This window comes from Salvia splendens, chromosome 20 (genome assembly GCF_004379255.2).
Source record: "Salvia splendens isolate huo1 chromosome 20, SspV2, whole genome shotgun sequence".
Classification (NCBI taxonomy): domain Eukaryota; kingdom Viridiplantae; phylum Streptophyta; class Magnoliopsida; order Lamiales; family Lamiaceae; genus Salvia; species Salvia splendens.
In genome coordinates, this window is record NC_056051.1 from 15,559,058 (window position 1) to 15,703,236 (window position 144,179).

At 38.9% G+C, this 144,179-nt stretch overlaps 3 protein-coding genes, 1 long non-coding RNA gene and 2 pseudogenes across 5 annotated transcripts; 2 read left to right on the plus strand and 4 right to left on the minus strand.

Moving 5' to 3' along the window:
• Positions 1-14,914: 14,914 nt before the first annotated feature.
• Positions 14,915-15,559, minus strand: LOC121781985 (auxin-responsive protein SAUR76-like). Its single transcript, XM_042179681.1, has one exon. It carries the CDS (start codon positions 15,548-15,550, stop codon positions 15,122-15,124), a length of 429 nt encoding a protein of 142 aa, XP_042035615.1. The 5' UTR covers positions 15,551-15,559; the 3' UTR covers positions 14,915-15,121.
• A 26,968-nt stretch (positions 15,560-42,527) lies between these two features.
• Positions 42,528-45,163, plus strand: LOC121781544 (tryptophan N-monooxygenase CYP79A68-like). The gene is made up of 3 exons (XM_042179269.1): positions 42,528-42,594; positions 43,492-44,441; positions 44,534-45,163. The coding sequence occupies exons 1-3, from the start codon at positions 42,528-42,530 to the stop codon at positions 45,161-45,163; spliced, it is 1,647 nt and encodes a 548-aa protein (XP_042035203.1).
• Positions 45,164-81,431: 36,268 nt separating this feature from the next.
• On the minus strand, positions 81,432-90,290 carry LOC121782607 (annotated as a pseudogene).
• Positions 90,291-93,908: 3,618 nt separating this feature from the next.
• Positions 93,909-100,837, minus strand: LOC121780895. Of its 2 annotated transcripts, XM_042178550.1 has the most exons (11): positions 100,527-100,837; positions 100,274-100,320; positions 99,429-99,579; positions 99,203-99,292; positions 99,028-99,136; positions 98,800-98,904; positions 98,536-98,664; positions 97,408-97,457; positions 97,074-97,171; positions 96,644-96,928; positions 93,909-94,840 (listed from the first exon to the last, which is right to left on the minus strand). In XM_042178550.1, exons 3-11 carry the CDS (start codon positions 99,544-99,546, stop codon positions 94,349-94,351), a joined length of 1,476 nt encoding a protein of 491 aa, XP_042034484.1. In that variant the 5' UTR covers positions 99,547-99,579; positions 100,274-100,320; positions 100,527-100,837; the 3' UTR covers positions 93,909-94,348. The 2 variants fall into 2 exon arrangements, with proteins under 2 accessions (XP_042034484.1, XP_042034483.1); XM_042178549.1 differs by having other exon boundaries at positions 99,028-99,292.
• Positions 100,838-105,276: 4,439 nt separating this feature from the next.
• On the plus strand, positions 105,277-106,633 carry LOC121781070. The gene is made up of 3 exons (XR_006046129.1): positions 105,277-105,546; positions 105,700-105,817; positions 106,373-106,633. It is a non-coding gene; the product is annotated as an uncharacterized LOC121781070 (long non-coding RNA).
• A 30,431-nt stretch (positions 106,634-137,064) lies between these two features.
• LOC121781545 overlaps positions 137,065-144,179 on the minus strand; it is an 8,632-nt pseudogene continuing 1,517 nt past the window's right edge.

Below are 144,179 nucleotides of genomic sequence, written 5' to 3' on the forward strand. Positions count from 1 at the left end.
TATATGCAAACTATTTTCAAAGGGAAACTGGCCGCGCGGAACTCCAAATTCCTATCTTACTGATCAGTATGAAATCGATGGAAGTGGCTGTAGTGGAATTTCATCCACCACATCCACCTCGCTATTATCCCTGAATATTTTCAACCTATGCCCATTTACTATGAAAGGTTCAGAGTTAGAGAAACTCCCTGAAATTTCTACTACGCCCCATTAGATCGGAGTGCAGTTATGATATAAGGTCCTGTCCACTTGGACTTGAGTTTCCCTGGCATAAGCTTCAATCTTGACTGGAAGAGTAGTACTTTCTGGCCAACATGGAGCTCCTTAGTTCTCAGATTTCGATCATGCCATAATTTAGTTCGTTCTTTGTACCACATGGCGGAGTCGAATGACTCCAATCTAAGTTCCTCAAGCTCCTGCAGTTGCAGCTTCCTTTCCTCTTCACAGGCTGTAGCATCCATATTCACTTTCTGTACTGCCCAATATGCTTGATGCTCGATTCCAACTGGTAAATGGCACATCTTTCCAAAAACAATCCGGTAAGGGGACATGCCTATGGGGGTCTTGTAGGCTGTTCGATACGCCCAGAGAGCATCCTCTAACCTTACACTCCAATCCTTCCTAGAAGTGTTCACCGTCTTCTCCAAAATTTTCTTTATCTCGCGGTTAGAGATTTCTGCTTGACCATTTGCTTGCGGATGGTAAGGGCTGGATAGTCTATGGTGCACACCGTATTTCTTCATCAAGGCTTCAATTGTGCGATTACAGAAGTGTGTACCTTGATCAAATATGATCGCCCTGGGTACACCGAATCGGCTGAAGATATGACTCTTTAAGAACTTGGCCACTTCCTTGGCTTCACACGTGACTGTGGCCTTGGCTTCTACCCATTTGGAGACGTAGTCTACAGCAACTAGGATATACAGATTCCCATAGGATGAAGGAAAAGGCCCCATGAAATCCTTTCCCCATATGTCGAATAGCTCGCAAACTATTACGGGTACCTGCGGCATTTCATCCCGGGCAGATATTCCACCGGTCCGTTGGCAACGCTCACAACTCCTGCAAAACTCGTACGCATCTTTGTTGAGGGTTGGCCAATAAAAGCCGCTATCCAAAATCTTCCTTGCCGTCTTCTTGGACCCGAAATGTCCACCGCATGCTATTGAATGGCAGTGGGTTAAAACATCCCGCTGCTCCCAGTCAGGAATGCACCTCCTTATCACTTGATCGGACCCTACCCTCCACAAATAGGGGTCGTTCCAAAAGTAGTATTTCGCTTCACTCTTGATCTTCATTCTTTGGGCCTTGGTAATACTCGGCACTTCTGGAAGCTCTCCAGTCACTAGGTAGTTGGCCAGGTCCGCATACCATGGTTCGTGCCCTACCTTCTCTTTTCCTTTTGTTGTATCATTCTGACCAGTAAGCTTGAACACTTCTTCCCAATCAATTCTTCTGGGCGCAAAAATCACCTTACACAAATGTTCCTCTGGAAATTTATCGTGCACTTCGTCACCGTTTCCATCTTGCACTATTCTGCTCAAATGGTCTGCCACCTTGTTCTCGACTCCTCGCTTATCTTTTACCTCCCAGTCGAATTCTTGTAACAAGAGTACCCATCGGATCAAGCGTGGTTTGGATTACTTCTTGGCAATCAGATACTTAATCGCCGCATGGTCAGTATACACTATGACTTTGGATCCCAACAAATATGGCCTGTACTTCTCGAACGAATACACCACTGCCAGCATCTCCTTTTCAGTGGTATCGTAATTCCGCTGGGCTTGATTTAAAGTCTTGGACGCATAAAAAATTACGTACCTCTTCCCGTAGATCTTCTGACCCAGCACGGCTCCTACCGCAAAATCGATGGCGTCGCACATTACTTCGAAAGGATGGTTCCAGTCAGGAGCCCTTATGATAGGTGCGGATGTCAACTTTTCCTTGAGAAGGTTGAAAGCAGCCCTGCATTGCTCATCAAAGATGAATTCCACGTCATTCTGAAGTAATCTAGTAAGGGGCTGGGCGATCTTGGAGAAATCCTTGATAAATCTTTGATAAAATCCGGCGTGCCCCAGAAAACCCCTTATTCCCTTCTGATCAGTAGGGTATGGTAATTTGGATATAACATCTACCTTGGCTCGATCCACTTGGATACCTCTTTCTGAGACCACGTGTCCTAAAACTATCCCTTCGGTGACCATAAAATGGCACTTTTCAAAGTTCAAAACCAAACTCTTTGCTTGACATCTTTCCAAAACTATATCCAAATGGTGAAGGCAAGAGTCGAACGAGTCTCCGTAAACCGTGAAATCGTCCATGAATATCTCTATGCAATCCTCAATCAAATCGGAAAATATGCTCGTCATACATCGTTGAAACGTACCTGAAGCATTGCACAGGCCGAAAGGCATGCGACGGTATGCATAGGTTCCAAACGGGCAAGTGAAAGTGGTCTTGTCCTGGTCCTCAGGATCTACGTAAATTTGGAAATACCCGCTGTACCCATCTAGAAAGTAGAAAAACTTCTTCCCAACTAATCTCTCCAACATTTGGTCGATGAACGGCAGGGGAAAATGGTCCTTCCTGGTCGCATTGTTCAGCTTACGGTAATCGATGCACATTCGCCAACCCGTGACTAGCCTCGTTGGGATCAGTTCATTCCTCTCATTTTGAACTACTTGGATGCCCGACTTCTTTGGGACCATGTGGATCGGGCTGACCCACTCACTATCCGGTACTGAATAGATAATCCCTAGCGACAACAACTTCAAGATCTCCTTCAATATCTCTTCTCGCATGTTAGGGTTTACCTTCCTTTGAGCATCTCGATGTGCCTTCGCTCCTTCCTCCAACCTAATGTGGTGCATGCAAACATCGGGGCTAATTCCTACTAAATCTGTAAGACTCCAACCAATCGCCTTCTTGTTCTTGCTCAGCACGGTCAGTAGCCTAGCTTCTTGTTCCTTCGTAAGGCTGCTACTGATGATCACTGGATATGAGTTCTCCTCTCCGAGGAAGGCATACTTCAAATTTGGTGGTAACTTCTTCAGCTCAACTTGAGGTGAAAGTGTGTCTTCGGGTAGAGGGTTTTTCTTAATCTCTCCTTCTTTTTCTAAATCTCCCTCCGATGGTTCTTCTATACTGGCTGGTAGCTGAAACCCTGCGGCTCCAATGAACTCCGATTTCTGACAGAATTCCTTGATTGCTGCTTCTATTTCCTCATCAGTTAACCCTTGGCTACTGATCAGATCGCACCATGCAGCAGCTTCGATGTCAGCCTGCTCATAAACATCTAATGCTAGGAGTTTCTCCTGCAATAGTTCGGTCTCAAGAAAATCTTGGACAAGGGGGTCAATCACATCAACATAACACAAATTTTCAGAATCAATCGGTTTCTTCATGGCTTCATTGATATCAAAAGTGAATTTCTCTCCATGAAAATCAATGCAAATTGTCCCCTCGGCCATGTCCACTATTGTCTTAGCCGTTCTCAAAAATGGCCTTCCTAACAACACTCCACTAGATTCCCTAGCTTCATGCTCACTCATTTTGATCACATAAAAATCAGCAGGATAGGTAAAATCATGCACTCTTACTAACACGTTTTCTAAAACTCCTTCAGGACTTATGCACGACCTATCAGCCAGTTGGATCAACACCCTAGTATTCGACAATCTAACTCCCTTCAATTGGTTATAGATAAACAACGGCATGACATTTATGGATGCCCCCAAATCACACATTGCATGTTTGACCTTCACATCTCCTATAGCTATAGGCAGAGTGAACATACCTGGATCGGCTCTCTTGGGTGGCAACTTCTCTTGCACTATTACTGACGCTATCCCTTCCACCATAATCTTGCCATCCTTCTGGGCTCTCCCGGCTATGAAGTCCTTTATGAATTTCCCAAGAGGGGGTAGCTTCACGGCTTGGAGGAATGGTATGGTGACATCCAACTTCCCAAAAATCGACAAGTAGTCAACCGGGTTCTCTTTCTTCCTCTTTGTAACAAATCGGAATGGGAATGGTTTCTCCCTTTTTTCTCCTCTACTGGTTCCTCGGCAACCGTCTTGGAGTTTTCCTTGGGTAGTTCCTGGGTCTGAGCCTCCATTCTGGGCTCTACCTCTTGAGGAGGTTCCTTCCTGGTCAGTAGGGTGTCGGGTTCACCTCGTACACTTGGTGTATCATCCAAGAAGAATGGATCTTTCATCCGAGGCATAGTTCTCCCTAATTCTTCCGCGGAGATGGTATCACCTCCTATCTTCGTTCCATTAGATCCTCCACCAGGTTGTTTCGGTTGAGGCGCGTCATAAGTGGTTCCTGACCTCAACGTAACCTTACTCACATTTGCCTTTTCGGGCATTTGGACTGTAGATGGGAGTTTCCCTGCATTTCCCTTCAAATCACCCACAGAACTGGCCAGTTGAGCTAACTGCCTATTCATCATATCCATGTTCGCCTTATGTTCCTTCTGGGCGTTTTGCATCCCCTGCACGACCTCATTATGGGATTGCAATTCTCCTTTGATGCTCTGTTGTGACGCTAGCATTTCACCCCTCATGTCCTCAACGGATCTCCTTGACCTGTTCGAGTTTTGGAAATGACTTGGCCCTTGGTGTTGATAGTTCTGGGAGTTTTGCTGGCCTTGATTAGGCGGGTATTGGTTATACTGGGCAGGAGGGGTGTACTGATCTTGAGGATATTGATTCTGGTGCTGGCCTTGGAATTGATTTTGGTTCTGATGGTTTTGGGGTCCTGGGTTTGGCTGATTTTGGAAGTTTTGGAAGTTTCTCTGGTGGGGTGGCACATAGACAGGGTTCGGGTTTTGGTTTTGGGAATGTTGGTTTCTTCCTGACCAGTTGGGCTGGTAGTCTGGGTTTGCTGATCCACGGTTAGGGTTTTGGTTCGGATGAGGGTTATACTGATTCTGACCTTGGTTCTGATTTTGGCTCCCGACACCCCATCGGAAGTTTGGATGATCCCTCCATGGTGCATCCCGTTGTCTACCTTGAATCCAATGCCCACTAGAATTGAAGTACCCTGCAGCATTAACTTGCTCCATATTCCCGAAATCATTAGGCTGATCATAGTTCGGTCCTTGATTTCCCTGCTCTGCACCCTTGTAATTCCCAGCTGGGGGAGGTGGTGCAGTGCTCTTCTCGATCGCCCTCAGAAGTGACTTCTTCAGCTCATCCATTTTCAAATCCATTTTCTTTTCCAGTGTATTTTCCTGATCAGTAATCGAGGCAACAGCAGCCCGTTCTCGGTTGTATCCTTCCCTTGAATGGGCATACTCTTTCTTTGCATTCAGCAGCTTTCTTAAGACTCTCTTTGCTTCGCTAACCTGCAATTGCGTGAAGCTTCCTCCTGACGATGAATTTGCCAGGTCCTTGGTTACCGCGTTCATGCCTTCGTAGAAAGTATGATGTACTTCAATGTCCGCCATGCGATGGTTGGGACATGATTCCAAAAGACCCATGTATCTTGCCCAATAATCACTCAAGGGCTCATCATACCCTTGCTTCACATTAGTTATTTCCCTCTTCAGCGCGCTTGTCTTGGATGACGGAAAAAAACTCGCCCAGAAATGCTGACTTGAAATCGGCCCAAGTCTCAATAGAGTTGGGGGCAGGCGCATGAACCAAGTGTTAGCTTCCCCCTTGAGCACAAATGGCAAAGCCTTCAGCCTATAATCATCCTCAGTTGCTCCTGCTGGTCTCCTCTGCGCCCTACAAATTTTGCAAAACTCATGAAGAAACTCATACGGCCCTTCGTAGCTCTTCCCACAGTACGTAGGCAGGATCGCGATCACATGAGGCTTCACATCGCAGGCGGTTTGCCCTGGAGTAACGACTATGGCCTGCGGGGGTTCTCCTTCAGTGTGCGCGTTCAGCGTCCCGATCTCCGGGTCCTCATCTCCCTGGTTGGCCATTTCCCTTGGGTTGCCTTCCAACCGTGGTATCTCTTCTGGTATCGGTCCCTCTATGGTGCCCTTCTCTTCGTCACTACTCGTGCCTAGGTCAGACAAGGTGGTCGACAGGCCAGAACGAGTGGTTACGAGTATAGATCCTCGCTGAAGTATCTTCGGTCTCCCCTGGTCAGGAGCCGAACTGCTTCTCATAAACTGAAATGAAAAGAAAAGAAAAAGAAGATTATGCACAATATATACGCCAAAGTATTACACACAAAAGTAACTAGTAACGCCATCCATCCCCGGCAACGGCGCCATTTGAAACGGTGTTGGTGTTCAGGGCGCTTAGGTGTCGTTCAAGCAAGGATATATCCTACTGGTCAGGATAGAGATCCTAACTAAGCCTAGACCCTGGTTTCAAAAATTCCTCAACCCACTCCTACTGATCAGTATAGTGGTGGTAAGGGTCGAATCCCACAGAGATGGTGCGTTAAAACTATTGTGGTGATATTCTGGATGGTTTGGTTAGCTACCACGCTCGGGTTGAGTCTCTACCTAGGCAAGAACTTAAAGGTAATTTCCTACTGACTAGAATGGGGAAAGTAGGGTAGAGGTGCAGCTGTGTACGTGGAAATGGGGAGACATTTTTGTAACAGAAAATATTTGGAAGGTACGGGATTCTATTTTGGGCTAGACAGAATATTCAGAGGGTAGTGGTAGTCATGGTGACTAGGCTGACGGATCTGCATGTTATAACTAAAAAGTAAAAGACAAAAAGCAAAAAAGCATCTAAAAAGCAAAGTGGTCCCCAACATTAGACTTGGACATCATCTTCTTCAACAACACAAACTAAAATCAGAAAATAATTCCAGATTCAACACAGAAACACAGTTTATCAATTCGCGAACACAGATCCACAAATAAGAACACCCAATCTGAAATCAAAACACAGAAACTGCAACTCCGCGTACTGGTCAACAGGAAATGAAACGCACTCAAACTAAACTTCACATGCAGCGATTCACTCCCGATCGAACAGTTCCACGTTTAACTAAGGAAATTGCGACGGAAACAAGGAAAGAAAAGATTCAGCACTTAAAACACCAAGGAACCTTAGATCTAAGCTAACTAGGCGGAATAGGAAGGAAAATAAATCAACACAATAACCGAAACGGAAATCAACTTCATAGCATAAACACGTTCAGATCTTCAACAAGTACTTCAAAAGCAAAAAATATCTAAAAGCAACAAAGATCCAACGTAAAGAAAGCAAGTAAATTAAACTACGAAAGCGAATAAAAGTGTTTTGCCACTCCGGGCGATGAAATCTCTAAGCTACGGTCTTGCTAGCTGGAACGGACGATGTGGAACTCCGGGAACATCTAGATCTTCAAGTGACCATGGCAGTGGCGAGGAACGAGATTCTGGACTGGGCTGAAAGACTAAACTCCGAGAGAACTCTCCTAAAAGTGATGATGATGAATCCTCCCTTCTCTCTCCAAGTGGCTTCCTTTTATAGGGAGGCTTACCCTTGATTTTTAGGGTAAGACCTTGCGGTGAAATGACTTCTTTGTCCTTAATTGTGATTGAGCAGTCCAAGCTATCCTCCTTATCCATCTCGAGCCATTTTTGCATGTATACTGGTCAGTACGTAATCGTCCTGACGCCCTTTTCAATTGAAGTGTCTGAAACTCTGCCTACTGGTTAGAACGCTTACCCTGCACGCTTAAGCAACTAATTTTGCAGATATTATTCAATTATGCACATCATACTGACCCGTAACCTAGACCTAGAATACGACTTATCAGCTTACCACGATTTTGGTTCTTGTTTATATTTTGTACTCCCTCATGGGATTTATGAGGAATTGTTAGATAAAGTGAGTAGAAAGAAATATTATTGAATATTTTAATAAAAAAAGAGTAGAGGTGGATTTATTACTGAATATAGAAAATTGACATCTTAATTGGGACATATTAAATAAAAATGATGGACTTGTGTGGGATGAAGGAAGTACTAGACTGAGAGAATATAATTTTTTTATCTTATGGATTTCATTTTCAATTTCGTCTTGGCGACCATTGTGGCAAATTCTAGTGGAAAAAACCATAAGAAAATAAAGCAAGGCACCTAATGGAGTATCAATGACTCATACCAATAGTGAAAATAACAGTCGAAACAATTTTCGCGGTCAAGAGAATTAAGCCAGTCTTTAGAATCAGTTAAACTTAATATTAAGCATTGGGTACGTTGATATACTAGAATTTACTATCTCTTAAAAGAAATACTATAATTTATCTATTCTTCATTATTTATTTGATAATTTTCCCTAATAATAATGGACCAATTGACATCCAATTAGAATTAATATCACCATGGGAAATTTTAGGTATAAGAAATAGCAGTATAGTTTTTTATCTTCACCATTAGTATTAATTTGTAGCAGCATTACGAAAGTAATTAAATTACTTCATCTATTATACAAGAATACGCATTCTCTCCTTTTTAGTCCATCCTATAAAATATACACTTTCTAATTTTGAAAATTCTTTTTTTTTTCTCTATCGGGGTGAGACAAATTCTCCACTAAGAATACTTTAATTACTTTTTTTCTACCTCTTTTTGTTTTACCAACTATACACTAAAACATGCGTATAACCAAAAGTGCATATTCTTGTGGGACAAAGTGAGTATAATTTATACTACTCTCTCCGTCCCAAGGAAGATAACCCCTTCTTGGGCGGCACGAAAATTTATGCAACTTTATTTTATGTGTGAAGTGGAGAGAGTAAATTAAGAGAAAGTGAATAAACTATAGATAAAAGTGTTTTCATTTTTAGTAAATAGTCATTTTGATTGAGACAAACCAAAATGAAAAATGTTCATATTATGCGGCAAGGAGAAAATACATAATTTGCTAAACATAATATGCTATAGTTACTTAAACATAGTATTGTCCAATGATGAATCCGCGAATTTTTGACGGTGAAGAATGCAGGAAAATGCAGATCACGACACAGAGATTTACGTGGTTCGATTTACTGAGGTAAATCTACGTCCACGGGAAGAAAAGAGGGCAGAGTTGTATTGCTTGATCTGTTTTCTACAGCTTACAATACAGACTTGCTATATGATGGTTTTATCTCTAGAGAATTTCTTTAGAACTTAACAGAACTTTACCCTATCTATCTGATCTAGGTTCTATTTATACATTGAACCAAGATCGTGGCATGCAGCACTATTTACTAGGCAGTGGATGTCGTGGAGATCGTGGCAATCTTGCATGGGTCCACTATCCTGCATGAGTTAAAGACTGCTTGACACCACTAAATAGATCGTGGGTGTAGTGGAGGTGGAAATCCTGCATGAGTCCACTATCTCCTAGTTCGGTCGAATACTGAGACCGAACTGCTGAATTATTGCCGAGCAGCTTTTGCCGATCTGAGAGTAGAGCTTGATGCCGACCTGAGAGCAGAGTTTGATTGGTTGGCTTTTACCGAGCTGTAGGCTGGGGCCGAACTCTTTGGTCGTGCCGAACTGAACTCTGATACTCTTTAGTCATGCCGAACTGATACTCTTTCTTGGGCTTTAGGCTGATGGGCTTTACTGCTGTTGGGCTTGTTTAGTACGTACTCCATCACTACCCCCCCCGAAAAGCGAAGTGAATCACTTCGGCATTCTGGATAAAGGTACGGGGTAAGTTGATGTTTGTCTTCGGTCTTATGAAGTGAACTCTTCTTTGACCGGACTTGGTTTGTGTCCTAATTTGGCGAGTTTTATCGCTCGGATCAGACTTTCCGTTGTCCTAATTTGGGGATCGGACTTTCCCTTGTCCTAATTCGGCGAGTTTTATCGCGTGGATCGGACTTTCCCTTGTCCTAATTCAGGCAAGTTTTATCGCGTGAATCGGACTTTTGTTGCAGTTCGTTTCAGACGAAGTGCTTGATTCTTAAGCTGAATTGTGGTCTTGTATCCTCTTTAGAAGCTTGGACTTCACAATCGTTGGCTTATTGCAGTTCGTTTCAGACGAAGTGCTTGTTTCTTAAGCGGAATTGTGGTCTTGTATCCTCTTTAGAAGCTTTGACTCACAATCGTTGGCTTATTGCAGCTCGTTTTAGACGAACTGCTTGTTTAAGCTGAATTGTGGTCTTGTATCCTCTTTAGAAGCTTTGACTCACAATCGTTGGCTTGTATATGTTCTAAGAAGGGGATCAGCCTTCGAAGAACAAGATACCTCAGTAACATTTGTAAGAGACGACACGCACATAGACAGACAAAACACACCTAGACAAATAAAAAGCACTTAGAGACAAAAACGCACAGAGACAAACAAAGACCAAGCAAACCAAAGAAAGCACATTGACCGAACAGGACTCAAGACTGACTGACCGGACTGTCTCTTACAAATGGAACTTCTTGAGGTTGGAAATGTGCCATGTTCGGGGTACCTGTTTTCCTGACATGTGAGCCAATTTGTAAGACCCTTTGCCGAGGACTTCTGACACCCGATACGGACCTTCCCATGTGGGTTCGAGCTTGCCCAGCTTTTCTGCTCGGCTTACTTCGTTGTTTCTCAAGACGAGATCTCCCACTTGAAATTGCAGCTTCTTCACCCTTTGGTTGTAATACCGGGCTACTTGCTCCTTGTACTTGGCTGCTTTTATGCATGCCAATTCTCTTCTTTCTTCGGCAAGATCTAGCTCGGCTCTCAGTCCGTCGTCATTCATTTCTGCTGAGAAGTTTAGGGTTCGGGGACTGGGCATGCCGATCTCCACCGGAATCACGGCTTCAGTGCCGTACACAAGACTGTACGGAGTTTCATCACCGCTGGAGGTTGTGGGTGTAGTTCGGTAGGACCATAGGACTTGAGAGAGATTTTCTACCCATTGTCCTTTGGCTTGTTCTAACCGAGCTTTTAACCCTTTCACCAGGATACGATTTGTTACCTCCGTTTGTCCGTTTGCTTGTGGATGAGAGACCGAAGTGAACCGCTGTTGAATATTCAGCTCTTGGCACCAATTCTTGAACGTCTTGTCGGTGAACTGAGTCCCGTTATCCGAGATGAGGATGTGGGGTATGCCAAATCGGCACACTATGTTCTTCCAGACGAAGTCCAATGCCTTTGAGCTCGTTATCGCAGCTAATGGTTCAGCCTCCACCCACTTCGTGAAGTAGTCCACGGCAACGATAAGGAATTTCATTTGCCGAGGAGCTTGAGGAAGTGGTCCCACTATGTCTATGCCCCATTGCATGAAAGGCCAAGGGCTTTGTATAGTGTATAGATCGGTCTGCGGCATCCTTGGGACATTTGCATGAATTTGGCACTTCGTACACTTCTTGACGAGCTGCACTGGCTCTTGTACCATGGTTGGCCAATAATATCCCCATCTCAGAACTTTTTTTAGCTAAAGCTCTGGCTCCGATGTGGCTACCGCACGATCCTTCATGAACTTCTCTGAGGATGTAGTCCGTCTCTTCTGGTCCTACGCACCGCAATAACGGCTGGAGGTAAGACTTTCTAAAGAGGACTCCTTCATGAAGTTCGTACCGAAGTGCTCGGCACGTGATCTTCCGAGCTTCTCTCTTATCCTCGGGCAATTGTCCTTGATCCAGATACTGCAAGATCGGCGTCATCCAGTTCGGCGAGCTGGATACTGAATGTACCTCGGCTTCATCAATGCTTCGATGCATTAATTCTTCCGCCTTTGAGCTCGGATCTGAGGCCAACTTACTTAAGGTATCTGCTCGGCTATTTTCCGCTCTGGGAATGCGGATTATCCGAAAATAGGAGAAACTTCGGCTGATGCTTTGCGCTTTGTCCAAATACTTCTTCATCCTCTCATCACGGGCTTCACTTGTACCCAACATGTGATTCACTATGACTTGTGAATCACAATGGATTTTGAGAGACTTGATACATAGACTTTGCGCTAGCTGGAGTCCGGCAAGGAGGGCTTCGTATTCGGCTTCGTTATTAGTGGTTGGGAATGAGAACCGAAGTGAATAGGTTACCTCGTGTCCATCGGGAGCGATAAGCAGAATACCAGCTCCACTTCCCGTTTTATTCGAAGCTCCATCTACGAATCCGCTCCAGCAGTCCGGCGGCTCTACTTCGGATTCCAAGGGCTGTGCTAGTTCGGCATTGGCAGAATTTTTCTGTTCGGCAATGACAGGGATTGCTTGATCGAACTTGGCCTCTGCAAGAAAATCTGCCAAGGCTTGTCCCTTGATGGCTTTCCGAGGTAGGTACTCGATTGAGTGTTCTCCCAGCTCTATGGCCCATTTGGCGATTCTGCCTGATGCTTCTGGCTTGGTCAACACTTGCCGAAGAGGCAGATCAGTTAAGACGCATACCTTGTGAGCATAGAAGTATGGCCGCAGTCTCCTTGCTGCATTTACTAACGCCAGAGCAATTTTTCCAGAGGTTGATACCTTGTTTCTGGACCTCTTAATGCTCGGCTTGTAAAGTAGATGGGAAACTGCTTTAGGCCTTCTTCTCGTACAAGCACCGCGCTAATGGTTTGATCGGATGCCGCTAAGTATAAGAAAATCACTTCGGCATCTGTTGGAGCAGAGAGAATTGGAAGCTCGGCTAAATAACTTTTGAGCTCGTCAAAAGCCTTTTTCTGCTCTATTGACTTCAGAGACGATTTAGTCTTCCCGGCAGGGAGAGCGTCAATAGTTAGGATTACTCCATCATATTGCGGCTCGTTATCGTCTTCGGGATCCCGTTGCCTTTTCGGATCCTGAGGAGCGCAGTTCGCACCTCCCTGCTTTTTGTTCCTTTTCGGCTGCTTGCTTTGGTATTTTTTTAACGTCCCTGCTTTCACAAGGGCATCAATACCTGCAGCCAAATGTTGGCACTCCTCGGTATCGTGACCGTAGTCTTGATGGAAGGAGCAATATTGATCCTGAGGTCGGCGCGCGGCCGATTTCGTCATCCGCCTTGGTTTTTCGAACATATCGGAATGTAGTTCGAAAATTTCCGCTCTTGACTTGTTTAAGGGTACGAACTGAGCGGGCGGCTTCTCAGGATTGAGACGTGGCCCCAATCTGCCTTGTACCGGTGCCCTTTGAATTCTTTCAAAAGGAGTTCGGCGAGGAAGCCTCTGATCGCTATGATCGGGCTTCTTTTCGTCTCCTCTAGATGAGCTGTCTAAAGACCGTTTTCGACGGTCTGCCTCATCGGCACGGGAGAACTGGTCCGCAATGTCCCACATCTCTTGAGCTGTTTGCGGACTGCATTCCACGAGCTTTCTGTAGAGAGCTCCGGGCAGGATTCCATTTTGGAATGCCGAAATGACAAGTAGATCATTGAGATCATCTACTTGTAGGCATTCCTTGTGGAATCTCGTCATGAAGTCGCTGATCTTTTCGTCGCGACCTTGACGTATAGAAAGCAGCTGAGCCGAAGTGATCCGGGCTTCCGCTTTCTGAAAGAACCTCCTGTGGAAAGCATCCATTAGATCTCGGTAGGATCTAATGCTGCCTTGAGGAAGGCTGTCGAAACACCTTCTGGCGTTCCCGATGAGCAGCTCGGGGAACAGCTTGCACATATGGACCTCATTGAGACCCTGGTTCGCCATATTATACTGATAGCGTCCCAAGAAGTCATGAGGATCCACTAGCCCGTCATAAGTCATTGACGGTGTCCGGTAGTTCCGCGGCAAAGGAGTTCGGGTGATATCGTCCGAGAACGGAGTCTTTAATGCTCCGTACATGGCGAACCCGATATTTCTTCGGTACGGAGGAGATGGAGTTCTCCTGTGGTTCCGGTACCGAGGAGGAACAGGAACATGTCGGGGTTGAGGATTCTTTTTCCTGGAAGACACGTCACTACTGCGGTAGTGACTTTCATGTCTAGATGAGGAGGGAGAATCCGCCGTTGTCTTCTCCGGCTGTTGGCTCTTCTGCAGGAAGGTTAAGAACTCCTCCTGCTTTTCGGCCAAGAACAGCTTGACAGCTTCATTTAAATCGGGCTGCTGGGAAGACTCGGTGCGATGACTCCTGGAGTGGCTTGTTCCTTCTTCGTGAGAACCGGAGGTAGATGTCTCCCGAGGCCGTTTTTCAGACCTGCGAGCTGGACTAGCTTCCTCACGGTTATCACGAACGGTATTACGGGTGTTATGTGATCTGGTATGCATTTTTTTTTTGGGGGTGGAAAAAGGGTCAAAAATTCGCTTTATCACAAATTTGGTTCTCTGTTTTCCCACAGACGGCGCCAGTGATGAATCCGCGAATTTTTGATGGTGATGAATGCAGGAAAATGCAGATCACGACACAGAGATTTTACGTGGTTCGATTTACTGAGGTAAATCTACGTCCACGGGAAGAAAAGAGGGCAGAGTTGTATTGCTTGATCTGTTTTCTTACAGCTTACAATACAGACTTGCTATTTGATCTTTTATCTCTAGAGAGCTTCTTAGAACTTAACCTTATCTATCTGATCTAGGTTCTATTTATACATTGAACCAAGATCGTGGCATGCAGCACTATTTACTAGGCAGTGGATGTCGTGGAGATCGTGGCGATCTTGCATGGGTCCACTATCCTGCATGAGTTAAAGACTGCTTGACACCACTAAATAGATCGTGGGTGTAGTGGAGGTGGAAATCCTGCATGAGTCCACTATCTCCTAGTTCGGTCGAATACTGAGACCGAACTGCTGAATTATTGCCGAGCAGCTTTTGCCGATCTGAGAGTAGAGCTTGATGCCGACCTGAGAGCAGAGTTTGATTGGTTGGCTTTTACCGAGCTGTAGGCTGGGGCCGAACTCTTTGGTCGTGCCGAACTGAACTCTGATACTCTTTAGTCATGCCGAACTGATACTCTTTCTTGGGCTTTAGGCTGATGGGCTTTACTGCTGTTGGGCTTGTTTAGTACGTACTCCATCATCCAACAACAATTTTTTTGAGTTTCGGCCTTTTTACCTTTTCCGCTTTCAATCTCATAATCTAGATTTAATGAATCTACTCTTTATTAAAATGACAAATGAGATTATGAAGAATTAGCAAAATCAATTGCAAAACAGAAAATTACATGATTAGGCGCGTAAAATCGGATTAATCGATTCAAAACCGCCATTCATCATCTCATTATTATCATTGCAAAGGGGGAAAAAAATCAAATTAGGGATTTGTGCATCTATACACAAGGCCATGAAATTGACCGCACACAATCACTACTCCGGGATCGAATTGATCTTCAGCAGGCGTAAAATTCGACGAGTTCGTTGAGCGATTCCGGCTGAGGATCGGCATTTTCCATCATCCAGAGAAGGTGCTCGAACAGAACTACCTCGCAGGCGATGACGACGGAGTCGGAGTAGTCGTCGTCGTCGGTGCCGAGGCGGCGCTGGACGAGCTGGCGGAAGATCGGATTGTCGAGGACCTCGGCCGGGAGGAGGTAGCGGCGGCGCGATTTTCCGACGTAGACCGGGTGGAGGTCCCTGGCGTCGGCGGAGGAGTCGAAGGAGCGGTAGGTGTCGGCGGCGGCAATGGAGGAGGGGGCGGCGCGACCGAGCTTGAAGGATTGCATTTTTTTGAGGACGGATTTGATTTTGGTGAGCTTCGCCATTGTTTGATTGTGAAAAAAGGTGTGTGGAGATTTGATTATGAAATGTTGGGGGCACATATATTATATAGGCTTGAATGCGACTGCACTTTCATTTTCATACTCCTAAATGAGAGAGCCAAGTAGTCGTGGCTAGGACTTTTGCTACCATAAACAATTATTTGAATCTCACTTTTTTTTTTCTTTTTGACAAATTAGATCAATTCATAATGAATACTTACTTCGTCATAAAAAAAATAAGGATATTTAAGATAGCACAGAAATTAATACATAATTGGTAAAGTAAGAAAGATAAAAAGAAATATAGTTAAAATAGTGTTAATGAATGGGAAGATCCACATTATTATCTGTGTTTAATAGTGGATTCTTGTGGTATTAGTTCTAAATAAATTGATGTATATAGATAATGAGTTTAGAAGAATTTTCCATAAATAAAAATGAGATATTTTTTAGGATGGAAAAAAAGGAAAATATTTTTATTTTTATGGGACGGGGAAAGTAATACTATTTCACTATTAATTTACATTTGTAATATTTATAGCTTAAAATTTTATTAATGTGATATTTATTAGTAGACCCAATGTACTGATAAATTTTAAATTTCTCAATTGAATCTGGGTGTTAGAATATATAAATATAAATAAATATTTATAATTCATTTTGTATTTCAATGAATGTTCGAGACATCATATCTTGATTGGACTCATTTCCCTTTACAAGGCATTTCAATGATGATTTATTTGTTAGTAATTAATAAGTTATACTGTCCTAGAGGTATGATAAAATACAAACTCTCTAAAATACAAACTATACAAACTTTAATCATACTCACTTAATACAATTAATCAACGGTTAATATAAGAGATTTTTCTAATGTCAACATTTTGACATCGAAAAATCAGAATTTGGACACCCCCGTCGACAGAATTTGTACACTCCGTACATCCCCCGGTAACATAATTTGTACATTCCGTTGACATCGACCCCCGGTGACAGAATTTGTACAGTCCGTTGACATAATTTGTACACTCCGGTGACAGAATTTGTACACTCCGGTGACATAGTTTGTATAGTTTGTATTTTAGAGAGTTTGTATTTGATCACACCTCTACTGTCCTATATATCTTCTCACATTAACTTAGTAAAAAGTTTGGACTACTCTTTCCTTATAAAGTGTTACTTATAAACAAAAAAACCAATATTTTCTCAATCTAATACTAATAGGTTACTTAGTTGTATTAAGCTTCTAATAATTCAAATACTATGTAATTAGCGTTACCATCTTTGAAAGTAATGGAAGCATAAAAAGTTTTTCGCCCAAACAAGTAAATAAAATGAGAAAGTTTATCAAATTTAGAAAACCCCCAACAACAAATTTAGTAGCCTCTGACCATAATTAGATCATCACTTCGAAAAGTGTAGTTTTATCAACTAAAATATATTAAAAGGCACTACTTCAAAGTTCAAACACTAAATTAACGAGTAAAATATGGTATGCCATTGTTCCTATATTAATTTACTAATCTCAAATAATATGATTGGGATGTTAAATATGGTTAGTGAAAGCGACAGACATGTGCACCAATTTCTGGATCTCATAAATAAATATGTTTATCCTCTATTTCGTCATTATATTTTAATATTATGAGCTACTTTTCATACATGTACACCCATTCCTTTCTAGACTAAGCCCCAACAGACGGTAACTACCATTGTTTTCTCTTTGTTTTTCTTTAATTAGAGGAATATAATATATATAGGAATATCAACTACTACTCGTTTGTATCAATTAAATAGTCGTTTGTCAAGAATAAAAACTTCAATAGTCGTCTTCGATACAAAGGAGTGGGGGGCGGTTATTTTATAATGGGTTTGAAATTAAAATATTAGATTAAGAAGTTTCAATTTCTCTCAATTGTTATACTTGTACATAAAACGACAGCTTTGAGTGAGGTAAAAACGACGTTTCTTTTTTAAAATAAGAATGAAAAATTAAAAATACTTATTGTATTAAAACACGTAATTTCGAACATTGCCAAAAGACGACATTTTTGAAATATTAAGAGTTTGAGCATAATATGACTAAATTTCGTGAATTAAATGAGTTAACCCTTTTATAATTTGATCAAGGTTAGTATTAGATGTATTAATCCTTAATACTTTTGTGCTTGACCTAGAGTGTGATAAAACATTTGACAATCCGCTAATTTTTATTATCAATTAAGATAATAAATATAATTGAGGGGAAGGAATGCTGTGATGATAAGCTGAGCCCTTCACTCTATTTTTAAAGTTATTTCGAAAGTAATTATTTGATTAAATTTCATTTATTAGTATGTAAAACAATGGAAATTTGAAAAAAATGCAATAATTGAGTATGGGCATTGATAACTGGCCTGAGATACAGCCAATTGATTGGAATATTATTAATTACTACTTCCGTCTCGGCTTAAGCAAGACGTTCCATTTTTACAGTCATTTAAAAAAAATACGATAAATAATTGAAGACTTTCTTCTATATTATTCTTCTCTTACTTATTTTTTTTATTCGTCTCAGTTAGGTTGGACTTTGGAGTTGGAATGGAGGTAGTAGTAATTAGCTTCAAATTTTATTTGTTTAAAATATTAGAGAAATAAACGCATGGGATGCAGTTAAAATAGAGCTGTTAGATCCATAATAAATTCTAAACTCTATTTGACAGATATCACAAATTCGTTGGTGGGAAGGTGTGTGTGAAGTATAAGACAAAAAGTTGGGCTGAAGGCCGCAAACAGACAACATGCAGCAGAACTGAAACTTTGTTTCTGTCATCTTTGAGAAGCAAATTAATTAGGGGACCATGTTCTTCAATGCATCCTAGTATGTAACCCACCATCTCAATTCGATTGTAAACACGTACTACCTCTATTCCACTCTAAGTTAAGGGCATTAGCAATGGCGCGCCACGTCAGCAGTTTTATCCTCCTACCTCCCCACCTGCAGTGGGGCGCCCTAAGGCGCGCTCTATAGCGCGCCACGTCATCATTTTTTTAATATTTACAAAATCCATACTAATTTAAAAAAAATAATACATTAAAATACGAATTTCATAAACTTCATTTCATTTAATAAAAATTAATACATTACAATGCGAATTAAAAAAAACGCAAACTCAGCGACGGCGGTTACAAGCCCACACTTCTTCAATCATGTCACTCATGAGCTGCCCATGCTCATGTTGGTTGCGCATTGAGGTCTGTCTAAATAGAACCTCTTCGAAGCCTAACGGTAACCCTCTATCGGGTGTGTCGGTCGATGCGCCGGAAGAGCTAGATGCACGGTCGTCTTCATTCCAGTCGGTGATGCTTCCGCCTTCACTCTCGACTATCATGTTGTGCATTATTATGCACGCATATATGACATCAGCGATGACTTCCTTGTACCAGAAACGAGTCGGCCCTTTCACAATTGCCCACAGTGATTGGAGCGCCCCAAATGCCCGCTCGACATCCTTACGCGCCGCCTCCTGCTTTTGCGCAAATAAAACCCTCTTCTCACCAATTGGGCAGCTGACCGTCTTTAGGAAAACTGGCCACCGTGGGTAGATGCCATCGGCCAAGTAGTACCCCATATGGTATTGGCGTATGTTGGTAGTGAACTCGATGGCCGGGCCGTTGCCGTTACATTGGTCGGTGAAGAGGGTGGACGAGTTGAGGACGTTGATGTCGTTGTTCGACCCGGCTACGCCGAAGTAAGCATGCCAGATCCAGAGCCGATGGTCAGCGACGGCTTCGAGGATCATCGTCGGGTGGCTGCCCTTGTATCCACTTGTGAATTGGCCTCTCCACGCCGTCGGACAATTCTTCCACTCCCAGTGCATACAGTCGATGCTCCCGAGCATCCCGGGAAACCCGTGCGCCCTCTCGTGCATCTGCATCAGACCCTGGCAATCAGTGGTTGTCGGCTTGCGCAAATATGTGTCGCCATAGGCCTCTACTATCCCCCGACAAAAGCTCTTCAGACACTCGCGGCCTGTAGTCTCCCCACAGTGTAGGTACTCATCAAAAAGGTCCGTCGTGGTGCCGTATGCCAACTGACGAATAGCAGTCGTGCACTTTTGCAATGGTGTAAGGCCGGGTTTCCCGATGCCGTCCTCCCGAAACGTGAAGTATTCATCACGTGAAGACAATGTACGAACAATGCTGAGAAAAAGGTACCTCGACATTCTAAACCGGCGGCGGAAAACAGTCGGGCCCCATCGCGGTTGATCGGAAAAATAGTCTTCAACCAGACGTCTGTGAGCTTCCTGGTGGTCGCGTCGGACATACGACCTATGTCGAATAGGCCAATGGACTTGCTCAGCCGCCGCTGCCGCTGCCGCCGCCGCGGCCGCCGCCTCCTTCTCGCGCTGCATTTGCGCATAGCATGCCGCCATGGCCTCTTCAACGGCTGCATCTAATGCTTCGTCAAGCGAACCACCGGATTCAGATGAACTAGAACTATTAGTGTCGTCGCCGAGATTCATTTTGGTTGGATGTAGAGAGAGAATATGTAAAGAGATAGTCGATATGTTTGTATGCACAACTGAATGAGAAACGAGATTTAAATAGAAAATCAAAACCGCGTGCCATCGTCCGAGTCGATCGTCCGCGACCTCCATAATGGGGCGGACGATGGCGCGGACGATGACCATCGTCTGCGGCCATCGTCCACGACAGCCGCAATGCGGCGGACGATGGCGCGGACGATGGCCATCATCCGTGCTATCCTCCGCGACCGAAGTATAGGGCGCGACTATCGTCCGCACCCTATGGCACGCACCCGCAATGGGTGCGGATGGTGGATGGCGCGGACGATGCGCGCCATCGGGCGTGCAATCGTCCGCCCATTGCGGATGCTCTAAGCCTTTTTAGTTCAGTACGAAATGTTAAATAATGTTATTTTATGAGTAATTGATGAGAATAATGTAAAAGAGATGGAAAAAACTGAAAAAGTGATGTTTATATGTTTAAAAATGTGTGATATAAAGTGAAATATTCTAAAAAAGAAAATGAGGTATTTATTAAATCAGGTATACAATTCGATGACATTTGCCCTTTCACATATCTGATATGAGTAAAAACAATACTAATATCAATGAATATTAATGGATAAATTCAAAGAATTTTCATCATATGTGAAATGTGTAAGTACTAAACTATCCATAAAATCTTAAATAGGATTAATGAATTATGTAAATACACACTTTAATAATCAGGGGTTGAGCTGGAGAATGTTGTTGTAAATAATACTCCCTCCGTTCGCGAATAGGAGTCTCATTTCTATCTGACACACGAGTTTTAATAAATGTGATGAAAAGTGGTTGGAAGAAAGTTAGTGGAATATGAGTCTCATTTGTATATATTAGTTTTAAATGATATGTGAGTGGAATGAGTTGGTGGAATGTTGGATCTCTTTACCATTTATGATAATTATGAATCGGGACTCCTTTTGACAGACATATCAAAATGGAAAAACAAGACTCCTATTCGCGGACGGATGAAGTATAAGTGATAAATTGTCTGGCTTTTTATAATCTAAAATACAATCCAAAGAAAAGTGATGAAGACAAGAAATGGAACTAAACAATTGAATTACAAATAAAACGATAGAAATCGTACTCCAACTCGTACCCATTAAATGTTCCATATTTTCTTATTTGTACCATCCTCAATAACTATCTCATTTTATTTTTACCATTTTTAGTAGTGAACCTTACATTCCATTAATTCATTCTCACTCATATTTTATTACAAAATTAATATTTAAAAGTATGATCCACATTCTACTAACTTCATTTTCTACTCACTTTTACTAAGAAAGCCAAACAATTTTTTAAAACTTGCACCGGTCAAATATGAGACTTTAAATGGGGACCGGAGCGAGTACTGTTCAACTGAGTCGAGAAGCCTTCTTTCCGGAAGACAAGATATGCCCCAGTAGTGCTCTCTTGGCGTATCGTCTTTAAAGATCAAATGGCTTGGTCTCAATTGTAACAACACCACTGACAACTGAGCTCCGGCATACTTGGATGTTAGCGTGGATAGAGCTTTAACTAATGAAATGAAGGGAGAGAGATTATGCATGTAAAATAAGGTGCAGAGAATGTATAAGACGACTATCATACTTAAAGGTGCAGAGTTTATGCAGTGTAACAACGTTACAAACTTCTACCATAGAGCATGAACTTGGACAGATATAACTAGACTTTTCTAACGTCATTGTTCGCTCGAGGAGCGTATCTGAACTATCTGATCAATGTACACATATGGACAAACTACATGTCAAACCACATATGTTTGTTCATTTGTCACTTTTGGTATACATGTCCAATGTATAATTGAGCAATGCATATGTTGATTAATCTCACAACTCCATATTATTGTGACATATTTCAGTCCATTATTTCTCACTTATCAGGAATCAGTTCAGAAAAAATTGAATACCTCAAGATCATCTACTCGATCCTAGATTGATTCTACGTTATTTAAGTTTAAAAAATTAAAAATACTTTTATTTGTACGACCAGGTCAAACTGCTTTGATCGGGTCTAGTGCCAACAGTGTGGACAGCACTAATTGACTAATTTTATTAATTCATTGTTATTTTTTCTATAGCTACTAATTATAATAATGGAGCGGCAAAAACTCGCACCATATCGGAGAATAAAGAAAGTTGAAAACACAATATATCCATGTGAGTTTAACCCAAAGCAATCCACATCAAACTAATATGTGGACGACGATTTCAACACATGATATAGGAGTCAGGTTTGGGGCAGCCCCAAATGACCTAGGTTTGGGTCAGACCCAGAATGACTCGAGTTCGGGTTAAGCCCTTAATTACCTAGGTTTGGGTCGAGCCCAAAAATGACTTTGAGTTGATTTGCTTTTAGAAAAAGGCATTTGAATTCACAAATTAACTATTTTTCTAAGAAGTTCGCTTTTTATTGATTTATTATTTGTATAGGGTGTTCGTTCACTATGGTCTATTGGCATGAGGAGTCATGACCCTGATAACGTGAACTTTCTTCGTACTCCTATATTACCAATGTTTTAAAAACCAGACAGGCAAGCGAACCGGCATCGTTACTGGTTCACTGGTTCAACCGGTTCACAGGTCGAATCATTGGTTGAACCGGAATACTATATATATATATATAGGGTTTTCATCTACCAAAAGAAGTCACTAACTATAGAAATACAGACCATATATGGACCGTTAGATTTGGAGATTAATGGCCACGATCTGGAATGCCTCCTCGTTTTTGTTGGGTCATAATAAGACGGATTTGTGTCATGTGAGGGGTAAATTAGGAATCGAAAAGATTAGGAACCGTCGTTCCGTTTTTTAAGTGTGAATTAATTGGGAGTCATTACTCCACACGCTAAACTCTTCCACTTTCCCTCAAATCTTCTTCTTCTTCTTCCACAAAATCAAGAAAAAGCCTACATCCACACAAAGCGGCTACTCCACAAAATCGGATACTCCACAAAAAACCTCATCCTAATTTACGATTCTGAAATCGACGAGGAGGGTGAACCAAAAGCCTACTTCAACAATGGTCGACACTCGAGCTTCTGGATCGGCGAGGTATGACGGAAAAGGTTAGTAAGATTTCATACAACGATTGACTTAAAATTGACAAAATCTGGCAAAATTTTCACTTCAATTGGTTGGATGTCACGTAGTGTATCAGAGAACGACGGTGAAGAAGAAGATATCGTTGATCCCAAAAGCACTGAAAGAATGTTTAGATTACCACTATTTTAATGAAACGATGTTTATATGTCGGTTGGATGTCATTGTTACTATATATTATTTCATCTGTAAGATGAGATAAACTTCCATAACAATGACCTTGGAATGCTTTCCTCTTGTTTCTTGTAGACGATAGACCATGTGATGAGCATTACTCGATACATTGGGTCTTAGTAAATGAATATTTGTGTCATAGCATTGTTAGGTTAATTTGTGTCATAATATACCCACATTCGAGGCATGGAATATAACTACTGAATACCAAAATGTCTCATACAATTTGGTCGAAATATTCGCATCAAACAAACTGAATATTAGTACGACCGAAGAATATTCTCATGTTTTGAACATATTAAAAAAACCAAATACACGATTATTCTCATGTTTTGAACATATTAAAAAAACCAAATACACGATTATTCTCATGTTTTAAACATAGTAAAAAAACCAAATATTAGTACAACAGAAGAATACACAAACAATAACCAAAAACATCATCTATGCTTTTGGGTCATACTAAACGAATATTTGAGTCATGGAAACATATGGGTAAATTGGGTCATAATAATCGAATATTCAAGACATGACATAAAACTACTGAGTACAAGAATACCGTTTTAATGCCCAAAACCTCATCTATTATTTTGGGTCATACTAGATGAATATTTGGGTCATGAAAACTTATGGGTAAATTGAGTCATAATAATCCAATATTCGAGTTATGACAAAAAACTACTGAGTACCAGAATGCCTAATACAAATCTGAACGAACTGAGTAATTTCAAACAACGTGACATTGCAAATAAAATGGACTCTAAAAAACTAAAATTGCCATTACTTCAATTATATAAACTAGGTCATTATGTAGTAATGCATATTACAAAAATGAACATCCATTTAGATCGAGGGTCAAAACCGAATACAACGACATTGATGGTAGCAGTATGCACCAAATATTGCAAAATCGAAACATGAACAAGAATTAGAAAGAAAAAAAAATCAACTGTAAAAATTAAGATCAATAATTACAAATTTAAATATGAATCTGCTTTATGGTCGTTACATGTATCTAACCACGTCATTCTATGTGCTCTAGTATACATCATGCAGCTTAAGTAAGATAAAGACAGTTTCCTCTGTTGCAACATGAACTTGTGACATCTCTCAACTTTTTGCCTCATCTGTGAGAGTATCTTCTCCGTTTTAGTAATAATTTGTTGATGCCTGTATACTGGCATAAAAAACATGTCTTTCTATAATGTAAAACATGTCACTCTATATTCCAAACATGTCATTATATACTTACAAATGCACTGCACGATGGTCGTGCTAATGTCGCCGACGGGAGGAAAAACATCCATTTAGGTCGAGGGTCGGAACTACGTCGGATTAACAAACATCAGGTCATATAAGATAACATGTACGACATGCTTATTACAGAGCATGTAACATGCATAAACAAGTCATAATAGTTTAAAATGATGATTAAAGACATGTAGACTAATCATGTAGAGAACATATCATAACAAGAGCAAAAATGAGTCATACAAGTTCAACGAAATAATGCCTATAACTGACAATGATCATTGGTCATACTAAAGGCAAAATCGAAGCATAATAGCAGTTAACATATCATAATAAGAGCATAAATGAGTCATACTCAATAAATAAGGCCTACAACTGACAATGACAATTGGTCATACTAAAGGCGAAATCGAAGCATAACATACAAATGAAAGAGACAGTGTTGTTGTGTAGTATGAAAAACATAAAATTCATAGCAAGTGAATAAGACCATAAATGAGTCGTACCAGTGAAATGAGAAAATGAGGAGGAATGAACATGTATTATCTACACTGTCATCAGCAGATGATTGATTGTCCCCATGAGAAATAGGATGTGCCCTAATTTCCATTTGTGGAATGTAGATACAAAAAAATATGCCATAAAAAACCGACTGATGGAAGTTATCAAACCATGAAAAAAAAATGAAAAAATTATAGATTACAAGCATAACCAACTGATGGAGTGAAGAAGGAGATGAGAGAACATTGATATGGATTATGGAGTACTCAGTAAAAGTTAGATTGGATCTGGAGAAAAAATTACAGATGAAGGAGGCGTATGAGACGATAGAGTGTTAAAGGAATTCATAAACACACGAACAATCTGGAAGATAATTATTCACGAAGAATAAATCTTCACGGAAAGAAGTATAATGGAAGATTGTAGGGATTGCGATGAAGAAGATGAAGGAGTGGCGAAGGAGTTGAAGTTGAAGAATCTGTTAAATCATAAATCACGCACATGATTTGATTTGTTAGTGGAAAGAGAAATATGCACGATTGTAGGGATTGCCATAACAATCGACATCACGTAAGGACATTACTAACCTTATACAATTTTTAATGATTAAAAAAAGAATACTTATGAAATAAATGGAGCCATCAGATTGTCTAATCCTATGGTCCAAAATCAGCCTGTATTTCTTTGTTTAAGTGCATTTTTGTTTGGATCATTTCCCTATATATATATATATATATATATATGGAGATGATCAAAATAAAAATGCATTTAAATCCAGAAATGCAGCCCAAATCTTGGCCCTAGGATTAGATGATCTAATGGTCAATAATTAATCAAAAACACGAAAGGTCATAATTAAACAATTTTAGGTCATATTATAATATTTGGGTTTAATGTCATGATCTAAAAATTAACTAACTATAAGTGCCCTACGTATGATATTTTTCTGCGTTTCTGTATTTAAATCTAGTTTTGCATAGATCAAAACCACACACACACACACACACACATATATATATATATGTATATATATATATATATATATATGTATATATATATATATATATATATATATATATATATATATATATATATATATATGATTGTGATCAAGATAGAACCATTCTTAAACGTAGAACAAATGCCAAACGGAGGTCGTTAGATCTTTTAATCCAATGGTGTTGATTTGCATAGCAACTTCCCATTACAACCAAAACTATTATTAATGGGTGAATGCAGAGAAGTGAAAAAATAAAGCATGCATGGACTCTTCTTCGTTTCATTCATTCTTCCATCAACATGTGAGTTTTTTCACATGTTGAGTCCGGAATGTCGTGAAAACATAGTCTAATATATATGATTTTTAATCTTGACCGTCATTTTTTCCTCATCCAATGAATAAAATATGTAGAGTTCTAGGTTCTACACTTAAGAATGGTTCTATCTTTAACACAATATATATATATATATATATATATATATATATATATATAGGGATGTATTCATTTCCTTTTTGCATATTTTCTCCTTTTTCCTTCTTGTTCTCAGCCCCACGATTTTGTCATCCGACGATTAGATTAGTGCCACGTGTCATTTAATAATGCAGATTTTCCTTTGAATAATGCACATCAACTAATAATGCACCATTATAGTGTAATAATGCAGATTTTCAGTTGAATATAGTGTAATAATGCAGATCATCTGGACTGTTGATGAATGAGATCTAACGGCCCATATTAAGAAGAACAAAACCATATTTATATATATATATATATATATATATTTAGTAGTAAATAATAAAATTTAATAAATGTTTTATCAATAAATATTATAGTATTATACATTTAATAGTATTATTATAGAAAACAAGTCTTGTACTAGTATATCAGAATATTTAATGACGTTAAGTTTAAATACAATAATAAATTATAATACACAATATTAAAAACTAGTATTAAACTCTATGTATAATTATAAACTCCTATATTGTAAAATATTAGTGATTGTAAAAGTATAATTAAATATAAGAAATATACTATAATTAACAATTTCTTAAAAGAATATAAAATTAAAATGAATTATTAGTTTCGGTGGAAAAAGAATTTCAGATTTAATGTATAAGGATAAGTAATGTTCATAATATTTCAAAATGAACATGTGGTAGAGTGGTAAAGGAGTAGGTATTTAGAGATGAGGTCATGTGTTCAAGTCCTAGCAACAACAAATCTTAAAAAAATATTTTGAAAAAGTGAAAAACCGGTTTCCGGTTCACGGTCGGACCGGCCGATTCCACCTGTTCACGGCTATTCAATGTGCTAGTGGTTTTTAGGGGTGAACCGGACCGGACTGCCTGCAGGTTCACGGTTGAACCGGTCTAGTTTTTAAAACACTGTATATTACCATACTCTATGCATCCCCAAATCTTTTCTATTTTTCAAAACCTTTCCATTATATACTTATTATATTGCTAATAAGGTTGTATATTACCCTACTCTATCAATCCTCAAATATTTTCTATTTTTCAAAACCTTTCCATTATATACTTATTATATTGCTAATAAGGTGGTCTTAGTATCTATTAACTCTATTTCCAGGGACGGATCTATATGGCATTCACAAGGGGCAATTGCCCCACCTAAAAAAAATTCATGTATGCTATTTTTAGTAGTTAATTTTAAAATTTTTTAAATTTCCTTATTTTTGCCCCTTCTTAATGTATTAAAATATCTCTATGTATATTTTTGCCCCACCTATGTAGACTTCCTGGCTCCGTCCCTGTCTATTTCAATTATGCTTATCTTTCTCTTTAATATTTTATTTATGCATATTAAAACGTATATCATATCTAAAATCACATCTTTTGGAGAGATCGAAATATATATTCATATTAAAAATTGTGTGAACAAGGAATTGGTTAGGGCGTCGGCCTCATTGTGGGAGAGATGAGTGTTTAATTCTTTGTTTTCTATTTTATACTTTCAATTCTTCTCGATCCAATTATCTATGTTTCTATTTATATTTTCAATTCTCTTTTTGTTGAAAAATAATGTTACTATATAATTTATTGTCACTTCTCCTATTATCAATTGGTTTTATGATGGAATTCTATAAACTTCTATCATGATATCAGAAACAGGTTACCGATTATGTGTTAAATCTAATTGACCCGACAATATATTTGGACTGAAATTAAAAAAATGATTATTCCAGTAATATATTTGGACTTTAAATTTGAGTCAGTTCGATATTGGACAAGTCCAACCTTATCAAAAGAAGTCCAGCCCCTCCAAAATTCTTCTTGAAGGGTTTGAAGAAGGGTATTGACAACTACACCCGTATATATGGTCACTTCTCCTATCACCATTTAGTTTTAAGATGCAACCCTACAATTTATATTTTTATTTTACATTTTCAATTCTCTTTTACCATATATACAGTCTATGTTTTATAAATTTTTAATTCTATTTCACCCGTATATTTATATTTCTATTTTACATTTTTAATTTTCTTTCACACCATAATTCACATTTTAGAATGTTTTGATGGACATTTCAATATGTTAAAAGAAGCATCGCTACTCATTATACTTGTAGTAAAAATTGATTATTTTGAAAAAATGCAACAAGTAAAAATTGATTATTTTGAAAAATATATGTTGCATAACTGATCGAATAAATATGCAACATCGTAGTGTTTTTTTAAGATGGGTATAAAAACTATCAAATTAATATTACTCTGTCGTTCTCATTATATCCGTCTCATTAAATATAAAATATTTATTTTTTTTACAAGATTTTATGTAGTATTGTTTTGTAAATTAATAAAAGAGAATAAAGTAAGAGAAATGAAAATGTAGAAATTGCATTGTTTATATTTTAGAAAACGTTTCATTCTTAACCGATGGAGTATAAGGTTTATTATCATTAATAGTAGTTCTGGCAGTGCTACTACTATCACTATATCACACTGCGAGTCCTTCTGATGCATTGTTATTTCTGTCTACATTACAATATTTATCTCTAATTTTTATCACTTATTCTATAATTCTCATTACTCATCTAGCGAAGTTCTCATTGCCAATGCTTTAACTACTTTCGGTAATGCTGATACCAAAAAATATTCCATAATTATCAACAGTACCTTGAGGTTCCATTGTCAAAATTATAGCTCAACCCGGCAATATATACTCCATCTGTCTTCATGTTTTGTATATTTTTGTCATTTTGGTCCATCCCCTGTTTATTGTTTACTTTCTCATTTTTTTTATTATTAATAGTAAGTATTTTTCATATTTCACTAACTTATTTTACTCGTATATTATTATTAAACTAAGTTTATAACACTAGTTTTTAATTTTTTTTAAAACCCATGAAGAAGAGAAAGTGGAGAAGAAACTGAGAGGTGGAGAAGAGTATGTGTATGCTTGAGATATTAACTATAATATAATATTAAGAATATGAAAATAGTGTTGAAATAATGGCAAATATAATAGTGTGGAAATAATGGCAAGTAGAATAAACTTCCAATTTAGAAAGCAAATAAAAAACAACATTTGATAGTAACAAGATACATTGTGCTCATATCCAATGAACCAAACATGTAGCAGAGAAAATCTGCAGCTAAATACATAGGTCTGAGAAAAAAATCAAATTAGGTAGCATATGTATTCATTTCACCAACATGATGAAAGATTTAGAATATGGCCTCGTCCAATAATTTCTGATCCTCCTGATTTTTATCACCTATTCCCCAACACCAAATATAGTCAAGCATGGTCATGGAATCCATCAGATCAACAAGGTCAATTATATATTCACACATTAAATACAAATACTATATCGCAGTGTTCGCGGTGATTTTTTTTATATAGCATGAAAGATAAATAAAATCAAACATACAACTCATTTAGTTTATTAATTTATATCAAAGCCCTGTTAGCAGGGACGGAGATAGCGTTGCCACCGCTTCAGCGGGGGCTTGGCCGGCGCCGGACCCATTAATATCAATGAAAGTCTTAAATTTTTGTCGTGTTTTGATATTAGAGAAAGAACAAACTGCATTGCATTAAAAATGCACATGGGTGTAGCTTTTACCAGAGGGAGGAAGAAGAAGATACGGCTAGGTTTTTATCCATTGGACCTTTGCTTAAAATGGGATTTGACTTTTGATTAATAATAAACGAATTTGGTTATTGAGATTAATTACTGAATTTGGTTTAAACACTTAAATGACTTTATTTAATTAATGCCTTATTATATTCAATTGGATTCACCTAAATTATATATACAATGGAATTTAACAAAACAGTCGAATAACTTACTATTCGAAATACATAACATCAAACTAAAAACCAAATAACAAAATTACAACATCTAAACTAGTTTTTATTCTAATAAGTACATCTTTTTGTAAATGAATTTCGATCTAATACCTCACTAAACTTAATTTTTGATTTCTCAACATTCATGATGCTTGTTTTCTATATTTAAGACAAAATCTTTATTTCTACGAAAAATAGTCTAATTTTGTCATTTTAGGTGTCCACGAAAAGTAGTCTCATTCTATAAACGAAAACTTTGCTTATAGTACTTTATTCATATGTTTTCTTTTTCTTACTTTTTCTCTTTCTCTCTCCTACTTTATCTATTTTCTCTTTCATATATCTTACTTTACCAGACTTTTTATTAAAACTCGTGTCGTTCACAAATGAGGCTATTTTTCGTAGACGGAGGGAGTATTAATTTTTGGTGTGGTTTGATTTTAAAATCTATTGGAACAAAAAATCGAATTAAATAATTCTAATATATATTAAATTTCAGCACCGGCTAATTTGTATTTCTGGTTCCGTCCCTGCCTGTTAGGGAAGCACTTTATTTTTGAATTTAAATCAATGTTATATAAGAACATTTCTGAACCAAATATCATAGTGCATAAATGATATCCTTTATTCTTATAGAATATTTCTTCCCATTATACATGAATCTCGTTACTCTCATATCTTTTTTGTCCCTTCATTATTATTGTTATTATTATTATTATTATTATTATTATTATTATTATTAAATTAAACTTTATTTAGTTATAAATGCGTAATTCATTACCAATTAAATTTATTTAAACACGAAGAGAATGGGAAAGTTTAAATTCATATCATAGTTAACTTCATAGTTCTCTCTTCCATCAAATCTCTTCATTAGATTCTTTCTTCCATCAAATCTCTTCATTAGAATTTTTCTTACATTTTCTTTCTTTTCTTATTATTTACAATATATATTTTACACTTTATTCCTTATACCAAATAGGATATTCTTTAAAACTATTACTCCCCCTGTCCCTGAAAGTTTGTCTTATTTTTCCTTTTACGTCTGTCCCACAAAATTTATCTCATTTAACTTTTTATCATTTTTGGTAGTGGACCTCATATTCTACTAACTCATTCCTACTCGGATTTTATTATAAAACTAATATATAAAACTATGACTCACATTGTACTAACTTTTTCAACTCACTTTTCATTACATTTTTTAAAACATGTGCCGGGACAAAGTGGAACAATATTTGGGGGACGATGGGTATTATTTAAAAAATAAATATTTGTATAATTGATCCAAAAAGTATTCTGTGAACTATGATAGTATCGTTATATACTATATCATTATTAAATTTAATTATAAACTATATCTTTATTCAAAAAATTTCTTACTATTTTTATCGACAATTACTATATGTATTTATAATTTCTATCTCTCATCCTTTAATTTAATGGTCTATATAATTTGTAAAATATCATGATCCATTCGTTTATAATAGAAGTGGGGTTGTGATTATATATTTCATATTTGTGTTCGATTTCGTTAAAACATTTTTCATTTTCGGCGCATGATTTCAAAAAATTAATTGGGAAAAAATATAAAAATATAGTGATGTCACGGAGAGAGCAGAAACATGTGATTTAAACATGAAGAGCAGAATGTGGCCACGTCGACCCATACCACCCCTTTGGATTATTCACATTTCTTTCATCAAATTTTATAACTTTAGATTATAGAATTGTAATATTCGATGATTGTTACGTGTCCCATTTGGATATGTTCATTCTCAATGTTGAATAAATTTTGTAATTTCATTACTAAGTTCATGAATCGACACCATAATAGGATATTGCTTAATTTTTATTTGCAAGCACATAAAAGTTAAAACTTAAAACATTTGTTTGGTATGTATGAGACATATATATTCCATATCCAATTATCCATCATATATTCATCATCAGTAATAATAGATTCTGATAGATTAAAGATTCGTATTTATCCAATACTTGATTTAAATTAAATTTAAACTCTCTCTTCAATTAATAGTAGAGTTAACAAAAACAATTATACATATGTGCTATCACTCACCAACATCCTCCTGCACATACGATTTTTTTAAATTAATATTGGTCAATGATCTTGTTTTACATTAGTTTATGATTAATAAAGTCCTTAATTGAAAGGCCAAATTCAGTGAAAGGCTTCTCATAATATCAATCAATCATCTACTCTTATAACAGGAAAATGTATTATTATATTAAATTAAGCAAATAGTTTAGAAAATAATTAATAGAAATTTGTCTTGATCAATTAATCTCCCAACAAAATTAAATTAAGCTCAACGAAAACGTCAAAGGAATGATCGTGCGGTGTTTAAGTCAATCTTCACATTAGTCGGCGCTATGTTCCCCTTATTTTATCTATATGTGAGTCCGTGTTCAATTATAGTGAATAATAGATTAGATTTTACTTCCATATTCAATTCACAGATACCGGTATATTTGCCGAATTTCATTTCATTTCATTAAATACTATATGGATAATATTTGTTTGTTTACCTGGTTATTTTCAGCAAATGAATGTAATAATTTTTTAAACCAAAACAATACTAGTGTATTTTTCAAATATCATCAAGGTTGATATAATTAACTACTAACAGAATTTGCAGGGATCAGACCCATTCAGAATTCACTAATTATTGAGACATTTTTAATTACACTGCAAATCAGAGATGGTAAATCTCCCAAGACACAGACCAAGAATATATAATCAAAGATAAGAACAAGATACAATCTACTAGTCTAAGACAAGCTAAGAAACCCTAGCACTAGTCGGAACCATTGTCGGTTCTGACTCCAAGCCACGATCTCTTGTAACTACCTATTCATAAGTAGAATACTCAAAAACAACATGAACCAGATCCATTAGAATCTATACTAGTAAAACAAGAAAGAACATAGTCACGGGACCTCAGGTTGCACATGCAACTTCATAAGGCCAAAGAACTCTATCTTCACCAACTAGTTACAAGGGAGCATAATGAGACCAATCGAAACCCCAAACCCTAGGGATCCACCGATTGCTACTTCGCACCTGCTAACTGGAACAAGAAATCACACATCACCTCGGAGTCATAAGGGAGCATAGTGAGACAAATCGAACCCCAAAGCCTAGGGATCCACCAATTACTACTTTGCACCTGCTGACTGGAACACGAAATCACCACAACACCTCGGAATTACAGCATGAGACTCAAGAAGTCACATATCTCTCAGACCCGCCTGAAGATCTTCACCCAAATTGAACGGATCTAGAACTCAACTATTCGATGTCGAACAAACCTATCAATCAACAAAGAAGTTGAAGGATCAACACTCAACACTCACTGGAACATGAGGAAGAGTGACCGGAGAAGAAGATTGGTGAGGATCAGAGAAGAGAGAGAAGATTCTAGAGAGAATGCAGAGAGAAATATCCTAAGAGAGAGAACATTACATAGTGAGAGGCGGTGAGGAGTGGAGTGTACTTTTGATACGCTTGGATTTTGCACTGTTTTAAAGCTATTATTTGGTCTGTTTTGAGTGTCAAAGTTGCATTACATGTCCATTATTTGCATTTTTTTTATCTATTTTGGTATTTTAACGTGTTTTGTGAGAAATGTGCAAAATAGAGTAGAAAAAAGGCATCAAAAGGTCTATTATGAAAGTTTGGAGAAAAGCACAACCCAGTGGCCCACTGGACCCATGTCAGCTGTAACGCCCCACTTTTCGAACCCTAAGACGTTTGCATTAATTACTTTGATTGCCGCAATTAAATGACGAATTGTTATGTATTTGCGTTGGTGACCTAATTTTGATTTGACCGAGTCAAATTCATTGATTGATGACGTGGCCTTAATTAATTGATGCGGAATGAAATATATTGCCGTAAATTATATTTTATTTCGGGGAGTGAGATTTAAATAGAATCATCAATTTTCATCTTGCCTTTTTATTTAGAATTTTCGACCACTATGAATTGTTGGAGAGGAATTCTATTTTTCCTAGATTTAATTAATTGCTTGGGATAATTATTCAAATTAAATCCAAAGCCAATTATTCTTTATTTCCTCCATGGAAATTTCGACCCCTATGACTTGTCCATGGAGATTTTCGAAATCTCCTAATTTTTGGGAGATGAGGAATTAATTATTATATAATTGATTCCTTACTTATTTCTTTCCATGAATAAATAATAAATATTCTAGCCAATCTTGCCTACTTTATTCCATTACAGATTTGGAAAATTTTCCTTGTGGGAGGGGCTAAAATCAGACGCCTATTTCCATATTGTGGGAGGATTTGTTATTAATTTTTCTGCTCCGTATTATTTTATTCTACTCCGTGAAATACCAAATAAAATCATAGGCTAATTAATTAGCCATGATTTTCGAAAATCTCACCTTACTCCTGCCCAAATTCACGTTAATTCCCTCCCCCAAATCTCCCCTAATCTCTTTCAAATATTCATGCAATTAATTCTCCAAATCTTCCTAATTATTTGAGAGCCTATTCTAATCCTATAAATAGGAAGGGAAGACTAAACCCAAAACCTAAACCTAGCCCCCAAAACTCACGTCTCTCTCTCCCTCCACACGCCCATCTCCCCTCTCCAATCCTCTCCACTTGTTCTTCTACTCCACTCTTCCATTCTTGCCAAGAGTTGTTGAAGAATCGGGATTTATATTTGTTCTACCGATCGTTTTAATCAAAGAAGCTACAATCAAACCTCTATTCTTCATCCTCTCCATCCCAACTTTTCTTTTGTTTCCCTCATGCATCTAGTGAGTGTAGGGATTTCAAATCTAAGGGTTTAATCGATGGGGAAACTTGTGTTTGTATGTGTGTATGCATTTTGAATGCAATTTCCTGAAGTCTAAATAAATCATTGGTGAATGATGTGTGATTATATGCAACCATGAGTGTGAAGGCTCTTTTAAGCATGTGTGTGTTAGAAGCATGAAAAGGTTGTGTTTGAATGAATGGGGATAGAACCCTAATTAAAATTTTGAAACATGAAAAACTGTGAGTTCGGATAGTAGGTTCCGACGCGTTTTTAACCGACCAAATGAACTCCTTTTTGTCCGATTCTTTTTTCTGAGTAAACTCCATGGTGTCTTCTGTGTTGTGTATGAATTTCAACCTATTTGGACGAAAGATGAACTTTTGGTGAATTTTTGAAGTTAACTGCGCAGTTCTGCCCGAAAATGTTTTCCTGACCAGTAGGTTACGCTTTCAATTTGACGTGATTTTTAAACTGGAAGTTATTTGATGAGTCTACTGCAGTGTGGTAAAATTTTAGCCCCAACGGAAGTCGTGTGAATATTTAATGATTTTTACAAAATGATGTCGCAGTGCTGTCAGATTTCTATCTTTACAAAAGCAACTATGTTGTTATGTGAAATGATATACATGATTTATATAAATGCTTAAGAACCACTCTATGATGAAGTGATGTGTTATTCAAGGATGTATGCTATGGCGTGTTTCCTTTTGTCGATGGGGATAAAGAAAAATCGTGGGGACATGCATAATTATGAGTCAATATTTGTGACTGATTGGTGATACATGTTATTACCAAAGGTGATAACTCGTGCACGAAGCGTGATAACAAAGGGAAAGAAGTACTTAAGGTCTAAACGGTCGAGGTGGGCTATCTTTTAACTACGGACCATGTCCTAATTACTTTATCAATGGAAATCACTATGTTTATCATGCCGTGATTTGTTTTAACGTCCCTATCTGATGTGGCTTTTGCCACTATTATTTAAATTGAATTCGGATCCTCGTAGGGCCGCAAACCCTACTTGGATTAGTGTACACCTATGGTAGATCGTGTGCTAGCGTACGGGCTGGCCGGTCTAGTGACCTGGTTTGCGGCCGCATTCCTTGTCATGTACTGGCAGATATGGCTAACGTCTATGGGAAAATGACTGATCAGTCGACTTTTACAATGGAAAATGATTTTGAGTGCCTCGGGCCTTTCTAAAGCTAAACCCCGATGGTTACTTACGTATGGCATGATAAATAACAATTTTTTTATGAAAATGTTTTCGACATAAGTCCACTGAGTATTTTTATAAGTACTCAGCCCTGCATGTGTTCTCCTTATGTGCAGGTTGAGCGGCGACGAGCGGTTGGCGGTGTTGAGCAAACTAAACAAATTGATAGTATTGTCTTGAAACTCCGAGTGTCGTCGTGTCTTCACACATGACTTCACTCTTTCTCTTGGTCGTTTCCGCTGCGATATTTCTTTTACTTATTAGCTATTGGGCTTGAACTTGAATTTGTTCGGTTATTGGATTTTTAAAGTCTTGTTGGATAATGTCAAACTCTTAATCTTTTCCTTGAATATTAATTTCCGGCCCAACTCATTATTTAAACCCGAGTCTTCATCTTGTTTTATACTTAATTACTCATTTAATATGTTGGTCAAACCTTTTAGATGAAACCCTAGCCTATTTTCCTTGTTATATTTAAGTCTGTTTAAGTCGCGATCGCCACATTTATTATACCCTAGTAGGGCGGTCGTGACACCAGCGGTCGTTGAAACGAGTACAGAGAGCTCTGGAGCTGTCCAGCGGCCCGCTGGGCCCGGTCGCGCACAACAACCTCTGTTCAAACTCATTTTTCCATTGATTCTGAAAATCGATCAGGGCGTTCTACATGTTATTCTCTTTGTATTCGAAAGAGCTTCTCTTTGGTAACTTTATCATCTCAATCGGAGTTCTTTGGAGAAAGTTATGGCCATTCAATGAAGGTCGCATAAAGTTGTCAAGTGCAGAGTTTAGACGGAAATTTAAAGAAGGAAAGAAGACATTACCTTGTGAATCCAAATCTTTTCCTTAACCTATGAGGCACAAAAATTCCATATTTGTTATTACTTGGAGGTAACTTTTTACCAAGTTTAAATCATTATCGAGCCTATATATACCCCTTAATCTAATTCATAATATTCACCATTTCTTGGCACACATTCATAACCTCCAAAATTGGGGAGCCCCCAAGGCTCCTCCTCCAACCCTAATCCTTCATCTATCATTCCATCCACCATTCTTGAAGATTGGAGTAAGGCAAGAGAAGACTAAAGATCGCACAACAATTCATCATTGGGTTTTGTTTGTTTTTTCTTTATGTTTTGTATTTTAATTTGTAGATTTTGCCATTTGTCTATGAGTAGCTAAACTATAGGAATTCTTGGGATGTGTTAGTAACTTTTATTAGTCTATATAATTCCAGTTTTTGGCATCTGTTTTGTTCATTACTTCGCTTCTATTCTAAGTGTTATTGCTTCACGTTTGAGTGACACATTCTGTGATGATCTATTGGCTTGCAACATAATCGTGAGAGGAAGTTTGCGAGTTAGAAGAGCTTAGTTGACGTTACAATTAGCTTCCCTTAAAACGACACTATAGTTGAGAGCGAGAACATTAGGAGTCTTAAGAACTTTTAGGAGTTACAAATCTAGGATTGACGCCCCTAGTGTTTGTGATATACTTTGTGCAACATGACAATATTTACGTGACTTGTTCTAGTGAAGTATGAACTGTGCTAGGGTATCATAAATGTGTTTTGTGTAAACCACAATTGTGAAAGCTCTATCCTAAGAATTCCCCTCTTTTCCTGATTTACTTTGTTTATTTGTACGCTTTGTTTATTTATTTCTGCCTAGTTACTTAATCCAACCCAAAACTCTTGTTTCTATAGATAGTATATGACGCTTAGAACATGATAGCCACTTGCAATTATATTCCATGTGTTCGATATCCCGGTACTGACCATTAGCTATATTATTTATTCCTTGTATACTTGCAAGTAGTTGTAGTGCTAAAAAAGAGCGCATCAACTTTAACTTAGTAAACAAGCTTAACGCTAAATTCAACGGCCATCAAACGCAATCCTCGTGGAGTTGCCACACGGCAGCAATCAATCAATCCTAGGTAAGTAATGGGCCACGCACACTTTGGGCCTTCAAAAATGATACGACCCTCTCAATTAATTCAGCCCAGCCAATTAATTCCCTAAGTCCAATATCAAATGGTCCATTGATTTCATAGAATGTAAATAATAAAATGGTGTTAATTAGTGGGACCGTTGTTCGGGATGAACCAAACAGCCTAGTTTTATTCTCATCTTGCGTTCAGCCTTGGATTTCTATTCCATCTTATGGGTTGTGTAGATGAACTATCCACAATCTCGGCCCAAGAATTCCAATTCCAACCATCCTCATCTTCTTGTTGAGGCTGTTTCCCACCACTTGATGGATAAAGATCAACTTCTTATTAACAGCAATCTATTACACACTCACATAGTTAATAAAAATGACGATAATTGTTATATGAAGAGTCAATTGTATATACGAACAAAGATGTAATTAAATGCAAACTTTAAATATCATACAAACTCTAAATTATAATGGATTGTTAGAAAATGTCATCAGATGACAAAATAACAACAACAAAAATTGTCAACATAATGCCAACACATTTTTTAATGGTCTAGATCATAGTTTAGAGTTTGTACAATATTTATAGTTTGCATTTTATCACAGCCCTATACAAATATCTGTAGTATAAGTTACATCTATATCTAATGTTTTGTAGATGTTTATTGAATATGTTTTTATACTTGCTCAGTCTTATAATAGATGTCACACTTGGTGATGACATAAGATTTTTAAAGATGTCTCATAAGATTTTGTGGAATATTTTATATATAAAGAGGATAGAGAAAATATATTTTTATATATCGACGTACGAGTACCTTTCTAAAATAGAAAATGTGACATATACTTTAGAAAATATATGCCATTTGTTAGCTTATAATTCACTTATTCACCGCCACCTCCCGTTGCATAACTGAATTTTCTGCAAAAATAAAATTTTATTTTTAGTATGGGTGTTGTTCTCTGCGAATAGTAGTACACATTCATTCATCTAATTGACGCATTATTATGTTACTAATGTTTATTGTTCAGTGCGTTCATGTTTTTTAAATGACCAAAGCTTTTAGATAAATTAAAAGTCATCAGCTTGGAATTTATATACGTGACATATGGTATGTGTTTTGCTGTTTCTCGTCTTATTAAGTATTTTAGTTATTTATTTAAAATCATTAAGTTTTTCGTTCTTTTTACATATTGGATTTCTATTTTATTTTGTAAAAAACTGCTAGGTTAAAATAGATATAAAAGATTAAATGTTACTACTTAGTATTTAGCATCTTCTTGATTATTTGTATTTAATTGAATTACAACATATTTTGGAAATTTAATGTTTTGCAAAAATATATTTTTAGTCTAAATTAATAATTTATATGTTTATTAGTAATGTATAATTTTGTGATTCTAATTTTTATATTGTTCTGAACAATTTTGAGATATTAGTGATGCATAACTAATAGGAATTTTGTATATTGTTATGTTGAATTTTCGATATTGGTGGTGTTTATGTATATGTTCTTCAATATTATTGAATCAATAGTTAGATAATTCAAATTTTTTTAATGTTAATATATATATATTACTCCCACCATCCTATAAAAATGTTGCACTTCTCTTTTGCAATTGTTTTAACAAAATATACTCCATCCGTCCCGGATTAATTGTCACTCTTGGAGTTGACACGGATTTTAAGAAAGATAAAAAAAAGTTCGTTGGAAAAGTTAGTGGAATGTGGCACCCATTTTTTAATATTGGTTTTATAATCAAAATGTGAGTGAAGTGAGTTAGTGGAATGTGAGACCTACTTATCATTTATAGTAAAAAATGAAGTGTGACAATTATTGTGGGACGGACCGAAATGGAAAAGTGTGACAATTATTGTGGGCCGAAGGGAGTAATAAATAGTTAAAGTGGAGATATGCACACTTTTCTACACTATTCTATCTCTTACTTTCCCAAAAAAGTTGTTGCTTCTTGCCAAAAAAGGAAACGACCCCGCTACATTGAGACAATCCAAAAAGGAATACGACTCAGCTACAGAGAAACAGAGGGGAGTATGTGAGAAGAGTCCCATGTTACAAATAAGAATACGACTCATGCACCTTGAAATATAAACCAAAAATTGATATCAACAATATAGCCTAAATTAGCTATGTTGAGTTTTGAGTTCTTCTAGAATATCAAGATAACGTAGCTTTGTTGAGTTTTGCGTTCTCCTAGAATATCAAGATAATGTAGCAAGGTATTGTGATATTCAGCTTTAGAGAACTTTTTTAGCTAACTATATGTTAGAGTTTATATACTAGAAATCACCTTTCGAGTGATTGAATATTGTAAAAAAAATTATTTTATTTTCCAAGGATAAAACAAATTATTTTTGTCATAATGTTGTTATATTTTACATTTAATGGATGTTTATTGCATATTTAAATGTATAAGAAACTTAACAAAGTCCAAGTCTTTGTTTTAGTAGACCGGTTGTGGGCGTCGTCCACTTTAATGTAACACGGTCAGTTCTGAACGAAGAAAAAGAATGATTTCACAACCTAGATAGGCCTAGACTACCTATCGAGAAAGGTTGCAATGTCAATCCGCATATTTCTAAGCCTTACTGAAATAAGATGACATTGGTGTGTTACAACACGGATCTAACAGCGAGACATGTCTTTATGATATCTACTGAAAGATGAGGTCTTGATAAATGTTTATTTCTTAATTAATGTACGTTAGCATTGAGCATACAGTATTGATTATGCATTACCTTGACTTAATATAAATAAGAGAATAAAGGACACAAAAAAGAGACTTTACTTTTTCCTCAAATTTTCGTCCCTCTCCTATCCCACACAAGGGACGAAATTTTCTCCCTTCTCCTACTTAGTGAGAGATTTCTGTCTTCTTTATTTAAGTCCTAGTATCTTGGTGAGATCTGCCCACACTAATATCAGCATACAGTGCGGGAACCAGTCAGAAGATACGTGATCTAGTACTCGACATCTTCACGAGGAGAAGTAGTAAGCAATCTTCGATTCTTTGGAGAATCATCAAGGTATAATTCCTACTCCGCAGAAAAGCATGTTTTAGGTTTCAATTAATCTTAAAGCATGTTTTAACTCAAGTTATGAGCATGATACATGTGATAATTGCGGGAATACAATTTGTTTAAATAATTCGCCAAATAGATCGAAATTATTATGTGATTTATTTATATGCATTTTCGCCGCCAACCCTTTCACTATACAAGTAATAGGTCGATGTTTCTGCACTCTTGGTGATTAAATTGGTTTCTCTTTCTAGAGTGGGCATTGCCCAACTTAGTTATGAGGAATTATCAGATATCTAAAAGTGTGTGTTTAATATCCAATCACAATTTTTTGTGATCAGTTAATAATTTCCTGATTTATACAATTTAATGGCTCATCTGTGTGAGATTGACTATTAGAAGTACTAGAAATAGAAGGAGCGAAATGATACATAGGCCGCACAAATTTATTTCATACATAATTATGGTGGTCACCAGTACTAGTGGATTGCTAAGGACTTAATAGTCCAATTTATATTTATTTCTATAATTAGTATTTTCTATAATTTTAACACTTTCATATTTTTGTATTGATCAACTACATTAGTGCAATAGTGAATTGCTATGATTAGTAACTCATATGACCAAAATATGGGTATTGAATTTTTCCTCAATTCCAATCTATAAGTTTACAATGAGCCATTCGAAATCAAGATTTGTTGGACAGATTCTGTACAATCAATTCTCATATTAATTTATATGTTCGATTAATGATAATGATAAGAGGTCAAGCTAAGCACTAAATAACAAGTCAAAATAAAAAATGCATAAAGCTGGAGTCCTATAATTATTTAGTTGAAATAATGTATGAAAAATATCACATAAAATTGGAGCCCTATAATCCATTCCTAATATGAATAGCTTAATCTCTACTTTTATAATTTATTTTGTTAGATCCTTTTACTTTTTTTTGTTAATTTGTTTTATTAACTCGTTCACGTCATCTTTTATTTAATAGAGCTAACAAGATATTTAACTTTTCTTTTATTTAACCTAGCGGTTGAAAGATTAATACCTTAATTAAAATGTTAGTTAATATTCTATTAAAATAAAAATTAAATGATATAAAATCTATAGATGAGGATCATGAATGAGTGGCTACAACAAACTGAAGACAAATACGAGAACGAGCTTCATAATTGTGGTACGTGGAGAATGTTTAATATATGTGTGATAACTTAATGGAGATTATGTAAATTATTTTTTGGGGGGAAATATTGTGTTTTTGACTTTTGAAGTCTATAAAGATACGATTATATTCGTTGCTCGATAATCTCAAAAAGTTGAAGCTTAACCGTCACTCCCTTTGTGGGAATTAAAAAAATTTATGGAATGTTTAAAGTTCCCTAGAACAAAAAAAGAATTTTCTCAATTTGTTTTGAGAAAACCGTGTAAATTTTCAATCAATAATTTATATTTTTAAAAATACCTCATATAGCATATTTGCATTAATTTATATTTAAGTATAAATTTCGCTTAATGCATTTAATAAATTACAGAGTTTGCTAAGTTTCATTATGACAAAATTGTGCAAAGATCTAATGAAAATTATTCAAGTATAAAGACCTAGGAATGTATTTTAACTTATAATTTTGATTGAGTTCGATAGTATATAAACATGGATCCTAATATTACAAATACAATATAGTGATAAATGTAAATTTTATATATTGTACAAATTTTCAAATTATTTGACACACTGTTAACACAGTGTAAAATTCAAGATTTTGATGCTAACACGACGTCAACCATTGATACTATATTGGTATTTTTTATTAATATTGTTTTATCATTTGTTAATATTTTTTAACGATCCAGATTATAGTTTGCCGTTAATACAATATATAGAGTTTGAATCATTATATCACTATACAAATATCTAGAATCCAATTGTTCCACATTAAAAATTTGTTTAGTAATGCGCCGATCTATTTGCCTGAATTAAAAAATATCTGATTCAGTCCACTTGTGTTCTTCCAACATTAACCTAGCTATATGATATTTTGTGTTCATATCCCATTATTATAAATACAATAAGTAGCAAATAATAGTTTTATTATTGAAACACAAGGAATGAAGATGGAATTTGTAATATTATTGGTAGCATTGGTGCTTTCCCTATCGATAATCTTCCACAAAAGAATACTAAAAAGACCAAAACAGCCTCTTCCACCTGGTCCCTCCGGCTACCCTATCATCGGTTGCTTGCCGGAGATGTTGAGAAACAAGCCAACTTTCCGATGGATGCTCGACTACATGCAAGCCTTCAGCACCGAAATCGCATGCTTTCGCCTCGGAAGCGTCCACGTCATCACCATCAGCTCTCCCGAGCTTGCTCGAGAGTTTTTCAACGTGCAAGACTCCGTTTTCGCAGCAAGGCCGGGAAACATGACGGGGAGGCTCACGAGCGACGGCTATCTGTCGGCGGTTCTTGCCCCCGGAGGCAATCAATGGAAGAAAATGAGGAGAGTCATCGTGTCTGAAGTGCTCACTCCGTCTGTCCATGAATTTCTTCACGGAAAGAGATGTGAAGAAGCCGATCACCTCGTTCGATACGTCTACAACCAGTCCAAGACTGGTGTCGCCATCAATGTGAGAGAGGCGGCGCGGCTTTACTGCGGCGGCGTGATTAGGAAGTTGGTGTTCGGGAAGAGATTTTTTGGAGCCGGGACAGAGGCTGGTGGGCCCGGATTTGAAGAGAAGGAACACATGGATGCGGTTTGGATTATTCTATCATACACATATGGATTTGCAATTGCTGATTATGTTCCACTTCTTGAGGTGTTTGATTTTGATGGTCATAAAAAAACTCTTACAAATGCTATTAAGAATCTGAGAAAATACCAAGATCCAGAAATTGATAATAGGATTGAGATGTGGCAAAATGGTATTAGGAAAACTAATGATGATATTCTTGATATTTTGATTAACCTCAAGGACTCCAACAATAATCCATTGTTGTCAGCTGAAGAAATCAAAGCCCAAGTTATTGTAAGTCAGTTTCTATGTTTAAAAATTACTATGTTTTTTTGGAAAAAAGTATGGACCCTATTATTTCATTACATTTACTTGTTTGGTTGCAGGAAATGAGTATAGCAGTAATTGATAATCCATCAAATGTTGCTGAGTGGAGCATGAGCGAGATGATTCGTGATTCACGTATTCTTGAGAGAGCCATTAAAGAGGTAAATGAGATTGTAGGTAAAAAAAGAGTTGTACAAGAATCAGATTTACCTAAACTGAACTATATACAAGCTTGTATTAAGGAGGCTATTAGGTTACATCCTGTGGCACCATTCAACCTTCCCCATGTTTCAACCAAAGATACTGTCGTAAGTGGATACTTCATACCAAAAGGAAGTCACATCCTACTGAGTCGTCTTGGCCTAGGACGGAACCCTAGGGTTTGGGACGAGCCTCTTAAATTTAATCCCGATCGCCATATTACAAATGGATCCTCGCAGGTGGTTCTCACTGATTCTCAGTTGAAAATGTGGACGTTTGGTGTTGGTAGGCGTGGTTGCCCAGCCATCTTGCTTGGTTCTACCATAATGACACTTCTTTTAGCCAGACTTATTCACAGTTTTAGTTGGACACCACTTTCTTCTATGCCTCTCTTTCAAGAATCAGAGCTAAATCCTTTTATGGCTGAGCCATTGATTGCTCATGCGACTCCCAGATTGGAACCACAAGTTTATCAAAATTTAATATAGAATATATTGACAATATTCATTCATCATGTGTATATTGTCTCGTTTATGTCTAAAATCATATACCAATAATAAAACTAAGGTAAAATAGGAGAGCGCCTCGTTTCATATGCTATTTATAGCTTTAGTTATACTGTATTTATAGTGTCAATTATTGTATTAAATATTGGATGGAATTTTATGGAGTGGGTTTTAGAGTTGTACAATAAACATGTTTCAGGACCTTGATTTTCAATGTAAAACTATTAATATTTTTTACTTATTAATAAGTGAATATTTTGTTACATTGTGTTTTGCTTATTGATTTTATGCTGCGTTTTACAATATTTAATGTCTAAAATCAAACGAGTCTTAAGGCGTTTGTATTGTAGAGAGGACAATAAAAATGTCATCCATTTTTTTTTAATTATTGGTATGTTTGCTCGGATTTATGAAGTATCAAAATAAAAATATAAATTGTGTAATGGAACTGTGTACACCATATAATGCAAAGTAATGATATACAATGCAATTTTGTAGTCGAACTATGTAATCTATGTAATGTGAATATGATTCAATAGTAATGTAATGTATTGACATATGAAAAGCTCGAATTCTCGAGATTCGTCTCAGCTAAACGCACAGAGCAAAGCAGATAAGGTTCAAGTAGCTTGATCAAGAAACTCCGACTGACGGATCAAGTAAGTTGCTAAACTCGTCGTTGGGAGCGCAAACAGAGGAATTCAGGCTTTCAAGATCTTAATCCACAATACTATAAATTAGTAAAGGGAAGTAAGGGTTGAATCCCACAGAGATGAATGCATGTTGAGTTGTGTTTAGGACATTTGGAATTTGGCTGCTGTCACGCTTTGAAGGTGGGTCAAGGGTAAACTACTGATCTGAACTGATCAAGACACAAAACTCTAACGAATCAACTAAACTGAACATGCATAAAACAAAAGCATACTGAACTGATCAACTAAGTTGATGGACTAAAGGTACTCTGCAAAAAAGTAGGAGGGACCACAAAAACAACGGCGCACTACAATAAAGCTGAAACACATGAAAAGGTGATAGATTCTACTACACTAACTAACTACGATCTTATTCTTCCCCAAACAACCAAAATAAAGTAGCTAAGCAATTACGGCAGATCTGAATAGAGCATCTAACATAAAACAGGAAACAAAGTAAATCAGAGCTACATCCATGCAATTCGAACGAAAAGGAAACAGATCAATAGAAACTGCTCTAGTGCCATGCAAACTACTAACATATTAAAACTCAGATCCGACGTGAATCCAACGAGAAACAACTAGATCTAAAACATCAAACACCAAATCTGAACATTACGATCTGCGATCTAAGCAATCAACGACAATGAAACATGATCAAAATTGATACGAACAAACTCCAACTCAGAAAATCCCAAATCCAAGCTAACTTCCATCATAAACTTCATTTCATGAACAATCTCCAACAACCCCAGCTTAAGTCAATAATCCAAACTTCAAATTCAAAGATCCAATGACAAAATCAACTTGTAACAAGAGTTAACTAAGAGGAAAACTCAAAACAACTGCATATTTAGAAATTATCCAGAGACCTAAAACGGAAACAAGATAAACAACGTATCAACCCCTCAAGATTTAAGAAAACATGAACGAACAAAAGTTTCTTTCTAAACTCAGCTATCTCCTTCCTAGATGAGGAAGAAGAGAAGGATGATGTGGTAGAACTCCGATTCCAGTTGTTGTTAACCTCCTTACTCCATGCTAGCTTCGCGGTGTAAGTGTGAGAATGTAAGGTGAATGTTGATCTCCCTCTCTCTTCTCCATTTCCTCCTCTATTTATAAGACGGCTTGGACACCAATCCCTAGGACAAGATCCTCCTGATTTGGCATTAATGCCCTTGCTAAAAAGGGCATCCCTTCTTTCTCTCACATCTGACTCATCCTTTCGCAACTTCATTGTGTTTGGACTTCTCTTGATTAGTTTGTTCAACTACTCAGCATGGTCCGTGTAACGCCTCACTTTTTGAACCCTAATTTTCGAACCCTAAAATTTTTGCATTAAATGTTTTAATGCCGTGAAGTATGTGGATTAATTGACGAGTGAATTAATTGCTTGATTTCTATGTGACCTAATTGTGCTTTGGAGTTGAGTTTTGGTTTGAATAGTCAACATTGTTGGAGAAATGACATGGTCGTTGAATGGTCAATATCGTTGAAGACGTGACGAGAATGTGGAATAGCCAATCTTGTTGAATTATGACGTGACTGTTTGAATATTTGATGCGGGGTGAGATATATTGTGGTGAATTATTTTTCTAAGCGTGAGTGAGATTAAATAGGATCTTCAATAATTACCTTGCCCTTTTTATTTGAAACTTTCTACCCCTACATTATTCCTAGGGAGATTTCGAAAATTCTCTTATCTAAGGGAAGAAGGAATTTTTTATTATATATTTTGATCCCTTATTTATTCCCTTCCATGAATAAATATAAATATTCTAGCAAATCTTACCATACCTAAGGAGATCTTGCCATATCCTATTTTTATTAGGATTTGAGTTTAATTCCTTGTGGGAGAAGGAATAAAATCGCCTACTCCATATATTATTGGGAGTATTATTATTTTTATTCTGCTCCGTATTATTTTATTCTACTCTGTGAAATACCAAATTAAATCATAGGCTAATTAAATATCCTAGATTTCGAATTCCTCCTAATTTTCTCTCCTAATTCACGCCAACTACACTCTACCATATCTTTCAAATCTTTAATTTATTTAATTAAAGATATTATGTTATGCACTCTACAAATACATGAGAAACCCTAAACCTCGGAATAAAAAAAAATGCCTCCCTCCCTTCCCTCTCTCTCCCACACGATTATTCTCCTCCATCTCTCCTTCTCCACCAATTCTTCACCAATCCCTTGTTCTTGCATCATTTTGGAGTTGGAGATTCCAGATTTATTGAAGAATCGAGCCACTTTTCGCTTCTACCGATTGTTTTCGCAAGAGAAAGGTATACTTGAATCATCTTTCTCACCCTTACCTTTGAATCCATGTTTCTTGATTTCCTCATGCATATAATGAGTGTAGGAATCGTAGATCTAATAATTTAATCGGGTGGGAAGAATGATTTCATGAGAAAAGTGTGGATATGCGTTTAGGTATGTGTATGTGTAAGATGATGGATGACTTGTTGGTGAATGATATGTGAATGTATGAGAACATGGTTGTGAGATCCTTTTGAAGCATGAATATATGTGTTTGGGTGAATGATAGATAAACCCTAATTCGAAATTGTGAAGCATGAAAACTGTGGCGTTTGGACTGTAGATTCCGATGTGTGTTTGACCAACCAAACGATCTGTTTTGGCACGAATTTTTAACTGAGTAATATTTGAGATGTCCTCTGTGTCGTGTATAAATTTCAGCCTCTTTTGACAAAAGATGAATTTTTAATGAAATTTTGAAGTCAACTGTGCAGTTCTGTCAGAATTTATATTCTCGACCAGTGAGTTTCGTTTTTGATTTGACCGACCTAAACATGTGATTTTGATGTGAAATTTTAACTGGATAACCTTTGATGTGTATACTGGGATGTGGTAAAATTTCAGCCCCAACGGAGGTCGGATGGATTTTTAATGATTTTTACAAAACGACTGCGCAGTTCTGCCAGATTTCTGTTATGTTTAAATAATACTTGTTGTCAAGTTTGAATGAAATACTTGATGCATGTGTGTCTAAGGAACTTATCTTATGGCGAGGTTATGTGTCATACGTGGAGGTATACTATGGTGTGTTTTCTTATGTTGGTAAACATTTGGGATGGGTGATTTAAGAAAACGATGAAAGGAACGATAGGACATGCATGTTTTTGAGTCAATGATTGAGACTGAATTGTGTTACACATAATTTAAAGGTGATAACTCGCGCTCTCAGTGTGATAGCAAAAGGAAGGAAGTACTTGAGATCTAAGCAGACAAGGTGGGCTTTCTTTTAAATAAGGACGAGATCCTAAATATTTTTTATCGATGGGAATGAAATTGTGGTTATCATGCCTTATTTGATTTTTAACGTGCCTATCTGATATGGCTTTATGCCATTATTATCTAAATCGAATTTGGGTCCTCGCAGGGCCGCAAACCCTACTTGGACTAGTGTACACCTATGGTAGACCGTGTGCTAGCGTACGGGCTGGCCGGTCTAGTGACTTGGTTTGTGGCCACATTCCATATCATGTATTGGCAGATATGGCTAACGTCTATGGGAAAATGGCAGATCAGTCAACTTTTACAATGGGAAATGATTTTGGTACCTCGGGCCTTTCTAAAAATAAAACCCCGATGGATACTTGAAAAAGGCATGATAAATAAATATTCTTTTGATGAACTGTTTTCAGCGTTAAGTCCACTGAGTATTATTATAGTACTCAGCCCTGCATGTATTTTCCTTATGTGCAGGTTGAGCGGCGACGAGCGGTTGGCGGTGTTGAGCAAATTAATTAAATTGATATGATTGACTTGAAACTCCTAGTGTCGTTGTGTCTTCACACATGACTTCACTTTTCTCTTGGATGCTTCCGCTAAAACATGATTTTCTTATCTTTTGGTTGATACTGAAACTATTGGATTACTGTTTTGGATTATTTTGAACCTTACCCTTTTGACCTAAATTATGATAGTCACTCTTCATTGGTTTTTTTCTTCATTGCTAAAGCGTGACCTTGTTTTCTTATACTTAATTGTTCATTAAATACTTTGGTCAAACCTCTTGATGACCCTAGCCTATTGTCCTTGTTGCATTTAAGTCCGTTTAAGTCGTGATCGCCGCATTTATTTTACCCTATAAGGGAGGTCGTGACAGTCCGCTTTCTTGATAAGCTCGCACAGCTACTCAGCATGGTCATCTTGCTCCCTTGATCAGTTTGCTTCAATTCTTGACCCTTTTTTGCTTCCTATGCCACTCAATCACCACACACTAACACTTCGCTGCTTTTCAGCTCCTGCACACTTAAACATATTATATTTCTAACATTGATGCCCTTATTAGTATAATAACCAACATTAAACCATGCTTGAAACGAGCCCTATCAACATACACATTGCGTTATTCGTAAGGCAAATTCAAAGCTCAAAATTTGACGAATTTTTGCCTCCCATAAGCATATATTGTGTCTGACTCAACTTATTTTAAACACAAATATACCCGCAAGTGTACGGAGCTACTGTAGCAAATAGTAAGCAAGAGTATCGTATCCACAAAGACAATAAGTGTTAACCTAAATACCACAAACCAATCTTAACTACTATCTAATAAGAACAAAAGCATAAACAATAATTAAAGCAAATAAAGACAACTTGGGTAAATAAAAGCAAATAAAAGGTTCTGGTGTAGATCAATAATTGGGGAGGTAGAATCCTACCAGTTCTATGAAAACTATCCTATGCTCAACTAAATTCCAAACTATGCCGACAAAGGGTTTCAAGGGTTATTAAGCTATCACTAAGGTAAAACTATATATTCTCCCGAAGCATACAGTTTGTAGATTGCTACCTAGAACCGAAGTGTCCTTCCTAGAACTAAGGCAACAACTCCTAAAAGCTCCTAAGATACTTAGCTTCATTCAAAGGCTCAAATCACCCGATTATATTGGCAAAGACGTCAACTTCTCTTCTTTCAAATCAAACTACTCATCTCCCTATTATTGTAGTAGAATCCACATGCATTTATAAGGTGATCGGTCAAGTAAATATATAAGCATAAGAGAAGTCAAAATAGCCACATGAGTCAAAGCATAGAAAAATGGAATTTAATTAAACATAAGAATCATTGTATCTCCCTCGTAGAACTCTTCGGAGGATTTAGCTACTCATGTTCATCATAAAAGTCAAAGAAATATTCAAAGGAATATTCAAAACATTGTTTGAACAAAGCAAAACTAAAAATATAAACTCCTAGAATTGGATTGGCATGATTGGAAGCCTCGTCTTCAATCTTGCGATAAATACTCGTCCTTTGCTCGTTCCTCTCTTCCTGGATTGTGGGAATGATGAATGATGGTGTGAAAATATCATATATTCCGTGCCCTAAGTTTCCAAACATGATTAGACATCAAAATCCCGCAAAAAAAGGTAAAACAATCCGCATTTCCGCCCTTTCAGAGAGAGCCGCTCGGCTTTGGAGGCCATCCGGAGCGGGCCGCTCCATGTTTCTGAGTGGGAGACTGTTTTCGGCAAACTCTTTCTCAGTGTGAATGTCCACCTTATTCTTTCCTTTGGAAATCTCTCCTACTCTGACATCTTCCTCTGGAGTACTCTTCTTTTCCTCTGCAGGCATAGAAGGTCCTTCATGACTTTTACCACTCCTTAAGGTATGGACTTGCAATCTTTGGGATTGTTTATGGTCTGTGTTGGAAATTAGATGATGTTGGACACCCACAGCCTGAGAGATTTGACTTATCTGAATGTCAATGCTCTTCATGTGCATGTTCAAGCTTTGCACATCATTCTCAATTTTTCTCAGCCTTGGATTAGTCTCTCCATGTACTTATCAGTCTCTCTATGTATTTGTTGGTTTTCTCCATGAACTTGGAAGTCTGATTCATGAATGCCACCAAGATATCTTCTGTAGTAGGCTTCTTCTGCTCTTTGACCATTCCATTAACTACTGTGAACCCTGTTGGTGGTTGCAGAGCATTGTTAGGTTTCCCATAGGGGAGATTGTGATGCACCTTGTTACCATAGTGGTTATAATTACCACCCCCTTGGTTGGGGCGATAGTTGTTGAAGTACATGTTATTCCTTCCTTGGTGACCATAGTTGACATCTTCAACTCCCCCTTGAATTTCTGGTCTAGACTGTCTCATCTCCGTTATCCCCAATTGTGTGGTCAAAAGATCAAGCTGCTTTGACATTATGTGTCTTCTATCATCTTCTGGTGTAGAGGCCACCCTATATAACTTGTTTATTTCATTGTTCCATCCTTCATCATTAGAAGCTACTCGCTCAGTCACTTGCATAGCGTCATCATCTCCTAAAGAAAGGAGTGCTCCTCCTGCGCTCCAATTCAGTTCACGCATTGCATCTAGAATGCACCCTCTGTAAAAAAGCTATGACTTGATGTCCCAGACTTAAACTATGGTTGGGACATCTTTTCAGCAGTGTCTTGGATCTAGTCCATGCTTCCCGGATTGTCTCGTGAGGCTTCATTTGGAACTGAATTATCTCTGCTTGCCTCTTTAGAGCTTCACTGGGTGAAAAGTATTTCTACAAAAATAAGTCTACCATGGCATCCCTGGTTCTAACAGATCCTGGCCCCATGTTGTCGTACCAGTCTCTAGCATCATCTTTCAAGGAAAACGGGAATAACTTTAGCCGAACCTGTTCATCTGTCACCCCATTAAGCTTCACCGTATTACTGATTTGGATAACTTGGTGAGATGTTAGTTGGGATCTACATTGGTCTTTCCCCCTAAAGGATGTGCCTCTACTATATCAATAACTAGTATCAACACCCGTGCTATGCACGGGCCATACAATTTTCACATGCTGATTACAGATTTTCAATAAGTCAATGAAAATAAGAATTTATAAGTGAAAAAATAAATAATTATGCATAAATATCCATCAGGCATCCCCATCATCACATTTACGTCACCATCCGGCAACGTGCACCAATGTATATGATTTTGTGATTAAATTTTATTACCCCATGAAAGTTTTTTCATAGGCTAACCCATGCCGACAATAATTTGCATATAGTCTCTTTTAACCATAAACAAAAAAAAATCATCCAGTATGTGTGTGAGTCGACCAAGTAATAGAGTGACAATTTCTTAGCCAAAGATCTCGGCTTCAAGTATATTGTGGTGTGACCTTTAAATTTATATTCATTCGTCTATAAATAAATATTCCTCCCATTACTATTTAAATTGACAAATGAAATTTATTGTTCATCATAAACTTGAGAAGAAGTTTAAATAAATAATTAATGAGCGATAGTTACCTCGGTTGTCATTTCTTAAATCATTGGATCTCTCTCTATAACTGCAACAACATTAGTGGAAGTAAAACTTGGCACTACCGTTATCGTTCAAAACTATTTTAGCTGGGAATTATTAATTACTACTTATTAATCATTATGTTGTATGTGCCCAAATCGAGTACCTTTTAATTTTTATGTAATTAACCTTCCTTGTCATTTTATTGAAATTTTGCATATGATATGACATTACGACATATAAAGATATAAACAATTACACACACACATCCAAAAATTAATCTTATACTTTTATTATTTAAAATTATTTTTATGGGATCCAATAATTCATAAAATCAAAAAGGTCATTCTAAAACGTCATGAGTCAATATGGTTTTTAGAGAGCGAAATTGAATAAAATTAAGTTAAACAAAAAGTTAATATTTTTTAAAGAACAAATATCCAATATCATTAAGTATAGAACACATTCTAGCGTTTAACTTTAGCCTACCCATGAGCGCCGCCTGCTCTTTAGAATCCACCATCTTCTTCAATCAATTTTACCTCAAACAATCACCAAAATGGATCAAACATCCAAGCAATTTGGGGGCCATGGCTTGCTTCCTCATTGTCAGCGGTCACCATAATTCTCCACTCGATCATCATCGTCTCCAATAGCGAATCCATGCTGCACGCCGCCGCCGCTCCTATCTGCAACGACACGACAGCTTTGATCTGGTCTACAAAGCTCAACCTAGACATCTTCAACGACTATTTGATCACTAATGCCAAAGCAATCAACACAGGAGCGAGCTTAAAAGGCCTCCCTCAAAACGTGATTTCAGTTTTGTAAGTCAAGTTCTCTAATAGCAGATGGAGCATGCAACCTACTATCTGGTATTACGTATAAATTTTTGTGTGATACACTTATGATATATCGTGCTAATGCGTATGCTCATTATCTTTCTGTAAGCCAGTTTTCATCAAGTTTTTCAAACACTTGATTGTTCCATGATCATTTCTATCATGTGTTGTACTTGTATACCATAAAACTATACATTAGGCATTGTCGTTTGAGCCTATTCTGAGATGAATTAAAGGTTGATCGACCAACTTGTAGGTGCAGTGTTTTTAGCTATTCATCATTCTTTTAAGATCATTGATGCAAAAAAATTGAATTTTCTTGATTTTCATTAAAATCTTGGCGAAAGTGACTGCATTTCGTTCAAAAAACTATAATAATTAAACATAAGATCAAAGCACACAACTTACTTACAGTTGCATAGTTGTAGTTTTCTCAAATAGTTCTTGGTAAATATATCCGCAACAGGTATATTCTACGCCACAACATAGGGTAAACACCTCAAAAGAAATGAAATTCTTATCACCTAACATGGCTTCTGCCTGCAGTTAAACATGGATCATGCTGTATCGAAAAACGTTTAATGAAAATTCAGCAAGAGTATCTAGTGCCACATCACACATTTCCATTACAGATCTCCAAGTAAGGGTCTCCTTGATAAAGAAGAATCTCATTTATTCCACATCATCATTTTGGACACCCTTTTGCTCATTCATGAATGTTGTTCTTGAAATTACCCGTGGTGTAAAAGTACAGAAGATGGTGCTCTTTGCATCAGCTTGAAAGAGAAGTACCCACCCTCTCTATCTATCTCACTCTCTTCTTCCATTCCCACTCCACAAAAAAATCTCATCAATTGAAAGAGAAGTACTACTATGAACAGTGGCAGATCCAGGATTTATCATCTGCGGGTACGAGTCGTATGATAAATAATTACATAACACTTTAAAAAAAATAGAAAATAAAGGTAAAATAATATTTGAAATATTATTCAATTTTGAACTCATGTATTTTAAAACAAAATAAACCAAAAACTAAACATAACATCTAATTTATATTTCTACGAGTCTTCATTTCCTCAAAGCGATGGGCTATATCATCATCAGAGACTTGTAGAAACATTTCTTTCTCAATGAAAGTCACCAAACAATCATTCAAAGGTTTATCACCAATTCTATTTCGCAACTTATTCTTCACAAACGCCATTCCAGAAAATACTCTCTCTACACTTGCAGTAGCAAGCGGAAGAATCAAAATCAACTTGATAAGCAAAAAGACAAAGGGGTAAGCCATATCCCTCTTTGTTTCAACAAGCTTCATTGAAAGAGAACTAAGATCTTGCAAACTCTGAAAGTCATTATCTCTTCTCATATCCTCCATGAATATATCAAGTTGACAATCAAGAGACCTCAAATCAATGCTTGAAAAATCAGAAGGATGAAATGTTGCAAGATTGAGTACACTTTCTTTGTCAAAAGAAGAGAAGCCATCTCTAGGACTGAAGCAAGCCATGCATCTGATCAACTCCATATTGACTTCATCAAATCGATTGTCAAATTCTTGAAGTAATAAATCAATTACCTCTATAAACACATCAATGCGAAAATGATGACGATAGGAAACTTGTTGAACAAAATGCTTTGATCTTCCATGAGGCACATAACAAGCTTCCAAATCTGGAACAACAATGCCATGATTATTGCAAAATGAGATTACCTTGTTCAAGTGAATCTCCCATCTATCCTCCCTTGTTTTTTGTAGTTGACTTTTGGTTAAAGAGACAAGCCTCATAGCATTAATTATATCTTGATCCCTTCTTTGCAAAGCAAGACACAAATTGTTAGTGTACCCAAATATAGTAGTCATTAGTTGTGCCATAAAAACAAAGTCAAATGACTCCATTGAGTACAAAATGCCTTGAGCTTTGCACTTATCATCCGATTTAGAGCCATTCTTTCCAATAATCATAAGAACCTTAACAATTGTAGAAAATAGGTCCATGACATTTAAAAGAGTCTTGTAGTGAGAACTCCAACGAGTGTCCCCGGGCCTCTTCAAACCAAGTTCTTGATTTAACCCAGACCGTGTTTCAAGTTCGTCAATTTCCAAGGCTTGAGCAAGTTTTTGTGCTTGAATTTCACAAATCAATTCTCGTCTCTTGCAAGAAACTCCTACAACATTTAATAAATTTGCAATCGTATCAAAAACCCAAGCATATTCATCGTTCTTTTTTGCAATGGCTACAAGAGTTAGTTGAAGTTGATGGGCGAAGCAGTGGACGTAGTAAGCACTTGGAGTATCTTCCATAATCAAAGTCTTCAATCCATGTATTTCACCCTTCATGTTACTAGCCCCATCATATCCTTGTCCTCGAATCTTAGATGGACTCAATGAATGTTCAATAAGCAATGATATGATTGCGCTTCTAAGAGATAAAGCTGTGGTATCACCAACATAAGCAAGACCAATGAATCTTTCCACTACATGTCCTGTTTTTCTTTGAACATAGCGTAGGCAAAGAGATAATTGTTCCTTTTGGGACACATCACTTGATTCGTCAGCTAATATAGCAAAATAGTCAACACCAAGTTCTTCCACAATTCGCTTAGTTGTTTCTTTAGCACAACAATTGATAATATCCTTTTGAATAGTTGGAGATATCAATTGACAATTTCCAGGAGCATTTTCCTAAGTCACTTTTGAAACAACTTCATTACGTGTCCTTAACCATTTCAAAAGTTCAAGAAAATTTCCTCTGTTAAGGGATTCACTATTTTCTCTATGTCCACGAAAGCCCAAACCTTGCCGCAGTAGATAACGCAAACATGAAATTGAAGCCTTCAAGCGAATGTCATATTCTTTTATGGTCACCTCGGTGGCATTATCAAGAGAAACAAGAATAGACTTTTTTTTGCTATCTCTTAAGTTCACATATTTCTCATAAGCAAGATTGTGAGCACTTTTTACTCCACCAATATGCTTCGTAAATCTGTCCGACTTATTCCATGACTTAAATCCTTTGTTCACAAATGCATCTCCCTCGCAGTAAGTCCAACTTTATTCTTAAACAAGTAGCAAACAAAACAAAATGCAGCATCTTCTATTATGCTATATTCAAGCCAATCCCATGTATCGAACCAATAAGGCATAAATCGACGTCCTCTAATTTTTTTTCTAGGAAAGTTGTGAGATCTTGGTTGACAAGGCTTTTTAAGAATATATGCTCTCCTAACTGCATCTCGCTCATTTGGAGGATATTTCATTATACTATCGCTTTTTGCAGGATCATGATTAAGTTTTTCAACATCGTAAATCAATTGTTTTCCTCTAACGGGACACTTCGAGTCGGAGATACACTAGCATTTGAAGGAGTCAAGGTAACATTTGAAGGAGTCGGAGTCACACTAACATTTGAAGGAGTCACCGTAACATTGGGAGGAGCCAGAGACGCACTAGCATTTGAAGGAGACGTATTATCATTTGGAGCCGAAGAACTTGAACTATCATGAGATTTTATTCTTTTGAACATATTTCGAAGATCAAATTGTTTCTTTATTCTTTTTAATTCTACTTTCTGCAAAAATATTAAAAATATACAAACTTATATCTAGCTAAAAAGGGTATTTTGCAGCTTATAGATAACTCAAACTATATAAAAGTATAAAACTCATGCTTTCACAATTCCCAACTACAAGTCTACGGCTACAATTATAACTAGAATGATAAATTAAACAAACATTAACTTAAAGTTTTAACAACATAGCAGATTAGCAGCACTGCAATAAAGCTTTTAATACTCATAGAAATCAAGAAACAAACCTGGAGGCTCTGAGGCTGGATGGTTGGATTGAATGTTCTGCAGTTGACGGAGCGCCGAGCACGACTCTGCTCCTGCAGGCTGCTGATCACCGGATGGGAAGGGAAGGTGGAGGATTGCGGACTAGAGACTTGGTCTGGCAATTGACGGAAGGAGGTTTTTTATAGATTTTAATTAGGGTTTAATTTTTTAATTTAAATTTTATCTCAAACCTTATATTCTGATTTATTTCCTTATATTTAGATGAATCTTCATTCAATATTCATAGTTATCTTTTGGAAATTTTTGTAAAATACATTACTAATAAATTATATATATAATACTAGTAGTAAAAAAAATTTGGGTACCACCGCCCCTTGTCCTGAATTCCCTCCGCCACTGACTATGAATTTGATGATGACATTGTTTTATATGTGAAACATGGAGTATTTCATCCCTGCAAACAAATTCTGTATGAATTTGATGATGACATTGTTTTATATGTGAAACATGGAGTATTTCATCCCTGCAAACAAATTCTGATTTTGTAGACTGCATTTCACCAACATGTGAGTTGGTACTTATAGACAAAAGTGTACGCATGTTAGCTTTTTTAATTTAAATCTGAATATTACACACTTTACATAACTTTTGATATGTTTGGCTGAAATGGGACGCCGGCTCCCATGACAACTGATAAAGATTGCCTTTGAACCGTTGGTCCAATTATAATTTTAATTCTAAATAAATAGTTTCAACTGTTACAGGCTTTTGCAGGCTTTTTTCTGATAAAGATTGCCTTTGAAAACTGCACTATTTCCTTTGGAGGCCCAACAACATTTTTTTTTACAATAGTTAATTTAATAAGAGTAGTTAAACTTAGTGTGTAAGCCACTCTGCAAAATTTCTTGAAAAGACACAAGCCTTTCTCGATAATACATATGCATTCATACTGTGGTGGCACAATGCATAACACTCATTTTCCCGCCAAAAATTATGCCACGTTTCGTTCCAAAAAACTGCTCTTTTATATTAGTATCGATTCATGTCCTGAGCTCAAAATTGTTGGCATTGATAAGATCTTTGCCAACTAGTGGGTTCTATACCCCTCTGTAAGCGAACATGTTTTGTACTGGTGGTGTGGCTTGTCTTTCATTCTGATCTTTTAATTGTTTCACCATATTTGCAAGATGTTGTTGGAGTTGTTGAACTACAGGATCTCGGTGTGCTCCATTGACCACTATGTTGTCTGCCATTGTTATTGCAAAAGGAGTAGGTCATGGTTCTTTCTTAGGGCACCCACAATGGGGCGCCCGATGGTGGCCATCGTTCTCAGGCGCGGACGATGCCCACGCCCGATGCATCATCCGCGGAAGAAGCGCGGACGATGGCCTATCGTCCGCACCATCGGGGGTCCCATTGTGGGCTAGGCGGAAGATGGCACGCGTTTCTTATTTTTTCCCTAATTTTATCTATTTAAACATCGTTTCTCATTCACTTGTTCATACGAACATCTCGCTTCTCTCATTTCGCTCATCTCTCGCATTTCTACCTCTTTCGCATACCAAAATGAACCACCACCACGACACCACTAGTTCTAGTTCCTCGGAGTCAGGTAGTTCGACCTCGGAAACCTTAGATGCAGCCGTTGAAGAGGCCATGGCGGAATGCTTAGTCGAAATGCAGCGCGAGGAGGCGGCGGCGGCGGCGGAGCAGATCCACAGACCTATTCGACGTCGGTCGTCTGTCCGACGTTACCATGCGGCAGGTCACCAACGTCTTGTTGCATATACCCACGGTGGCCTGTTTTTGTAAAGACGATCAGCTGCCCAATTGGTGAGAAGAGGGTTTTATTTGCGCAAAAGCAGGAGTCGGCGAGGAAGGATGTCGAGCGGGTATTTGGTGTGCTCCAAGCACAGTGGGCAATTGTGAAAGGGCTGGCTCGTCTCTGGTTCAAGGAAGTCATCGCCGATGTCATGTATGCGTGCATAATCATGCACAACATGATAGTCGAGCATGAAGGTGGGAGCATCACTGAGTGGAACGGTGATGACGGTGCATCTAGCTCGTCCAGCACGGCGACCGAGCCCCCCGCTAGAGGATTACCGTCGGGCTTCAATGAGGTTCTATCCAGACAGGCCTCAATGCGCAACCAACAAGACCATGCTCAGCTCATGAACGACATGATTGAAGAAGTGTGGGCCCGTAACCGCCGTCGTTGAGTTTGCGTATTTTTTAAATTCGTATTGTAATGTATTAATTTTTATAAATGAAATGAAGTTTTTTTCCCAATTTTTGTAGTTATTTAAATATTCAATTAAAAAATGCATAGGGTGCGGCGCGCCATAGGGCGCCCCATTGTGGATGGCCTTAGCAGGCGAAAGTGATCGCCCCGGATCGGAGATGAAGCTTAGATCCTTTGGTTGAGCCTCCTCTAAGAGTTCCTCTTTCGGTTGGATGCTTCGATCTCAGCATCAAATAACTCTAATGGTTGTTGCCCCTAAGAGCGAATGTACATACAACCTGAAAAGAAAAACTTAAAAGTGAGAATAACTCAAAAAGAAAAGTAAAATAAAGCAAGTAAAATCTAGAGTAGTAATCTTAATTTTTATCACGATATTAGGCTATAGTAACACAAAATTGTCCCCGACAATGGCGCCAAAAACTTGACTCAACTTATTTTAAGCACAAATATACCCGCAAGTGTACGGGGCTGCTGAAGCAAATAGTAAGCAAGGGTATCGTATCCACAGAGACAATGAGTGTTAGCCTAAGTACCACGAACAAATCTTAACTACTATCTAGAAGAATCAAAAGGTTTTATTTTTCTAAATCTAACTAAGATCAAAAGCATAAATAAAAATTAAAGCAAATAAAGACAACTTGGGTATATAAAAGTATGTATATTCTGTTGGATACAAGTTTTAATGTATAAATGGTAAATTAAGAGAAAGGTAGAGAAAGGATAGTGGAAGGAGTGATAATAAAGAGTTGCCGAGTGGAGTCCACATTATTAGTTGAAAGAGCAGGTTTGTGCAGGTGTCGTTTCAAGCAAATGGTGTATCCTACTTATCAGTATGGAAGTCCCTGCTAAACCTAAACCTGGTATCAATAATTCCTCAACCCTCTTCTACTGGGTAGTATAGTGAAGGTAGGGGTCGAATCCCACAGAGATGAATGCATTTTGGGAATTGTGGTGATATTCTGGAAATGTTTGGTTAGCTACCACGCTTTGGGTTGAGACTTATCTAGGCTGGAATTTAAGGTGGTACTCTACTGACTAGGAGGTGGGAAAGGTGTTGGACAGGCGGCTGTGTACGTGTGAGTGGGAAACATGATGTTTGGCTAATAAATGTAGAAGGTACGAGTTTACTATAAAAGGCTAAATGGAATATCAGAGGAAAAGAGATAGTTAGGCGACTAGACCTGCAGATCTGAAAAGTAACAGCTAAAAAGCAAGGACAAAAGTAAAAAGTTGTTAAAAAGTAAAAGTGGTCCCAAACTTGGATGGAGATGTTGTCTTCTTCAACATAAATCAAATCAGATCGGCAAAACCAGATTCATCACCATAAAAACATAGATTAACAACTTCAAGAACACAGATCTACGATTAAAACTTCAAATCAAAAGATCGAACACTGAAACTGCAACTAAGCTTACTAGTCAACATGTAGGGTGGCAGAAATCACGTGAACTGGGTTTTCACACTTAACTAATTCAGATCTAAAATCTAACAGCTATCTAGACTTGCAAACTCAGAGATATTAACTACAGAAGTTAAAACATACGAATCCACACTGAAAATTACCGTAACAGCTAGATCTAAGCTATCTAGGCAGAAAGAAGCGAAAGTAAACATGAACCGATGCTGGAAAACAACTTCATATTCAATAAAACGTTTGGATCACAACTAAGACTTCAAAGTAAGCAAAATACTGGAAATGCGAAAGATCCAACGTAGAGAAAACAAACAAGATTAACTAGAAAGCAAATAAAGATTGTTTTTGCCACTCCGGACGATGGAACTGCTAACTACGATTGTGCTGACTGAAAAGAGAGAATGGAACTCCGGCAAACTGATGATCTTCAAGTGACCATGGCTGTGGCGAGGAACGAGAATTACGAAGGATAATGCTGAAGGAGAGATCTACCGAAGAGAAATTGCTAACTAAGCGTAGGAGTTAACTAACTAATTCATTCCCATTCTCTCTCCAAGTGGCTTCCTTTTATAGGGAGGCCTCCCTTGATTTTTAGGGTAGACTTCAAACATGAAATGACTCTTTTGCCCCCTTGCTTGCGACTGATCTTCCCAGCTATCCTTCTTCTCCATCTCGAGCCTTTTTGGCATGCATACTGGTCAGGATAACATCATCCTGACGCCCCTTTTCGCCTGAAGTATCCGAAGCTTTGCCTACTGGCTAGAACACTTCCCTGTACACTTTAGCAACTGTTTTGCAAAATATATATCATTTATGCACATTATACTGACCAGTAACCAAGGCCTAGAATACGACTTATCAAATTGCTCACACTTACCACATGCTTGTCCTCAAGCGTGAAGAACAAACAAAAATAAGTAAGTCGAATTCTAGCCCAGTTACTCCCCTGACCGACTCTATCCTACCCTAGACTCTAAGTATGACGCAAAGAAAAACACATAACAAAGACAAACACATAAAAGAAAACTAAAACACTTAGACACATTAACATAGTAATTGGGCTATATTTTCAACCATCCCTCCCCTCGGGATCAGGTGCAAACCGGCCTTAGACAGCCTTGAACTTTCGCCGCCCCCTTTTCTCTCCCAGTCAGTATATCCGCTCATCAAGATCGCCCAAACTTTTGGCCAAACACTAGGTTCACTCAGTCACTCATACCTCTCCGGGAATATTAGGACTGTTCTCTCATAGTGCTCAACCACAATTGCTTCGGACTTAGATTTCACGTGCAGCTACTGAAGGGCTTAAAGGCTTGCAACGGGGCTATTGGTTTATAGTGTTTGGGTTGGTTGTTCCTAAGGCTCTAAGGTTCAAAAACTTCTATTTTATTTGATGTGGGGGGAACTGTGTGCATTTGGGCTCTTGGTTGTTGCTTCTCTTGGCTGACGCTTCTGACTTTGATCTCCAACTGGTCAGTAGCTTCTTGTGGCTTCGCCACCCTTATTCCTTCTCTTTCTTTTTTTATGGTCAAGTTTTTCTGACCATTTTTCTTCATATTCTTCTTTTTCTTTTTCCCTTGTGGCTTTGCCACCCTTATTCCTTCTTTTTTTTTGGACCTGGGATGACTCCCTGGTCGATTTTCTTCCTTGAGCTTTCAATCACTCTTGCCCAGTTGGATTCTGCTTTCTTGTACACCTTTCTGGCCAATGTGCTTTACTCGTCTTATGCCTTGCACGCACACAGTTCCAGAGGCTAGGGGTTATATCTGGGTATATGTTTGGCTAGAAAGTGGGGTTCTAAGGGTTGGAAAAATAAAAAAAAAATTTGGAGGGGGGGGGGGAGTTTCCTACTGTCTTCAGTGTTGCTACACGCAGTCACTTTACCCTAGGCACCTTGTGGCAGCCACTCTTTTCTTTTCTGAATTAGTGGAAAGTGGTTCCACTTTAGGCTTTTAACTCACATTTAAAGAGGGCTTTTGTGTTTTGGCTCTAAGCGTGGGCTTTTCTCTCATATTCGCATCATCCATACTGACTAGGAGATACTAAGGGGAGTGGTTTCCATTTTCCAGCATGTCTTATCTCCCTCAATTCCCCTCACCGTCAGCTCAAGACAGTTGAGTTTTAAGCCCAATCAAATAAAAACTAGACCTAGACACTACGCAAATACTTAAACACAGATAACACATATGTACAAATGTCATACTGGCCAGTGCATTCCCCCCTCCCACTTCACAATGTCTGTCCTCAGATGGGGCTGTGAAGTGGAAAAAGGTAATGGCCAGTATGGTTGACGCACAGAAATACCAAAACTCAACAAAATATACTTATACTAAAAGCTTCTTACACTTAGACTATATAATAGGCTAAGTGGGAGAGTTTAAAAATCTAAACAGAAACCAACAAAACGAAACATGTATATACAACAAACTCCTCACACTTAGACTATATAATAAGCTAAGTGTGAGTTGACATGCATACGAAAAAGAAAACAGAAAACACAAACACATGCGCCCAAAATAGCAAACCCTTTACTTCTCACACTTAGACTATTATGTAGGCTAAGTGTTATGAAAGGGGGTTTGCGCACGTACTACACAGATTATACTACCTAAAAAAACAAAACACAATTAAAATACGAAAAACTAAAAACTGAAAAGAAAAAAAAAAGAAAACTAACTGGTCAGGTGGGGTGGCCGTCACTTGTTCCTCCTGCTCCTTCGCGGGGCAGGTTATGGTACAGGTGGTTCTTTCGGTTGCTCTTCCTCATTCTCAGACTGTTTATTCCCAGATTCTGCCGACTCTTCGACGTCTCCTTCCTCTTGTTCCGCCTCTTCTTTCTGCTCTGCTTCTTTCGTCTCGGTTAATACCTCCTCTGATACTCGTGGTTCATTAGTTCGGTCTCCATGGCCACTCGGTCCAGATTCACGGACCAACTTCCCGGTTCCCAACTCTTTCAAGATTCCTTCCATCACAGTTGCCAAACGGCTTAACTCCGCTCTTGCTTTTCGATTCTCTTCCGCCAACTCTTCCACTGCCTTCTCTAGCCTTTCCTGTCTCTGCTCCTGATCTTGTGTTCCCGGATGTGCTGCAGATCTCCCAGTCGGTATAGCTTCTTCTCCCATTGCGTAGAAACGTGGTACGCCCTGCCTCATGTAAACGGTGTTCGTTCGGACGAACAAAGGTGTATCAAAGAGACCAGGAGGATCCACCATGATCTGGTCGGATAAGTCTTCGGCTCCGTGATGATGATGTTGTTTCTGACGAACACTCCCATGATATGGCAGAGAGTGAGGTTTCTCGCTGGGTGGGTGGGAATTAGATGGCATTGGTAGGCGGTCCTAAAACCCAGATGTAACTTCCTTCCGTGCTTGGCGCACTAGAGAAGGTATAACTCCGTCATCGATATCCTAACAGCGGAGTTCGACTGTCCTGACAAATTGAGGTCCAAGTGAAGCTGGACTAGGCGTAGGATTGGGTTATTGAAATGGATTGAGCGAGAGAGAGTGGATGCAAATTCTCCAGAGGATGGGTGAGTTAACTCATCCCATGCGGCCTGGGGCTCAAATTCCACATGTCTGCGGGGAATTCCCCGCTCCCTACTTCTCCACTCAGGCCCTATGGCCTCCTCCAAACTGCACATTCCCAGACGCACGGTCCACTCAATCAGATTCATCCGTATCTCTCTGCCAAACAGCCTAAAACTGATACATTCCTCATCTAGATCAGTGGTGACCTTAAACCTAAAGGTCGTGAAAAACTCCTTCGCTAATCTAACCGGGACACTCGGATCTCCATTCTCCAACAACCATTCGAATCCTAACGCGTGCAAATAAGAGAGAAACTGCTCGCGGGCACCCAACTCATCTAAAGAAGGAATATGAAGTACCTTTCCGCTCTTCACTTGCGTACTCCCTTCATCCTTGCTATCGAAAACTTTTTGTAGCTCCTTCGAGTCGAAAAGCTTCATCTCCTCCACCAGATCATCAATAAGATCCACTGTCCAGCGCCGGTACCTTAGTCTCTCCACCGGGGGATGTACTAGCTCCCGATGATCGTGCGGAAGCTGTTGCTCACTGTATTCCTCGTTCTCTAGGGAAATATCACTGTCTGATTCTGACTCTTCACTGACATCGTATTCGCTATCACTCTGTTCCCTCCGGTATTCCTGGGCTCGCTGAACTGACTCAGTAATGACTATGCCAGTGTTCACTGTATGTGGCTTCTTGTTGTTGGGCTTCTTCTTCATAGGGGCCTTCCCCTTCCGTTTTCTCTCTTCACGGTATCTAACTTCCTCTCCGTCATCCTTGTCTTTCTCTTCTTCGGGTTCCTTCTCAGCTTGTGTCGAAAGTGGATCCTGGGTAGTAGGACTGGTCTCCTTGTGGCCTACTGACCTGGATTCGAGGTCCAGACCCTCAGCCATCCCGTCAGTCTCTTCACCTTGGCCACTCAGTGTTGGAGAGACCGCTTCGGTTTCCATTGCAGTATCCTCTAGGTCAGTAACAGGTAAAGACTCCTCCCCAAGTTTTGTGGGAGTGGTCCTCTCTTCTTCACTCAAGATCTCCACAGGATCTGCCTCCGTGTTCGGCTTCGCCTTACTAGCTGTCCACTTTCCTAAGCATCGTTGAGATACCCTTTGCGGCTTTGGCCGACTAGCCTTAGGTTCGCCCTTCAACACCAACTTCCTCTTGACGGCCTTCGGTTTAGTCACCGGAGGTGCTACTGGTTTTGGTATCTCTGGTGTTGCTTCTGTTTCTTCCGCCTCTTTATACTCACCACTCTCCCCTACTGCCCGTGATGCGAGGTCTAGCCCCTCAGCCACCACGGCAGTGTCATCTTCCATTCGATTGACATCATCTAAAATAGCCTGAAATTCCCCATCGGTCATTAGGCCCTGCTTCTTGGCTGATTCGTTCAGATCTATCTTCCCCCTCGTCACTTTTTGGGGAACGACTCCGCCGTCAGCATTTTCTCTGACTCAACTGCTCCCTGTAGGCTCCCCTGTTCCTGACCTTTCCTCGCTTCACATTCTTCCGAGTCGGAATCGTAATGAGCTGAAATGGGGTCAATCTCCATTGAATCACTGTGTTGTGGAGTTTCTGAGGGTTCCGAGGACGTAGGTGGTGGGGTAGTCGATTGAGCTTCTCTTTCTGGTGGAATTCCGAAGGAAGTCACAATGGGGGTGGTAGTTTTTCTTGCACAATCGCCGACTCTATCCCTTCCACCATGATCTTCCCATCCTCCTAGGCTTTCCCGGCTATGAACTCCTTAATGAATTTCCCAAGAGGGGGTAGCTTCACGGCTTGAAGGAATGGTATGGTGACATCCAATTTCCCAAAAATCGACAAGTAATCCACCGGGTTCTCCTTCTTTCTTTTTGTAACAAAGTGGAAAAGGAATGGTTTCTCCCCCTTTCTCTCCTCTACCGGTCCCTCAGCAACTTCCTTGGAATCTTCCTTGGGCAAATTCTGGAACTGAGCCTCCGTTGTGAATTCTACCTCTTGATGGGGTTCCTTCCTGACCAGTACGTTCTTGGGTTCACCTCCTCCACATGGCGTCTTCCCCAAGAAAAATGGGTCCTGCATCCGAGGTATGGATCTATTAAGCTCTTCCACTGAGATGGTGTCGCCCCCTATCTTCATTCCACTCGGCTCTGCACTTGGTTGTTTCGGTCGAGGTCCATCATAAGTAGTTCCTAACCTCAATGAAACCTTACTCACTTTCGCATTTTCGGGTATTTGGACTGTAGACGGGAGTTTCCCTGCATTTCCTTTCAAATCACCCACCGAACTGGCCAGCTGGGCCAACTGCCTATTCATCATATCCATGTTCGCTTTATGTTCCTTCTAGGCATTTTGCATCCCCTGCACTACTTCGTTGTGGGATTGCAACTCGCCCTTGATACATTGCTGCGACGCGAGCAATTCTCCCATCATGTCCTCCATGGATCGTCTGGTCCTGTTGGAATATTGTGACTGATTTGGGCCCTGGTGCTGGTTATACTGGGAACTTTGGTTGGGCGGGAAATTTTGGAAGTTTTGCTGGTTCTGGTTAGTTGGGTATTAGTTATATTGGTCTTGGTGATATTGGTTCTGGTTCTGGTTTTGAAAATGATTTTGGTTCTGATGGTGTTAGGGTGCTTGATTCGGCTGATTTTGGTAATTTTGGAAGTTTCTCTGGTGGGGTGGTATGTAGACAGGGTTTGGGCTTTGGTGTTGTGGGTTTTGGTTTTGGGATTGTTGGTTCCTTCCTGACCAGTTGAACTGATGGTCCGGGTTTGCTGGCCCACGGTTGGGGTTTGGGTTCGAGTGGGGGTGATATTGGTTCTGACCTTGCCCTTGGTTTTGATTTTGGTTCCCATCTCCCCATCGAAAATTTGGGTGATCCCTCCATGGTGCGTCCCGTTGTCTCCCCTGGATCCAATTCCCATTTGAGTTAAAATACCCGACAGCATTAGCCTGCTCCATACTGACCGAGTCGTTTGGCTGATCATAGCTCGGTTCTTGGTTTCCCTGCTCTGCACCGTTGTAGTTCCCAACTGGGGAAGTCTGCGGTGTATTCTTCTCGATTGCGCTCAGGAGTGACTTCTTCAGCTCATCCATCTTCAAATCCATCTTCTGTTCAAGCTTCTGCTCCTGGTCAGTAGACGAGGCACTTGCAACCCTTTTCTCGGTTGTATCCATCCCTTGAATGGTCATACTCCTTCTTCGCACTCAGTAGTTTCCTTAGGACCCTCTTCGCTTCGCTGACCCGTAGCTGCGTGAAGCTTCCTCCCGACGACGAATTGGTCAGGTCCTTGGTTGTTATGTTCATCCCCTCATAGAAGGTATGATGTATCTCAATGTCCGCCATGCGATGATTGGGACATGCATCTAAAAGGCCCATATACCTCGCCCAATAATCGCTCAAAGGTTCATAGTACCCTTGCTTCACACTAGTTATTTCCCTTTTCAGTGCGCTTGTCTTGGATGATGGGAAAAACTCGCCTAGGAATACTGACTTGAAATCAGCCCAACTCTCAATGGATTCGGGGGGTAGGCGCATGAACCAGGTGTTAGCCTCCCCTTTTAGTACGAACGTCAAGGCCTTCAGTCTATAATCATCCTCAGTCGCTCCTGCTGGACTTCTCTGTGCCCTACAAATTTTACAAAACTCATGCAGGAACTCATACGGCCCTTCGTAACTCTTCCCGCAGTATGTAGGCAGAATTGCGATCACATGAGGCTTCACATCACAGGCAGTTTGCCCTGGGGTCACAACTATGGCTTGAGGTGGTTCTCCCTCGGTATGTGCGTTCAACGTCCCGATCTCAGGATCTTCTTCTCCTTGAGCGGCCATCCTTCTCGGGTTTCCCTCTATCCTTGGTATCTCTTTCGGTAATTGTCCTTCTATGGTGTATTGCTCATCGTCACTACTCGAACCTAAGTCAGACAAAGCCGTCGACAGGCCGGATCAAGTGGTTACGAGTATAGATCCTCGCTGAAGGATCTTCGGTCTCCACTGGTCAGGAGCCGAACTGCTTCTCATAAACTGAAATAAAAAGAAAGAGAAAAATTATCCACAATATATACGCCAAAGTATCACACACAATAACAATAAATAACGCCATACATCCCCGGCAACGGCGCCATTTGAAAGAGCAGGTTTGTGCAAGTGTCGTTTCAAGCAAAGGGTGTATCCTACTTATCAGTATGGAAGTCCCTGCTAAACCTGAACCTGGTATCAATAATTCCTCAACCCTCTTCTACTGGGTAGTATAGTGAAGGTAGGGGTCAAATCCCACAGAGATGAATGCGTTTTGGGAATTGTGGTGATATTCTGGAAATGTTTGGTTAGCTACCACGCTTTGGGTTGAGACTTATCTAGGCTGGAATTTAAGGTGGTACTCTACTAACTAGGAGGTGGGAAAGGTGTTGGACAGGCGGCTGTGTACGTGTGAGTGGGAAACATGATGTTTGGCTAATAAATGTAGAAGGTACGAGTTTACTATAAAAGGCTAAACGGAATATCAGAGGAAAAGAGGTAGTTAGGCGACTAGACCTGCAGATCTGAAAAGTAACAACTGAAAAGTAAGGACAAAAGTAAAAAGTTGTTAAAAAGTAAAAGTGGTCCCAAACTTGGATGGAGATATTGTCTTCTTCAACATAAATCAAATCAGATCGGCAAAACCAGATTCATCACCATAAAAACACAGATTAACAACTTCAAGAACACAGATCTACGATTAAAACTTCAAATCAAAAGATCGAACACTGAAACTGCAACTAAGCTTACTAGTCAACATGTAGGGTGGCAGAAATCACGTGAACTGGGTTTTCACACTAAACTAATTCAGATCTAAAATCTAACAGCTATCTAGACTTGCAAACTCAGAGATATTAACTACAGAAGTTAAAACATGCGAATCCACACTGGAAATTACCGTAACGGCTAGATCTAAGCTATCTAGGCAGAAAGAAGCGAAAGTAAACATGAACCGATGCTGGAAAACAACTTCATATTCAATAAAACGTTTGGATCACAACTAAGACTTCAAAGTAAGCAAAATACTGGAAATGCGAAAGATCCAACGTAGAGAAAACAAACAAGATTAACTAGAAAGCAAATAAAGATTGTTTTTGCCACTCCGGGCGATGGAACTGCTAACTACGATCGTGCTGACTGAAAAGAGAGAATGGAACTCCGGTAAACTGATGATCTTCAAGTGACCATGGCTGTGGCGAGGAACGAGAATTACGAAGGATAATGCTGAAGGAGAGATCTACCGAAGAGAAATTGCTAACTAAGCGTAGGAGTTAACTAACTAATTCATTCCTATTCTCTCTCCAAGTGGGTTCCTTTTATAGGGAGGCCTCCCTTGATTTTTAAGGTAGACTTCAAACATGAAATGACTCTTTTGCCCCCTTGCTTGCGGCTGATCTTCCCAGCTATCCTTCTTCTCCATCTCGAGCCTTTTTGGCATGCATACTGGTCAGGATAACATCATCCTGACGCCCCTTTTCACCTGAAGTATCCGAAGCTTTGCCTACTGGATAGAACACTTCCCTGCACACTTTAGCAACTGTTTTGCAGAATATATACCAATTATGCACATTATACTGACCAGTAACCAAGGCCTAGAATACGACTTATCATTAGTCGTGTGGTTGATTTTCAAAATTAAAAATTTCATATTTTTCAGGGACGAATGGAGTATCTGATTTTGTTTCTTCTTCTTTTTTCAATGCAACTCGTTTGCGATATCTTGAGCTCAATCTCATTATACAATCTAGTAAACTATTTTACTAAAGTAAGTCTTGCGTAATTATGTAATTTGACACTTAGAGCTAGGTCAAATTGACACTTTCAACCACAAATATTAAGAATAAACTAACAAGTTTTGTTCGAAATAGAGAATATAAACACATAACTGTAAAACCAAACATGCAATATGCATTTTTCTTGGCTAATTAATAGATAACTCAAGTTTTTTTCACATCCAATATGACTTGTATTGGATGTAGAATGAACTAGTACGTAGGAGTGTGTTATATTACTAACTCATTCCTAAATTGCTAACTACAATTAAATGATAGACATTGGATCATGCAATCAATGCACAAGATCATTCATTCATGGTTATCAATACAATACATATAAAATGTCACTTAGGGTATTAATTGTCACGACCGCATTTTCTAAGGATAGAAAACACGGTTGATAGCGACTAGGGGAGAGTTAAAGAAATGGGGAAGAAAGGGGAATAACGACACAACTCAACCATAGCTCGAAATAAATGGGGAAAACTCGAATAAAATCAGTGTATCATCTCAACAATCAACAACTCAAAATGATAGTATCTCAACAAAACACGAACTCAAAAGAAACAACATTCAGCGGAAGCATTCGAGAGAAAAATAATATTATGTATGAAGGCATAACATATTCGGAACATTTAAAAGCAAACACAAATCTTCACCAGCTCTGCTCAACACCCACCGAGCCCGTCACAGCTCAACCTGCACATTTTTAAAACATATGCAAGGCTGAGTACTTGATGCACTCAGTGGACTCCTGCCGGAAATATTTTATAAAAAGTATTTATCATGCAACCATTGAGCGACCTTGGAGTTTTAACTTTGAAAATGCCAGAGACACTAAAATAATTTCCATTGTAAAAGTCGATTGATCAGTCATTTTCTCATGGATGTCTACCATATCTGAATCATTGATGAAAAGGAATGTGGCCACATTCCAAGTCACTAGACCTGCCAACTCGAAAGATGGCGCACGATCCCTATAGGTGTACACTAGCCTGAGTAGGGACTCACTCCCTAGTCAGACCTGAATTCGATTATCCATAGATGGCAAAAGCCACATCAGATAGGTTCCATAGAAAAACAAAACACGTCATGACAAATATTCACAACATCATTTTTCACATAAAAATATACTTAAGTTCCATAGAAAAACAAAACACGGCATGACAAATATTCACAACATCATTTTTCACATAAAAATATACTTAAGTTCCATAGAAAAACAAAACACGGCATGAAAAATATTCACAACATCATTTTTCACATCAAAATATACTTAGGGCAAAGCCCTTATTTAAAAAGAAAGTCAAACTCGTTCGTTTAAAATCTTAACTTGTGCTCCATTCTATTCTCGAAAAACGTGTGTCAAGTCACCCATCCATCTCTTTAATTAATTCAACACACGCTGTCAACTTTAACAAATGACCCAACACTTAAGATTAATTCACTTGACCCAAACATTTAAATAAAAAAAGGCCCAAAACTTCAACTTTTCTCACCTTACGTGAAATTCCAGAATGGGATTGAAATCCTCTTCTCAATTCAAACACACGCTGTCATCTTTCTCTCTCTCTGCTCACGCTTCTACTGTTCTACAGCTCCTCCACATGGGGCTGCCGCCATCGTCGTCCTCTCCGCGTTCGTCGCCCACACACAGACCATCGCGCCACCTGCTGTTCGCCCTGCCGCTGCCGTCTCCTATTTCTCTCCCAATTTGTTCCCAATTCCAGAAAGAACTCGTTGCCTACATTCTCCTATCCCACAAAAACTTCTTCTCCTCCAAACTCTCTAACTCTCTAAATCTTTCACCAACAAGCACTCTCATATCTCTCTCTCAAACTCACCATCAACACCCTGAAACAACAACTCCTTCTCTCTCACTTCTCACCACTACTGCTATATCTCTTCTCTTCCACAAAGCCGTTGCGCTCTCGATCTGCCGTCACCACCGAACAGCCGTTGTCCACCATTTTCCCACCGCCAGGAGCCCATCACCTCTACGCCGCCACTGATCCCTTGCTGCTCTCCGGTCAGCAACCTCGCCAACACGATGCATGTCCGCCTCTCCTCGATTCGCCGCACCTCCTCCCTCTCGTTATCACAACTCATCACCGCTCCCTCCGTCGTCGGCCCACCGCTGCTGTCGTGCCCCGATCAGCTTTGCTCCTTCTCTCTCTCTCTCAGGCTCGGTTTTTTTTTTTCCATTGTATTTCGTTTCTTTGGTATTGAATGAAAGTAACTATGAAAATTGTGGAAACTGATTGAATCAGATGAAATCGTGGGTTAATATGTATCGTATGGATTGTATTCTGTTGGAATTGACTGATATGTTTAATTAGTAATAATATGTCATATATGATATATCTAATTTTAATTTATTCAATGAAATAGTGAATTGAACTAAGAATTCTAATATTTTAGAAAAAAGGAGAAAATATTAATTATATGGATTTAAAATATTAAATTGATGAGTTAAGAATATGTGACTTTTTTATCTAGGTTTGACGCAACGTTCCAAAAACAAAGGATTTAATTAACTTACAATTTTGAAAAGTAAACAATTAAAATCGAAATCATAAACTTAATTAGTATGAACAAGTAAAATATCAAAATTTTAATTTGTTGAATGTTATCTAATATCTTAGAAAGAAAAAGAGAAAATATTAACTTTATATATTTAAAATAATGGAGTAAATAATTGAGTTAAAAGCAAGTGATTATTTTTTTATCAAGGTTCGACTTAACTTTTCTACAATAATAATTTAAATAAATTACAATTTTGAAAATAAAGAATCAATATCAATATTTAAAAAAAATATTAAAACGAAAACAGTAAAGCTCAATTAGAGCATCCACAATGGTGCGGATGTCCCGGCGGACAACCCGGCGGACATCCCAAAAACACTTCCTGTCACGTCATAAGGACTTCCCACTGCACTGCCACGTCATAAGGACTTCCCACTGCACAGTGGTGGACATCCCCAAGGACATCCCGACGGACTTCCCACAATAATAAAAATTCACAAATTCACCAAATTAAACAATTTACGGAATTAAACAATTTACGGAATTAAAATTTCACAACGATTACGGAATAAAAAAATCATTAAATAAAAAAAAGAAAGGTACATTTCAACAAAAAAAACTAAAAAACGTACACTTCAATAAATACAAATTCCATCAACGACGACCCCTCCGCTACCATACTTCTTCAATTATATCGTTCTGGACTTGAATATGGGCTTGTTTTTGGCGCATGTCGGCAAATGCACGGACTCGCTCGACCTCGTCATGAGGTATCCCCATACGTACATTGTCGGTGGCCACGCCGTGGCTTGGACCCGCAGCATCAGCATCATCATTGGCCCAATCCGTCAGTGCTGGACCTTTATCTTCGACAATCATGTTATGCATGATAATACATACGTACATCATATCGGCGATACTGTCAGCATTCCACAGCCGTGATGGACCCTTCACTGCCGCCCATCGAGCTTGGAGCACCCCAAATGCCCGCACCACATCCTTGCGCGCTGCCTCCTGACGACCAGCAAAATATACCTTCTTTTCTTATGTTGGGCATCTGATCGTCTTCACAAAGACGAGCCACATAGGGTATATCTCATCAGCCAAATAATAGCCCATGTTGTGCTGGTTGTCGTTGGCAACGAAATTGACGGCCGGATCGACGCCCATGCACTGGTCGTTGAAAAGGGGCGACGACTGGAGGACGTTGATGTCGTTGTTCGACCCGGCTACTCCAAAATAGGCATGACAAATCCACAGCCGGTAGTCAGCTACCGCTTCAAGGATCATCGTGGGATTCTTGCCCTTGAAACCCTTAGTGTAGACCCCTTTCCAGGCAGCGAGACAGTTCTTCCACTCCTAGTGCATACAATCTATGCTGCCTAGCATCCCTGGAAACCCGTGTATATACAGGAGAGCCTGACAATCTTCGGGGGTAGGCTTCTGAAGATACCTATCCCTGAATATCTCCCTAACGCCCTGACAAAAATACTTTAAGTAATCGCGGGCAGTCATCTCGCCGATGTGGAGGTAGTCATCAAACATGTCATCCACGTCTCCGTATGCCAGCTGCCTGATTGCGGCAGTGCACTTCTGAATCGGAGTGTGGTCGGGTTTACCAGCCGCATCCTCCCGCACCCTGAAATACCCGTATCGACGCTCTAAAGTGCCCACGATACGCAGAAAGAGCGGACGATGCATCCTAAAACGTCGTCGGAACATGTTTCCCCCAAATCGTGGCTCCGGAGCGAAGTAATCCTCGTACAACCGACGGTGTGCAGCGAGGTGGTCCCGGGGTACTATAGATCTACGATGGATGGGTCGAGGTAACCACCGGCGCCAAGGCCGCCTGTTCTTCCTCTTTCACGCTGCCGTCTCGCACACGTGCATGATTCGCCCTCATTATGTCATCATACCCCCCACCATACCAACCGGACCGCTACCAGAAACCCCCCGCCCTCTAACCCGCCCGCCCCATACCACTACCACACCACTACCACCATTTGATATATAAAGAAACGTATAAAAGAGAAGATACTCGTTAATAACGTTGTGCGAATGAAATGAAGTTCAACGATCCCTATTTATAGGAATTTTCTAAAAAAAATATAAAATAATCTGTACGTCCGCGGCGGACGTCCGTGGAGTCAACGCAATGGCAGACGTCAACAAGGACGTCGCGACAGACGTCCCGGGAACGCCGCGGAACTCCGGTGTCCGCAGCGGACGTCCGTATCCGCGTCACCTCTGCGCAATGGCGGACGTCCCGCGCGGAACTTTGGCACGCCGGCCGGACGTCCGCCGGGACGAGCGCCATTGTAACATCCCTAACCTGAAATATAAATTTTTGCATAGCAACATATTTTATTCAGAATTAAATATTACTCTCTTTGGTATTACAAGACATATTTTTTTAGAATGTTATAGAAGATGTTATCTTATTTAATTATGTGGAGGTGATATCATTATACATAGTATTAAAATTATTTATTATACATATGAACGAAACATATTTGTATATAGTTAACTAGTTAAATTAGTTTATTTGATTAATATGTATATGTAATAGTAGTGTGCATTAAAATATAAGTTTAGTGCTTAGTTTATAAAATGTGCATGTGTACACACGTAACTTTTACTAAAGAAAAGAAAGGATCACACGTATTCTATACGTGTACAAATTAAATCCCTACATATGTGTTGCATGCATGTATTTTGATTAGGTGGACAAATTCAGACCCAATGACTAAGCTTTATAGGACCCCATATTTGAGAAAGTATAATTAAGAAAATAAGGAAAAGAAGACGCCGGAGACGGAGTGGAGAAGCATAGAATCTGGAAAAATAAAAAAATAATTACATGGATTGAGCTATGTAGTTAGGACTAAGGGCTGTGAATTAGGAGACAGAATAAGAGGTTCAGTTATACTCTTGTCATAATCAGGTGTGTATAAATCACACTTTTAGTTTTACATGTGTTATGTGGTTGATTGTTATATGTTCAATTGGAGTGAATTATTTGATTATATGGTGTGACCGTGTGAAATTGATATGATTATGAATTGTTTGATTTTGATGGTCGAATATGATATGAATATTTGATTACTGAAATGGACATGTTTGTTTAGATATATTGGATAATTTGATGGAATATGATATGAATATGTTATTGGTGCAAAGGATATGTTTATGATACCGATTATGTGAATCATTGGATTAAAGAGGATCTGTGACAGCCTTGTACTGGATCTGAAAGTTTAGAGGGACCTATGAGTCCAAATACAGAGGGACCTTCGGGTCAAATACAGAGGGACCTATGAGTCCAATTACAGAGAGACCTTCAGGTCATAGAGGAATCCCGGGCAGATACCAGGCTTGACTGTTACAGAATAATAAGCTGAATAGAGTGGCATATGCATATGAATATGAAATGGTTTGTTTTTAAATTATGTTATATATATATATATTGTTTCTGATTATATGTATTGATAAAATAATATGCTTGATGTTTGTATCATGTGAGATTAAAGGTGGAGATTTATATATACTAAGTTGTGGCTCATATAAACCACTAAATTTTTCAGGAATAAGATAGCAGTAAAGTTTTGACTGACATGGGTCATAGGAACTCCACGTGTTATTAGGTTCGGCGGCTGACGCATATTGGCAACCTCTCCTCCTCATCATTTTGCATGTAGATAATTGTATAGTATATAGAGTGGTGAGAGGGTTCCACTACTTTACAGGATATTTTGAAATATGTATCGGATAAGTGTTGGTTTGAACTTATATAATATGGGTGTTCTATGAATTAGACACGTGTATTGATTGCTTTTATGATAAGGGTTTTATTTATTAAAAGTGTATACGTCAGAGGGGTTGAGGTGTGACAGCCATTGTGGATGCTCTTAGTCAAATTTTAATTTGTTGTATGATACTCCTTCCGTTTTCTAAAAATAAAAACTTTTGGAGCGACACAGATTTGAATGCAATATTATTAAAATAAGAGAGGTAAAAAAAGAAAGAGTGTGTTAGTGGAAAATGGGTCCCACCACATAGCGAGAAAGAACTTTCTTAAAATTGAGTGTATCTTTTTTTAGGAAACGGCCCAAATAGGAAAGAGTTTCTATTTGTAGAAAATGGAGGGAGTATATTGTATTGAGTTAAGAATTCTGAGTAACATTTTATAAATAAAAAGAGAAAATATTAAACATATGGACTTAAAATATCCCATTGAGGAGTTAAGAACATGTAATTATTTTTTTTATTAAGGTTCGTAACATGCCAAACATTAAAAATGTATAGAAATTAATATATTGAAAGTTAAAATTTAAAATCAAAACTATGAAATTCATAAAATCAAAATCGTAAACTCAATTATCATTAGTATATTATATATCAAATTTTATTTGTTGCATGTTATCGTGAATTGATCTAAATATTTTATTATCTTAGAAAAAGGGGAAATATTAAAGCTTTTATCTACTCCAAACAAATGAGTTAAAAATATATTATTACTTTTTATCATGATTTAATATAACATTCTAAAAATTAATGGATAATGTAGCGAGATAAAGAGAGAATAAACTGTGAATAAATTTTTAAAAAATACGTTAATTTAGTTGGTGGATAAGGTGAACATAGTGTTAAATTTAATATTTTATAAAATTACATAAGCATTCAAAATTTAATAAATTGTAAAAAAAATTATCAGTTTTATTAGTTTTTCATTATTGACGAAAAAAGATGGTGAAAGTGATAAAATATTTCCTTATCCTTCTTTACTTTCATTTTTTAAGCGTTACAAGTGAAATTTAAAAAAAGGTTCACAGTGTGGGTCAAATTAAAAGTGGATCCCTAACTGCCTCCATATATATCTTGTGTAATTAAGTGTTGATATTTTAATTAATTCTCCTATATATAGATAATCATAAATGCAAGGGCAATGAAGTATATAGACAAACTATAATTATAATTAAAAATAAAATGTAATGCATAATTACTATTTTAACTCATTATAGTATTATTATGTCAAAAATTCATTTCTCTTTTCATTGCAACAACTATTCCTATTTATAAATTTCAAAGATAAGAATGTGGTCAGCTATTAATAGCTAATGGAAACCATATTTTAAGAGATCAAATATTGATCAGTAATTCCAACGCCTGATGTAGAGAGATTGTGACCTTTTTACCCATGAAGAATTCATAAAATTCCAATACTAATCTTAAGATGATGCAGTTGCTTCAAACATTGTTAAGTGATCTCTTCCATAATATGATATATCTCTTGGCTCTTCATTTTCTTATGCCATAATCAATCAATTGCCCACTAGCTATAAACTTGTTTATTTCTTCTATTACTCTTTACTTGTATGCATCTATCTTTTTTATAAATATAAATATTTGATTATTCTACATATATTGGGATAGCTAAAATATACTGTTGGTACTACACATCATATTTCTTTTAAAGTAGGAATGTTTCGTAAATTAATAACATTACAAAATAGCCCTTAACTATACTTATATTCTAATAACAATATAAATTCTTATTGTTTTTTCAATTTAATCCATATGCTAATTCAAACATTTTGTTATCATAGAATTTAAATAACACAGAAATATATTACTCATTCCTAATTTATTATACCCATTTCGGATTTTTTTTATTATTATAACTGAACAATCTTTGCTAATTTGGTGACTTTTTCATCAGATCTAGTAAATTTATGTCTTAAGGCTAATTCTGGGATGTTACCAAAACGCCTTAGGGGCTTCTTTTTTTTCTTAATAAGTAGAAAAATACTCAACTCATCTGAAGGGCGAGCGCTGGGACATGATTCTCAAGAAAAAGCCCCAACAAAGTTAACAATAAAAGAAAGGCCACAAACAGCGACATCAAGGCTCTTAAAGCCAAAACCAGATACTAACCCGAAACTAAGATTTACCTGCCATGTCAAACCCACGAACATACCTTATCGTGTGTTTCGTGCACTCATTCAGCTCCTAATATCATCCAAGCTATCCATCACCAGACTTGGCGCAAAGGGGAAGTCTGGGCACCATCCTTTAATCAAAATTCTCATTCGCCATAAAAGACGTCTCTTCTCGAACTCCCAGTTGGGTTTGAAGTTCTGAACAAGGACATATAGTAACATAAAACAAGGACATCCACATATTCTTGTCAGATCATTTGAAGGGAGCACCGAGCCATGAAAGTAAGCAAGCCTTGGTTCTTTAGGAAGGCATAGGGAAATGCCCCAGCAGTTGCGGCAAAAATACCAAAAAGTGCTATATCTTTGTTTCTGGTTCTTCCTTGCACAACGTACATTGATCATCTTCGATCATGGCTGCTCCTAGTCGGACCAATCTCTCTTTTGTGTTTAGCCTTCCTTAGAGACGGAACCAAACTTGAAGTTGTGTTCTAGGTGGGGCAACATTCATCCATGCGAGTCTCCCATGATCACTTGTTGAGTTATCATTCTCTATGGATTTTATTACCTGCAAAACAAAGTCAAAAACCAAGTTGGAAGGAGAACTATCACTCGACCAAGTAAGATTGGAGATGGGAATCCGTATAGTAAATAACAATTGAAAAGTTAATACGAAGCTTTCGATTATAAGTTAAATCAACAACCCGTGATTGTATAATCAGCCTTAATGTCTAATATTTTACTAAGGGAGATTGTATTTATAGCCATTTTATTCTCTTCATAATAAGTCTTAGAGTTTGTACCCTCTCAGCCCCCACGAGATCACAAACTATTTTTTTCGTCACAACAAATATAGGATAAATTCCAAACTCCTCGACACAGTATCAACATTGTTTTAATACAATGTCAACACGGATAGTGATAAAATGTAAACTCATATATTGTACAAACTCCAAACTTTTCAACACAGTGTCAACAATGTCAACACAGTATAAAATATCAAGATTTTGATGTCAACACAATATCAACACAATGTCAACACGGTGTCAACCGTTGACACTGTGTTGATATTTTCTGTTGCTATTATTTTGTAATCTGTTGACATTTTTCAATGGTCTAGATCATAGTTTTGAGTTTGTACAACTATTTAGAGTTTGCATTTGATTACATTCCATGTCAACACAGTGTAAAATTTCATAATTTTGATGTCAACACAATGTCAATACAGCATCAACCGTTGACACTGTGTTGACATTTTTTGTTGCTATTATTTTGTCATCTGTTGACATTTTCTAACAGTGCAGATCATAATTTGGAGTTTGTACAATATTTAGAATTTGCATTTGATTACATCCCTTAATTAATAATTAAAATATCCAACTACATTTTTTTCCTTACTTTATTCATCTTTTCTATTTTAAAATACCTAACAATATTTTCTCCCTCTACTTAAACTCATTAAAATAAGAACGCACAAAATCCTGTATTATGCTCGAAATGGATATCTTTTCTGAGACGGAGAGAATTTTTTTTTCCTCTATTATCAAAAATTAGTACTACATATGTCCTAAAAATAGACTAATTTTATCATTTTGGGCCTCCATCAAAATTAGACCAATTCTAAATATGAAATGTTTTAAACAAATACTAACCCTATGCATCATTCTAAATGTGAATAACAAAATTCACTAACACTACTTCCACTACATTTCCCTCTCTTCCTTACTGTACCAATTACGCATTAAAACTCTTGTCATTTATAACTTTGTCTATTTTATATGGACGGTGGTAATATTTTAATAAATAATGACCATAGTGTCAAAATAACATGTTTAAGAAACCCAAACTCTTTAAAACAAGCAGCAATCCTAATATGCAATTTAATGTCTCCACACACCAGCACTCAACGACGAAGAATTTTTTTTATGCATCTTTTTTCTTTGAATTTATGGTGGGTGATGTGGACTAGCGTTTAGTTGGCGATAGACACTTCTCTTTGTTGATGCTTGATTTTGGGATTATGATTTCCAGATTATTCAAAATGAGAGTAACCTATTCTTTTCAACTAAAGTATTGTTTTAGATATATTAACTTTCTTTTACCTGTACTGAAAAAGAACTGATAATGGTAAATTTTTCAAACATGGCTTAATCGAAAATTAAGCTCTTCTTTTCAGTTTTCCAGCCATTGCTTATTCAATGAAAATAAATGTTGAGCAAATAATATGAATGAACAGAAAAATCATATCATTAAGGAACAATTTCTAATTTCATTTTGTACCAAGTTAGTGACAACAGAGTTCAACATTTGAGTGTTCCACAAGCAGGTAGGAGGGACCAGATACATATTTTTAACTGCAAACTAACTATTTTTACATTTCAGCCGAACGAAACATCAACTGAGACCTACTTTCAGGATAATACGTCCGAAGATAATAGTGCTATATGATTAAATCGTCCTCTAGATAACTGTACTCAAAAGTGAACTCCGTCTTTATTCTCTGATACCTGATTATTGGAAAATAACACCTCAGTTAATCAAAGCACAAAGACGGTACAAAATTATAGAAAAGGCCGATAATAACAATAACAACAACGATAATAGTCCATACCATCCATGTTGTTCATCACTGGCAATATGGAAATCAAAGTACACATATGTCCCCTGTTCAAAATCATCTGTAGCAACTTTTGGCTCCTCGTGCCGCTGGAACCATGTGTTGTATTTTCTGTGGTATCTCCAAGATTGCTTTTTTCAGTTCCCTAGCAGCCAAGTATTGCTGATAGGTATTCTGCAGATATGAATAGATTCGGGCTAAGAATAAGAAAATAAGTGGCAGGAAATGTAACCATAAAGTAAGAGCCGAAACCTGCTGATAGTAAAATGAAAAGAAGAGGGTATCAGTGCCATAAGTATCTGCACCAAGACGCTCCCAAAAGGCAGGATTATTAACCATAGGGGCTTGTACTTGAGGATAGCTCGGAGGAGTTGCAGCCGGATGTCTCTGAACATACCATAAGCAGGAAGTGGGACAAAATTTCAATAGAGAGAGAACCAAAAAAGAGAAAAGAAAAACAGTGTTACGTACTGGAGTATAGGTCTTAGCACGTTCTGAATCCTTGGGTTGAGGAAGTCTGTAATAAGCAGCCTCAAGCATCTGCAAATTATATGACTGATCATGCATTCCCCCAGAATTTGGAGTTGAAGCACTAATGTTATCCCCAATAGCACCAAGGTCAGACACACTTCTTCGACCAATAACACCAAGACTTCCAGAAGATGATGCTGATTGTAAAGGCTGCCCTGGAGATAGATCTATCTCCCGCATCACTTGAGAAGGGTCAGCAAGAGAACCAGAAGCAACTGCAGCCTGCTTGTAAGCAATTGCAAAAATTGTTTTATGATATATATGAAGTTTCAATTACTACCCTATGCTGACTGCAAATTTTGATCTTTACAAGTATTCAGAGTTGAAAATGCACAAACACCATCATCTATACTTAACAGCATTTATCAAACAAGTAAAATATACTTTTTATAATATTACTTAATAATAAAAGATTTGCATAATAACAAAAAATATCCACATACTGCAGCTTCTAACGCGTAAGGAGATTTCAATTCATCCTCTGCAACAAGATTTTTTCCTAGCCCAGAGTTGACAGCAGAATCTGCAGAAGAATCTTCTGTGAGGGACTGTTGCTGCTGAATTTCCTCAACTTTGTTAGGGACAGTTTCTGTAAGAATGTGAAAAAAAAATTCCATTAGAATTATGCAACCAGAATCAGGTAATATGCTTTCTGGAAACTTTGTTGGGTATACTTTTGCTTCTGGTCCACCGTAAGGAGATGCCATGCATCGCCAACCAAAATATCAAATACACAAAGATTTTATCACTGTCATCATTAATAACCATATAAGAGCTGCCATACATCGCCAACCAAAAATGTGCTCAATAGCTGCAGCTCATTTAACATTTCTTTACAGTTAAAATCTACAGTAAGAACTGTTCTTGCATGATATGGATTATACAGTCAGAAACATTGTGACGCATGGAATTTTGATGGAATAATAAGATGACCATTCATAACAGGGTCTTTTATCTACTCAAAAAGTTAGGAATTTAACAATTTATGCTTTCTTCAATAAGCTCTCTCTCTCCAGTTAAGAATTTAACAATTTATGCTTACTTCCATAGCTCTCTCTCTCTCTCTCTCTGGCAGAAAAAACGCTCAAGATTTCAATCAGGAACATGGAAATTCACACCCAGTTTAAAATATTTCATGATCCTGTGTATAAGTCCCTTCTGTATAGTATAGTGTCAGACAGTACAACTTGAATTTCGAGTAAGATACCTGCATCCTTAGGCGTTGAAGATATGAATGTCTGCTGATTAGTTGGTTGGTGGATTGCACTAGGCTGGGGCTGCACCGAAGCAGATGTTGTTACACTGTTAATACCTGAAGCCTGGACTCCAACCCCCAACCCAATTTGAGGTGTGACAGATGAGCTTTGAGCATTTAACTGAGATACAAGTTTGAAATTCAAAACTGAATAAGTGCAATGCAACAGAATTTTTTCAGAGATACACTCAAAGTGTAAATAAAACTAGTTTCATCCATAATAGAATGTTTTGAATGCATATTACACTTTAGTCATGCTAGGCTGCTAGCATGAGGTTTTATTTACATGTGAAGTTTTGGCCATTAGCAAACTTGCTTTTCTACAAGATTAAATAAGCTTTTCTATAAACTTGCTGAGTTTTGGCCTTTGCAATAATATGCAACAAGTAATCGACCAATCAAGTGGTGCAGTTGAAAGAAATCATCTCATATACAGATAGAAAACATGATGATCTTCACCACGTATAATGATTTATGCAAGCTATTAGTTTCCGAATACTTCAATGATTTGCCTGAAATAACAAATATACATATTCAAGTGCACATATTATTCTTAACGGTAAAATCATCAAGAGAAAACTATAATAACTCTCTCTTTTCCCCATTTTTCGACGTACGATAAAGATGGGGATGGGGATGAAAGATATTTAAATATCCATAGAGTATTGCATAGCAGGAGTTTTGCTTAAATTGTTAACTGCCCCTAGAAAGAGTTGTTGGTGAAAGAAATCATGACAGAACATGGTTCTAATCTATAGAAGGCCATTGTCACACTCAAAACAATTAAAACATTCAACAAAGATCCACAGGTAGAAAGGCATATGCCCAAGCCAAGATTGCTCTAGCAAAAAGTAGAACTGTAGAGGACAAAATATTTGGCAAAAAAACAAAGTGAAAAAAACCTGTTGTAAGAGAAGGTTTTGCTGTTGTGCAGAGTACTGCTTTCCACCAGCAATAGAAGGTATACCCAGAAGATTATTCTGGCCATGCAGCTGTACCTGCTGAAAACGTTGGAGAAACTTCTCCCTTTGATCAGGTGCAATCTCAGTTCTTCCACGAAACTGGCCCTAAACACAGTACAACTACTTATTAAACAGATGTAATGGGAAGATACAGCTATATGAAACACGTTCTGAGTGTGAGTTTGAAGTCCTGAAGATGTCTTAAGAACTACAAGCAATATGAACCATGGGTAAGAACCGCAGTCTAACTACTTTATTTTAAGCTATGTAAATAAAAAAAATGAGACTCTAAGCATTGATGTTAGCCACACCTTTGAACAACTACAAATATCACACCGCATCTGAAATTATTGCATTTTTCATGCCAGCCTTACTCTTCCTAATTTATATCATTCTTAATCAAGTTCAACTGTCAGTCTTGACTCAACATATAGTACTATTTTGTAGTCACCAGACTCACCATCAGTCATATAACCAACATTTATGAGTCCCAATTCCTGACAATGAAGTTCTGACCTTACATCACATAATGTGATGCTGGAAAGTTTTAGTTCTAGCAAAATATAGGAGCTCAAACACTAAAACACATTGAAACACAATCATTCTCATCTTGCTTTTGTGGACACGTGTCAGCCATCCCTCAATAACATGTAGGAACCCATAAAACAGGAGCCCAATTCAACAGGGAGAGGAAAGATATAAATTTATCATTTTTATTTTATAGTTTTAATGTGTATTCAGGAACTGAAAAGAGCATCACTCAACACCAGGAACATGGAAACAGAACTATGTAACGTACTGGTTCGTTCTGGTTTTGGAAGGAATTTCCAGGCCGCCATTGCATACTAGGAACAACAGGAGAATTGAAAACTCTGCTGCCCACGACTGTAGAATCATTAACACTTCCGGTATCAGATAATCCAAGCCCATCACTTGACTTTGAAGCTTGTGGCATAACTGCTCGATTACTTAAAGTAGATGCAAGAGCCTGCACCATGCCACTACTCCCAGGTCGATCATCCGATCCCAAGATAGTTCTTTTGCCCATTTCAGATGTCACGGGAATGGTACCAAGGGCTCCATTGCTGGAAATTGTGTTGCCAGAACTAGGAATGATGTTAGAAGCTGGTTGACAAGGCAACCCACCTCTGCCAATAGGCCTTAATCCAGTTTCAGCAAGTGCTGGAGATGATTTACGACCAGGGAAATTTGTAATATCCTCTTCTTTTGTAGCACTTGGCACAGACACAGGAGATGACACACCGACAACAACTAATTATCCAAAAGCACGAACAAGGACTGAGGCAATGAATTAGAAATCATCTCATTGACTATTAGAAGTTCAGTTCACTAACTTGAGAGGCCAGGAGTTGCAAGGCCTGCTGGTGGTGTTTGTGGTGCAGGAGAACTGGGGCCACTACCTTTAGAAGGTGGGGTTCTTGGAACTGCATCATCCTGAAAAGCTGTTTCATCAACCTGGTCGAGGCTGGAAGCAACCTGTTGAATGGTAGCAGTGGTTGTTGCCTGGAAAGGGCATCATCAAGTATAACACAACAGTAATGTGTACTACATATACAGTTTACTTAAAAACAACTGGAATGACTTCGCAATGTCAAAAGTAAAAATAAAAAGCTGGAAACACAGAATAAGTTAAAAATAATATTCAACAGTCTCAAAATATTATCAAATAATCCCTGCTTGCATTATCTTTAAGCTTAAAGCATAATACACTTTCTGCAATAGCAACTAACTCCTGCTCCTCGCTGTGGCTAACAAGTAAAAGTTAAAAGAGCATAGATGAAGAAAGATCAAACTATTTAGAAAATGGATTATCATTCATACAGTGAAATGAGATATACTCAGATAATCAATCTAGAAATCATAACTTCTCTACTGTACTGTACTGTACTGATGTGGAAAGGACATGAGTAGTGTAAGATGCAGGATTTGATATGAACATACTGAAGTTTGAACAGGTGTTGCAGCCAGAGAAGTTTTCATAGTTATAACTGCACTCGAAGCAGTGACTCCCTGACAATAACAAATAAAAGATGATATGGATTTCTGCTCCAATCTATCAATTTCATCTAAGAAGAAAAGGATAAGCATCCCCTTCTAGTTACAGCTCAAGAAACTCAGTTAAGGGCACAATTTGAAAATCCAATTTAGATTTCCCAATGTTAAGTCATCAATTCCATCGGAATAGAAAGCATTTACCTTAACAAGACTTGGAGGACCTGTAACCAGATCTTCAAGAGACTCCACCTTGTCTAGAGGTAAGGAACTGTAAAGCTCATCAACATCACTAAACTCATCAAAGTCTTCCTGCCAGTTACACAGCAAAAGTAAATATAAGCCAAGCTCCAAATATATACTCCCTCCACCACATTATAGTCCCGTTTTGACTCGATGTGGGTTTTAAGAAATGTGAAGGAAAGCGGGGTGGAAAAAGTTAGTGGAATGTGGATCTCACTTTATATATTAGTTTTACAATGGAAGTGAGTGAAATGATTTATTGGAATATGAGGTCCACTAACCCAAAATGGAAAAAATGTTAATGGGAATTCTAATTGCAGACGTACCGAAATGGAAAAATGAGACAAATTTATCACGGACGAGGCAGTTTTTTTTATTATTAACAACCATGTTGAAAACATGAGACCAGATGTGATGTGATCAAACTATATAAGCAGCCTTTCGTGGGTGGAATAATAAGGAATAGATTAAAACATGAAACACAATATACTCATTTGATGAGGACCTGATTTCTTTCAACATAGTCATCCAAGAAATCCTTCACATCATTGACTTCCTCTGGACTCAATTCATCGTTATCCAAGAGCCTTAGAATCAATTCCAGCTTCATAATATGAGCCTTATGCCGAGTGATGGATGCCTCCAAATGCGTCTACAACAAAAAAAGGTATCACGCAAGCACATATACATTGCACAGAAGTAAGATATATTCCCTTAACTTTCTTACCAATCTTGGTGGCCTTGTCTTCCCTTTCTTAACTGAAAGTCCTTCAATTTCAGCTTCAAAGCTATCAATTTGATTTTCCAGCTCACTGACCTACTCAACAGGATATCATCTTCAAAATTATTTTTAGCTCATTAAGAACATAGCATAATGATGTCAATACTCATGACAATTCCTGCATTTCCTTTTTGGAATACCATTAGATAAGGCTTATAACCATATTGGGAATACAGTGTAATAAAATACCCTCAAAAAAGCAATCTGACTATAGCCAACTCCAGAGAACTACTTAAGAGGTAAATCTAATATATAATTCCATAATATACCTTTGCAACACTTCATATGCAGGCCTTGAAAATGGAAGCGAAAATGATGATATGCATTCATAAAAGATACTCCCTCCATCCCATTCTATGTGACACATTTCTTTTGGGCATAGGTTTTTAGGTAGTGGTGTTTAGCGGTTAAATGAAGAGAGAAAAAAGTGAGAAAAAAGTAGGAGCGAGGATAAAGATAAAGTAAGAGAGAGAGAGAGATAGAGTGTTGTTTTTTTGCCATAAAAGAAAATGTATCACTTATAGTGGGACGGCCTAAAAACGAATACGCTTCACTTATAATGGGACGGAGGGAGTAAGAGATTAAACACCAGATTGTAAAACTGTTATCAAGTGTGAGTAATGGTTGAAGTGTGAGTAATGGTAAAGACAAAAGAGAACACAATCTGTAATGGCTTTGATGTGTAAGAACTGTATTGAAAACCGAAACTGCATGTTGATGTATCTGTAAAGAAGGGTAAAGAAGGGGTACACGTCTAATGTATGCGAAAAAACTATCTGTCTGATGAAATGCATTCATGTTTTCCAAAAGATATGCAAGAGATCATTTTACGTGCTTAAGACAAATAAATGCACGGTGTTCCAAGCACATACCACGTTATTCAGCCAATCTCTAGTCTCCGATTTAGCTTTTTCCTTCGGATCCTACAAAAATTACCAACATGCAGGCATCCCTAAAGATGTCAGAGTACATCAAATGAAAGGACAACTCCAATCTTTACAGTTTTATAGGAATGCTCATGTACTTAATAATAGTTTTTCCATTCTAAATGCTCTTCACATCATCAGAACTGAATTATAATTCATATGACAGGTTATCTAACTGCATTTGCTAACAAATCACATTTTCTCAATTATCTTGTGCACCTCCAACTATGTTATTTTGAATAAAGATAGAGAGCAAAGCAGCAGTGCAATGCCTACCGTCTTAGGTTGTTGGCCAAGGCCTTCTTTTGAGAATGCTTTTGTCTTTGTTTCTTTTTCACATATCTTAAATCGTTCCATTTCACGCTCAATTTGCTTCCGGGCATCCATCAGAGCCTGCTCATAAGAGGCACTAACCTATGTCAACAAGTATCAGAAGAAAATCCCTTGTCAATATCAGGCAAAAGACAGAGATAATATTATTTCAGCTAAAAACAAAATATGACTGTGATAGGACTACAATGAAGTACGATCATTAATATTCACAAAGACGTGCACAGAGGATAGAAACAAAATTGAATAAGATTGTAAAGCCAAAACAGGTGAGTAGAACAAACGTATGAGAAACATATAATGACAACAAAACATAACACCAATACAGCATACTGTTAAAAGAAGAGTCGGTGATGACTTGATAATCACTAAGCAAAAGAGTTTTTCAAAACTTCAAATAGACCTCAGAAAGTCACTAGTAAGATATATATCTCTGCTCCACACTCTCAGCGCTGGTTGAGATGAAAGCATCCGAAATCGAGCAAGATTACTATAACGCATACACTATCTTAAAGGAATTGTCTTCTTTGTAAAGCTAAAGCCATAAATACTGTAAATTATTATATCTAACTAATCCTGAAAATGTCATTCTCATTCATCATCTTCAACAAGACTTATGTGATGACACTTCTACAAACAAAACAGCTTCTTATGTTCTGCATATTCCAGTTCTGACAATATCTTCTGCTTTTGCATAACAATATATAGTCCATCAACTTTATTTGAATTATGGCATGAAACTCTTTTCTAGACTTAAACAAATCACACGTGTCCATCAACTTTATTCAAATTAAGCAATTTTAAGAAGAATCGTATTGACTAGAGTATGACAACTATAACGTACTGAAATCAGTTTATAAGGAGGAAATATTCTGGGAATTATGTGATAGTCACAAGCGGGTAAAGATGTTGGAATGGTAACAAAAGGAGAAGGGAAACAAAACACTGTGTTGGAAAATCCAAAAATATACTGAATAAAGGAGAAAAAAAAAACTTAGCTGCCGAGAATACCTTTTTATCCTTGATCTCGCTGGATTGTATCCATGTCTTCATCTGGTCTCTGTACCTCTGCAACTTCTTAATCTCCTTTTTCAAGTCGGCCTCGAATTTTTCCTTCTGATTCGCATTATCTGTATCATAAACCTGAGCAACGGAAAGCACAATTTGAATTAAAAGTTGAATGTAAAAACAAGATGATTTTCGGAATCAAAACGAAGTGGCGGAAACAACACCTTGTTCCAAATGCTGTCGAACACGTCGACGCCTTCTTGAACCTTTTTCAGGACTCGATCGATCTCGCCCTGCAGCTTCCGGCTTGCTCCCATTGTCGATTTTCAAATAACCAGAGAAAAATTTAGGAAAAAATCATCAAAAAAAACCTAGGTTTTCGGTAGAAGGAGAATGGTATAAGTGCAGTTCCGCTAAATTTTAGTCGCGAGGGATTTAATAATTAAATACTGGAGTATTTACTAGTGGAGAAATATTTACTTTTAGTTTAATTTTATAAATAAGTGATTATTGATATTAATTAAATTGATTATTATGGAATGTGTTATAACGTTAACTTATATTTAATATACTAACTACAATCAAATGATAGATAATAGATCACCAAATCAAGCCATAAGATTATATAACTATTTCGATTTAATTCTTTTTTCACACAACGTACACAAAATTAATGATAATTTTATAAGGATTTTAATGAGATTTCACTCGCATATGTTCGCATATGTTCTGGTGTTAAAATTGCAAAATAAAAATATCTTGAATTTTTTTATTTTTCAAGAAGTTGATTTGTATTGGTTTACATTGGTTTCCCTCCCCTATTATAAAGGTTATTTATCTTTAACTCACAAAACTGTAATGGTCGTCATTCTGACCTATTTCTCATATAATCACATTCAAAAAGGGTATTGAGGTAGTTAGATCTATGAATTTATGTATTATACTCTTAAGTTAATTTCTAAACACATTAATCAGATTCAAAAAGGGCGGTTAATAATATAATATGATATATAAAGGGTATTAAAATAGTTACCGGACATTATTTAAACTAATAATTTATAAAATGTGTTATCTTTTAATGTGCCCCTTTTTGGATTTCTTCTAACTTCATATGCAGACTTGAAGAGTTTCTCATGGATGAATCACTTCTCTGCACTTTTGCAGTCTCTGTGTAGGTACCAGCCTGTGTTAACCTTTTTGTCTCTCTCTTTCCTTTGGAGAGGGTGGCTAGCGGCTCCTTTTTAGGGTGTTAATGAATCCCTTTTTGCATTCCTGTAAAATTAGATTAGTTTAAATAGAAAAATATCAATCTATAACTCATTTATTGGGCAAGTCAGATGGGTCATTAATTAATAGCTTTTACTGTTTCATTCCTTTTTCCAAGACACAACGGCCACTCATTTATATTCCTTCTAATTAATTTGGCAATTTTAAAACCTAATATTGTTCATGCATTCTTAACCCTTTTATTGTTTTTATACTTATTAAAAACTTACTAAATATTATTTGATATATATTTTAAAGGAGATAAATGAAAGGTTCTAATAATCATTCTGTTTTTTTGGAATATGTATTGTTTTACATGTGTGCAGTGGAGGCTGAGTTTCCCTCCCCTATAACTGCCTTAAAAGTCATAAACTTTGGTGATATTCCGGTTTTTCCATGAACTACGAAAGTAGTATACAAAGTCATCAACTAATTCGGACTGTGCAGATTTCCTATCCGACCCGACCATGATATTTTCCGATAAAATTATGCAGACGTGGCTTTGACCGATATAGGGAAAACTACCTTAAAAGTCATGAACTTTTCAAAAATTCTGATTTTTCCCATGAACTACAAATGTAGCATACAAAGTCATGGAACGCAAGATCCTCGACCACTCATCATATAAGTCATGAAACGCAATCTACACAACCGATTTCAAAAATTTTGACAGATTTAACTACATCTAACACCAATTTCATCAAAAAAAACCATCAAATTTTCTCACATCTACAACAACAACAATGGCCGTCTCCACACCCAACACCCAGACCTACTTCTACAACACTACCAACGCCTTCTGCAACATCATCAGATCTTAAAATCCACCGTCGTCATCTCTTTGTTTCTGGCCACGTCGGGACTCGGGAATCGACAATTCCAAGAAATCGGTGAAGGGCAAAGCACCGCTAGCTCGCAGTGGAGGAGCTTCAAAACCTTCTTCCACTCTTCCGGAGCCCCAACGCCATCCCCTTAATTCGACGACAACCTCATCTTTGACAATTACCTTAAATTCTCTCGCTTCACTCTATCCAATGTTGATACCAAGCCGATGCCGGATTTGTGGCCGCGGATAAAGAAGGAGGTGATGGTTGTCATCGTTCAAGAACCCACCATCATCTGTTCGCCATTTTTGACTTCAATTATGCGCTCAAATTACTTTGTATGCTACATTTGTAATTCATGGGAAAAATCGGGAATTTTGAAAAGTTCATGACTTTTAAGGCAGTTTTCCAAATTAGATTAAACAAGTCAATACTCACGCTAGCTTAAAAACACATGTTATCTCGCTTCGTAGAAACAGAGATTAAATAGTTAGTCTACTGATTTTGTAAGCATGGAAAGAAGAACATAGAACTACCAAATCACTGTGAGTTGGAGTAGGATGTAAGTTGTGAAGAGAGTGTTGCGGAGTGATTTATAAATTGAGTGATAAAATGTATTTATAGAACTAAGGCAATTAAGCTTGATTTAAAATAAACAAATAAATGAAAATTAAAAATAACAAATGAATAAAATTTGATATTCAATAAATTAGTACTACTACTATTTTACACATGAAGCACTAAAACATCTGAACTAACTAACTAAACAATTATTTGAAATCATGATAAAGCTTTAATCATATTATAACATGTTTTAATTGTTTAATACTCCCTCCATCTCATAAAAATATGAGTATAAAATTGATAAAGTAAGAGAGAGGATGAGAATGATATGGTAAAGTAGAGATAAGGAGAATGATAGTTAAAGTGATGTTAGTGGATAGTGAGACTGCACATATTTTTGTGGACTGCACATATTTTTGTGGGACGTACGAAATGAAAAGTGCACATATTTTTATGGGACAAAGAGAGTATCATATTTTACCGCGTAATATCATGTTCAGGTCGTTATCATGTCGTGTCAAACTAAATTGAATCGTAAGATATTAACGTTAAATGTATGGCTAAAAAATTTCGCCATGACACAAACATACACAAAGCTAATGGTTATGGTTTGGGTTTAGGGTTTATAGTTTTTTTAGGGTTTAAGGTTTATGGGAAATGGTTCAGGGTTTAGGAACTCATTTGGGTTTAGGAACTAATTTGGGAGGTGAGTTATTGGGCATATTTGATGTCCTAAAATTATTGACTTTCATTGATTCTCTTAAGAATTTGGATTCTCCACATAATATAAACCCATAAACTATTACAATTACTATTAAGCAGCTTCAAATTTACCCCCAAATCTATATGTGAAATAATTTTAGTTGAATTGAATTAAATTAAAATCATAAAAATGTAAAGTTTAGTACTCTTCATTTTGAAGCAAATCAAACTTTAGTAACTAATTTAATACACATACCATAATTTGATAATTATTTATAAAATTAACATAAGAAATAAATAAAAATTTAGTGCTCCTTTCGAAACAAATCAAACTGTGATAATATTTTAATGACTATTTATGAAAGTAATCTTGATATAAAACATAAATTTTAGACATTAAAATTTAATAGCCAGTTCAGTACAAACCATTTACGAAATTAATCCAAACTTTCAGAGTCACATCAAATCTAGCAACCAATGATTAGATTGATCAAAATCTAACCTTAGAAGGGAAACTTTATTTTTTTTTATAAGAATGAAATCAACAACTATGATATCATAACACGATTTTCCTTTTTCTCATAAGAGCCTTCCAAACCTAACCAATGTTAAAATACTTACCCTATAAATCCATAGCAGATAGCATAACCTTGTGGTTTTCAATTTGAGAAATGTTAAAATAGTTGAAACTTGTAACATTATCTAATTTGTTTTAGAGTTACAACTGAGAAAACTCTAACTGCCAACCTATTTTTGGAAGAAAAACGTTTTACCAACGGAGATACAATAAAACTGCAACTTACTGATTTAAATATACACCTTGAAGTCCTAACCTATCGTTTCAAAGAAAAACGTCTTACTAACTGAAATACGTTGAAAAACTGCAACTCCGATATATAGTATTACATCAGTGTGTAAAAGTAAACATTCGTGACTACCTTGTCCTCGTTCGTACTCAACAACACGATTTCCAAAGTGCGAAAACAATTTAAATGCAGCCTAGCTACTGCAGAGCTTTGGAGATCACCAGTCACCTTGACATTTTGTCATGTGCAACTTTTCTAGTAGTCACTTAACAAGAAAACAACACACAAGGGTGAAAATGAGAAGGAATGCACCTTCATTTCGAAGCTCTTTTCCCGAGCTCAACGAGCATAGTCAATAAAGCTTCACACATTTCGCAAGCATCGGGCTCTGTGGGCTCTTTCTTCCATGAAGAGTACACCATCCAGGAATGGTCGAGTTTCTTATCGGGCTTGACCACAACAGAGCCAGGGACTTCAGCATCGCGACATGTCACGAGGCCATCGCTCTTCTCTCCGTATCTTAGTCGTAGGTGGAGTGCCGTAATAGCCATGGCAGCGGAAACTGGGACTATTACGGGCACCTTCCGTGCTGCAAAGATGGCATCATCGTCTGCATCCTCATTTAAAATTCGAGGTAGCCAGGGGAGTTCCGCATGTGCAATGTGTGACATGGTGGCAAGCACACCGGGTCCCACACTTGCTTCGGAGTGGAACGAGATGAGAGGAATATTATCAGGAAGCTTGTGTTTACGGATAAATTCCTTTCGCTTCTCATAGGTGAGATCCTCAAGTGCTCTTATATCACCCTTGACAAAAGAATAACCATAACCATATTCAGTTACATTGATCTTGAAAACCAAGGATACAGAAAACAGGCCCATAAAATTACATCTGAAACTTCACAGACAATTATCACACAATACAATTATATACTGCAAAATGCACAATCTAAGTTATCAAACACCTGCAAACTACAGAAGCAGATAATCTGCTAGTAAATTCTGAAATGTATAAACAAAGCAGCTAGAGCAGCTTATCTGGATTATACAGTTGGCATGCAATGATATTTACACTTAAAAACAAAAAAACATCAGCCAAGGCTAGTTTGATATTGGAGGTACTATCTCTTCCATTTCAAACAATCTCCAAGATTTTGAAGCTCACTCAAATATATGAGAGAAACAAGTAGCATAAGAGAGCATATTAACAGCTAGATTAAAATGACTTCTACACATTCACGGAAGGAGACCAAAAATATTCTTTGTTCAAAAAAAAGGCAGTTTTCATAAAAAGCACAAGTTTGCTCCAACCAAACTGTGAACCATTCAAATGAAGAAATACACACAAAAATAAATCAATTAAAAAAAATGCAAACTATAGAATGAAAAATCCATCACATGCTTTGACGAATATATTACCCTTCTCTAAAAAATTATTATTATTTTTAGTGATTAAAAGCAGACTCTATTTTTAAATGTTCGTAAAAGGCTTTTGCAATCTGAGAGAATACCAAAATATGATAAGATTAATTGTCCCTTCACTTCCTTCTTTTTTCCTTCTCCTTGATGAAAACATACGTACATTGTACATAGAGTCATAGACACAAATTTTCAATCTTTATCTCAAAATTTTGATAAAGGAGTATGAAATTGAGTTTAATATATTATACGTTTGCTATTAGTGTTTTGAAGAATGCGAGACATCATGAACCAGCACTATGTGGAAGGTAAAGAGAACAAGAAGACCAAAAGAACAGGTAAAAATGAAGAATGTTTAATAATAATCAAGTATAAAAATTACAATGCAACGAAGCAAAACATTCGGCCTAAGTGCTAAGTGCTATTTGCACTGTTATGATCAAAGGGAAAATCCTAGACATGTTCTCCAGTATTGAGAAACTGCCTTCGGCCTTTTTTGGTAAACCCATTCTTTAATCTTTATCACACCACATTACAAATTGAAATGCTACAGATTATAGTTCAAGAAGGTCATGTCACAAAATAACAATTAACAATAAACATCATCTATCACTCAAGTAGTTATAAGAGGAACATATATCTAACAGGCTTTAAGAATGACACATGCTGGTTAATTATAGACATGAATCAACTCGTGATTCTTTCCTCTCCCCAGTTTATTTTCTTGTACAGAATCAAGGATAGACCAGAATACAAAATTCAGCACATGAGAAAATTCATATCAAGGAATGTAAAAGCACTACAAAGTAGTCATTTTAATTATGCCTACATTTCAGCAATCTTCAAGGCTTTCTCAAGTAATAGTCATTCATGAAACCATTCAAGACAATGAAACCATTCTAGAGTATGGAAATCATCTAGAGTAAAATGATACAGTATGTAATTTGATTTGTCTAAAGTATATTGTAGTAAGTATATTTTGATTTAATAAATGCTCTATATTTTTGGGGTTTTCAAGTTATTGTGTAGCATAACAGAATGCATAATTCAATATACCAATGAGTGAGTCCGCCATAATTGGAGTAGCCAATGCAAACAGACAATCTCTCAGTGCCACCAGTTCATATTGCATAAGTATTAGGTCTCCAACACATGAACGTTGACATTTTTACATAAGAAAGAGAGTGTCACCTTAATCAGTTTGCAAATCAGAAACTCCATGATCCTCCGAGTTTCCTTGTCAGCAACCTGACCTTCACGAAGAATATCAGAAGCTATGGGTGTTCCCCCATAGGGACTCTGTACAAGTGCCAATCCTGCCACTTTATCTCTCAACTCTTGTGAATAAATAGACAAGGCAGCGGCAGCATCAACTCCGCCCTTGCTGTGGCCAAGCAACATCACACGTTTACCAGATCCCCAGTATAACTCCTCTATGTATTGCTTCAATTCCCAAGCATTGTGCTCCACTGATGCCTAAGTTAGGGTATTAAAAACAAATATAAAAAAGTTGTCATGTATTAAATAATGAGATTACAAATTTAATAGTTCGGCCACTAAAAAATCAGTTACAAGTTCTGAAATAAAGCAAACAAGAAAAGTAAATAAAAAGCTGCATTACCTCACTGTGAATTTTAGCAATATGGCAAGCAAGACCCATCTTTGAGAAAAACCTCTTGGTGCTGACAAAATACAAGGGACCATGATTGCTGAAAAGTCCTGACTCATTTCACAAAATTCAAATGTTGAACAAATCGGACCACGACATATATTAACCTATTGGTGAGGGTGCTTGGTGATTTGAAAGGAATTGGATAAAGGTAGATAGTGGTAGGACAAGAGAATGGGTAGGTTTTTAAAACCCCATTGAATTGGGGGTATCAATCCTCTATACCAAGCACCCTAAAGTATAATAAATAGAAAAAAGGTCTTCAAGAAACCATAATTTGTTAAACCTGGAATCAGCAGGTAGACAAAAGAATCCGGCAGTTTGTGCACCCCATTCCTGACAACAATACATACACAGATACATGTGATCTGGTTGTAGCTCTGCCAAGTTGAAAATACAAGGACAAACTCTCATAAACCATCAATAGATTGAAAATTAAAATGACATGATGCACTGACCTCTTTATTTTATTCAAAGGAAGGTTATATTAAGAATGGAGATTTGACTTTATTAGAAGTGAATACTAATTAGGAAGATGGCTCACGCTTACTTGTGTTTACATATTGCCTTAAGTGCCTCATCATTTCAAAACAAAATTGGTCAACCATCAATAGGGCCTATATTGCATCAACAACAGTGTGGTATCAACTGGTGTAGTGATGCTACTGACCAGAAATATTCATAAATAAGATACAACTCTTATCGATGTTCACTACCAATAGAGCTTCAGCAATACCTTATACAGAGCATCTAAAACAAATGCAGCATTGGCCTCAATCTAATGACTCGACTCTTCAAAATTTCATATTATAGTAATAAATAAATAGGGTGAAAATGAGATTCTAAACTAGTAGAAATAAAAGAAGTCATACAATGAAACAGTTTGCTACAGCAATACTCATATCTATTCTGGAGAAAGACAGTCAACAATTCATCAGCCTTGTCTAATTTATTAGAAAACTCTAATTATTCGGACAATTTTAATCTTTCAAATTTGGTAATTATGAAAGGTACTAACTGCTTCGGTTTTGGTTGAAAAAAGATGTTTAAAACATCATGTTTTACTCCTTAATAATTAGTTACCATGACCACGTCTCTTGCAATGTATATCTTCTATACGGCTACATGGTATTTGTCGAACTTGACATGAAACACATTAAATATCATAAAAACCCAGCAATGGAATCTTTAAGGAGCAATTTTAAGTAATCAAGCGGTACAAGGACATGGGATTTGGCAGAGAAACAAATTATCACAGAAGTCAGAACATATATTTTCAAATTACTCCAAATGGGTAAGACTAATTATATTCCTGCTTTCGAACTTAAGTGACAACGCAGTGGCATTTTAATTGTATTAATTAAAAATCAAACCACACCAAGGTAAAATTATTTTGAACTTCATAATGTGGTACCTAGTTTCTTGTAACAGCTCTAGGAATCTAGCTGATCCATCCTCAACTGGAGCCATTTCAGGAGATTCTTGTAACCACCCAATGTCATCTGAAGACCCATTCAAAGTTCTCAGAACTCGAGATACAATACTGGAAAATCGCAGAATGAAGGTCACAAACAGCCCAAAAGATCAAATACAACTACAACAATTAAAGGGAATACTTCCCTACAGCTATAATTGAAGAAGTATTTTTCAAAACAAACAAAAAATAATTTCCTTTCACCTCTGCAGACGAGCATGAACACATCCCTTATGATAACCTATACACCTCCATGTTTCTATTGCTGATCTCCAAGCAAATTCAAAGAAAGAGATAAGGAGCGTCAACCTACAAACAGAAATGTTAAACAATCTCATGATCAGACTTAGAACCAACTCTGTCATGTACTGGGTGTGAGCAATGTCATTCACTAAGGACTCAATAAAGAAAGCATTGTAGCAGTAGCTTTACCCTTTAAAAACGAAGTGGACACCCCCTAGAGTAATTTCTATTAAAATTTCTGATCCTGAATTGATGAATGATAGATCCTCCAGATAAATGCCATCTCTGTCAAGAAAGCCTAAGCTTGTACTGCAGTTACAATCTCTTGATGAAGATGCATATTCAAGAGCCAAATTTTGTTTACCAGTGCAGGTTCCAATTTTTGGTTGTTTGCAAGAAGAATTAATCTCTGAATCTTTTAACAATCGAATCACATCCCTCAACACAAGATCTTCTGCAAGTACAGAGTTAGAAGAAACACCATGTTGAACTGAGAATGAAGTGAGAAATCAGACAAATCTGCATGTAATTGCGATGTTGACAAGGCTAGCAACTATGAGCAAAAAATTATAATGCTAAATACAACTTACCAATAAATTCAATCACTCGGCATGTTATACAGGAAGTTAAGCTTAAGAGGCGAGAAAAAATGTCATCCATTTCCGTACAGTAATAACAACAAATTTCTGAGAGAATTTGGTTTGCCATGGTCCCGCAAGTTCTCAAAGACTAGGATAGGCCCTGCAAATAAGTCGCATATTAGACAGTACAAGCACACCTTACATTTAACAGCTTGTGGGTCTTCCAACATCTTGTAACTTTTTTCATTTTCTTTTTCATTTCAAAAGTACTATTAGAGGTGTAAATAGAACCTACTCTTTGACTATATATGATTCGGACAGGAACTTATAAATTTTTTCACACCATAATGCAAAGTTTGTAGTATGATACTGTACTATTCATGGACTGGAGACAGCCAAAGATCTATAAACACCTATTGACATTTCCTCAAAACCAGGTAGTTTCCTAATCGACAATGCATGTTTAACTACCCAATTCCACACTCTCCTCAATCAGTCAATCCGATTAATAATATGGATCAATTACAATTGACAATAAAGGACAAGTCACAATTGTCTTTTCTTATTGACTATTCTTAGCTACAGAAGCCAACTTAAATCTAAATAATATCTTCAACATCATCAAATATACTCATTCAATGGCAAAAAAATGCATAGGAGTAGCTGAAAATGAATATTTTACTCAATTTCAAAAGATCAATTGCTCAATAACATCAAAGTCTAGACTTAATTAATCAAAGAGAATTAAAGATCATGGTTGCCCTACAGATATTCAGATCGCAAATACGCAATAACTGTTCAATTATTTCAGATCCCACATTTCATCGAATCAGCAATTGTGCGACAAAACTTACTTGAAGCTGCTGGAAAATGCAGTTAAAACGGGCGGTTATTCCCAAATCTGCAACGCCAAGAACACAAGCTTTTTCACCACATAATTTATATACACAAATGTGTGTGTGTGAGAGAGAGAATTGCAGTAAAGAAGGCATCCCCAATTCCAATAAAGAATACAACTTTATTCATGAAATGATAAAGAAGAATCCACATTTAATAAGGGGAAAAACAGAATACATTATCTATTTTGAAGAGAAAATTGATGAAAACCTGTCACGATGGGTTGGCCCCACCAACGCCGCATTTGATGATTCCAATCCGAATCCAGAAAATAAACGGATTGGTTCCAAAAAGGCCTCCGAAAATTGAATCAATTGGCGCACCAAAAAGAAGGAACTTTTTTTTTCCAGAAGCAATGTTGTTGCAGTAACTGTAAAAGGGGAAAAGAGAGAGAGAAAAGGAAAAATGGAAATGGGGAATTTGAAGCATAATTAATTACATTGGGTTACACGCGTCTGGATAGAGATGAGTGTTTGCGAAGTCAGTAGCGTAAGGTCATAAATTGGAGCCTCCATGAAAAGCGGGACTTACTAAGATTGCTTGCTTGCTTTTAATGCAACGTTTCTAGCTCTAAACATTCATTGCATTTTTCGGTCCACTAAGATTTAGGCTCCTTTTTTTAATAAATAAATTAAAGCTTATTAGGGCATCCGCCGTCGCGCGAAATTCCCAGCGAAATTCCCCGCGGAATTCCCAAAAACACCTCCTGCCACGTCATAAGGACTTTCCACTGCACTGCCACGTCATACGAAATTCCCACTGCACAACGGCGGAATTCCCCGCGGAATTCCCACAATAAAAAAATTCACAAATTCACAAATTAAACAATTTCCGGAAGTAAACAATTTACGTAATTAAAATTTCGACACAAATAGGGAAAAATTTTCATTAAAAAAAGAAAAATACATTTCACCAAATTAAAAAAAAATACATTTCAATAATTAAAAACTACATCAACGACGACCCCTACGCTGCCACACTTCTTCAATAATATCGTTCTGGAGTCGAACGTGAGCTTGTTTTTGGCGCGTGTCGACAAATGCACGGACTCGATCGACTTCGTCATGGGGTATCCCATGCGTATATTGCTAGTGGCCACGCCATGGCTTGAACCCGCAGCATCAGCATCATCATTGGCCCAATCGGTCAGTGTTGGACCTTCATCTTCGACGATCATGTTGTGCATGATAATACATGCGTACATGATGTCGGCGATGCTGTCAACGTACCACAGTCGTGATGGACCCTTAACTGCCGCCCATCGAGCCTGGAGCACACCAAATGCCCGCTCCACATCCTTGCGCGCTGCCCCTTGACGTTGCGCAAAGTATATAGATGGTACCAAAAAAATGAAATAAAGCGGAATTCCGCGGGAGTCAACGCAATGACGGACTTTCCTGCGGAATTCCGCTTAACGCCGCGAAACTGCGACGTCCTCGGGGGAATTCCGTATCCGTTGCGGGCATGCACAATGGCGGATGTCAGCGACGGAATTCCCACACGCCGGTGAGAATTCCGCCCCGACGGGTGCCATTGCGGATGCTCTTAGGAGTATAAAAATAATTATGAATTTTGGTAAGCATGTGGAGTTATTGATATACCACACGCGTCTCTAAAATTGATAATATGGTTAGATAGGGGCAATACATTCATTAATACATTATAGCACTCCCCCATTCCTATATAGCTATGTCGCTTCCTATTTGGCAGTCCCCCGTTCCTATATACCTGAGTCAGTTTCCTATTCGGATTGTCATATCGTAGATAAGTCATTTTCTTTTTTAACAAAAATTATTTTTCTCTCTTTTACTTTATTCTTTTTTTATCTCTCCATCTTTTTCCTTTTTATTTTATTCTAATTTTACCTAATTCATTTAAAATATTTTTTCTTAAATCTCGTGCTGAAAAGATACGTATCTACTATAGAAGGATTATGGGAGTACACTATTGATGACGAGAATCACATAATAATTTTAAAAGCTAAACAAAAATAAAGAATAGTTACATTCCATGACTCCATCTTCTCCCATTATATATCACTGAACCTACATAGACTTCATCGAGATCACATCATAAACATTTTCACTGCACTAAAGTGTCTGAAATTTGAAAAATTGGTTCCTCCCCTAGCAATTTGAATAATAAGAGCATCCACAGCGGAGTGCACACCGTTGTCCGTCCGTCCGTGCCAGCAAGCAGGGCGACGTGGAGCGTTTCTATTGGCCGTTGGCATTTTTTAAAAAAAATAAAAAATAATACCAAAAATTTAAAAAATATATTTTTGGATTCCCAAAAATATACAGATTTTATTACCATTTTTTGAAATTTTTAAAAAAAAATTTAATCCCAAAATCATCTATAAATACACACATTCATCATCTATTTGGGCGAAATTCGGCCACGAGTATTGTGTTTTTTAATTTTATAAATTTAATTATGTAATTTTTAATTTTTAGGATTTTAATTATGTAATTTTTTATTATTTATAATTTGTAATATTATTACGGTTATTTTTAATGCATTTTAATATTGTGGAAATGTTTTTATTTAAATTGAATAATAGAATGGTGGGACCCTTGAGCATGTCCTTGCGGAAGAGCACGGATGTGAGTGTTGTGCTCTTGCCTAAGAGCAGGGAGAAAAAGTGGGTCCGGGCCCACATCCGTGCTCGTTGGCAAGAGCACGGATGAGCACGGATGTGGATGCTCTATTAATAAGCACGGATGTGGATGCTCTAACTATTGATAATATTATTGTAATATTCTAAATTTTAATAAAGCTCTCCTCTAATTTTACAAAAATTGAGTATTTTTTAATTTATTTATCTATAGTTTACATTTAATTTTCCTGGCCCCCATAAATATGTAAATATATTACTCCCTTAGTCCCATAAAATCGATCATATTTCCTTTTTCGCCCGTCTCATAGAAATAGTCTATATCTATTTGTGGGAACCTTTTTTTCCTTTTCTTTTACTGTTTCATTTATGAGTCTCACCATCTACTACACAATTTATGTACTTTTTCTCATTTTCTCTTATTTTACCAATTACGCATTAAAATTTGTGTCACCCCTAAATGACTTATTTCTATGAGACGGATGGAGTACTATATACTAATGTCAATAAATTTATTTTTAAATATTTATTTTTAAAAAACAGATTTTTTAATTTATTTGAATATTATAATGTCTAGCATGACAAAATAAATAGTTATAATGCTTAGATGTTAATAAAAAAATATTAATACTCCCTCCATCCCCCGATAAGAGTCATATTTTGCAATTTCGGTCTTTCTCATAATAAGAGTCATATTTCATTTTTATCATAAATGGTAAGTAGGTGTCACATTCCACTAACTCGTTTCACTCATATTTTATTATAAAATCAATATAAAAAGTGGGTTCATATTTCACTAACTTTTCTAACCCGCTATTCTTTATATTTCTTCAAATTCGTACCTATATTAAATATGATTCATCGTGCCTATAGTAAATGTGACTTTTATTATAATACAAATGGAATTAGTTTTTATGATGACACATGGACACTAGCGTCTCTTTGCTGATGTTATTGCCATATGTCGGGGAAGGGGTGGGGGAGGCCCCTCCTCAAATATTTAACAAAAGCTATTTTATTATTCAATTTTTATAATTTTTTTAAATTTTCTTTATGTTTGTCTCTCCTCAAATTTTTAAATTTGGCTTACATACAATTTTACTCCTTTTTATTTATATTCCTGGATCCGCCCATTCGACCTTATATTGCTTTTAATGATACCCCTCATACTTTCGTCTACTTTGTATTGATCATACTTTAATTTCTTTTATTATTTATCTCTCGAAGCTCTTATTGCTTATGTCGCAATTGCTTTTGGACCTAACATAAAAAATTATGGTTTCACCGCCTTCTATTCCTTTGGCGCTGAACTCCGACGTCGGCCACAGTTATTTTGTGTTTGTGTTTAGGGATTCGATTAGGCATGCACATTCCCTTGTTAGAGCTCCGATTTTGGAGTATTGCTTCCATGGATGGTTGAATTTGAACTTGCCGTGAGGAGGCTCCCACCATGCAAAATTGCCTACACACATAATTAACCTTTTAGTTGAGGAAAGAGAGAGAAAATATTAATTAATAATATCTCATATCAGTGTAAAAAAGTTATTAAAACTAGTAATGTATAAAGTATATAATGTGACATTCCTTTATCAGAGATTTTAGGATGGAATCATATAATTTCAATCATGGGGATCGGTGGCTGTGGACCAAATCTAACTGATTCAACAATATATTTGAAGAAAGCCATTGAGAGTGTGCGAACCCAATTCACAGGAATTGCAGGCATGATTTGCCATTCATAAATTATGAGAACTACTAATCCAACCGTGCGTCGAAATGAGCACGGAATCCGGCAAGGCCCTCGCCGAAATCGCCGCCGCAATTAAAAAAATGAGGCGGCCGCCGCAGTCCGCGGAGGCACACATGCAAAGAGCCAAATCGGCGGCGGATCGGCTACGGAGCGTGCTGCAGAACTCCTCGCTGCCCCCGAAGCTGGACTTGCAGGAGGTGGCGTCGCTGCTCGTCGCCGCGTCGGTGCTCGTCGCCGCGTCGGTGCTCATCGACGTTATTAGATGCGCCGACAGAATCGCGGCGACGGTCGGCGAGCTTGCGAGGGTTTGAAGACGACTGAGGCGACGGTTAATCGGCGTGGGATTGTTAGCCCTAGGGGTGAGCAAAAAAAACCGGAAACCGAATATCCGAACCGAACCAAACCGAAAATTTGAAATTCGGTTCAGTTTTTTCGATTTTTCGGTTCGGTTCGGTTTTAAAATTTTGAAAATTTCAGTTTTTCGGTTCGGTTCGGTTTTGATGAAAAAAAAAACTGAAAAACCGAAAAAACCGAATTATATTTAACATATATATATATATATTATATAAATAGTACTAGACTCTAACCCTAATTCACTCCTTCCGCCTCATCTCCAAATCCAGATTCTGAATCTCTTCTCCTCTCCGTCGCAATCTCTTCTCCTCCCCTCTCCTCTCCGTCGCCATCTCTTCTCCTCTCTGTTTCCCATCTCTTCTCCTCCCCGTCGCCTCCGCCCTCCAGCCGTGCTCCAGATTCTTTCCCGTCTGCTCCTCTCCACATTGGCGCCCCTCCACCCGACGACTCGTCGCCTTCCAGCGTCCAGCAGCCGCCTCCTCCCTCAGCCAGCCACGCCGCTCAAGAAGGTAAAATCTCCTACTTATTTGATTCCTATTTAATTTGTGTATTGCATCCCAAATTGAGTGTAATTTTTATTTAGTGAAATTGAGAGTTTAATTTTCTAATACAATAAAATTTGAGTGTTTAATACTCTGATACAGTGTATATTTTCATAGTAGGTAGAATTGAGTGACTAGTCTAAGCAACTGCACGGCGCCGCCTCCGCCGGGTTCCACCCCAGCCGCCGCCTCCGCCTCTTCTCGAGGGTAGCGTCAGCCCTCTCAAGTCTGTGCCTTGGTATGACGTCATGCTTCACACTCCAAGTAGATAAATCCAATTCCATAAACACGTTTTATTGAATTGAAATTTAGATTGATTGGGAAATTTTATATTTGATCAGCTGTTTAAGCTCTTATAGCTATTTAATTAGTGTTATCAGTGCTTTAATTTAGTATTCCTCTGCTAATTTGCCCTGCGAAGTTATCTAACACCTTTAGTTGGAACTTAAAAAAGTTATTTGCATCAGTTAATGCGCGAGAAGAAAAGCCATTTGAATCTGTTAATTCTGAAATCTCAATTCTTGAAGATATGCATCAGAGGCTGCCAATAGAACAACCAGTAGTGAGTAGTGTGAATGTGTAGCTTCTTCGTTTGGACTTGAGTGTTCAAATTTCTGATACTGTGTTTAATTTTCTACAAAATTTAATTGTTGTAATTTATGCATTGTTAGATGTTGAAATTGAGTGTTGAATTTCATATGGTGAACAATTGGAGATACCATTGTCCATTGATGTTATAATTTTCTCCAATTTACGATTTAATATATATTTTTCCAAATCTTTCTTATTGTAGATGTTGAATAATGAAAGAGAAACCATTGGAGATAGCATTGATGTAACTAAAGTTACTCCCCATGAGGATGAGAAAGGCCATGAAAAAAAGAGAAGTTCTTCCCTTGATACTTGGAAGTTTGATCAAGAAAAGGCTAAGAAGGCTTTAGCTTTTATGCTAATTGTTGATGAGTTGCCTAAATATGTAAATTTTGTTGGTTGATGTATGTTAATCATGTTATTATAGTTTTGTGATTTTTTTTTTAATTTTGGTTTTGCGGTTTTTCGGATTTTCATACAATTTCGGTTTTTGGTTGAAATTTAAAAAATTTCGATTTTTCGGTTTAATTCGGTTTTTTAAGTTTGGTTTTTCGGTTTTTCGGTTTTCGGTTTTCGGTTTTTTCGGTTTCGGTTCGGTTTTAGTTTTAGTCTAAATTCGGTTTTTCGGGTTTGGTTCGGTTTGGGCGAAAAACCGAACCAAAACCCGAATGCACACCCCTAGTTAGCCCTGTGGATGATGGTGATCATGTGGTGGTTTAGATTCAGACGGCGGCTGATTAATGACGGATTTAAGACAGATTAGTGACGGAATTTGGGACGGATTAGTGACGGATCTGTTTCTCCCAGTTAATGACGGATTAGTGACGCATCTGTGACCCGGCAATTAATATTGTCAAAAATGGACCAAATATGATCCGATTTCAAATGTGAGGGACCGAATAATTCAAAAGATAATGTTTTGGACCAAAATAAAAAAACGTAATATGTTAAGGATCATTTTTGGACTTTAATCTAAATAATAATAGTAGAATATTAGATTCAAGATAAAATCAAGCATTTGCCGGAATGACTTGGACTCTCGACGAAGAGCATATATTTACATTTGATTTGTATGATTAAGTAAACGCTTCACACAAAATCCACTGCCAGTGGCGGACGCATGATTTTGATATTGGGAGGTCCAAATTACTAGTATTTCCATCATCAAAAAAAATAGTTTCATCTTTCCATTTCCGCCCGTCCACTAAAATTAGTCTCAAACAAAAAATGGAAAGTCATTCATATTTATACATTTTATTTATTACGAATTAAAACGTATTGTAACTAATGAGAATATTTTTCACATATGTAGGAGTATTAACATTTGTTATATATTTTTAGTGTCAACGACGTCATAAACAGTCCGACAAGAAAGATAGAGATGATGACAAGAGAAATAATTTAAGAATGAGCAATATAAATTAAAGATATTCATAATATTAGTTTATAATCTTATAATAACAATATTTGCATAAATAAAAATAGAAAAGTAATATCAAATTACTTAGTGTGAGAAAATAAAAAAATAATAAAAAAATTAATTAGTAGCTAATGACTTAACTATGGGAATCATAAAAGTGAGGTTGATCCCATGGCCTACTGGTTCCAAGGCAACTCAACTAACCAACTGAGCTAAAGAGTTGGTACAAGTTCCATGGTATGCATATGTGTATAATATAATATAGTAAAACTTCAACTTCTTCCATTCTTCTTCAAGCCTTGTTTATTTTTCTTCAGTAAAACGTGATGTTGTTGCTTTTCCAAACTGAAAATTCATAGTATATACTTACGCATAATTTTGTTTTTAACTGTAGTAGTAGTAAGTTAATTCGTTTTCGAATGAAGTGACTTTATACGTTTGATATAATGTTCCCATGTGTGACTTGTGATGGATCAACATCAAGGCTGGGACAAGGATTGAGCTTGATCGAGCTCATTAACACAGCAGCTTACAGTAGCCGTCCGATTGAAGTTAGTTAGGATCTTTTAATCTTAGCCGTTGGTTTCTTACTAGCCGTTAAGATTGAGTATTAGTATAAATAGTTGTTTTAGTTTGTTTGAGCAATTAATAGCTCATTTTGTATCTTCCAGATTTAATCCGCAATCAATAAGAGTTTCTTGTTTCTCAAATTGAACTTCATCTTCCTCGAGTGTTCTTGCGTTTGATTCTAACAATTGGCGCCGTCTGTGGGAAAGCTTGAATTATCGATTACGTGTAGAATCGATTGGTATTGGTTGGAATCGGATCCACGACGCAAGAGATGGCTTCAAGATTCGAAGCTGATAAGTTTACGGGCAAAAACGACTTTGCCTTATGGAGAATGAAGGTTCGTGCTCTGCTTACACAGCAGGGATTGTCCTCGGCTTTGACAAAGGAGGTCAAGAAAGGAACTGAAGAGGGTGTTCCGGATGCAAAATTGGTCGCGAAGGAAGAAGAGGTCGAGGCGAAAGCGTTCAGCACGATAATATTGTGTCTCGGGGATAAAGTTTTGAGAGAGGTATCCAAAGAAACGACAGCGGCAGTTATGTTGGCAAAACTTGAAGATCTATACCTTACAAAATCTTTAGCGAATAGATTGCTTATGAAACAGTGATTGTATTCGTACAAATTTGTGGATGGAAGACCAATTTTAGAGCAGCTAGAGGAATTCAATAAGAATGTTGATGATCTTGAGAACATTGATGTTTCTATTGGAGATGAAGACAAAGCTATCTTGTTATTAAACGCACTTCCTCAAAGCTATGATCAGCTGCGTGATGCAATCCTATATGGCCGGGAGAAAACCGTCACGCTTCTTGAGGTACAATCGGCTTTAAGATCTAAAGAATTGCAGAGAGGAGATGCAAAAATCAATGATCCTGCATCAGAAAGTCTAAATATCAAGAAGTTTAAGGGAAAGAAGTTCTTCAAGAAATCAAATGAGCCATATAAGCCAGCTTTTCAGTCTGATCAGAAGGAGACTCGTGCTTGTTTCTGGTGTAAAAAGCCCGGTCACTTGAAGAAAGATTGTCACGGTTGGAAAAAGAAAATGGCGGAGTTGGGTGGGAAGGCTGTGAATACTGCCCAGGCAGTGGTTGAAGATGAAGCTCCAGTAGCTTTGAATGTTATGGAGCATATGGAGAATGGTTCTTGGATCATGGACTCCGGTTGCAGCTTTCACATGACTCACAACCTCCACTGGTTTGATGATATAAAGGAAATAGCTGGCTCTGTAATTCTTGGTAATGATCAAGTTTGTGAAGTAAAGGGTATAGGGACCATAAAATTAAGAGCTGAGAATGGTCGAGTTATTATCTTGGGTTCTGTCAGATTTATACCTGCTGTTAAGAGGAATTTGTTGTCACTTGGTTCTCTTGAGAGTAAAGGATGTAGAATGGTATCTGAAAATGGTGGAATGACAGTAAGCAAGGATGGGAAAGTGATCATGGAAGCCAAGAGGAGAGGCAGCTTGTATTACATGGATGCTACTGTCATGGTAAATAATCTGAGTGAAGCTCATGTTGCAATATCTGATAGCTTGAAAGTTTGGCATCAGAGACTTGGCCACCCTGCCATGGGGACAGTGAAGAAGCTGGTTAAGAGAGGTTTTGTCCGGTGTGAGGATTCTGGAGTTGATCCTACTGAATGTGAAGAATGTGTGTTGGGAAAGGCCAAGAAACTGCCATTTCCCAAGGCAGTGCACAATTCTACAAAACCATTGGATTATGTCCATAGTGACTTATGGGGACCAGCTCAAGTGAAGTCTATTGGTGGGGGAGATACTACATGAGCATTATAGATGATTTCACAAGAAGAATCTGGATTTACATACTGAAAGAAAAATCTGAGGCTCTGGCTAAATTCAAAGATTGGTGCATTGAAGTGGAAGCTGAAAAAGGACAGAAACTTGGCTGCTTAAGGACTGATAATGGTTTAGAGTTTGTGTCTGGTGATTTTGATACATTCTGCAAATCCAAAGGCATCAAGAGGCATAGAACCGTGCCTATGAATCCACAACAAAATGGAGTGGCAGAGAGAGCCAACCGCACCATCCTTGAAAGAGTGAGATGTATGTTGATAGCAGCCGGGTTGGAGAAGAAATTCTGGGCTGAAGCAGCCTCTACTGCAGTGAAATTGTTGAATATGTGTCCCTCATCAAGTATAGATGGAGATATTCCAGATGTAAGGTGGTTTGGGAGACATGGAAACTATGAAAGGCTCAGGACTTTTGGTTGTAGGGCATTTGCACACATCAAGCAAGGAAAATTGGAGGCTCGGGCTCTTAAATGCATTATGAATGGATACCAACCAGGAGTAAAGGGGTATAGATTATGGTGTGTGGAGCCTGGGAAAGGCAAGATTATCATCAATAGAGATGTTGTCTTTTGGGAGTATGATCTGCCTTTCAAGAAGAGATCTGATGTCTCTGATACTGAGCATGAGGTGACTTCAAGAATTGAGGTGGAGCTTGGTGAGAATGAACAAGATCAAGATGATGAAATCACAGATGTTCATGATGATGCTACTGGTATTTCACAATCTCCACAGCAGACACATCAGTCTACTGCATCCAATGACAGAAGCTGGAAGTTGGCAAGATATAGAGTCAGAAGAACCATCAAGCCATCTACCAAATATTCTGATGCTGAATTTCTATTTTTCTGTCTGATGGTGGCAGAGGAAGTAGAATACTCGGAGCCCAGTACATATGAGGAGGCTATGCAGTGTAAAGAGTGGGAGAGTTGGATGTAGGTAATGGTGGAAGAAATTGACTCACTACTTAAAAATGGTACTTGGGTACTAGTTGAGAAACCGAATGGAAGAAGGGTGGTGAGTTGCAAGTGGGTCTTCAAGAAGAAAATTGAAGGTGCTGATGGGGATAAGGTGAGATATAAAGCCAGATTAGTGGCTAGAGGATTCACACAAGAGTATGGGATCGATTATGATGAGGTTTTTTCTCCTGTGGTGAAACACACCTCCATAAGAATTCTGTTAGCTATTGTTGCAAGAAAGGACTGGGAGCTTGATCAATTAGATGTCAAGACAGCCTTTTTGCATGGTGATTTGAAAGAAACAATATACATGGCTCAGCCAAAGGGCTTTGTGAAAGCAGGGGATGAGAGAAAAGTATGTTTGCTGCAAAGGAGTATGTATGGATTAAAGCAAGCAAGCAGGCAATGGCACATGAAATTCAATGATCATGTGATGAGAAATGGCTTCACAAGGTCGGCTTTTGATGAGTGTGTTTATATAAAGAAAGCAGGTGGAGCTGTGGTTGCATATCTACTATTATATGTAGATGATATGCTCTTGGCTGGAGCTGATCTGGAAGAGATAAGGAAAGTGAAGACTGATCTCAAGGTTGCTTTTGAGATGAAGGATCTGGGACCCGCAAGAAGGATTCTTGGTATGTCTATAGTGAGAAAGAGAGAGAGGAGGCAGATATTCTTGACTCAATCTGACTATGTTTCAAGACTAATCAGTAAGTTCAAGATGGGTAATGTGAGAGAGGTTTCAGTTCCAATGGGGCAGCATTACAAGTTAACTACTGAGCAAATGCCAAAATCTGATGAAGAAAAGAAAGAAATGCAGAATATTCCCTATGCAAACATCATTGGAAGTGCTATGTATGCGATGATAGGCACACGAGCAGACATAGCTCAAGCAGTCTCTGTGACCAGCAGATACATGTCAAACTATGGAAAAGAGCACTGGTCTGCTTTAAAATGGCTGATAAGATACTTGAAGGGTGCCACAGATATTGGAATTATGTTTGATGGAGTGGCTACTTGTGAGGGTGATGCTTTGGTTGGCTAGAGTGACTCTGATTATGCAGGGAATCTTGACACCAGGAGGTCCCAATCAGGTTACTTATTTACTCTATATGGTTCTGTGATAAGTTGGAAGAGTAGCCTTCAAGGAGTGGTTGCCTTATCAACAACCGAGGCAGAGTTCATGTCTCTAACAGCAGCAGTTAAGGAGGGGTGTTGGCTAAGGGGAATTTTGGAGGATTTTGGTGTAAGTCAGAAAGTTGTGAGCATTGGTTGTGATAACAACAGTGCATTATGTTTGGCAAAGCATTCGGTTTACCATGAAAGAAGTAAGCACATTGATGTGCGGCTACACTTCATAAGGGAGAAGATTGAAGAAGGAGAAATAAGGGTGTTCAAAGTAGACACTTCTGAAAATCCAGCAGATATGCTGACTAAACCTCTACCAAAGGCGAAGCTGGATTTATGTATGAGGTTAGTTGGTTTGCAGAGGGAAATCAAGGCTGAGTGATGGCTGATGCTTGATGATTGAGCCATCAAGGTGGAGTTTGTGACTTGTGATGGATCAACATCAAGGCTGGGACAAGGATTGAGCTTGATCGAGCTCATTAACACAGCAGCTTACAGTAGCCGTCCGATTGAAGTTAGTTAGGATCTTTTAATCTTAGCCGTTGGTTTCTTACTAGCCGTTAAGATTGAGTATTAGTATAAATAGTTGTTTTAGTTTGTTTGAGCAATTAATAGCTCATTTTGTATCTTCCAGATTTAATCCGCAATCAATAAGAGTTTCTTGTTTCTCAAATTGAACTTCATCTTCCTCGAGTGTTCTTGCGTTTGATTCTAACACCATGTTTTCACAATAAATGTAATTTTCGAGTGAATGGATGTGTTTAGCAGATAAAAAATCTAGGGTATACTTACCTATAAAATTACTAGATCAAAGTCTAGTTTGTCCCACACTTTTAAAATTTGTATGACTAAAATTTGCAACTGTCCCATATCACAATTAGCTTTATTTTATTTTAGTTTATAGCTTTTTAGGTTCAAAACTATATTTCTTTAGTCATCCACGTCGTAACATTAATATACATTTACATTACTTTATTATTTGTCATTCAATTTAACATCTTATTTCCCTCCAAAAAAGTTATCGTGGAACAACAGAAATTCTTTGAAACTTTATTATTTGTCATTCAATTTATTGAAAAGTTCGACACAGACCAAAATTTGACCAAACTTCATAATCATGGCCAAGGTACGTGCAATGGCCAATCACTGACAGCCTTGCAGCGAATTCGACATCCTTGTCCGGACCAAAATTAGTGTTTCCTAATGTCATACTAACATTTAACATCCACGACTACATTGTGGTTAATACAACAACAATACCTCAAGTACACAAACTTTTTTAACTTCAGTAAATGGCTATAATTTTATGACTGTGAAGAAACTTAATCAAACCAAAAAGAGTTCATTCATTTACGTACAGTCAAGGACAAAATTGGTTCTAAACATATGACCATTTTACGATTTTGATCTCAAACATTATGTTTTGAATTTTTTCATCCCAAACATTTCAACTCGAACTACAATCAGTCCAAAATCGACGGATCCGTTAAATATTAACGGTCAATGTGTTTAAATCGGAGTTTGACCCAATTATGCATTTGGTTATATTTTTTTATTATTTTAAAAAATAAAATAATGTTAAAATCAATATTTACGCCTCTCCCAATTCCACCGCCCCTCCGCCGCCAACGCCAAACTCTCCTTCTCCCAGAGCCTCACATCCTTCACCCTCGCCCTCGGTTTCCTCGTCCTCTTCTCCACCTTCCTCCTCACCTCCTGCATCTGCTACCGCTGTGTCGCCGCCCCCCGCTGCAGCCGCTCCGCCGATAACTGTGTCTACCTGCCGCGGATCATCTTCGTCGGCGAGGAAGGCGAGAATGAGAGCCAAAACGCCGTCGTCGGCCTCGATCAGGCTGTCATCAACTCCTATCCGAAATTCATCTTCTCGAAGAAGAGCGGCGCAGCCGCGTATGCTTGATTTGCTTGTCGGAGTACAGGGAATCGGAGATGCTGCAGAATTTTAGGCACTGCTTCCACGTGATGTGCGTGGATGAAGCTCAACGCGTCGTGCCCGGTTTGCAGGCTCCCGACGCTGTCGCTCAACTCCGACGGGGGAGGGGGTTTTTGTGTCGCTGGAGAAGGGACACAGATAGATGGTGTTGTTAGGAGGATTTGTTGTTTTACTGAGCTGCTGCATCTTCTCTTCGTCCTCGCATTTCTTCGATGGGCATTTGCTCATAAGCTCACTGATGAGCAAACTGCAGGTGTGCAGGTGTCGTGTAAGCGAGGATGTATCCTACTGATCAGGATAGAAACCCCAGCTAAGCCTGAACCTGGCTATCAAAGAAATTCCTCAACCCACTTCTACTGATTAGTATAGTGGAGGTAAGGGTCGAATCCCACAGATATGATGCGTTTTGGTAATTGTGGTGATATTCTGGAAGGGTTTGGTTAGCTACCACGCTTGGGTTGAGATTCTACCTAGACGGGAATTAAAGGGTGTACTCTACTGACTGGGTGGCGTGAAAGTGAACGACATGTGGCTATGTACGTGAGAGTGGGGGACAAGGTGTTTCAGGGCCATGTGGAAAGTAGATAGTTACTATAAAAGGCTAACGAAATATCAGAGAATAAGAGGTAGTTAGGAGTCTGCACTGTCAGGTCTGTAGGGTACCAGCATGAAAAGCAAAGGACAAAAGCAAAAAGTAACTAAAAAGTAAAAGTGGTCCCAAACTTGGATGTGGATGTTATCGTCTTCAACAAGTATGCAGAAATCAAACAAACTCAGATTCCATGAATAATATTTGCAGATTAACAACTTCACAATTCAGATCCACAGATTAACACTAGAAAATTCGAAGATGAAACAAGCGAAATCAAGATCTACACATACTGGATGACATGCAAGGTGGCAGAATCACGTAAATCAGATCTCACACTTAAACACTTCAGAAATTAGATCTAAACAGCAACTTAACTAACAAACACAGATCGAACCATTCCAAATGAAATCATGCTTTTAACACTTAGAAATTACCGCAACAGCTAGATCTAAGCTACCTAGGCAGAATGAAACAGAATCGAACCAAAAGAAATGCATAAAAACAACTTCGTTGCATAAAAGGCATTTGGATCTAAACGAAACACTGCAAAAGCAAACAGAAACTGAAAGTGCAACAGATCCAACGTAAGGAAACAAGTAAAGATTAACTAAGAAAGCAAATAAAGATTGTTTTTGCCACTCCGGGCGATGAAACTGCTACTACTACGGAAACAACTGGCTGGAATGATGGAAGGCGAATCTCCGGCGGACTTCTGGAAACTTCAGGTGATCATGGCTGTGGCGAGGAGTGAGAAGATGTAGGACAATGCTGAAGGAAACTGATCTACCGAGAGAAAATATTCTAACTAAGAGTGGAGTGTGTCGATCCTCTTTTTCTCTCCAAGTGGCTTCCTTTTATAGGGAGGCATGCCCTTGATTTTTAGGGTAGACTCTCTTCGTGAAATGACTCTTTTGCCCTTGTTTGTGGTTGATCCTTCCCAGCAATCCTTCTTCTCCACCTCGGGCCTTTTTTTGGCATGCATCCTGATCAGTATTGCACCCTTCTGGCGCTCTTTTCACCTAAGTTATCCGAAACCTTTCCTTCTGACTGGAACCCCTTTCCCTGCACACTTTAGCAACTGTTTTGCAGATATAATCTAATTATACACGTATACTGACCAGTAACCAAGGCCTAGAATGCGACTTATCAAAGTGCTCACACTTACCACATGCTTGTACTCAAGCGTGAAGAACAAACAAAAAGAAATAAATCGAATTCTAGCCTGGTTACACCCCTGACCGACTCTATCCTAAACTAGACTCTAAACTTTGACGCAAAGAGAAAAGAAAAAAAAACACATAAACGGCGGTCAAACACATATAAACAGACACACAAGCACTTAAACACATTGAACGGGCTATATTTTCAACCATCCATCCCCTTGGGATCAGGTGCAATCCGGCCTTAGACAACCTTGAACTTCTGCCGCCCCCCTTTTCCTTCCCAATCGGTATATCTGCTCGTCAAGTTCACCCAAACTCTCAGCCAAACACCGGATTCGCTCAGTCACTCATTCCTCACCGGGGATGTTAGGACTGTTTTCTCTCAATATGCTGAACCACGGATGCTTCGGACTCAGATTTCACGTGCAGCTCCTGAATGGCTTAAGGTTTGTACGGGGTTATTGGGTTGTAGCGTTTGTGGCGGATGTTCCTAAGGCTCTAAGGTTCAAGATTACTACTTTATTTTGACGTGGGAGAACTGTGTGCATTTAAGTTTTTGGCTGTTACTTCTCTTTGGCTGGACATTTTCTGATATTGGTCTTCAACTGGTCAGTAGCGTCTTGCGGCTTCGTCACCCTTATTCCTTCTTTCTTCTTTTGTGGTCAAGTATTTTCGACCATTTTCTTCAATATTCTTTATGTGGCTTCGCCACCCTTATTCCTTCTTATTTTTTTGGGATCTGAAATTCTTCCTGGTCGTTTTCCTCCTTGCCTCTTGTTTTCTTTCTCCAGTTGGTTTTCTTCTTGTATGTCCTTCTGGCTAGTTGCCTTCTTACCTTATGTCTCGCACACACACAGTCCCAGCGGCTAGAGGGTTATATATGGGTGTAGATACGGCTAGAAAAAGGGTTCTAAGGGTGGTTTCTTTTGGGGGGGTTCCTACTGCCTTCAGGTCTTGCTACACGCAGTCATCTTACCCTAGGCATCATGTGGCAGCCACTCTTTTTTTTCTAGTTTGGTGGAAAGTGGTTCCACTAGGCTTATAACTCACCTTGTAAGAGGGCTTTTGTATTTGGCTCTAAGGATGGGTTTTTCTCTCATACTTGCATCATCTACACTGACTAGGAGATACTAAGGGGGGTGGTTTCCATTGTCCAGCATGTCTTATCTCCCTCAATTCCCCTCACCGCCAGTTCGAGGCAGTTGAGTTTTAAGCCCAATCAACACGTATAACAAAAAAACTAGACCTAGAAAAACACTAACACAAACAAAAACACAGACTACATATATATACATGTCATACTGGCCATTGCATCCCCCCTCCCACTTCACAAGTGTCTGCCATCAGATAAGGCTGTGAAATGGAAAAAAGGAATGGCTAGTATGGCTGACACACAGACATACCAAAACATGAACAACACATGTCTATGCTAAAAACTTATCACACTTAGACTATGCAATAGACTAAGTGGGAGAGTTTTAAACCTAAACAGAGCTCAACATAAACAACACATATATACATAAACTCCTCACACTTAGGCTACGCAGTAGGCTAAGTGTGAGTTAACATGCACACGAAAAGAAAACAACATAAACACATGCGCCAAAGTAGCAAACCCTTTACTTCTCACACTTAGACTATTGAATAGGCTAAGTGTTATGAATGGGGTTTGCACATATACTACACAAATTTACTCTACCTAAAAACAGCAGAACACAAATAAAATAAGAAAAACTAAACTGAAAAGAAAAAGAAAACTAACTGGTCAGCGGGGTGGTCACATGTTTCTCATGCTCCTCCGCGGGGCAGGACTAGGTGCAGGTTGTTCTTCTGGTTCCTCTTCCTCGGTACCAGTTCCTTGTCACCTTCCTCTTCTGGCTTTTCTCTTTCTCTCTCGGTCACCTGTGGTTCATCATTTCGGCCTCCATGGCCGCTCATACCATCTCCTCGAACTATCTTTCCTGTCACTAACTCCTTCAGAATACGTTCCATCACATTTGTCAGGCGAGTCAACTCCGTCCTGGCTTGCCGGTTCTCATTTGCTAGCTCTGCCACTGCCCTCTCCAAATTCTCCTGCCTCTGCGCTTGAGCTTGCGTGCTTTGGCTTGCTGCAACTCTTCCAGCCGGGATAGCCTCCTCACCTATCGCGTAAAAAACTGGGGCACCTTTCCTGATATAGACAGTGTTTGTGCGGACGAAAAAGTGCGTACCAAACGGGCCAGAAGGGTCCACCATGATCAGGGGAGATAAGCCTTCGGCCTCCGAGATAGTGATGTTGTTCATTACGAATGCTCCCAAGATATGGCAGAGGAAGAGATTTCTCGCGGGAAGGGTGGTAATGAGATGGCACTGATAAGCTGTCCAGAAACCCAGATGTACTTTCCTCCCGCGCTTGGCGCACCAAAGGAGGTAAAGCTCTGTCATCGATGTCTGAACGGCTGAATTTGACTGCCCCAACAAGTTGAAGTCCAAGTAGAGTTGTACCAGACGCAAGATCGGGTTGTTGAAGTGAATGGAGCGGGATATAGTAGATGAAAACTGCCCCGAATCTGACCGTCCATTCAATCAAGCTCATGCTCACTTCCCTACCGAATACCCTAAAGGTTATGGACTCTTCATCCAAGTCCGTGGTGACCCTAAATCTGAAGGTAGTGAAAAACTCCTTCGCCAACCTTATAGGTATACTCGGATCCTTGTTCTCTAACAACCAATCAAAACCCAAAGCACGCAAATGCAACAGGAAAGGCTCACGGGCATTTAATTCATCAAGGGAAGGGAAATAAAGTACCTTCCCGCCCTTGAATTGCTTGTTGATGTCGTCCTTCATGTCCGTAATTAGCTCGTGAGTGAGCTCCACTCTCCAACGCCGGTACTTCAATCTCTTCGCTGGAGGATGTATTAGCTTCTGATGGTTGTGTGGAAGCTGATGTTCACCATACTCTTCATCCTCAAGGGAGATGTCGCTGTCGGATCCCAACTCTTCACTGGCCGTATATTCGCTGTCGCTCGACTCCTTTCGGCGCGGTGGGGCTCTCTGGTCTGGTTCCATGATGACGACACAGGTGTTGACCGTGCGTTGCTTCTTGCTGCTTGGCTTTTTTTTAACAGGGGATTTCTCCTTCCTTTTTCTCTCTTTTTGGTATCTGTCCTCATCTCTGTCTTCCTCTCCTTCCAATTTCTTCTCTGCTTGTGTTGAAGGCTTGTCCTGGGCAGTAGGAAGGGTCTCCGCACGGATATGGATACTGTCATCTCTTGGCTCGTCGTGACCTACTGACTCAGATGCGAGGTCCAGACCCTCAGCCATCTCAACAGTCTTCTCTCCTTGGTCACTCGGCGTTGGTGAGACCACTTCAGTTTCCTTCGGAGCATCCTCCAGGTTAGTAGCTGGTAAGGACTCCTCCCCAGGTTTTGTAGGAGTAGTCATGTCCTCTTCACTTAAAACCTCCACTGGATCTGTTGCTGTGTTTACCTTCGCCTTGCTAGATGCCCATTTCCCTAGGCATCTTTGCGATACCCTCTTCGGCTTTGGCCGTTCTACCCTTGGATCGCGCTTCAACACCAATTTCCTTTTAACTGGTTTCGGTTTTGACACTTGAAGTGCCACTGGTCTTGGTACCTCTGTTCTTGCTTCTGTCTCCTCCTTCTCAATGTGCGCATCACTCTCCCCTGCTTCTGGCTGGGGATTCATTGACTCTGGCTCATCTTCTCTGGTCTGCCCTACTTCCGCCTCGTTTACTGGCTGGTTGGATAGGCCTTCTGAGTCATTCCCTGCACCGGCTTCTTCACCCTCTCCTACTGCCCTTGATGCGAGGTCCAGACTCTCAGCCATCATGGCAGCGCCATCTTCCATCCGGTTTACCTCATCCAAAAGAGCCTCAAATTCATCATCAGTCATGAGGCCTTGCTTTCTGGCCGTTTCATTCAGATCTATCTCTTTCCTCGCCATTTATTGAGGAATGGGGCGTTCTCTCTGGTTCATCTCCTCCCTCCTGGCTTTTCTTCTCCTCGCTCCTTTTCCCTTCACCTTCCACTGGGTCAAAGTCGTAATAGGGGAAAGGGGGTCAACATCCATTGGTTCGGTTTCTTGGCGAGTCGGGGAGAGTTTTGAGGGTTCCGATGATGCGGTCGTCGAGGGAGATTCCCTTTCTGGTAGAGTTGTTGAGGAAGTCGGAATGGAAGTGGGTGGTTGTACTGTGGGTTGCACAATCGGTTTTGATGCAGGTACTGCCGGGGTTTCTCCGGTCATGCTCCCTTTGCCACCGATTTGGCTAAAACCCGCCAACGCAGCCGCCCAGTCTCTATTCGGGTCCTGCTGTCTGAGGAACTCCGCCATTACGTCCAAGGAAACCATCGCCGGAACCTGAGGAATCGGCTCCTGTTGTTGCGGGTTAGGCGGCCGTTCTTCCGTTGGTGGTTGCAATTCTGGGGTTTCTTCCCGACGGATTGAAGGGGGTTTCTCACCGGTTTGTTTCTTTGCCCATTTCTTTTTTCTTATGGCTTGAGTCGGTGATCTCTGGTGGTAAGTTGGTTGTTGATTTCTGGGAGGAAGGGTGGGAATTTTCGAAAGAGAGAAATTGCAGGTGAGGATTTGTGAGGTGAAGGGGCAGAGATGGTTTGGTTATGAGAGTGGAATGGGCAGTTGAGGGTTTGTAACTGGCTATAGGCGGTTTCCAGGTTTGTGCCGATTCGTGTGGGAGACGGTTGAGAGTGCTGCCCTCTGATTGGATGCTGCCTGTCCTTTCTCTGCACACGCGCCCTCTCAGTCACCTGTCCTCCTGCAAAGTTTCACCAAACCCCAATTCAAATTTCGTCCCTTAATAATTTTCCCCCCTATATTTCCCAGATCAGTAATAAAGTAAAAAGGACACTTAAATAAAATTGGGAGTTTCACCAAAATGGCATTCTGGTGGTCAGTACGTACTCCAAATTAATATTTGAGGTCCGAAAAAATCTTTGGATTTTAAATTTTAACTTGCATGCAAAGACTTAACTAATTAACTACCACGTATTTACAATATTTACATTTTACTTTAGGTAATTTGGAATTCTACTTGGCCAGCATATGCAAACTTCGCTAAAAGAGACTAGCCCAGTGGAACTCCAAATCCCTCTCCTTCCGGTCAGTATGCAACCTTAGTATGTGGTTGCAGTGAGATCTCATCCACCACACCCACATCACTATTCTCCCTAAACACTTTCAGTCTATGTCCATTTACGATAAAAGGTTCAGAGTTAGGAAGACTCCCTGAAATCTCCACTGCTCCATTAGAACGGAGTGCGGTTATGACATACGGTCCTGTCCACTTCTACTTGAGGCATTAGCTTCAATCTCGACCGGAAGAGTAGTACTTTCTGGCCAACATGGAGGTCTTTGGTCCTTAGATTTCTGTCGTGCCACAATTTAATTCTCTCTTTATACCACATGGCGGAGTCAAAAGACTCCAATCTAAGTTCCTCTAACTTCTGTAGCTGCAGCTTCCTTTCCTCCTCACAGGCTTTAACATCCACATTAACTTGCTGTACTGCCCAGTATGCTCGATGTTCGATCCCCACTGGTAAGTGGCACATCTTCCCAAAAATGATTCTATATGTGGACATTCCTATGGGAGTTTTGTAGGCTGTCCGATACGCCCACAGAGCATCCTCTAACCTCACACTCCAGTCTTTCCTAGAAGGATTGACGGTTTTTTCCAGAATCTTCTTTATCTCTCGGTTAGAGATCTCTGCTTGACCGTTCGCTTGCGGGTGGTAGGGGCTAGATAATCTGTGGTGCACACCGTACTTCTTCATCAAGACTTCGATAGTGCGGTTACAGAAGTGGGTTCCATGATCGAATATGATGTCCCTTGGTACTCCGAACCGACTGAAGATATTGCTCTTGAGGAACTTGGCCACCTCCTTTGCTTCACACGTGCTCGTGGCCTTGGCTTCTACCCACTTAGAGACGTAGTCAACTGCAACTAAAATATACAAGTTTCCATAAGACGAGGGAAAAGGACCCATGAAGTCCATCCCCCCATATGTCGAATAACTCACAAACAATAACCGGTACTTGTGGCATTTCATCTCGTGCAGATATCCCACCGCTCAGTTGACAACGCTCACAACTTCTACAGAATCTTCCTTGCCGTTTTCTTTGTTGAGGGTTGGCCAATAAAATCCGCTGTCCAAAATCTTCCTTGCCGTTTTCTTGGGACCGAAGTGTCCTCCACATGCCAAGGAGTGGCAATGTATTAGTACGTCCCTTTGCTCCCTTGGAACGCATCTTCTTATCACTTGATCTGCTCCTACTTTCCAAAGGTATGGGTCGTCCCAAAAGTAGTATTTTGCTTCACTTTTGATCTTCATTCTTTGAGCCTTGGTGACATTTGACACTTCTGGAAGCTCTCCTGAAACTAGGTAGTTGGCTAGGTCCGCATACCATGGTTCCTGCCCTACCTTTTCTTTCTCTTTCGCTGTCACATCCTGGCCAGTGAGCTTCATCACTTCCTCCCAATCAATTTTTCTAGCGGCAAAAATTACTTCTCATAAGTGTTCCTCCGGAAAAGGTCGTGTACCTCCTCGCTGCTCCCATCTTGCACTATCCTGCTCAAATGATCCGCGACTTTATTCTCGACCCCTTTCTTGTCTTCCACCTCCTAATCGAACTCTTGTAACAGGAGTACCCATCGGATTAAGCGGGGTTTTGACTCTTTCTTGGTAATCACGTACTTAATGGCCGCATGGTCACTATAGACGATGATCTTGGACCCCAACAAGTACTGCCGAAACTTCTCGAACGAATACACCACGGCCAACATCTCCTTCTCAGTGGTGTCATAATTCCTTTGGGCCTGATTCAATGTTTTAGACGCATAGAAAATCACATACCTTTTCCCTTCTATTTTCTGACCCAGAACAGCTCCTATTGCGTAATCGCTGGCATCACACATCACTTCAAAAGGATGATCCCAGTCAGGAGCCCGGGTAATTGGTGCAGATACCAGCTTTTCTTTGATAAGGTTGAAAGCAGCCTTGCACTGTTCATCAAAATTGAACTCCACCTCGTTTTGAAGAAGTCTGGTAAGGGGTTGGACAATTTTGGTGAAGTCCTTAATAAATCATCGATAAAATCCTGCATGCCCCAGAAAACCCCTTATCTCCTTCTGGTCAGTAGGGAAGGGTAGTTTGGAAATGACGTCCACTTTAGCTTGCTCCACCTGGATACCTCTCTCTGACACCACATGGCCTAGGACGATCCCTTCCGTGACCATGAAATGGCACTTCTCAAAATTCAAGACCAGGCTCTTTGCTTGACACCCTCTTCAGAACTAAGTCCAAGTGATGAATGCACGAGTCGAACGAGAGTCCGTAGACTGTGAAGTCACCCATGAATATCTCTATGCAGTCCTCGATCAAATCGGAAAATATGCTCATCATACATCGTTGAAATGTACCCGGAGCGTTGCACAGACCGAATGGCATGCGTCTGTACGCGTAAGTTCCAAATGGGCAGGTGAAGGTGGTTTTGTCCTGGTCTTCAGGGTCCACGTAGATTTGAAAATACCCGCTGTACCCATCTAAAAAACAAAAGTACTTCTTCCCAGCCAGTCGCTCCAACATCTGGTCGATGAACGGTAGGGGGAAGTGGTCTTTCCTGGTTGCGGCGTTCAGTTTGCGGTAGTCTATGCACATCCGCCAACCAGTAACTAGCCTTGTTGGTATCAGCTCATTCCTCTCATTTTGAACAACTTGGATCCCTGACTTCTTTGGGACCATGTGGACGGGTTCACCTTCCTTTGCGAGTTAGGGTTCACCTTCCTTTGCGAGTCTCGATGTGCTTTTGCTCCTTCTTCTAGCCTGATGTGATGCATGCAGACATCGGGGCTTATTCCTACCAAATCTGTAAGGCTCCATCCAATTGCTTCCTTGTTCCTGCTAAGCACAGCTAGTAGTTTCACCTCTTGCTCTTTCGTAAGGCTGCTACTAATGATCACCGGGTATGAGTTTTCCTTCCCTAAGAAAGCATACTTCAGGGTTGCTGGCAGTTTCTTCAATTCAACTTGCGGGGGAAGCGTGTCTGCAGGTAGAAGGTTCCTTGCAGCATCCCCCTCCTTTTCTAACTCTCCATCTGAAAGTTCCTCTGTACTGGCTGGTAGCTGAGCCCCTGCGGCTCCAATAAATTCTGATTTCTGGCAGAAATCCTTAATTGCTCCTTCTATCTCTTCATCTGTTAACCCTTGGCTACTGATCAGTTCACACCATGCAGCTGCCTCTACATCAGTCTGTTTGTACACATCCAACGCTTGGAGCCTTTCCTGCAATAATTCAGTCTCAAGAAAATATTGGACTAGGGGGTCAATTACATCAACGTAGCATAGATTTTCAGAATCGATAGGCTTTTTCATGGCCTCATTGATATCAAATGTGAATTTCTCCCCATGAAAATCAATGCAAATTGTCCCTTCAGCCATGTCCACGATTGTCTTAGCTGTTCTAAAAAACGGTCTCCCTAGCAATATACCACTCATCTTGATCACATAAAAGTCAGCAGGGTAAGTAAAATCATGCACTCTCACCAACACATTCTCTAACACACCCTCAGGACTTATGCACGACCTATCAGCCAGTTGGATTAATACCCTTGTGCTCGATAACGTTATTCCCTTCAGCCGATTATAAACTGACAATGGCATAACATTTATAGAAGCTCTCAGATCACACATTGCATGCTCGATTCTTACATCTCCTATAGTTATAGGCAAAGTGAACATACCGAGATCGGCTCTCTTGGGCGGTAGCTTTTCCTGCACAATTGCTGACGCTATCCCTTCCACCATGATCTTTCCATCCTTCTGGGCCTTCCCGGCTATGAACTATTTGATAAATTTTCCAAGCGGGGGTAGCTTCACGGCTTGGAGGAATGGTATGGTGATATCCAGCTTCCCAAAAATCGACATGTAATCCACTGGGGTTTCCTTCTTCCTCTTGGTCACGAAACGGTAATGGAATGGTTTTTTTCCTTTCTCCTCTTCAATCGGTTCCCCGACAGCCTTTCCGGAGTAATGGGCTAGAGCTTCTTTCATGGATTCTGCTTCTTTAGGCTGGCCTTCCCTAGGTTATTTGCTCTTGGTTTCATATTTTTCCACTGGTGTTTCGTCCAAGAAAAATGGATTCTGCATTTGGGGCAGAGGTTTGTTGAGCTCTTCTTCCGAGATGACGTGTTTCAGTATATTCGTCCCACTAGGCTCTCTGTTGGGCGTCTTGTGTTGGGGTCCCTCATAGGTAGTGCCGAACCGCAATGTGACCTTGCTCACATTTGCCTTTCCGGGTACGTGGACTGTAGACGGGAGTTTCCCTGAATTCCCTTTCAATTCACCCATCGAATTTACCAACTGAGCCAATTGCCTATTCATCATATCTATGTTCGCCTTATGCTCCTTCTAGGCACTCTGCATCCCCTGCACTACTTCATTATTAGACTGCAACTCACCTTTGATACTCTGCTGCGAAGAGAGCAATTCTCCCATCATGTCCTCCATAGATCTCCTTGACCTGTTAGGATACTGAGACTGATTTGGCCCTTGGTGCTGGTTATACTAGGGGTTTTGGTTGGGCTGGAAATTATGGACGTTTTGCTGGTTTTGGTTAGGTGGGTATTGGTTATACTGGCCAGGAGGGTTGTACTAGTCTTGGTGATATTGATTTTGGTTCTGGCTTTGGAACTGGTTCTGGTTCTGCTGATGTTGGGGACCTTGATTAGGCTGATTCTGGTAATTTTGGAAGTTCCTCTGGTGGGGTGGTACATAAATAGGGTTCGAGTTCTGGTTCTGTAGGTTTCTGGTTCCCCTTCATTCTCCTTCACTTCTTCTCCCCGTTTCCCATCGCAAAGCCGCCGCCGTCGATGCTCTTTTCGAAGATATCCGATGTATAGACGCTGTCCGTCGGTGCGTTGGCCCCGCGCCTCCTCTGCTTCTTCTTCATTTTCCACCGCAAAGCCGCTGACGCTCCTTCACCCTCTGAAAGTTCTAGCGTCGGCGCCGCCGGCTGCTGACTGAATACTCCGAGATGTCGATTGGAAGGAGAGCCGTTGCGGTGGTTACGCGAGCAGGAGGCAGCGCCGCTGCTGGTCTTCTTCGGAGTAGTGGCAGATTCGCCTCTAGTTTTCTTCGGAGTAGGGACTCGATTTAGATTTTGGGATTTCTTGGGAAGCCAGGGGCTCGCGGATGTACTACCCGCAGTAGGAATGGACTCTACGTCGAAGTTCTTCTGCTGGTAGGATTTTTGGTTTTGATTTGTGTTGGCTTTGTACAAATCAATTAGATTTGAGATAGACTCGATCAATAGCTCGAGAGTGTGTATTTGACTGACCTCCATTTGAGGCTTTTTGTTGATTTCCTGCTCTGATACCATCTTAAAGATGGTAATCGAGAGAGGTATAGCAGGATTGGTAAATCTTAGTTTATGTAGAGAGTAGAGAGGAAAAAGTTTGTATTTTCTTATGTATTTCAAATGTTCATCACCCTAGTTTTTATGGGGTGAATGAGAATATTCTAGTACATCAATAAATGTAAATTGGTACTCTACAAAGCTTAGGAACTATGCATCACTTAGGAACTCTCCATAATGAATGTTGGGCGGTATATTAATGTTGTCTCTCTTTCCAACAATATACAATAGTTGATCCTCACAGTTTTATTGTTTGTAATTTAAAGTATTTTAATTTTAAATATATATGTCATGTTATTTATGAACACTATCGTGTTGGTTAGTTTTGTTTTTCAAATTATATGGTAATAAGCAAATATAGAAGACTAATCCTAATAAAACAGAGGAGGGATGACTTACATTGCAATAAATTACTAAGGCCATTCACAACGGGGCGCCCTAAAGGCCGCCCTATGCACCGCCACGTCAGCATTTTTATCCTCCTGCTCTTCCACCTGCAGTAGGGCGCCCTAAGCATTTACTATTTTTTGTTGTTTAATTTAAATGTTTTCAAATATATAAATGCAAACTTATTAAAAAACACAACGATTAACTAAAAGAACAGCAAAAAATTCATTGATTAAAAAAACAGTTACACGAGTTAAAAATAAAAAAAATGACTATCCAACAAAAGCCCCAACTTCCGGCTCAACTCATCGCTCAACCTCTGGAGGCGCTTGGCTTGGGCCGGATCCATACACTTCATAAGAGCGTTGTGCGTATCCAACAACGTCCGCGCCATCGAGGCCGTTGCCAAATCTGTGTAGGCAAGTGTCGTCTGGATCGTCGTCGGGGTCAGGGTCGGGGTCAGGGTCGGGAACGGTGATGGGGGGCGGCGGCCGAGGAGGATGTCGCCTTCGCCTTCCCCTTGTTCTTCGCAGCCTTGACGCCTATGGGACGCCGCCGGGAGGACATCAGTGTGCCGAAACTCTCTTCCTCCGTGCACGCCTGGTTTAGGTCCACCGGACGAGTTCCGCTTTTGCTGGTCGTGTAATCACCAATGTCGGTGGTCTTCGTCCTCTTTGCCGCACCGGTGTGCAAAATCCCGCCTTGGAACTTCTGCTTGTCCCTCAAGAGCGCCCAGATGTTGAAATGCTTGAAGTCGCCGTACATGGACTGGTACGACAACAACGCTCTATCACGCACGTCGCTCAAGCTCTCGCCGCTTCCCTGATCCCTCAAGCACTTCTCGTACTCCGCCGCGAACAGGTTGACTTGCTTCTTCACCTGATCCCAGTGCTTGCGGAGCTGCTCCCGTTGGCGCTTGTACTCGCTCGACGGCTTCGCCTCATTGTAGCGCTCGGTGATGCTGTAACATCCCAAACTTTTGTGACTCTTTTATTTATGTTTTTGAAATTTTCGAATATGAGACTTTTGTTCTATGTGAGTAAGTGCTTTACGTGAAATAAATTGTCGTGGTTGATGTGGAATGATGAGCTTGAGTTTTTATATTTTTTTCCATTGAGGAAAAAAATAAATTAATAGGATCATGCATTTATTCTTTTTCGAGTCAATTCATTGAAATTTTCGGCCCTTCCTAATTATTGAGATAGTATTTCATTTCTTGGATTTAATAAATTGTTTTGGGATTCTTCTTATCCAAATTAAATCCAAACCAATTGATCCCTAAATTGTATCACATGAAATTCGAACTATAGCCTATCATCTTGGGAGTTTCAAAAATCCCCTATTTAAAATGGGAAGATGAATTAATTTCTTTGATTTAATTAGGTGCTTTGTTGACTCCCTTCCTTTGAATTGAATCCAATTATATCATGTCATATTTTATTTCTTCTCCCAACTTAAATAAAGAGTTAAAACAATTCCTTGGCCTTTTAAGCCAAATTTTCGGCCCCCCTTATAATTTTGTAGGGGAGAATTTATTTGTTTCCTATTTTGTGGAATCCCTTTTTATTCAATTAAATACCATACTAATTTCCTATGTCTAATTAAAAGGGGATGTGAATATTTCCTTTTAATTCTTACCCATATCACACGCCCCATGCTCCTATTTTTTTCCTTGTGGAAATTTATTTAATTGTTACCTATTATATGAGAGTCTTTTCCCATAAAGAAATTACCAAATTCAAATCCTATTCTATTTAATTGAGGATTTAAATAATTTCCTTGTGCTTTCCTCTAGTTATTTTCGGCCCCACCTTATTTTCCTACTTGGAGATTTAATTTATTTGTTTCCGTGTATTCATTATTTTTATTTCCTAAGTTATGAATATATTCTCCAAGTAAATACCAAATAAATTCCTTGTTGTGTGCTACATGGAATTTTCGAAATTCCTTCCTCCCCACAAGCCTATTTTATTCTTTTAATTGTGAGATTTATTTAATTATATTTTCCCCACAATTACCTAATTAATTAAATATTAAGCATAACCCTAGACTTCAAATACCACCTAAACAAACCCTAGCCCCCATTACTCCCTCACAAAAATCGTTCCTCCTTCTCTCCCTCACTCTCACACGCCTCTCCCCTCCCTCTCTACAATCTCTCCAAAGATCCCCCCATCAAATTCTTGTTCTTGCTGTTGGGAAATAAACACAAGCAATCACGAATATGAAAGAGAATGAACACAAGAAGTTGTTTACCCAGTTCGATACAATGTGTATTTACATCTGGGGGCGATGCCAAGCCAGGGATTTCACTATATAATTTCAGGATGATTTAACAATGAGGGAGCACCTCTATTTATAAGTAACTAGAGAGCCCTAATTCTAGTCAAACTAGGAAACATATTCCATAAGGAAATATCTTTTAAGGAATAAATCTATCACAAGGAAATATACTTCAAGGAAACAAATCCTAAACATGGTAGGAGATATTTTAGGCTCCATAATTAACAATCTCCCACTTGGAGACTAACAACTCCTAAACAACCATTTCCTCGTGATCTCATCCCTTCATCCGCTTAGCATCGCCCAACCTTCTCTTCAAGTTCCAAGGTCAATTGAAGCTATGCATAGCTTCAATTTCTCTAAGGTCACCACCTTAGTAAACATGTCTGCAGGATTCTCACTTCCAAGTATCTTCACAAGTTGCAGGATTTTCATCTCCACTAGGTGTCGGATGTAATGATATTTCAACTCCACATGCTTTGTCCTAGAATGAAACGCTGGATTCTTCGCCAAGAAAATAGCACTCTGACTATCACTGTAGAGTATGCTACTCTTGTTCTCCTTCCCAAGTTCATCTAAGAAACTCTGCAACCACACCATCTCCTTGCTTGCCTCTGTCGCAGCTACATATTCAGCCTCCGTAGTAGACAAAGCAACAGTCTTCTGTAACTTAGAAGTCCATGAAATAGCAGTACCACCATAAGTAAATACATACCCGGTTGTGCTTCTTCTCCCATCAAGATCATTGGACGCCAAGTCTGCATCCACATAACCTGCCAGCTCGACATTCTTGCCATTGAAACATAAGACGCTTTCTGTAGTACCTCTCAAGTATCGAAGGATCCATTTAACTGCTTCCCAATGTTGATTGCCCGGATCACCCATGAACCGGCTCACTACTCCCACTGCTTGTGCAACATCAGGCCTCGTACACACCATTGCATACATAATACTGCCAATTGCTGAAGCATAAGGAATTTTCTTCATTTCAGCACGTTCTTCTTTTGTACTCGGCGACTCTTCTTCGACAGCTTAAAGTGACTGCCCAAAGGCACACTTACTGGCTTCGAATTATCCATGTTGAATCTTTCCAAAACCTTACCAATGTAAACAGCTTGCGAAAGATACAATTTTCCTGCCGCCTTGTCACGCTCGATTCTCATGCCCAAAATTTGATTAGCCTCTCCAAGATCTTTCATGGAGAATCGTTCAGACAATTGCCTTTTCAACTTATCCATCTCCTTTTGATCACCTCCTACGATCAACATATCATCAACATATAATAACAGAATAAGATAGCTCTTGTCAAACCTCTTGTAGTAACAACAATGGTCAGCGTAGCATCTTTTATAGCCAATCTCCATCATGAATCCATCAAACTTCTTGTACCACTGCTTTGGAGCTTGCTTTAAACCATACAAGCTCTTCTTCAACTTGCATACAAGGTTTTCCATTCCTTTTACTATGAATCCTTCAGGCTGTGTCATGTACAACTCATCCTCCAAATCACCATGAAGGAATGCCGTCTTTACATCCATCTGATGTAACAATAGATTTTCTGCAACTACCATACTCAACACTAAACGAATAGTAGTTAGTTTCACAACAGGAGTGAACACATCTGTATAATCAATACCGTATCGTTGCTCAAATCCCTTGACAACCAGCCTAGCCTTGTAGCGCTTGCTACCATCAGCTTCACCTTTGATTCGATAGACCCACTTGCAATGCAATGCCTTTTTCCCTTTAGGAAGTTCCACAAGCTCCCATGTGCCATTTAGGAGAAGAGAGGCAAACTCGTCATCCATGGCAATTTTCCACCTTCGTTTATCAGGGCCTTCTCCTGCCTCTGCATAACACTCGGGCTCACCACCATTAGTAAGTAACAAATAGAAATTAGAGGGCGAGTACCTATCAGGTGCACGTCGCTCTCTAGTCGATTTAGGCAGCGGAATAGTCGGTGGTGGAGTGCTTGGTTCTTCTTCAAGCACCTCTTCAGCATTCTGACTCTCCTTGCTCCCACTCGAGTTTGAGATGTCTAGCTCGACCACTTGTGGCTCAGAACTGCTGGGACTTGACGCCTCCAATCTATCCTTGTACAATACATGTTCATTGATTCTGCTCATCCCAGAGTCTATAACCGAACTCATCGCCTCCATAACCAATGAACGTACACTTAATAGATTTAGCATCCAACTTACTTCTCTCAACGGAACTAACATGAGCATAAGCAACACAACCAAAGATGCGTAGGAAAGATAGATTTACCTCTTTTCCTGTCCAAACCTCCTCGGGTATCCGAAACTCCAAGGGAACTGATGGACCTCTATTAATTAGGAATGCAGCTGTGTTGACTGCATCTGCCCAAAAACTCTTTGGCAATCCACTTTTCAACCTCATGCATCTTGCTCGCTCATTCAACGTTCTGTTCATGCGCTCTGCGATTCCATTCTGCTGTGGAGTTCCTTTCACAGTTTTCTCCATGCAGATTCCATTCTCGGCGCAGAATTCCTTGAACTTTGCAAGTTCATATTCTCCTCCATTATCGGATCTTAGACACTTCACCTTCATCCCGGTTTCAGTTTCAACAAGGGCTTTCCATTTCCTGAAAGCGTCAAACGCATCGGATTTACTCTTCAGCTTTCGAGTAGAGTCGTCGATGAAAGTCATATAATATTCAGAGCCTCCTAGGGACGTCACAGGTGCCGGTCCCCATAGATCAGTGTGGACCATTTCCAACTTCTGTGTCTTCAATTTTCTGCCTCCTCTTGAGAAACTCACCCTTTTCTGTTTCCCAAACACGCAATCCTCGCACAGGCCAACTTCAATAGTTTTCAAGCCAGGTAGTAAACCTCTTGAGCACATTATCTTCATCCCTTTCTCGCTCATGTGGCCAAGACGACAGTGCCACAAATCTGCATTATTTGCCTCACTTGCAATATCAATGCAATCTTTGGAGTTAGTTGTGGTATACAACGTACCCTCCTTCTTACCTCGAGCTACTATCATAGCTCCCTTGGTAATCTTCCAATTGTTGCAGCCAAACGTCACGGTGTACCCTTCTGCATCAAGCTGCCCAATCGAAATCAAACTTCTCTGCAATCCAGGAATGTGTCTGACTCCATTCAGTTTTATTACGGATCCATTGGACGTCACTACCTTCACGTTTCCCTTTCCCACGATATCTAAGGGCTCGTCATCAGCCAGATGTACCTTCCCAAAATCGCCAGAAACGTAGTCTTCCATTATCTCCACATTACTGCAGGAGTGAAACGACGCCCCAGAATCCAATACCCACGATTCCATCGGACTACTGACGCTCAAGACCAACGCCTCGCCATCGTCATCAGACATGGTAGCGTTTGCTGTCTTCTTGTCCTTCTGATCCTTATTCTTATACTTCTTCGGTGCCTCACATTGATTTCTAAAATGCCCAAACTCATCACAATTCCAGCATTTAACTTTATCCAAATCCTTCTTGGATTGACTCCTTCCTCTGGAATTTGATCTTCCACGATTTTGCTTTCCCTTCGATCTGCCTCTCTGTTCTGTATTCAGTGCTGATCCCGAAGTAGATCCTGATTCTCTCCGGCGAACTTCCTCACCAATCATCAGATCTCTTACTCTGTCAACTGTTAGTTTTGTCTCTGCAGCAGTAACTGCTGTCACTGTGCCAGCCCAACTCTCAGGCAGAGACGATAGCAAAATCAGGGCACGAATTTCATCATCGAATTTTATATTAACCGAGTTCAGTTGCGAAGTAATCATGTTGAACTCGTTGAGATGTTGTTGCACCAGCTTTCCCTCTTGCATTCTAAAATTAAACAATCGTCTAATCAGATGTACCTTGTTTGCCGTTGATGGTTTCTGATACATGTCCTCCAAGATCTTTATCATCTCCTTTGTCGACTTTGCTGCAGTCGTGTGATAAGCCACATCCTTGGACAACGATAGCCTAATCGCGCTCATTGCTTTTCTGTCCAGCAGCTCCCACTCCTCATGTTCCATCTTTTCGGGTTTGGTTTTTAAAGGCTTCCAGAGATCTTTACCGTACAGGTAATCCTCAATCTGCATCTTCCAAAATCCGAAATCAGATCCATCGAACTTCTCTACAGCAATTTTCTCGTCGATCCCCATCGTGATTTCTGCCTCTTAAACCCTAGGCTCTTGATACCAGTTGTTGGGAAATAAACACAGGCAATCACGAATATGAAAGAGAATGAACACAAGAAGTTGTTTACCCAGTTCGATACAATGTGTATTTACGTCTGGGGGCGATGCCAAGCCAGGGATTTCACTATATAATTTCAGGATGATTTAACAATGAGGGAGCACCTCTATTTATAAGTAACTAGAGAGCCCTAATTCTAGTCAAACTAGGAAACATATTCCATAAGGAAATATCTTTTAAGGAATAAATCTATCACAAGGAAATATACTTAAAGGAAACAAATCCTAAACATGGTAGGAGATATTTTAGGCTCCATAATTAACACTTGCATCCGTTGAAGCCTATTTTCCAAGAGTCTCCGACGAATCGCATCGTCTCTTGTCCCTACCGATCCGTTTTCGTCAAAGAAGGTATAATTGCTTCACTTTCCCTCATCCTTTTCGTTTGAACCATGTTCTTGAGTCCTACATGCATGTAGTGGGTGTAGGATTGATAGATCGCAAAATTTAACGGTGGGAAAGTGTAATTTCATAAGAACTTTGATAGTTATGTGTTTTTTTGATTGAATTCATGTGAAGTTGGATTGGAATATTTGGTGAATGGTGTGAATTTATGTGCAAACATGTTTATGAGAAACTTCAAAGCATGACTTTGTGTGTTTCAAGCATGAAAAATTGGTGTTTGTTCGATGGAAGAGGAAAACCCTATTTTCGAAACTATGAACCTGAAATCTGTGGCGTACGACCAGTAGCTTCTGATCTGTAATTGACCAATCAAACGATCGAATTTTGATATGAAATTTTTACTGAGTAAACTACAAGGTGTTTTCTGTGGCTCGTGTGAATTTCAGCCCTTTTTGTCAAAAAATGAAATTTTAATAAATTTTTGAAGTGGACTGCGCAAATCTGCCAGAAACTTGTGTTCTCGCCAAAAATGTTTCGTTTTCTGTTTGACCGACCAAATGACCTCTGACTGATGTGATTCTTGAACTATATGAAAATTTGAAGTGTCTTCCGAGTCGTGTAAAATTTTCAGCCTTTTTGGGCATTGGATAAATTTATGGTGAATTTTTCAATTGAGCTGTGCAGTGCTGTCAGAAATTTTATGTTCCGACCAGAGAGTTTAGTATTTGATATGGCTGACTAAATGACGTGATTTCAGTGTGAAAATTTGTATGGATGAACTTGAATGTGTCTTCTGTGTTGTGACCAAAATTTAGCTTCATATGAGGTCGGGTGAATTTATAGTGATATTTACAAAACGGTCGCATAGTTCTGCCAGTTTTCTGCCTTGTTAAAATAACTCTTATTTTCAAGTTTAAAAGTATTATATGATGCATGTATGTCCAAGGAACATGTTTAATGATGTGATCACGTGAGATAAGTTGAAATATATTACGGTGTGTCTTTCCATCTTTGTGACGTATGTTGGGGTTGGGTAATTGAGAAAAACGATGAGAGATAAACGATAGGACATGCATAGTAATGTGTTTTTGGTGGAAGGCTGACTTGTGTTGTCATTTACAAGGGTGATTGTGTATTCGTGAACTCGGGGAACGAGAGTTGCCATAAGTTGGGTTGTGAATTGTTAAGTCTTTTCAAACCTCTTTACTTTCCGAAAATATTACGTGGTGTTATAAGGGTTGTTTAATTGTTATATCATGCCATGTTTTTGTTTGTGAGATTGTTGCCTGATGCCTAGTTCGTCTGAGCTTGCTCCGTTAGGCTATAAGGCTGTGTTGTGAAACGAATTCGGGTCTGAGTAGGGCCGCAAACCCTATCAGGCTGTGTACACTGGTGGGATCGTGAGCCGTCCTTGCTAGTCGGCCGGTCTCGTGGGCGAATAGTGTGGCCACACTTTCGTCGCACTGCGATATGATGATTGTGATTGATGGATTGATGTGAAAAGTGGGGAGATAAATTGTCTGGCCAGACTTGAAATGTTTTGTGTTCTCGTGATATTTTCTTGCTATCTAAAACTCGAGATCACTGGTATGGATGACATAATTATATTAAAAATGTTTTCGGCATGAGCCCATTGAGTACAACAAGTACTCAGCCCTGCATATTATTTTTCTTATGTGCAGGTTAAGCAGGATGTTGCGGAGGATGTTGAGCTAGCCTTAGGATGCGTTGTGTCTTCATACATAGTCGTGATCCTTGACTCTCTCTTTAAACCTTTTTCCGCTGCTATATTATTAACTATGTGTCAAGACTTAAATCGTTTCCGTATTGTATTTTGAACATGTATGGTTGTGTTAGGTTTTAACCAAGTAATTACGTTGTCTTTGAAAATGGTGTTTTCCGTGAATTAAATTAAATGTTTTACCTTAGAAGTTATTTGGGTTTCTTAAAGTTTATTTTTCTCCGCTGCTTCTTTTAAAAGTTTTTATCATGAGTCATTTCTAGTTAATAGTACAATTTTAACCTTAAACTATTTTTAAAACAAAAAATGTTTTTTTTTTCTGCCTTTAAGTTAATTAAGTTTCTTTTTAAAGACGTTGTCCATGCATGTTGGTCACGATCGCCGCGTTTGTGGTAACCCTAGTATGGGCGGTCGTGACAGATGCGCTCCCAGTACGCGAGCTGCTTCTGGTTGTTCGCGAATATCGGGTCCTCCGATATATCCACCCAACACCTCGCCAAGACGAGGGTTTCATCCGGCTGGTAGTTCGTACGGCCGGGGGCGTACTCTTCACAAGTTGTCGGAGGTGGCAACTTGTACGCTCGGTGCTTGGTCCGCTTCTTTCTGGCGGGGGCGGGGGCGAAAGAGAGGGCGGCTTCGGCGGCGGCGGCGCGACGGGAAGCGGCGGCAGGGCGAGTTGGATACGGCTCCATGTCTGAGAGACCGTACGAATCCGTACTGATGTCCGGATCGTACTGCGTGTTGGCGTCGAACGACCGATATTCGCCAGGTTGTGTACCCGACCACCATGCGCCATCTCCAAACATCGGGCTACTAGGACTTGAGTATCCACCGGAATCCATTTTATAGCGTAATTTGAGAGTTTAAAAGTTAATCGAAAAGTTACAAATGAAAAGTGAAGCTGGGGTATATATATAACAAAATTTTCAAATTTTATAAATAAAAAACTAAAACGCGTTGCATCGTCCGCGCCATTGTCCGCGTCGCCCACAGTGGGCGGACGATGACGCGGACGATGCTCTATCGTCCGCGCTTCGTCCACGGACTAAGCGTCGGGCGCGGACGAAGCATCGTCCGTCGTCCGCGGTGAGCGCGCTATCGTCCGCCCATTGTGGATGGCCTAATATGTATAAAATTGGTATTCAATATATTGTATTTTTTGATGACTTAATATGTGATAGGAAATAGACTGAATTTCTGCCACACCAAATTTGAAAATTGATAATATTAATGACATAAATAATAGTAATGAATATATTATACAGATTTGATGATTTTCAAATAAAAAACTGAGAAGAAGTAGCATTAACTAAAAAAACTTTTTCATGGAAGCCCAAATCCCCACTATCTCAATTTTTAAGCCCAAATCTACTGAATCGGAACTCAAAACACGATGCATCTTCTTCCCCAAATTTTTATCTTCTGCAAAATTCTCAACTCTCCTCTTTCTTTGTTCCATATTTCTTATCGGAATCTTACATCTCTTTTCTTCTTTGTTTCTCTAATTTTTAGTTTCATTGTCTTATCTCCTTCGGTTCTATGGAGAAGGCTGCCCGTGGGGTCGGTTTTTGAGGGTCGGCGGGCCGAGTAGTGGTATTTTCCGGCGGCATTCATGGACCAACGACCCGAGCCCACCTAGATCCGCCGCTGGAGGAGATGGAGCAGTGGGAGAGGGTGTTGGTGCGGCAGTGGCGGCAGTGGCGGCAGGCAGAAACTTGGAGGATTGGGTAAATATTTTTTAACATTATTTTTTAAATTTATTTTTAAAAATAATAAAAAAATATAATTAAAATGCTTAATTGGGTCAAAATTCAATTTAAAACACGTTGACTGTTAAATATTTGACGGATCCGCCAATTTGGACTGATTGTGATCCGAGTTGAAATGTTTGAGATGCAAAAATTCAAAACATAATATTTATGACCAAAATCGTAAAATAGTCATATGTTTAGGACCAATTTTGACCTTTACACAAAAGTAAAATGTAGAGTAGTCTAATGACTAACCTCCCTCCGCGTGCATTAAGCAAACGACTAATTTCCCCTCTGCCGTTGATTGATCATGCGCTTCGTAACCACTTCCATAATGTGAAGAGAGGTCTCACTATCCCGCAAGGTCTTTACAAGTGCTCCCCTACCAATCTTCAAGCCATTCGGGCGTGTTAGTCACATCATCATCAGAATGGGTTTCCAGGTGTAGATTTATAAGGGAGATAAATATCCGGGTGTGCCACAACCATGTGTTTCGCTAGTCCTTTCCAATCTACGTCATGGAACCACAGATGGGCTTTAATGGAGTCGATGCCTTGACTTCCAAGTCTCGCACCTTCTTCGACTTCAAGCAACTGAATAATGTATGTAGTACTATGGTTAGGATTCATGTTCTCGTGTCGTGCACTTACTTCAAAAAGGTAGGGAAATGGCATTGAATTGATGAAATAACCTTAGTTATGATATCAACAGCTCCACAGACAAAATCTTGTGGAAGAGTCAGTTGGCCTTTGACAAAATCTCCAACAACTGAATCGAACTTCTCCTTTGTTAATACGGAGCACACCACATCTCCGACGACAACAACACTCAAGGAAGCAATATGCTCACCCAGAAGTGTCCATTCTCCAAAATAGCTTCCTTCATTCTTTTCGAAGCTCTCAAGAGACACACCGTCATCCTGCTTCTCAATTGCAGGCACGACGAGACTAGACAGACTGACACTTTTCAACAAATCCATCTCACAAGTAGTAATTTTTATGACTCCCTTCTGTATAACATACAAACCGAGGAGGTCCACATTCTGCAATAGATGAATTAACGAGAATATAAGAAAGAGATGCAACCACAAAGCACAATTTTCAAGAGGGAAGTAAAGAAACGATGAATGTACTTTATCGACTATTTTCTAACCGTCACAAAAAGACACCTCTAAAAGTGAATCTGCAATATTACTCAGCTGTAAGATTGTCAGCCTCGCAAGAAGTTCTACCGATCGAAGTAACTTCAACGATGGTAAATTAGAAAACTCGGACGTGAGAATTCCTCTAAAATCTTCTCGTTTAAGTGCCCAGAGAGTTCCATTGGTCACGGCTTGAACAGAAGCTTGGAATGGCTTGTTGTACCTGCAATTTATCACATTGAAAAGCAATCAATCTAATGAGACGAAATCAACTTATGTATGTAAAAGCATGACAGTTATTGCACCAGAAGCTTGGAACATAAAACACTAGAAAAGATATATTAACAGCACTACAAATATAGAAATAAGGCAATTTTCCCCAACTAAAACATGGTTAACTTTTGGTTCACTGAAGCCTTAACTTTAAAAAACAAAAAAAGAGCAATTTACTGATTGTATGGAAACATGAAGAAGGAAAGAGTATCTCACATCAGTGCCAGTTCCCCAAAGGAAGATAGCTTTTCAGCAGTGTAGCGCTGTTAGAATATGGAAATCAAATCATATGGGAATCAAATCATGTAACTAAGGAAATGATCATGTAATTAATGTATAATTGATAGCACCAAAATTAGGGGATTCTTACCATATGTAATTAGGCTAATCCTCTATATTAAGAGGATTACACCATTGATGAAATATAACATAGAAAAGATCTCCACCAATGTCTCCTACTTCTTCCTCTCGGTTACCCAATTGAACATGGTATCAGAGTAGGTTAAGTAATAGGGACTCAGATTTTAACATCATCATCGCCCAAAAATACCAATCTCAAACCCAGGCCAAGAAGCAGAAATCCTGCAATTATCAGAACAAGAAACGATGTCAGAATCAGACAACGAAGAAAAGAAGCCGTTGGTGAATGTCCCCAACGACATCACAATGAAATTTGCAGAGTTCCTCCGAAGCCTCCAAACCACGCCAATCACCCCACGACCGACGACGGCGAGCGCAGACAACCTCGGTGAAATAGTCATCTCAACCAAGTTATCGAGAGACAACTATCCACTGTGGGCGAACCTGATCAAACGGGCGATTAGGGGAAAAGGCTTAACTTCCCACATCGAGAAGGGTTCAGAACCTCCCGCAGAAACTGATCCCAGCCACGAAACATGGCAAAAATTGGATCACTGTGTGTTCGGATGGATCATCAACAACATGGAACCCGAACTCGTGAATGAGGTATCACAATACCCAACAGCTCGAGAACTTTGGGAGGGACTAGCCGTGACATACAACAACGGAGGGGACTCACTCCAAGTATACGACCTGCACCAAAAAGCAAGCAACATCAAACAAGGGGAATTAACTCTCGAATAACTGTGGAACCGACTCCAAAGCATTTGGATGTCGATTGATAGAAAGGAGCCAAATCCGATGAAGGATCCGGAAGACATCACGATCTACAACCGAGAAAGACAAGAAACCAGACTCTTCCAATTTCTAATGGTACTCAATGACGGACACGAAGGAACCAGGAGAGAAATTCTCAAACGGGAACTCCTGCCTTCAGTCCAGGACGCCTACGCGACCGTCCGACGAGAAGCGACGAACGACGGAGTCCTCAAACCCCAGGTCACCGATGGAAGAGACATCCAAACCAGCGGGGAAATTGGGATCGGACTTGCGTCGCGTGGAGGAGGACGGCCGGGGCAGACCCCGAACCGAGGCGAGGATCGTCGAAACAATGAGGATCGAAACCGACTTGTGTGCGGTCATTGCCGGGGGAGAAAACACACCAAAGATCAGTGCTTTCTCCTCGTCGGCTATCCCGATTGGTGGGACGAAATGAAAAACGGAGGGCGTCGAGAAATTGGTCAAACAGGGGAAATAGAAACACTCCGACAGCTGGAGATAGGGATACCGACACCGCGAATGCAGCGGGCAGCACCGGAGCCACCACCACCGGAAGGAACGAAACCGCCAGATCAGAAAGTGCAGCGCCGGCGCAAATCGGAGATGAAATCGCGAGCGCTAGGATTTTGGCAGGTAATGGGGGGTTTGATCCTAAATTAAACCCCTCATCTTCTCATTTAATGCAATTGAGCCCCCCAAATCCGAAAAATATCAGAAAATACCCCACTCTCTATTTATGCGGTCCCCAGATAATCCTAAATCAGAAATTGACCCCATATATTCTCACATTGTTGGAAAAAGGCCCCCAAACTCTAGAAAATTAGAATTTAAGCCTGAAATTAATTGCAAAAATAGATTCCAAGTCCTTGAGAATATGTCTACAGCCTGTAGTATGTCTGAATCCTCATATAAGGATAAGAACTGGATTTTTGATTGTGGGGCGACCGATACTATGTCTTTTGATGAGTCTGATTTCACTGGGATGTCCAAACCTCACAAAAAATACGTTCAAACTGCCAATGGGGAATTACTTACTGTCCAGGGAACGGGAACCATTCATATTTCACCCGCTCTAAAAATTTCGAACTGCCTATATGTGCCGACCTTGTCCCATAAATTATTGGCAGTCAGTCATGTCACGAAAGAACTGAATTGCACCTTACTAATTCAACCATCTTTTTGCATGTTACAAGATATTCAGACGGGGACGATTGTTGGGCGTGGCACTGAGCGACGTGGTCTCTACTATGTGGATGAGGTAGCTCAACAGAGTATCGCGATGCTGACTCACGGATCCACAGACAGACAGGCTTGGCTATGGCATCGACGATTAGGACACCCTTCACTAGGGTATCTTAAAGTTTTGTTCCCCCGTTTTGATAAAATTACTCGTATGGATTGTGATACATGTTTTTTGGCTAAGAGTCATCGACATTATTTTAAGTCCAATAATACCCGTGTGGACCAAGTTTTTTCCTTTATTCATTCTGATGTGTAGGGACCAGCTCTTGTTACGGGCGGTCAAGGATTTCGATATTTTATACTTTTTGATTGATGACTGTTCTCGCATGACATGGATCTATTTCTGAAATCTAAGTCAGAAGTCTTTGATAAATTTGTATTATTCTACACTTTCGTTCAAACCCAATATAAGAACAATATCCAAATCCTTAGATCTGATAATGGGGGGGAATATGTCAATGCCCAAATGCAACAATTTTTTGCCAAACAAGGCCTTGTACACTAGACCACTTTCCCTCACACACCAGAACAAAACGGGGTAGCAGAACGAAAGAATAGGAAACTCCTTGAAATGACCAGAGCCCGCCTTATAGAATCTAAAGTCCCAAAATCCTTTTGGCCCAAAGCCTTGGCCACCTCTGTCTACACCCTAAACCGTTTACCCACTCAAGGACTCAACAATAAATCTCATATCCAAGTCCTCTCTAACCATACACAAATACCACTCCCACTCACCCTTGAACCAAAAATCTTCGGATGCTCTACCTTTATTCACATACCCAAACACGAGAGATCCAAGTTCTCCCCTTGCGCTGTAAAAGGTGTCTTCCTAGAATATACCCAACAACAAAAAGGTTACCGGTGCTACGACCCAAAAACTAAACGCATGTTTATCACAATGAACTATGACTTCGTAGAGAATGGGTATTTCTATCACCAACTTAGCGGTCAGGGGGAGGGAAATCAATCAACAGAAACCATGAGTGACCCGCTAAGTTTGTTTCCAAGCGTCCCTACCAGCCCTATGCCAAGTCCTGGTCTCTATGTGGGTCCAACAAAGAAGGTTAGCTTTAACACAGAGCAAGCCTCAAACACAGAGTCAGAGGCCACTGAACCTAGTGACGAGCTCACAATCGCCTCGACTGATAATCCTGAGGTAAGCACCTCTAATCCAAGTGAATCAACTGTTATTGGCATTGACCTTGAGCGTAGAGAGGAGACCATCCAAGCTGAACCAGACACATCAGTACAACATATTCTTCCACCACAGAGTAATAGAGGAGTGCCCCCAAAAAGATACTCCCCGGATTGGAAGGGAAGAAAAGCTCGCTACCCCATTGCCTACTCCATGACTGCCCAGATGACTGAAATGGCACGAGCATTTGAAGCTGCCATATATGAGGATGAAATACCACACTCAGTAGAGGAAGCAATAAAGCACAAACACTGGAGAGAAGCCATGAAGAAAGAAATGGATGCTCTTCTCAAGAACAATACATGGGAGAAATGCGTACTACCAGAAGGGAAACGACCAATCGGATGCAGATGGATATTCACCATAAAAAGACGAGCCGATGGTTCCATTGAAAGATACAAGGCAAGGCTGGTCGCAAAAGGCTACACTCAGACGTATGGGATTGACTACGACGAGACTTTCTCACCGGTGCCTAAAATGAGCACAGTAAGAATTCTACTGGCCGTTGCAGCAAATCAAAACTGGCCTCTACATCAGCTTGACGTTACTAATGCTTTCTTGCATGGAGAAATGAAAAAGGAGGAAGAAGTATACATGGAGGTCCCACCTGGCTATTCTGGTGAATTCGGCCCAAGAGAAGTATGTCGCCTAAAGAAGACGTTGTACGGTCTGAAACAGTCACCTAGAGTATGGTTTGGAAGGTTCAGCCAGGCAATGCAGAAGTATGGATATCAGCAAAGCAACTTAGATCATACTTTTTTCCTCAAGAAAAAAGGTGACAACATAACTTGTCTCCTAATCTATGTGGATGATATGATAATCACAGGAAATGACACAGCAGAAATCAAGAAGCTACGAGAAAATCTCTCCCGAGAATTTTAGATGAAGGACCTAGGAGACTTGAAGTACTTTCTGGGAATTGAGGTTCTTCGATCAAAAGGAGGGATATTTCTGCGACTGAAGAAGTACGTCCTCGACCTACTAACAGAGACAGAGCTACTAGAATGCAAGCCAATAGAGACACCAATGGTACAGAACCATGATTTGAAGATAGAGGAAGAGCCGAAACCAGCAGACAGAGAACGCTACCAGCGCTTGGTGGGAAAGTTGATCTATTTGGCTCATACCAGGCCAGATATTGCATACGCCGTTGGAGTGGTAATTCAATTCATGCACAAGCCGCAAGAACAGCACATGAATGCTGTGATAAGGATAGTGAGATATCTTAAAGGGACAGTTGGCTACAGAGTCTTGCTAAAAAGAGATGGACAATTGGAAGTCTCAGGCTACACCGATGCTGACTGGGTAAGCAATCCAATCGATCGAAAATCCACAGCTGGATACTTCATGTTCATAGGGGACAACCTCGTCACTTGGAGGAGTAAAAAGTAGAAAGTAGTCGCACTCTCTAGTGCTGAAGCTGAGTTTCGAGGGGCAAAAAGTGGAATAACTGAAATTCTGTGGATACGGAGACTCCTGACAGAAATAGGCTTCCCACCTGCTCAGAAGTGTCAACTGTTCTGTGACAACAAGGCCGCAATCAGCATAGCCGAAAATCCAGTCCAACACGACCGAACAAAGCATGTGGAGATTGATCGTCACTTCATCAAGGAAAAGATAGAGAAGGGTATTATTGAGTTGCCCTTTGTCCGCTCAGAAGATCAACTTGCAGATATCCTAACCAAAGTTGTCCACCCAAAGGTGTTTGAAGAAGTAATAGGCAAGCTAAGTATCGGAGATGCAGTCACTTAGCTTGAGGGGGAGTGTTAGAATATGGAAATCAAATCATATGGGAATCAAATCATGTAACTAAGGAAATGATCATGTAATTAATGTATAATTGATAGTACCAAAATTAGAGGATTTTTACCATATGTAATTAGGTAATCCTCTATATTAAGAGGATTACACCATTGATGAAATATAACATAGAAAAGATCTCCACCAATGTCTCCTACTTCTTCCTCTCGGTTACCCAATTGAACAAGCGCTGTATCACCGTGGTCGCGTTGCCATCTTTCTCCTCCTATCATACAAGCTTATAGTAAGAAAATTCACAATAAGAAAATCAAGATACATGGTTCAAGGTTGCAACACTAGAACAAAAGTCTGGTAACAATAAGAAGGTTTGTTTTTATCAGCTAATAATAAAATTATTCTCTATGTACGATAAAAGGCGTAAAGTCACCTGAGTAGCCAAGACCTCAAACTCCCCATCACCAACAACAAAAAAAACAGTCACCTTCCCCACCCTGGAAAATCCAAAT

Coding starts and splice junctions, on each gene's coding strand:
- LOC121781985 (XM_042179681.1), bottom strand. CDS start 15,550: ATGTGCCCCCAACATTTCATAATCAAATCTCCACACACCTTTTTTCAC.
- LOC121781544 (XM_042179269.1), top strand. CDS start 42,528: ATGAGGATCATGAATGAGTGGCTACAACAAACTGAAGACAAATACGAG. Junction 42,595..43,491: donor GAACGAGCTTCATAATTGTG/GTACGTGGAGAA, acceptor TACAATAAGTAG/CAAATAATAGTTTTATTATT. Junction 44,442..44,533: donor AAATCAAAGCCCAAGTTATT/GTAAGTCAGTTT, acceptor GTTTGGTTGCAG/GAAATGAGTATAGCAGTAAT.
- LOC121780895 (XM_042178549.1), bottom strand. CDS start 99,546: ATGGCAAACCAAATTCTCTCAGAAATTTGTTGTTATTACTGTACGGAA. Junction 99,293..99,428: donor CCGAGTGATTGAATTTATTG/GTAAGTTGTATT, acceptor CTGTACTTGCAG/AAGATCTTGTGTTGAGGGAT. Junction 96,929..97,073: donor TTGCTAAAATTCACAGTGAG/GTAATGCAGCTT, acceptor ACCCTAACTTAG/GCATCAGTGGAGCACAATGC.